General features: G+C 38.6%; 1 protein-coding gene and 1 pseudogene across 2 annotated transcripts; both read left to right on the top strand.

Annotated features, from left to right (window-relative positions):
• Window positions 1-66,372: 66,372 nt before the first annotated feature.
• Window positions 66,373-140,460, top strand: PPM1B (protein phosphatase, Mg2+/Mn2+ dependent 1B). 2 transcript variants are annotated; one of them, XM_043984453.1, is made up of 7 exons: window positions 66,373-66,504; window positions 108,813-109,672; window positions 122,323-122,440; window positions 123,829-123,940; window positions 124,934-124,991; window positions 138,695-138,720; window positions 139,255-140,460. In XM_043984453.1, the coding sequence occupies exons 2-7, from the start codon at window positions 108,827-108,829 to the stop codon at window positions 139,301-139,303; spliced, it is 1,209 nt and encodes a 402-aa protein (XP_043840388.1). In that variant the 5' UTR covers window positions 66,373-66,504; window positions 108,813-108,826; the 3' UTR covers window positions 139,304-140,460. The 2 variants fall into 2 exon arrangements, with proteins under 2 accessions (XP_043840388.1, XP_043840387.1); XM_043984452.1 differs by lacking the exons at window positions 138,695-138,720; window positions 139,255-140,460 and adding an exon at window positions 136,884-138,292.
• LOC122741219 lies at window positions 86,493-87,094 on the top strand (annotated as a pseudogene).
• Window positions 140,461-144,179: the final 3,719 nt, after the last annotated feature.

The raw sequence follows: 144,179 nt of genomic DNA, 5'->3' as shown, positions 1-144,179 counted from the left end.
CATTCTACAAATAGGTAATCAATATTCAAATCAAGCAGAACTCTGTACCGAACACTGTAATAGTTATTTTTTTAAGATTTTTTTGGGGGGGTGGGGCAATGAGGGTTAAGTGACTTGCCCAGGGTCACACAGCTAGTAAGTGTCAAGTGTCTGAGGCTGGATTTGAACTCAGGTCCTTCTGAATCCAGGGCCGGTGCTTTATCCACCGTGTCACCTAGCTGCCCCCTGTAATGGATATTTTTTAAAATGCATATAGAGGAGGGGCAGCTAGATGGCACAGTGGATAGAGCACCGGCCCTGGAGTCAGGAGGACCTGAGTTCAAATCCAGCCTCAGACACTTGACACTTACTAGCTGTGTGACCCTGGGCAAGTCACTTAACCCCAATTGCCTCCCTAAAAAAAAAAAAAATACATATAGGGGGCAGCTAGGTGGCGCAGTGGATAAAGCACCTGTCCTGGAGTCAGGAGGACCTGAGTTCAAATCCAGCCTCAGACACTTGACACTTACTAGCTGTGTGACCCTGGGCAAATCACTTAACCCCAATTGCCTCACCCCTCCCAAAAAAAATACAATAAAGCAGTGTGTATGTGTGTGTTTATGTGTGTTTAAAAGCATAGTCCTGGGGGCAGCTAGGTAGCACAGTGGATAAAGCACTGGCCCTGGATTCAAGAGGACCTGAGTTCAAATCCAGCCTCAGACACTTGATACTTACTAGCTGTGTGACCCTAGGCAAGTCACTTAAACCCTCATGGCCCCCCACCCCCAAAAGAAAAAAAAGCATAGTCCTTGTCTTTAGAAATTACAATCTAGGCCGGGAGAGAAAACACACAGTCGATCTTGAAAAGTTAGAAATATCCCACTTATGGCCTATTATAAGCAATGTCTTTGATAATTATACCTTATTGATTAAATTGGGGGATTTATTTTTTACTGCTCCTAGCAAGTAGTGACTAAGTCATATTTCTTCTGCGCTGGAGTGATTTAGGTGGTAGACAGATGGAAATCCTTACATTGAGAGTTACAGGCAAGCCAAAAGGATAAATTCAAGGTAGGTTTGACAAATTTCATGTCCAATAGATCTGTGAACAGGTTTTTCTAAGTCGGAGTTGGCCGCATATATTAGGTAAATATTCTCAGCCTTTTGATGATGATGTCACAGAGGGTAATAGCCTACTCTCTAAAACTCTTAAGATACAAAGGGATTGCAACCTGTGGCAGTGGAGGGAATGTCTACATCAAAGGAATCACTGGTCTTTGATATTTTAGCAATACAGAAAGTAACCATGGGCTCTCACAAGACTCTTTGGTGTTGGAATCAAGGATAGAATACCAACCTAGATACATTACTGATTAGATTCTCCTGCTTTTGAATGGAGTGGGTTTTGAGGGGTCTGAACCCATGTTTTATTGGTATAGGTAACTTTTGTGATGGAAGCTTCCTCCATCAATGCAGATTGGCCACTCATCAATAATTAGAAGCTTTTGAGAGTTGCCTAGTGCTCAAGGTAACTCCTACCTCCTGTTTCGAGCCCTATCTCCCAGTGCTGTGTGGAAGACCTCATATACAAAGAGGAGCAATCTTCCCTTGGACCTCAGGCCTTCCATCTCCTGCTGTGCCTCTTCCTAGAGGGAGGAGGAAAAGGAAAGTTTGTGGGGAATGGGACTTCTATCTCCTGCTGAGCCATTTCCTGTCTAATCCCCACCCTTCACAGGGAAGAGTAGTGAAACAGACCAACCACCTATGTGCCTTTTATCTCATGCTTCACTTTTCTCCAGCCTCCCTTATGAAGAGGAATCATGTCTTCAATGATGAACATTATCATACCTTGCAATACACTCAGCATCCTAGTGATGAGGTTATCATCCAAATACCGTTTTCCTGTCTGCCACCACCCAGTTTCCTATTCCCATCTCCCCCAACCCTTCCACCCCAAAGTTCCAGCTAAACACCACCTTACCTTTCTCCTGTGCCCTCTGGAAAGCCTGTACCATAGGCGACAAACTTCCCTTCATCCTAAATCCTCTTCTCTCCCACTCCTTCCATCTTCTCGCTATTATTGAAACCTGGCTCCCTCCCATTGATGTAGTATCCCTGGCCACCCTTTCCAGTACTGGCTGAACCTTCAATAATTCCCTTCTGCTCACTAGTTGAGATGTGTTAAGGGCTAAAATTCTAGCTAGTCTGTCTAAAGTATCTAATGAGTGGTCGCCAATAAATTATAAGCTTTAGCAAGAGTTAGACTTTTAAGCATTTATTAAGGAGAATAAGAATTTGGTAAAGAGAGAGAGAAAGGCCTAGATTCCTATCTATTACAGGGAGAGCGCATTTCTAGCTCAGCTCTCCACCAGAGTCCAGAGAAAAAAGCCCAGACAGAGCACTAGTCTCTTCCTTCTTCCTCCCACTACCCAACGTCACTTCCTGATGCCAAAGAAAAGACTCCTGGTCTTGCCCTCAAAGACCTTCGCTTCATGGCGGAACTTTTCTACAGTAAGTTTCCAGCAGGTGGCGTCATTCCAATCCTTACAGATGGAAGAGTTGAATTCTCTCCTTATGTCCATCACTAAGTAACCTCTCCTCCTTTGAGGTTTACACTATTCATGTATACCATCCAATCAAAATCCTGGTAGCTATTCTTTAGCATTGTTTGTCTTTCATTCTCAAAGAGGACCATGACAATGGGAGATGATGTCATCACTTGCATTGAATTGGATTTAAGTGGGGGAGGGCTGTGCAAGGTCATCAACCTCACTCTCCTCCAGAGCAGGGTCCAGTGGCAAGATACATACACACACACACACACACACACACACACACACACACATATATATATATCAGAAAAGCTGGAGATGGCCCTGAATGTTTTAAGGCAATCAAGGTTAAGTGATTTTCCCAGGGATGTACAGTAAGTATCTGAGGTGGCACAGTAGATAGAGCACTGGCCTTGAAGTTGGGAGGACCTGAGTTCAAATCTCACTTCAGACACTTACTAGCTGTGTAACCCTGGGCAAGTCACTTGACTCTGATTGCCTTAAATTATCCAGGGTCGGGGCAGCTAGGTGGCGCAGTGGATAAAGCACCGGCCCTGGAGTCAGGAGTACCTGAGTTCAGATCCGGCCTCAGACACTTAACACTTACTGGCTGTGTGACCCTGGGCAAGTCACTTGACCCCAATTGCCTCACTAAAAAAAAAAAATATCCAGGGTCATTTCCAATCATCATGACATATATCTTGCCACTGGACCCAGATGAATCTAGAGGAGAGAGTGAGGTTGTTGACCTTGCACTGCTGTTGTTTATAATGCTTCAGATCACTTCCCTTCCTACCTTAATGACTTCAGCACATAGCTTACAAATTTCTTCTCCTCAAATTAGGGAACCTCAGCATACATATTGAATTCCCCTCAAATACCCAAAGCACTCAGTTCCTCAACATACTCATTTCCCATAACCTACTGTGTTTCCATCACACACATATAGAGGGTCACCGTTGCTTTTGCCATTGACCATAGAAGTACCACCTCCATGTCTAAGAATTTCAAAATCCTCTTATCCCATGCTTCTCTGAATTCTTCATGTTCATAATTTTTCAAAAAATAAAAGTTAAGGGGCAGCTAGGTGGTGCAGTGGATAAAGCACTGGCCCTGGATTTTGGAGGAACTTAGTTAAAATCCAGCCTCAGACACTTGACACTAGCTGTGTGACCCTGGACAAGTCACTTAACCCTCATTGCCCTGCCCCCCCAAAAAAAGCAATTTTCATTGTCCATTGAGAATTTTACCGAATAACCAAAAAACAAAAAGATAAAATTAGAGATTAAAGAGTTCCCTAAATCAGCAAGCACATATAATAATAGGTAATACTTATAAAGTTCCTTAGAGTTTGCAAAGCACTTTATAAGTTTATCTCATGTTTATCCTCTGATAACCCTGAAAAGTCAGTGTTATTATTATCCCTACTTTATAGATGAGGAAACTGAGGCAAACAAAAGTGAAGTTACTTGCCCAGGGTCACAGAGCTAATAAATATCTAAGACCAATTTGGAGCTCAAGTCTTCCCAACTCCTGATCCAGCACTCTATTCACTGTACCATCTAGCTAATACAGATTATGATCTCAATTGTAGAACTCTGAGGGATGTTAGACATCATCTTGTTCAAGTCTTTCACTTTCCAAATGAGGAAACAGGACCCATGCAAAGGTGAAGTCATTTGCCGAAGGTTACTGTTAGCAGAGTAAAGAATGTTGTGCAGCAGAACTGTGGGTACAAGGAAGCCACCAGGTACAGATAATAGCCAAAGGAAGTCCAGAGGTAAAGGGAACAGAGAGAGAAGAACTCTTCAGGATTCAGAGAAGAAGCTTTAGCTGAGCTATGACCTGAGGGATAGCTAAGAAAGCAGATGGAGACTAAGGTTCTGTATGTGAGCAACTCATGGGAAGCCATGAGCCCATTAGACTCAGGAGCTACCTCCCAAGAGAGGTCCTCAGCTAGAACCAGATCAGTGCTATTGAAAATTGGGTTTTTCAGAGCCACACATTTGAAGACTGTGTGCACATGGGGAGTCAGAATAAGATGTTTAGACATTTTCATTTTTTCTCCTTTCTGTATTGTTTGTTTTTAAATTTAAATTTAATTTGGGGGGGGCTGGGCAATGAGAGTTAAGTGACTTGCCCAAGGTCACACAGCTAGTAAGTGTTAAGTGTCTTGGGCAGCTAGGTGGCACAGTGGATAAAGCATCGGCCCTGGATTCAGGAGTACCTGAGTTCAAATCCGGCCTCAGACACTTGATACTTACTAGCTGTGTGACCCTGGGCAAGTCACTTAACCCCCATTGCCTTGCAAAAAAACCCAAAAAACAAAAAACAAAAAGAAAGAAAGAAGGAAGGAAGGAAGGAAGAAAGAAATTATTAAGTGTCAAGTGTCTGAGGTTGGATTTAAACTCAGGTCCTCCTGAATCCAGAGCTGGTGCTTTATCTACTGTGCCACCTAGCTGCCCCCCTTTCTGTATTACTTGTAACAAACATTTCTGATATGTGCTTGCAAGGACAGAACTGGGGTGTCCAATAGTGAAATGTTCACATGATTCTGGGTGGAGATGTTGAGTCAGTAACTAGAGAGATTTCCTTTAAAGATGACCTAGGCCCTTTTTGACATAGGAGATTTCAGGAAAAGGCTTATGCTATAAAAACCAGAATCACATAGTGAAAATACATTCAGTAGGAAAGTATTATCAGGGTGAAAATAAAATTTCTGAAATATTTAACATATAATTATCTTGCAAAATTATTACTATAAAAATAATAGATGAAAGAAATCAATACTCTTTGTATTCCTAAGATGCTGCTGCTGCTTATTTTTTTTTGAAACTTAGCTTTCTGTCCTCCTTTATTAATGTAATACTTATGTGAGACCTAGATAAAATAAGAGATTAATGCCTAACTGAAAAAAAAGGGATGATTATTTTGTCAATGAGTGCTTAAAATGCCCATTTCCCACTTTTTCAGAGCAGTACCAGTTTTTTACAACCACAGCAGCTTTGCTATCATTCAGATAAAGGTCACACCAAATAGAACTTTTGCTCATTGGATTAAAAATAGATTAGCTCAGTGACTCAGCAGGTACCTCATTGCACTTGCCTACTGAGAACATCCTAATTCCTCCTTGTACTCTAACACTGTATAGTATTCATGTGGCTTTACAGGGATTAGCTTATTCAGCTATTAGAAATAAGATCATAGCCCATCTAGGGCATACAGTAAGATATAGCAGTGCTGGGAGTATTGTAGGTCAAGTTCAGGTTAAGCATGCCCAAGCAGATACTCTTGCAATATTAACTTAAGTTCCTTAAAAATAATTTCTAACAATCAATTCCCACAAAGCTCTGACAATTGCAGCAATATTATGGATGAGTTCTAGGACAAAGTAGAGTCAAATTCCAAAGGATTTGGGCAAAGGCTCTAATTTGTCAAATAAACTGATTGTGGCACTCTACATACAACTAATCTACCTGACCCCAACCCCCTTGAAATCTCAGGGTGTGATCCATGTTGCCTTACTTGTCTTGCTTATAATACTCAGTTGCTTGTGAGGACAGGAGCTGGTCCTGTGGTGAGTGATATAGCCTTTTGTCTTGTGGAGTGATCCAAGGAGCAAGCCCTTAATATAAGGGGAGGGACTGGACTAGAGAGAAATACTGAACTCTAGGAAAGGAGGGAAAATAACCTCAGACTAGTATATAACTGCCATTAAGGTCTAGATAGGATAAATTTGAAATGAACTGGAGATGAAGTTTGCTGAGTGATGTTAGAAAAAGAAGGGTCTAAGAAGGAGGGAGCTGCTGTGCTGATACAGGAGTGGAGACCAACCCCACAGTCACCCTGACACAGATCCAGTCCCAGGAAGGCCTCACCAGAGAAGGAGACCCCCAGAGCCTCTGAATCAGCTGCAGTGCCAGTGTCATCTGGAACTAAGCTCACAGTCTGGTGAGAGGGCTGAGCCCTGGGCAGGGGGGAGACTACAGGGGTCTATGCTGGTGCTGAGGCAGAACTTGGATTTTTCACCCCTGCTGGGAACCAGGAGGTAGGCTCGAGTAGCAGTGGCCCGGGTGGAGGAGGGGCACAGGCTCTTCAGAGCTGATGACCACAACACACAAAGCTGGTTGATTAGCAAGTTGGCCTGGGGTCATCTACAGACCAGGGAACCTGATCCTCCTTAAATCATACCACCTGGGTCTTCTTAAGCTTGGGATACTGCAGCCTGGAAACAGTGCCCCACTTTAAGGAGCTAAAAGTCAAATAAAAGAAAGGCAAGATGAGCAGACAGAGAAAGGTGAGAACCATAGAAAGTTTCTTCAGTAACAAGGAAGATCGAGGTGCACCCTCAGAGGAAGATGTCAACATCAGGGCCCCTATATCTAAAGCTTCCAAGAAAAATATGAATTGGTCTCAGGCCATAGAGGCACTCAAGAAGGACTTTGAAGATAAAGTTAGAGAGGCAGAGGAAAATCTCTAATGATTAGAGAGATGCAAATTAAAACAACTCAGGTACCACCTGACACCTATCAGACTGGCTAAAATGACAAAAAAGGAAGATAATAAATGTTGGAGAGGCTGTGGGGAAATTGGAACACTAATGCATTGTTGGTGGAGCTGTGAACTGATCCAACCATTCTGGAGAGCAATTTGGAATTAAGCCCAAAGGGCGATAAAGCTGTGCATACCCTTTGACCCAGCAATTCCACTTTTAGGTCTTTTGCCCAAAGAAATCATGGAAGGGGGAAAGGGACCCACATGTACAAAAATATTTATAGCTGCTCTTTACGTGGTAGCAAGGAATTGGAAATTGAGGGGATGCCCATCAGTTGGGGAATGGCTGGACAAGTTGTGGTATATGAATACAATGGAATACTATTGTGCTGTAAGAAATGATGAGCAGGAAGAGTTCAGAGAAACCTGGAGGGTCTTACGTGAGCTGATGATGAGTGAGATGAGCAGAACCAGAAGAACATTGTACACAGTATCATCAACATTGAGTGTTGACCTACTGTGATGGACTATATTCTTCTCACCAATGCAATGGTACAGAAGAGTTCCAGGGAACTCATGATAGAAGAGGATCTCCAAATCCAAGAAAAAAAAAGAAAGAAAGAACTGTGGAGTATAGATGCTGATTGAACCACATTATTTCTTTTGTTTTGGGTGCTGTTTGGTTTTTTTTTTCTATTTTGAGGTTTTGCATCACTGCTCTGATTTTTTCTCTTGTAACAGGATTAATGCAGAAATAGGATTAATGTTATTATGTATATATATATATGTGTGTGTATATATCTATATCTATATCTATATCTATATGTATAGAGATATATAGATATAACCTATATCAGATTACCTGCTGTCTAGGGGAGGGAGGAGGGAGGGGAGGGAGGGAGAAAAATCTGAAATTGTAAAGGTTGTATAAACAAAAGTTGAGAACTATCTTTACATGTAATGGAAAAAATAAAATACCTTATACATAAAAAAAAAGAGAGAGAGAGAGGCAGAGGAAAAAATGGAAAGAGAAATGAAGGTGATGCAGGAAAGACATGAGAAAAAAGTCAACAGCTTGAAAAGCCAAATGGAAAAGTTCTCTGATGAAAATAATTGCCTAAGAATTAGGATTGAACAAATGGAAGCCAATGACTTTATGAGAAACCAAGACACAATAAAGTAAATCCAAATGAATAAAAAAAAAAAGAGGGCAATGTAAAATATCTTCTGGGAAAAACTGCTGACCTGGAAAATAGGTCCAGGAGAAATAATTTGAAAATTATTGGCCTACCTGAAAACCATGATCAAGGAAAGAGCTTAGACATCATCTTCCAAGATATTCCCAGGGAAAATTGCCCTGAAACTCTAGAATAAGAAGCTAAAATAGAAATTGAAAGAATCTACCAATCACCTCCAGAAAGAGATTCCAAAAGGAAAACTCCTAGGAATATTATAGGGGGCAGCTAGGTGGTGCAGTGGATAGAGCACCGGCCCTGGATTCAGGAGGACCTGAGTTCAAATCCAGCCTCAGACACTTAACACTTACTAGCTGTGTGACCCTGGGCAAGTCACTTAAGCCCAATTGCCCCACAAAAAAAAAAAAAAGGAATATTATAGCCAAATTCCAGAGCTCTCAGGTTAAGGAGAAAATATTGCAAGCTGCCAAAAAGAAAGAATTAAAGTACTGTGGAGGGGCAGCTAGGTGGCACAGTGGATAGAGCACCGGCCCTGGAGTCAGGAGTACCAGAGTTCACATCCAGCCTCAGACACTTAACACTTACTAGCTGTGTGACCCTGGGCAAGTCACTTAACCCCAATTGCCTCACACAAAAAAAAGTACTATGGAGCCCCAGTCAGGATAACACAAGATTTAGTAGCTTCTACGCTAAAGGACTGGAGGGCATGGCATAGGATATTCCAGAGGGCAAAGGAATTGGGATTATAACCAAGAATTACCTACCCAGCAAAACTCATCGTAATCTTCCAGAGGAAAAAATGGAACTTTAATGAAAAAGAGGACTTTCAGATATTTGTGATGAAAAGACCTTAACTGAATGGCAAATTTGACTTTCAAATACAAGACCCTAAAGAACTATAAAAAATTGGAGTTGGGGGACATGCCTGAGGTCGTACAGTGGGTGACTGTCTCCTGTCTGAGGCTGGGTTTTGGCTGGGATCCCCCTGGGTCCAGGGGTGGTGCTTTGTCCACTGTGTCAACTAGCTGCCCCATGATGACATCTTTAGGGTTAAATTGAGGGGTGAGGGAAATGCACTGGGGGAGGGGGAAGGGCAGAGGTGAAATCCTACATGAAAGAAACAGGAAAATGCTTATGGAGGGGGGGAAGAGATAAGAGAGGAACAGGGAAGTAAATGAATTTTATACTCATCAGAAAAGGATCAAAGACCTTAAAATCAGAGTTGGCTCAAGGAGGGACTAACACACACACCCAACTGGGTAGAGCAATCTATTTAATCTGGGCAGTAAATGAGCCTAACACTCATCAGAATTGGCTCAAAGACCTCAATTTCATTAGAATTGGCTCAAGGAGGGAATAATGTACATACTCAATAGGGTGGAATAATCACTTTAACCCTGCAGGAAAATAGGAAGGGAAGGGGATAAAGAGAGAGGGGCAAAAGAAGGAAGGGCAGAGTGGGGGAGGAGACAGACAAAAGCAAATCCCTTTTGAAGAGTGATAGGATGAAAGAAGAGGGATAATAGAATAAATATCATGGGGAAGGAAATAGGATGGAAGGGAAACAGTTAACAAAAGTAATCATGAAAAAGAGAAAAGGGGGAAAATTGTACAAAAACTATTTATAGCAACTCTTGGTGGAGGCTAAGAATTGAGAATCAAGGGAACGTCCATCAATTGAGGAATGATGGAAGAAGTTGTGCTATATGATTGTGGTGGAATGGTTTTGTGTTACAGGAAATGACAAACAGGATGATCCCTGAAAAACCTGGAAAGACTAATGAACGTCAATGTATAGTGAAGTGAGCAAAGCTGAGAGGACATTGTGCATAGTGACAGCAGTATTGTTCAATGAGCAATTGTGAATGACTTAACTACTCTCAGCAATGCAAGGATCCAAGACTATGCCAAAGAACTAATGAGGAAGCTTACTATGCACCCCCATAGAAAGAACTGATAAAAAGAACACTTGCGGATTGTACATATATATATATCTTGCATCTATTTGGAATATACCTATGTAATAGATCTGGGAACAAGACATTCACATATAGCCTAATTATAAGGTGGGCTATAAGTTGAAAACACCTCTCTACTTTCTACTGATTCATTTCCTTTTTAATTTTCTAACTGGGTTCTAAGGCATTCAAGGGCTATGTTCTGATATTCCTTCCAAATTAGTAGAATTGTATAATCTCTCTCATAAATTAATCAATTAGCTCTTATCTGCCACCCCAGTTTATGAAGAGAAATGTCTTTTTCTATAAGCTTTTGCTTTTCTCTCCTCTGCCATTTCATAAGCTTAAACAATATAAAAGTTACTACTTAAATAATTTATTAGAGTAACAGATAATACAAACATATAAATAAATATTCACAATGGATTGGCAATGACAAAAGTTCATGGCCAGAATTACTTCTTTACTCTAAATAAAAGGAAAGTGTCATGGAATAGAATAGTCTCGTCAGTCCTCAAATCTGTAAATGCAGTTTTCTCAATATGATAAAACAAGCCTCTTAAGAATTTTCTTCTAAACATTGTACACAGTATCATCAACATTGAGTGTTGATCTACTGTGATGGACTATATTCTTCTCACCAATGTAATGGCACAGAAGAGTTCCAGGGAACTTGTGATGGAAGAGGATCTCCAAATCCAAGAAAAAAAAAAAAAAAGAACTGTGGAGTATAGATGCTGAATGAACCATACTATTTCTTTTGTTTTTGAGGCTGTTGTTTTTTTCTATTTTGAGGTTTTTCATCATTGCTCTGCTTTTTCTCTTATAACATGACTAATGAAGAAATAGGATTAATGTTATTATGTGTGTATATATATATACATAACCTATATCAGATTACCTGCTGTCTAGGGGAGGGGGCAGGGAGGGAGAAAAATCTGAAATTGTAAAGCTTGTATAAACAAAAGTTGAGAACTATCTTTACATGTAATGGAAAAAAATAAAATACTTTATTAATTTTTTAAAAAAAGAATTTTCTTCTAATAAAATACTTTTATGAAAAAAAAAAAGAATTTTCTTCACCATATCTCTTCACAACATAAGAGCCAAATGTAATTCTCTCACAATATTTCTTTAGGTTCTCTCACAAGATGACAGTTAATTCTTATTCCTCCTGTACAATCCTCTCAGATGGTATTTAACTTCCTCAATCCCATTATCTGGCAAGAATGAAAATTTAAAGCTTTGTTTGTTTCAGTCCTCACAAGATTATAATTAATAGTCCATCTTTTTTCTCAACAACTAGTAACAAACTTAATTCTCTCATAGTGCTTCACCACTAGACGTCCTTTCACCATTAGAGTTAACTCTCAGTTCACCAGCAGTTCTCACCTCAAAATGATCCGGTAATAGAATCTGTAGTTTCTGTAGGAGGGACTATCAGAGCTGTTTTTCACCTACCTATGTGTATATTGTCTCCCTGTGACTAGATTGTAAGTTTCTCGAAAAAGGCAGACGTTTTGCTGTTTATCGCCAGCAAGTAACACAGTTCCTGTAATATGATAGGTGCTTAATAAATCCTTGCCAATTGATTGATATCTTCAGCCTTTAAGGCTTCATAGGGATTTTGATCCCCTTGGCGTCTGGATTCAGATCCCTCCCCACCCCACCTATTCCTGGTCCATATGGGCAAAACTCCCCTTTAGGTTGAGCTAGTCTTGAAACGCCTCCTCAGTGCCTAAGAGGTTACCAAACTTTGGTTCCCTCTTCATCTGGCTTTTCCCCCAGATCTTCCACAACGGGGCCATCATCTGGCATGAATTTTCTATCTGAAACTGGTGGACCAGCCAGCCATTCTTTAACTCTCCCTCCTTTCTGTCCTCCTGTTCCCAGGTGAGTCTGACTAGCCACCCTTCATCAACCAGAGAGTTGTGAAGCATCATCTTTGCAGGGCTTCAACCTTTCTTTGGTGCTATTCTCTAGACTGGCAGATTACTTAATCATTCTATTATTTGTTAGGGGGGTGATTCTCTAACTGTCCACTATTATATGGTTTTTTGGGGAAGCTTATTTCCCTCTTTTTTTCCTTTCTTATAAATAGTTCTTTTCTCTTTCAACCGTCTTGTTAGTGTTTTCTGCCTTTGGGCTGGGTACTTAATTAAATGCTTTTTGATTGATTTTTCGGCTCACAGCATTCTGGGGAAATGTGGGGGTTTTTTCCTATCATCATCATATCCCTTATGAGTATAAGTAAGTTGAAGAATTGAAATTATTTCTTTTTCCTTGAGTTTTTCATAGCACTGCCTGTACCTCTCTCTTATACTTATTACTTGTATCTTTGTCTTTCGTGTGCTTCTGCAGAAACTCTATCAGTGTTCGAGTTGTTTGGGCAGGAAGAGCGTCCTTTCTCAGGAAATTGACACAAGGAGCAAGGACCTCAGATCACCAGGCCAAACACATACAGCTCATCATGTGCTTCCCTTACAAGTTTCTAGCTATTAACTGACCCTGAGGAAAAGGATGGAGAGATATGGAAGAGAGAAATCCCTAGCTCCCTTACTCTCTACTCCTTTTCTACATTTTGGAAGAAAGAGAAAGTCCTCAAGAGAGGGAAAGATACCAACTGTTATGGGCATGGGGTACCTCAGAAGTTTTCTGGGGGAATTCAGGGAAGCTTCTCCTCGAATAGCTAAACCAAAGGACAGACACACCTAAAGAGATAAGCAGTACCAGATCAGAACTGAGTTAACTCCAGGACCACCACCCTTCATTCCAGTCTCCCCCATCCCTCTGGGAGATAATCCCAGTAGGTGTGGCTGCTGCCTGAGTGGAGCCTAGGGGACAAATAACTCCAGAAGTCAGGACCATCTCCCCTCATTCCAGCTTCCTCCACCCCCAAAGGGAACTTTCCACAGTCAGATGATCACTCCATCATCAGTCCCTCTACCTTGAGGAGATAGTTATCTCAGAGAACCACTTCTCTGCCATGCTATCTCCCCATGAGATGTCCAAGGACTTTTTTCTTGGTTTCCTTTCTCTAGCACCTAAAAAAAATATTATTTTATTCTAATTTGATTTGTGTGGGAGAGGCTGTAATTCTTTAAAGAGGAATTCCTAAAGACCTCCACACCAACCATTTTCACCATAACACCAACCATCTCACTTTTACAGACCACAGGGAGAGGAAACTGTTTCTTAGTCAATCATTGTGAAGTATCCTAGTCTCTGGAATTCAATCAATAGGCCAGTGTACTTGCTAAAATTCTATCATAAGAGTGGAGTTATAATATCACTCCTTCAATGTTACTGATCAGTGCCTATATTTTTTTTAGATCAAAGAAGCTTTTTGCATTATGCACCAATTCATAATGGACACACATCAGCATTTTCCTTCTTAAAATATTATCTCTCAGAAAACCCAGGAGGGTGACAGAAATAACATAGCTTGAGTAAGATTTCATCCTGCACTTAGTGAATCCATTGATTATTTCTATAGCAAGGGATTAAAGATTTTACAATTAGCATTTGGCTTCCTAAATATCATCAAGGAATAATTGCATATATGTCCTCTTCCTCAATAACAACAATAAACATTTATTGAGTGCCTACTATGTGCAGGGCCATGTGCTCAGTGTAAGACTACAGAAGTACCAAATACTTTATATTTCTTGACCTCATTCATTTATTCATTCAGTTACAACAAGAAGAATGTAGCTAATTTTTAAATTCTGCAAAAAGTTTAAAGTAACTTTAAAATTTAATTCATTTTGGGGGCAGCTAGGTGGCGCAGTGGATAAAAGCACCGGCCCTGGATTCAGGAGTACCTGAGTTCAAATCCAGCCTCAGACACTTCACACTTACTAGCTGTGTGACCCTGGGCAAGTCACTTAACCCCCATTGCCCCACAAAAAAAAATTAATTCATTTTAAATGTTAAAGTAATTCTAGTGCTTTTTACATAATTTGAAAAAAGGGATTTGCCCCAAATAGTGGGAAATATATCATGCCTATGAATAATGCATATAAAAGTTTAAACAGAAAAATGTTGCAATTCCTGTTAAGTTCAGTAAATAAAATTGTCTGCTGTTCCTTCTATTTCTATAAAACATATAACACTTAAATGGGTTCAAGTCAGGTAGCTGAGCCCTCACTTTAAAATCCCCATGAATTATCAATGAATGTACAGCCTTATACATCTATGAATCCATAAATATATTTAGAAACTTTTCATGGCAACAAAATATTTGTGTCCTAATGCATTTTGTATGTTCAGTATTAATGCTCAAAATGATTTTCCTTAGATATAGGAAAATGCCCTTATTTTTATATGGGTTCTCCTTACTCATTACCCTTTTAGGCTAATGACCTTTAAATTCCTTTTAAAAAGTGTCACAGGGGCAGGTAGGTGGTACAGTGGATAGAGCACTGGCCCTGGAGTCAGGAGTACCTGAGGTCAAATCCGGCTTTAGACACTTCACACTTACTAGCTGTGTGACCCCAGGCAAGTCACTTAACCCCCATTGCCCCGCAAAAAAAATAAAAAATAAAAAAAGTGTCACAGTATGATATAAAAGTTAGTTTACACTAAAAAGTATATTAACACTAATGCTTCCAGGATTCTTGCTTTGATTGTTAACATTTACATAGCACTTTTTTTTAAATTTATTTTTTAAAAAATCTGAATAGAATTTTATTTTCCAAAATATATGTAAAAACAAAATTTTAACATCAATTTTAAAATTTTTTTATTTTTTTATTTTTTTTTAACATCAATTTTTTAAAAACTTTGTGTTCCAACTTTTCTTCCCCCCTCCATTTCCATTCCCCACCCACAAGAACTCAATTCAAAATAAGTTATACATGAGTAGTCATGGAAACATTCCCATATTAGCTAGTTGTGAGAGAAAACAGTCAAAAAACCCAGAACTTCAGATTAAGGAATTGTCAAAGAGGAAATGAAAAAAAAATTTTAACATGTGTTTCCATCTGTTTTCAGATACTATCAGTTCTTTCTCTGCAGATGGGCTGCAATCTTCATAAGTCCCTCAGGGTTACATTGGATCATTGCCTTGCTGAAAATAACCACATGCTTCCCAGCAGATCATCCCCCACTATTGCTGTTATTTTGTATACAATACATTTCAGTCTGCTTCAGCTCATGTAGGTCTCTCCAGGTTTTCCCCATAGCATCCTGTTCATCACAACCTCTATATCAACCTTAAGCTTGACAGAATCTTCTTCACAAAAGCCCAGCAAAGTAGGTACCATACATTTTGCCATTATAGTCAATCATCATAACTATTTCCCTCCATCCCATTCCCCTCCCATGACATTTACTCTATCTTCTTTTTACCTATTCCTCCTCAGAGGTGCCTTACTTCTCGCTATCCTCTCCCTCGCTCTGCACTCCCTTTTTTTCACCCTTCCTTCCTTGTCCTCTTCCTCTCCTATTTCCCTGCAGGGTTAAATAGATTGCTCCTCCCAATTGGGTATGAAAGCTATACCCTCCATGAGCCCACTCCAATGAGATCAAGGTCCCTGAGGTAATTCTGTGTTCTAAATTTTTCTTCCTCCCTCCCTCCTCAACCCTCCCTATGAGATCAAGCAATTCAATATGTCACACTGGTGCAGTAATGATTTAACATCTCTTGGTCTCAGTCTCATCAACTATAAAATGGGAATAAGAATAGAACCTACTTTACAGGGTTGTTGTGAGGATCGAAATGTGAATAATAGATTTGGAACTTAACATCTATTATTCACATTTTTAGATTTCACAATTTAAGATTTGGAACTTAACATCTATTATTCACATTTCGATCCTTACAACAACCCTGTAAAGTAGGTTCTATTCTTATTCCCACTTTATAGTTGATGAGACTGAGACCAAGAGATGTTAAATCACATAGTCACATAGCTAGTAAATGTCTAAGTCAAGATTCTTCCCTCCTCCAAGACCTATTCTCTAATCCACTGTGCCACAATTGACATTTTAGTAGATAATTCTTTAAGGTACTATCCCTATCCCTACTCCCAATTTGCTACCTGGTTGCCAACTCTTTGGCAGTAAACTTCTCTAAACTCAGCTAAGCTGGTCCTCCAACAACAGACGGTCTGTTGTTACTGGCAATAAATATCATTTGTACCCATGTGATGGAAGTGGGTGGTAGTCATCTGGATTGAGAAACCTTGAGAAATTCTCACTACATTCTGGATACATGGCCCAGGAAGACATTGATCTTTCTACTGATGATGAAGCAAATCATCCAACTCTTGACAGAAGTGATGGACTTAAGATACAAAATAAGATGTACATTTTGGGGGGGGCGGGGCAGCGGGCAATGGGGGTTAAGTGACTTGCCCAGGGTCACACAGCTAGTAAGTGTCAAGTGTCTGAGGCCGGATTTGAACTCAGGTAGGTACTCCTGAATCCAAGGCCAGTGCTTTATCCACTCTGCCACTTAGGTGCCCATAAGATGTACATTTTTAACATAGATGATAAGGCAATTTGTTTTGCTTGACTTCAGTCACTTCTGGAATATGACATCTCTCTGGCCATGTTGGCTCAGGATTACACTACCACCTTTTGTGTAGTCATGTGGTTCTGTTTCCCCAGGGTACCACTTGTTTCCTCCTCTCCTGGGGTCTCATGGTTACCTGAAAGGGCCTCAGATATTTACAGACTTCCCCTAAAGGTAATTAAGTATCTGTCATCTCCTGGGCCACAACTTGCTCTCTTCTGACTCCAAGGACCCTGGTCTGTGTACTGTACCACACTGCCTACTATACTATATATATATATATATACTAGGGATATAGAATGGAAAAAAGAGGGGAAAATGGGGAAAGAAGAGAAGAAAATGGCAAACTTCTTCAGTATCTTTGCCAAGAAAACCCCAAATGGAGTCATGACCAGTTGGACACAACTGAAAACAACTAAATGACAAAGGTAATTAGAAGTGCTATTGGAATATGGAGAAAAGAAAACTCATTATTGACTGAACTAGCCCCGGGATGGTTTCATAAAGAAGGTGAGGAGTGAAATAGATCTTGAAGGAGGTACCTAAGTGGAAATGTGTCACATGTGGGGAGATTAGGAAATTACCTTGATTAGAGCAAATGACTAATAATATTGTGGGGAAATTGTGGAATCAGAGGAAAATGTATTTTTAAATGGCCATATAGGGGGGCAGCTAGATGGCGCAGTGGTTAAAGCACCGGCCCTGGATTCAGGAGTACCTGAGTTCAAATCCGGCCTCAGACACTTGACACTTACTGGCTGTGTGACCCTGGGCAAGTCACTTAACCCCCATTGCCTGCAGAAAAAAAAAAAAAGAAAAAAAATGGCCATATAGTGGCTACATAAAGATAGGAACATGATTACATTTTGGTGGAGCTGTGAATAATAATAATTAAGAAGAAGAAGAATAGTTAGAATAATCTAATTAATCTTGAGAGGAATGTGGAATTCTATGAAAAAAGTGACTAACATGTCCATATCTTGTGACCCAGAGATCCTATTGTTAGGTACATATACAATGGAGGTCGAAGACCGAAAGAAATATCCTATATACACTAAAATATTCATAGCAGCATTGTGTGTGAATATATGTGTGTGTATGTGTGTTAACAATGAAGCGATTGAGAAATTACTAAACAAATTGTGGTACATGTATGTAGTGGAATATGATTGTGCCATAAAAATGATGAATATAAAGAATTCTGAAACATGGGCCAACTTATATGAACTGATGCAGAGTGAAGTAAGCAGAACAAAGAATATAATATGCACAAAGACTAGAACTAGGTAAACAGAAAGAACAATGACAAAAAACCCCAATGCTTTTTAATTATTATGGCCAAGCCTAGCCCTGGAGAAAAATGGAGAAAATGCATCTCCTCCCTTCTTTTAGAGGTTGGTGACTTTGTGTATGAAATATTACATGTATTGGTTATTGATTAATCATTCAACAAGCATTTATCAAGTTCCTATTATGTGCTAGGCATTTTCCTGGGTTCTGGAAACATAAATACAAATAATGAAACCATCTTTACTCTCAAGTTTACATATTACCAATGGGGACAACATAAATGTATATGAGCGTATAGAGAATAAATACATATAGAAAAATACAAAATAAGTAGAAGATAGTTGAATATATGGTAATTAGGAGTGGACGGGGACTAGAAGTTAAGGGATCACGAAAGGTTTCATGTAGAAGGTGGTACTTGAGCTGTGTACTGAAGGAACAGAGGGACACTATGAGGTAGAAGTGAGAATAGAGCACAATCTAGGAATGAGGGTTAGCCAGTGCAAAGGCATGGAGATGAAACTGAGAAGCAGAGGGAACAATTTGGCTGAATTGAATTGTAAGAGTTTGCCTATAAAACTGTTTTTTGTTGTGTTTTCTAAATTATTGTGTTAAACTGTACTTTTAAAATTGCTATTTATATATTAAGGGCTATTGCACCCATTTTGGCAGTAAGCATTTATTATTAATTAATATCTTATATACTAGTAAAGAATTAAACTGCGTGTCAGCACAAGCAGGACAAAAGCCCCAGACCCATGTTGTCTCTCAGAGACAGAACGTGGTCTTAAGGAGAGTTCAAAAGACCTACAAAACCTATACTGTTCTAAGAGGACACACCAAAAGACAGCATTCTGAGCAGAGGGATCTGGTCCAGCAAGCTAAGAGAGGGCAAAAGGAAAGTGACCCTGGTGTGGCCAAGGGTTTTATCCTTCTTAGATAGAGATGGGTCACTGCACATTGATCTATGCCAATTGGTTATAGCATCATTCCGTTCCATTGATTGACATGACTTGAGTGTGGTCTAGACAGTATGCAAAAGAGCAAATTCCAGTGTTTAGGTGTGGTTCTTCACCTAGCTAAACAAAAAAATCTATTTCCATTTCCCCTGCTCCCTTGGACTTGTCCCAGAGAAGAGCTGAACTTTCTGGAGTGGCAGAGACAAAGAACAAACAGATCTCTGGGTCCCCCTGAGAAATTCATTATTAATAATTATTTTCTCACATTGTTAAATTGCTTTACTTCTTTTTTTTTGTCCTTTCTTATAAAGGATACCTTAGAGAGGAGAGAGATACTTGGAAATGAATGTGGTAGGCTGAGGTGAGAAGGGAATGTACGCATATAACCTGTGCAAAGGTACTGAGTCAAGTGTCCAGAGTGAGGAACAAGAAGGCCAGTTTGACTGGATCAGAGAGTGTGGAGGGGTATAAGTAACAGCAAGTCTGAAAAAGTAGAGTATAATCATATTGTGAAGGGTTTTTAATACTAAAAAAAATAATTTATATTTGATCTCAGGGGCAAGAGGGAGGCACAGAAATATTTTGAGCAGGTGAGTGATATCATTATATCTGCACTTTAGAATTATCTATTATCAAGAGTTTCTTTGTGCACTCCCAAATATTTTATACATTCCGTAATTATTTAAAATTATTTAAAATGGAATGTTCCTTTCCATATCTTCCTGCTGGGTTTTGTTGTTAATATATAGAAATATTGGTGTGATTTATTTATATCGTGTAACTTTGCTAAAGTAATTGGTTGTCTCATTTAAATTTAGTTGACACTCTAAGGTTCTCTAAATAAACCATCATGTCATCTGCAAAAAGCAATAATTTTGTTTTATCTTTGCTTATGCTTATTCCCTTGATCTCTTTTTCTTGTCTTATTGCTATAGCTAGCATTTCTAGCAACTATATCAAATAGCAGTAGTGACAATAGACATCCTCATTTTACCCCTGATTTTATTGGAAAAGATTCTAATTTATCCTTATTATAAATAATGCTAGCTTTTGGTTTTAGATATAAACTACCTATCATGATAAAAGTCTATTCCTGTTTTCTAGTGTTCTTTTTTTTAAACAGAAATAGTTTTATTTTGCAAAAGGCTTTTTTCTGCATCTATTCATATAGTCACATGACTTTGTTGGTTTTATTATTAATATCACCAATCATGTTTATAGTTTTCCTAATAATATTTTACCAACCCTGAATTTCTGGTATAAATCCAACTGATGATAGTGATATCTTTGTGATATGTTGCTGTAGCTTCTGCTAATATTTTATTTTAAATGTTTACATCAATGTCCATTCGGAATATTGGTCTAGTTTTCTTTCTCTGTTTTGGCTTTTGCTGGTTTAAGTATCAAGATCATAGAAGGAGTTTGATAGGATCAATTCTTTTCCTATTTTTTGCAGTTTTTATAATATTGTCTTCCATCTTTGAGAAGGAATACACAAGAGGCCAACCCCACTTCGGGTTGCTGAAAGAAAAGACTGATAAAACACGAGAGGAGCTAACTTGTTACTCTAGAGCAGGGCTTCTTCAGCTTTTTTCACTTGCTACTCCTTTTTACCTGAGAAAGGTATACATAATAGGTATACATAACCTTTTACTGTTGCCAAATTTTTCACAGCCCCTAAATTCAGTTACGTGATCCCATATGGGGTTGCAACCCACAGATTAAGAAGCTAGGCTGGGGGCAGCTAGGTGGCACAGTAGATAAAGCACCTGCCCTGGAGGCAGGAGGACCTGAGTTTAAATCTGGCCTCAGACACTTAACACTTACTAGCTATGTGACCCTGGGCAAGTCACTTAACCCCAATTGCCTGACCAAAAAAAAAAAAAAAAAAGAAGCTAGGCTCTAGGACTTGCTATTCTAGAAACTTCAAGGAGTTTTCCCTTAAGTGAGTTCTAAAACTCTATCTTTTGGTCAAGCTGAGTTACTTCACTCCCAGTGGGAGAGCTCCTTCACTCCATGTTGTCTAGCATTAGATTCTCCTATCTATACCTTCTCTGATTTGTTTTGCTGTGATTTAGATGAATGGGTTTTCTTTGATAATTATTTGTGCTCATTGTGGGACTGGTATTTGGTAGAAAAGGAATATAAACTCTTGAATCTAAAACTTGGGGTCCTGCTTATCCCACAGTGATGACACATTGATCACAAGTTAGATTGAACCTCATCATATCCCCTAGACTAAAAATATTTAAGGGAGCAGATAGATATGATTCTATCCTGTTACCCTCTCTATGAGGAGAGTGGAGTGGTAGCATTTGGCCCCAACTTTTTGTTTCTCATTCTGGCAGCAATAAAAGTCTCCCCTGGAGAAGGAAGGTGGGGAAGAAAAGAATAGAGATATCTATTCTGCCTCTCTTGTGGAGCCATATAGTGACATCCTCATGCCACAGGCAGGAAAACTCACACTTCATGTGGAGCCCTCTCTATATGTGGGAGCTTCAAGTAACACAAAGACAACTCAACACCACATGTGGGGCTCTTCCACATCAGAAAATTAGAATTCTGTTTTATATTTTTTTCCTAGAATTGTTTTCTTTATAAATGTGTAGTAGTTTGTTGTTTGTTCATTTGATTAATTGATCGGTTGATGCCTTTGGGGGTTTTTTTTACATCAGTTTTTAGTGTTTCATTCACAGAGTAAGTATTTAATAAATGCTTGCTGATTGATTTACTGATTAATATATATGCTCCCCCCATAATAAAACCTTCTCTTGTAACATAAAGAATGCTTAAGGAAAACTAATTGGCCGTACCTGTTGACATTCAGTATGCAAACTTTCCCCCCATTTCTACCAAAAGAAAGGAGACATGTTTTACCATCTGTCCTCTTTCTCCTTGAATTTTGAAAATGGCTTTAATACTATAAATTTACTCTTGTTCTGCACATAAATTTTGAAGCCAGGAATGTCATAATCATAAGGCACTTGGAAACAATATATTGCTTTCATATAAAATAATTGATTTTCTCTACACAGTCATTAAGAATGACTAAATTTTGCCATAAATCATGCTTACAAGTACTTTCCAGAATCGTGATCACTTACCATAATAAATGAGGTATACACTCACTCATTCCTTCAATCAACAAGCATTTATTCAGCATTTATGTTAGACACTGTGCTAAGTGCTTAGATTATGAAGACAAAAATCAAACAGTCCTTGCCTTCAAAAACCCTGAATTGCATTGGAGGAAGAACAACATATACACAAATACACAAATAAGTACATGCAAAGGAATGGGGGGAGGAAAAACAGGTAGCACTAGCAAAAAGGGAATCAGGATAGATCTATAGGAGATTGCACCAGAGCTGAAGTTGGAAGGAAGCCAGTGATTCTAAGAGGCTGACATGAGAAGAGAATGTATAAATATAACCTGTGCAAAGGTACTGAGTCAAGAGATGTGGTATACAGAGTGAGGAAGAAGAAGGCCAGCTTGGCAGGATCACTGAGTGTGGAGGGGAATAAGTAAGAACAAGTCTGAAAAGGTCATATTCATATTGTGAAGGGTTTTAAATGATAAAAAGAATAGTTTATATTTGATCCCATGGGCAAGAGGGAGGCACAGAAACATCTTGAGCAGGTGAGTAATATTAAATCTGCACTTTAGAATTATCAATGTGGCAGTTGTGTAGAGGAGGAGTATGGAGAAAGGAATACTAATCAGGAGATTATTTCAATAGAGTCAGCTGATAGGAGATGGTTTTAAGTGTGAGGGAAAGAAGGGAACAGATGTATGTTGGGGAGGCAGACTATATGACTTGGCAACTGATTGGATTTATTCAGTGATGGGGAGGGAAGGGTCAAGGATGACTCTGAGGTAGTGAACCTAGGAGACTTCAAGGATAGTGGTTCTCTCAAAAGAAATAAGGGGCAGCTAGGTGGCACAGTGGATAGAGCACTGGCCTTGGATTCAGGAGGACCTGAGTTCAAATGTGGCCTCAGACACTTAACACTTACTAGCTGTGTGACCCTGGTCAAGTCACTTAACCCCAATTGCCTCACACACACAAAAAAAAGAAATAGAAAAGTCAGGAAGAGGGTAGGGTTTGGGGGAAATTCTATTTGGAGCATGTGAGTTGAAGATGCTTATAGGATGTTCAGTTCAAAATGTCCAATAGCCAATTGGAAATGTGAAACTGGATCTCAGGAAAGAAGCTAAGGCTAGATATGGTGCAATATCCTTTTATACAGTACCAATATCTAATCAAATCACCTATGTTAGATGCTGGAAAAGATAGAAATTATTGATAAGATACATCCTTGCCTCCATAAAGGTTATAGTCAATAGGGAGATATGGAACCAACCCATATACTTATCATACACAATGATTAATGCACTGGAGGATAATATGAGGGATACAAAGAAATATAGGCAGACATGAAAGTGAGATAAGCCAAACCAGAACAGTGTACACATTAATTTCAGCAATATAAAAATAAATAAATAAAACAAAGATAAAACTAACAACTTCAGATGAATTGGTGATTTGGAAGGAGATATAGAAAAACTTTTTTTTTAATTACAGTAGACTCAAATAAATTCATATATTTAAAAAATGTTTTCCTACACCCCCTTCCAAATTACATACCAATTTGTCTAAAGTCCTGTTATTTGTCTTTGTTTTCTGTTGCTTCCCTCCCACCCCACCCCCCAATGACTATAGTTAATGTGTACACTGTTCTGGTTCTGCTTATCTCAATTTGATCACATTACAAGGCATAGATTTTTGTGTGAAGGGGGAACCTCCCAAAAAGCCAGACGAGTCTCTTTCTGGAGGACACAGGAAAGTTCTATGATTGATCCCTAGTGACTGTGATTGATTTCTTGAAGATAATCAGCTTATCGAGGCTCAGGAGGATGGATTCATATAGGGGAGAAATTAGACTCTGTGGTCTATAAGAGCAAGTAGTGAAACAGTTTACCCCTTTTTCTTTTCCCACCCTTTCTTTTTCTTTGACTAGAATGCAGCAAAAGGGAAGAGGGAATTTCCACACACAAGACACCTCAGAAACAGGAAATGGTGGCTTGCCTAAGAAGGATCTGCTGAGCAGACTATAATTGCCTAGCTTAGCCCAAGAGGGAGGCTTATGGAGCTACATTTCCTAGATGACTTCTTTTGCCCTTTTTGAGCACAGGTCAGCAATTTTGAGAATAAATTTTTCCAACTTGAGGATTACCTTGTATATAATCCTGAGTTAAAAAATTAGGCACCAGACTTCTAGTGGGAAAAAATTTCCTAAAGCTAGAGGATCAAAACCAAGAGATCTGGACTTTTCCAACTTTCCATGATATTGCTGTGAGTTGTTCAGACAATGAAGGTCTGAGTTGAATGAGAAATAGGCATTTCATAGTCCCACAATGGGTCTATTTCATAATCCCACAATGGGTCTTTACCTTCCAGGGGAGTTCATTGAGTCTAATAACCTATTCAAGTCCCGGATATTTCAGTGTTTGTTCATGAGCTGATATGAGTTTCTTGTGTCTGTGATAGAGGAAGCATAGTCACCACAAACTCAATACTCAATAATATTGAGGGAATTGTGGCACTTATTACCCACATTTAAGAAGACTGAAACATGAACTATATTGAAACTCTGTTTTATGCATTATCATGAAGAAATTTCTGCATGAGCAGAAAGAAAAAATGATCTTATTGTTGGTCAAACCCCTGTAACTGAACCTGGCTATGTGAGAACAGAGTCCCTAGGTCAATAGTGAAACAACTTTTTAAAAACATGTGTATAACATGTAAAAACCCATTTTACTCTTCAAACCATATTGTCACCATCCTAACTTAGGCTATTGCTTCTTGTCTGTATCACTGTAAAAGCCAAATAACTGTGGGATTTTTTCCCCCATCAGTCTCTTTTATCTTCAATTTTTCCTTTGTTTAATTGCTAAAAAAATCTTTCTAAGGCATGGTTACTCCCCTACTTAAAAAGAAAAAAAAAAACCTTTAATTTACTTATTTGCTTTCAATTAGTTATTTTATTTATTACTTACAAAATAAAATTCAAATATCTTAGCTTCATATCTTAGTCTCTTTACAATATAGCTCCAACTTACTTATACAACCCTGTTTTGCATTATTTGCCCTAAAATCTTTGACATACTAGTCAAAGTGGGTAACTATTCTCTAAATTCCACATTCTATCTGTGATTACCATACATAGAATACATAGAATCCTAATGCCTGGAATGAACATGCTCCCTCCTTCCCTCTGCCTTGCAGAAGCTTTTCCCATGAAACCTTCCCTGATGCCTCCAAAATGCTTTCTTCCTTTTCAAATTGTCCTACATCACTCTGTCTATGTCACCTTTGTCTGTCCATCAAGCTTTACCTTTGTAGCATATTTATTTGAAGCAACTAGGTAGTACAGTGGATAGAGAGTTGTTGGTCTTAGAGTCCCTGTCTCACTGGGCAAGTCATGAAACCTCTTTTAGCCTGTTTCCTCATCTGTTAAATGGGGATAGCAATAGCACTTAACTGACAGAGTTGTGTGGATTAGATGAGATAATGTATGTAAGCAGCAGCTAGGTGACTCAGTGGATAATGCACCAGCCCTGAATTCAGGAGGACCTGAGTTCAAATCTGGCCTCAGACAATTGACACTAGCTGTGTGACCCTGAGCAAGCCACTTAACCCTCACTGCCCTGCAAAAAAAAAAAAAAAAGAGAGAGAGAAAGAGGGAGATAATGTATGTAAAAGCACTTTACAAACCTCAAGGTGCCATATAAATTCTAGATATTATCACACATCTTTTTTCCTTTCTTAACTATAGAATGTAAACTCCATGAGGATAGCGATTGTCTTTGTTTTTAATCTCCAGATCCTAAAAGAGTACTGTATAAGTTTTAAGTGCTCAATAAAGGCTTGCTGAATTTTTTAAAAAGCAAAATGTCTTTTCTGTGAGGAAAAATTGTTATTAGTTCACTTTAATTTTAAAAAATGATAATCATCTACTCTTTGTAAAGTACTGTCTTAACCAGTGGGATCAAGAAAGGCTTCTTGGAGAAGATCAGCTACTCATGGAGAGGTCCCAGTTTTGGGATGAATCCACCGTATCTCAGATCTGTTAACTTTTTCTTGCAGACATGGGGATTTTAATAGTATGCTTTTGTTTATTGCTATTTTTCAATATTAAAATTCTATAGTGTTGGGGCAACTAGGTGGCACAGTGGATAGAGCACCGGCCCTGGAGTCAGGAGTACCAGAGTTCAAATCCGGCCTCAGACACTTAACACTTACTAGCTGTGTGACCCTGGGCAATTCACTTAACCCCAATTGCCTCACCAAAAATAATAATAATAATAATAATTCTGTAGAATTATTATAAATTATTATAAAAATAATAATTATAATAAATATAATAATAATTACTCTAGGTTTTAAAAATTCTTTCTTTAAAAGGACATCATAGGGGGCAGCTAGGTGGCACAGTAGATAAAGCACCAGTCCTGGATTCAGGAGGACCTGAGTTCAAATCCAGTCTCAGACACTTGATACTTACTAGCTGTGTGATCCTGGGCAAGTCACTTAACTCTCATTGCCCTGCAAAAAAAAAAAAAAAAGGACATCATAAACAGTACATAAAATAGACATGTTAACTATGACCCATATTCCCACATTTCTAAAAATGTGTTCCTTAGAACCTGGGCATTTTGTATGATATTGAATTAGGATTTTGTGAGAAATTGCTTTATTCTAATGACTTTGAAATGTTTAATATCTATTTTGTAAAAATTCATAATATATTTAACATTTCAAAGTCATTAGAATAAAGCAATTTATCAAAAATACTTATAATGTTGCAATTTAGGGTGTATAAAATAGACATAAGTCATTAGAATAAAGCAATTTATCAAAAATACTTATAATGTTGCAATTTAGGGTGTATAAAATAGACTCGATTTTCTCTGTTTTGCTCAAAAATTTCTCCTACTTCCTTTTATTTCAAATCCTAACTCTATACCCCACCAAAACAAAACCCTCTTCCTTCATCTTTTATAACTTCTGAAAATATATTTCAAGCCTAAAAGTAAGAGTGTTCTAGTAAATGTTTAACAATAGGCTCTCTGGGAGGAAACTGCATCAGACATATTTAAAAATTTAATCTGCATCATTAATACTTTCTTAAGTCTGAACAGTCAACACAATAATAAACCAAGCTCTGATTTGTAGTTTGCCCATTTCTGAGGTACAAATGCTCAGATGAATATGACAATCTGCTCTCCCCATCTGTTTTGAACAGGCTCCAGTACACCCCTGCCTAAAAGTGTTCCGTAACTAAATTCGTTTGAGCAACACTGGCTATGTGGTGTAATGGGAAGAATCCTAGATTTGGAGCCAGAAGATCTGGGCTTGAATCCTGACACTACTACCCAAGTATGACAGAAGGTTAAATGCACTGAACACAAAGGTGCATGTCTCATCATCTCATGTCTAGAATATTTTAGTAGCCTTGGTGTCTCTCCCTCAATCTCTCCCCCCTCCAGTCCATCTTCCACTCAGTTGCAAAATGGATATTCCTAAATTACAAGTCTGATCATGTCACCCCTTATTCAACAAACTTCAGTCACTCCTTGTCACCTCCAGGATCAAAAATAAAGTCCTCTATTTAGCATTCAAAGTTCTTCATTACCTGCCATCGCCAATGTTTCCATATTGTTGTTGTTGCTGTTCTGTTTTCACATCTTACACCCATCTTCTGCAATGCTGTGACACTGGTCTTGTGCTGTTTTGTGGAACGACACACTACCTCTCTCAACTCTGGACATTTTCATGATGGGCTCCCAAGCCTAGAGCTCTCTTCCTCCTCATCTCCACCTCCTGGCTTCCCTAGCTTAATTCAAGTCTCAACTAAGATCCCCTCTTCTGCAAAAGAAACCTTGCCTGGTTCCCCTCAGTTCTAGTGCGCTCCTCTGTTGATTATCACCAACTTATTCTGTATTATTTTAAGGAAAGCTCCATTTATTCCTATGTTGTCTAATGTTTTTAATAAGAATGAGTGCTGTATTTTGTCAAAAGCTTTCTTTTCAGGAGGCAGCTAGGTGGTACAGTGAATAAAGCACCAGCCCTGGATTCAGGAGGACCTGAGTTCAAATCCGGCCTCAGACATTTGACACTTACTAGCTGTGTGACCCTGGGCAAATCACTTAACCTTCATTGCCCCACAAAAAAAAAAAAGCTTTCTCTTCAGACAAAGTTTTCAGATGTGGTAAAAATTATTTGTGGTTAAGATTAATATCGAAAGTTTTAGCTGAATCCTTTGGGAGGGGCCACACCTGGCCCACCCTGAGATTGCGCATGCTACTGAGCAGCTTTTGAAGGACCTCCCCTTTTGGGGGGAGGAAAAACTGAATGTGACTGGAAGGGAGGGGCATGTTCAAAAGTTTGTGCTCTTTGGGCCTGGCAATCAGTCTGGTGGCGTCCGGGACCTGGCAGAGGTACATGTTTTGCTCTGTTTCTAGCGACTGCTGAGTAACTGTAGGCTGACCAGGGTTTGGTGAGTTTTATGAAGGAAAATCCTAAATTCTTTTGAACTAGCTTAATTGGGAATGCTCTGGGATTGCATAGGCTAAGCTTAGAGTTAAGACTATCTATCTGTATTTCTACTTCCTTATTTCTTTAATTGGCTTCACCTTTGGGGTTTAATTATTTCCCAAGTAATAAAATCTGATCCTTTATGAACTAAAGCTCAGAGGCTTCTTTTCTTATTGGCCTGGGAGGATTATATAAATAGGAAAATTCAAAGAGGAGATTAAACCTAAAAGAGTCCCTCATATTTCCAGGACCCCAATATTAAGGCAAGTCACTCAAATAATGCTCTGTATATCAAATTTTGGCCCTCACACAAAGAAATCAAAGCTATCAATAATCATATGAAAATAATGCTCTAGATCATTATTGATCAGAATTATTGATCAGCATTATTGATGCAAATTAAAACAACTCTGAGGTATCACCTTATACCTATCAGAATGGCAAATATAACAAAAATGGAAAATATTGGTTGTTGAAGGGGATGTGGGAAAGCTGGAATGCTAATCCACTGTTGGTGGAGTTGTGAAAAGATCCAACCATGCTGGAGAGCAATTTTGAATTATGCCCAAGGGCTATAGAATTGTGCATACCCTTTGATCCAGCAATACCACCAGTTGGTTTATATCCCAAAGACATCCCACAAAAGAGAAAAAGACCTATTTGTACAAAAATATTTATAGCAGCTCTTTTTGTGGTGGCTAAGAATTGGAAATCAAAGGAATGCCCAGCAATTAGGGAATGGCTAAACAAATTGTGGTATAGGATGGTGATGGAATATTATTGTGCAATAAGAAATGACAAGCAGGATGAGTTTAGAAAAGCTTGGAAAGACATGTATGAAATGATGTATTGGGAAATGAGCAGAACTGAAAGAACACTGTACACAGAGACAGCAATATTGTTTGATGAAGAACTGTGAATGTCTTGACTATTCTCAGCAATACAATGATCCAAGGCAATCCCAAAGAATGGACTATTAATGAAACATACTATCCACCTCCAAAGAAAGAACTGATATTGATAGAACAGACTATAGGATGCTATTTTTCACATTCTTACATTTTTTTTTACATTTTTTAATGATTTAATTTGCTTGTAAAAAGTGACAAATATGGTGATGTTTTGCATGATCATACACGTATAACCCATATCAAATTGTTTGCCACCTTAGGGAGGGAAGGAGGGATAGAGATTGGAACTGAAAACTATAAATAAAATTTTAAAAGAAAAAGAAAAAAAAAGCTTTCTCTTCATCTATTGAGATAATCATATGATTTTGGTTAGTTTTGTTATTGATGTAGTTGATTATGTTGATAGTTTTCTTAATGTTGAACCAGTCCTGCATTGCTGGTATAAATCCCACCTGGTCATAGTGTATTATTCTGGTAATGAATTGCTGTAATCTCCTTGCTAATATTTTATTTTAAGATTTTAGAATTGATATTCATTAGGGAATTTTTTTTTAATAATTTTCTTTCTCTATTTTGGCTCTGCCTGGTTTAGGTATCAACACCATATTTGTGTCATAAAAGGAATTTGATAGAACTCCTTCTTCACCTATTTTCCCAAATAATTTGTAGAGCATTGGAATTAATTGTTCTTTAAATGTTTGATAGAATTCACTTGTAAACCCATCTGGCCCTGGAGATTTTTTCTTAGAGAGTTCATTGATGGCTTGTTCAATTTCTTTTTCTAAAATGGGCTTATTTAAGGATTTTATTTCTTCTTCTCTGGGCAGTTTATATTTTTGTAAATATTCATCCATTTCATTTAGATTGTCAAATTTATTGGCATATAGTTGCATAAAATAGCTCCTAATTATTGCTTTAATTTCCACTTCACTGGTGATGAATTCACCCCTTTTATTTTTATCTATTTATTTTTTAGCCCAGTAGGTAAGGAGGCTTAAGTGACCTGCCCAGGGTCACACAGATAGTAAGTATCAAGTGTCTGAGGCCGCATTTGAACTCAGGTCCTCCTGAATCCACGGCTGGTGCTCTATCTGCTGCCCCACCTAGTTGCCACACTGCTATTCCCTCTTTAAACCAAATCTGATGAGAGTAAGGTTGAAACAATGCTCACTCCTCCCTTCTTTCCTTCTATTGTAATAGGTTTTTTGTGCCTCTTCATATGATGTAATTAATCCCATTCCCCCTGTCCCTCCCTCACCTCCCCATATTCTTTTTTTTTTTCATTTTTCATTTTTTTTTTTAGTGAGGCAATTGGGGTTAAGTGACTTGCCCAAGGTCACACAGCTAGTAAGTGTTAAGTGTCTGAGGCCGGATTTGAACTCAGGTACTCCTGACTTCAGGGCAGGTGCTTTATCCACTGCGCCACCTCGCCGCCCCTCCTCCCCATATTCTTTTATTCTGCCCCTTAAGTTTCTTTATATCATCACATCAAAGTCTATTTAGTAACTATACCCTAATGGAGAGACAGATCTCAAAAGTTAAAAGTAATATCTTCCCTCATAGGGATATAAACAGTTTAACTTTATTGAATAACTTCCCACCCCACCCCACCCCACCCTTTACCATTTTAAACTTCTCTTGAGTTTTGTATCTGAAGGTCAGATCTTCTGTTCAGTTCTGGTCTGTTCTTCAGGAAACCTATTTCATTGTGTTATCAGTATTTTTAAAACTGTCACCATTACTAAGGTAGTTTGAAAGAAAGGTTGGAGATGAGTTGTGTATGGTGGGGGTGATTCTAAAAAACAAAACTGGGTAGGAAAAGGTAAAAGGGAGCAATTATAAAAATGGGGCATGAAAGGAAGAACTAACACAGAGAAAGCAGGTGGATGTGGAGGGCTGGTAATGTTGGAACCTTGCTTTCATCTGGGTTGAAGAGGAAAAAACGTGGACATCTGCAAGGGTGTAAAAGTCTTCTGAACATGTAGAGAGAGTATAACTAAATAATCTAGCAAACACATCTAGTACTATGTAAAATGTGAAGTGTTAGTATCCATTATATTCTAGTAAAACAAATATTATAGAATAGAAATATTAGGAAAATCATAAAAATTGTGATATTTCTTTAATAGCTCCATGAACTCGTACTGACAACCTATCTGTCCTATTAAAAAAAAAAGGAATAATTTCTTAAAAATAAACAAAGGAAGAGAGAGGCTGTCTAAGCAGAGATAAGGGCAAGGGCTTTCCAGACATGTTAACTCCTTTTGCTAAAATGGCCTACAAGTAAGTGTCTCATTCTTTCCAATCCTAGATCTGAATCAGCAGACCAGCTTGAATCACCCCCAGCCTACAAGAGGGTTGGGGAAACACTAGCCTCTGGGAAGAACTTGAAGAAGCCTCTTGAAGAAAGTGGCATTTGAACTGAGTGAGCTTTCAAGGAAGCTACTGATTCCAAGAGGCAGAGATGAGGAAAGAGAGTAGGGACAGATTCAGAAAAGGCTTAGACACAGCAGATGGGATGTCCTATGTGAGGAAAAACAGGTTTAGGCTGGCTACACCAGAGAGGATGTGAAGAGGACAAATGTAAAATAAAGCTGTAAAGATGGGCTGGAGCTAGAGTGTGAAGGGCTTTAAATGCCAAACAGAAGAGTTTGTATCTGGTTCTAGAAGGAAGTAGCCACTTCTACTTTTTTGAGCAAGGGAGTAACATGGTCAGACATGTGCCTTAGGAGTATCCTTTTGTGGGGGAGGATGGATTGGAGAGAGGAAAGACTGGAGGCAAGGAGTCCAATTAGGAGGCTATTATAATAAATAGTCCAGATGAGAGATGATGAAGGCCTGAATGACGTAGGTATTTCATAAATACTTCTTGACTGACTGAACTACGGTTGTGGTTGTGGGAGAGGAGAAGAGGATGGAGGTGTGAGACACTGGGAAGGTAGAATCAACAACACGATAACATGAAGCTGATAACATGAAGTGATGGTGGGCTTGGTAGTGTTGTTTTGTGGCTTCCTTTAGCAGAGATTTACACAACTCAGAAATTGAAGTAGAGAAGGTGATGCAGTGACCCAAGCTTGGGGATTAGCAGGAAGGGAACAGCAGAAAAGACAGAGGGATGAGTGATGCAAGGGCATAGGGCAGAGCATTATTGAAAATGCTTGATTACAAGGACTCTAAAGGGAGGAGAGTTAAACCAAGGCAGGAATGAAAGACTAATAGAATGGGGAATAAGGGAAGGACTAAAGACCATGAAGAGGGAAGAACATAGACCATGAGGAGTGAAGCAGCAGAAGAGAAGGTGGTGGACAGGAGGTTATGATCTGAAAAGGGAATTTCAGAGTTCAGAATCTTGGAGGTGATGCATGTACCCTTTGCGTGAGAAAAATTGGAACATTTGCTTTTGCTCAGTTGTGGCCAGTACATTCCCATTTCTCTTCCTTTTCTCGTAGTATTTTTTTTTCTTAGAACACTTACTCCCCTCCAAGTTCCACATTTCTATTTGTGGTTTTTTTTCTCCTTTTTTTGTGGGGCAATGAGGGTTAAGTGACTTGCCCAAGGTCATACAGCTAGCGTCAAGTGTCTGAGGCCGGATTTCAACTCAGGTCCTCCTGACTTCAGGGGCAGCGCTTTATCCACTGTGCCACCTAGCTGCCCCCTCACATTTCTATTTGTTGAAATCTTTGTTGTTTGAACTTTGTTCCCAAAGAGGACCATGACATCGGGAGGTGATGTCATGACTGCAGTGAATTGGGCTGTGCAAGGTCATCAACCTCACTCTCTTCTCCAGAGCCATCTGGGTCCAGTGGCAAGATATACATCAGGACAACTGGAGATGGCCCCAGATGTTTGAGGCAATTGGGGTTAAGTGGCTTGCCCAGGGTCACACAGCTAGTAGTGTCAAGTGTCTGAGGCCACATTTGAACTCAGGTCCTGACTTCAGGGCCACTGCTCTTTCCACTGTGCTATCTAGCTACCCCTACATGTTCTTCAAGGCCTATTTCAAAAACCACTTCTATGAAACCTTCCCATTTCCTTCTACTGAAAGTAATTTCTTTCTTTTGAGGATCTGAGACCACCAAAGCCTCAGGTGGCCAACTGCAGTCTCAGGCACTCCAATGTGCCTGCATTCATGTCATGATTTTAGGACAACTGTCTTCATGTCACAAAGAGTAAATGTACATATAGACTCATAACAGGCCAGTTCACCTATCTAATTTTACTCACATGGTTCCAATTGCTACTCCTTCATACATGGGTTTTCACAACAAAAGGACATTGAGGATGAGGGTGTATTGAAAGGAAGTAATGGTCCTTATGAAGGTGGGCTTGGATTGTGTGAACTAGTGGGGTGTGGTACTCAAGATCTTTCCAGAAGACTGGTATTTCATTAAAATACATTACAATCCCATGATCCAGCAGGTCTTGGAAGACAAAGTTTATGAAACACTGGAACATGGTAAGAGCATTACAGAGTTCAAAAAATATGACTCCCTATTTAAGCTGCCCAAACTGGTTCTGGAAGCTAGTATTCCACTCATTCCACCACCAGATATATATTACATTATACCCTCCCACAGAAGTCCAATTTGAGTGAAAATACTAACTTGTCCTAACTGGTATGTGAGGTTGGCAACAAGAGATAGTGAGTCCTTTATCATAGTGGTGTTGATGGCCTGATAACACAACAGTTTGTTTCTCTTCTTTCAAAACTAGTGTTTCTAGGATCCAGAAGCAGAAATGGATGACCAGAAAAACCCTATGTTTTTATATTATTGTCTACAAATTCCCATAAGCTTTGGCTGTGGGAGGGACTTAGATGGGGCAAATAGAACTGGGGAGTGGTGCTTAGATTATATTTCTTTATATTTAATCATGAATATGGTGAAGAGGAGGCAGGGTCTGATTCAATGCCACTCAACATTTCCTTGTACTCATGGTATTTGTTAGAAGTGGGAAGAGGGTTCATGGCTGCTGGATTGGCTTACCTTGTAGTTCCACTTGGAGTTGTCCAAATAAGGGACAGGGGTATGAGTGGTACAAAACCTCTTTGATTATCAAAACACTTTCCCAGGATTCTCTAGAATTTAGAGAACTGGAAGAGACCTTAAAGGTCATCAAATCCAGTCCTTCCAATTTTATAGAATAGGAAAGTGAGGTCTAGAAAAATACAGTGAATTGCTCAAGATCACCTAGCTGTGTCCAAACTGCAATTCACCTTGAAGTCACTGGATTAAACAACAGACAGCTAGGTGGTCCAGTGGATAGAGCACAGGGCCTGGAATCAGAAAAACCTGAGTTCAAATCCAACTTCAGACACTTACTAGCTATGTGACCTTGGGCAAGTCACTCAGTTTCCTCAATTGTGAAATGGAGATAATGATAGCACCTACCTCCCAGAGTTATTGTGAGAATCAAATGAGATAACTATAGTGCTTGGCACATAGCAGGAGCTATATAAACGCTAGCTATTTTTAAAAGTCCATTTTCCACTACACTGTGCCAAAGCCAGTCGAATTTTTTATCAGGAGCAAGGTAACACTCAAAGCACCATAAAATCTTCACCTCTGTGGACCAGCAAAAGGGTCAGTTTCATATAACATTAGCCCTGTCTAGAGGAACTATCTGTCAATCATTCTGCTACCGTCCAATTGGTAATGGTCTAAATAAAATCAGGTTTCCTCTGACTTAGACCTTAATGTGTAAAGTGGATGGAGCCCTTCAAGTTCATCATGGTGGCCGGCCTTAGTCATATGTCATAACTGTGGAGCTTTACGGCTAAGGGCATTAGGCCAGCCCCCTACCTTTAAAGGCTCAAGGTGGGGTAGTCCCCAAGAAGGCTGTAACTGCGGTATGTTTTCTTGGTCTTCAGACTCTTAGGTGGTTCATTCATTATGACGGGCCTAGATCAGTGGTAGTATAGACAGATCTCTTCAGACAAGTGGAATATGTGTTCCATAGTTTGGTCACAGTAACAGTCCCCTTATTTATATGAATTTTGGGATATTCTTAACCTTGAAGGTACAGGGGTAAACAGAGTATGAGAGTTGCCTTGTTCCAGGTTGGGACTGAGGAGACACCCCTGCTACTGTGTGCCCTTGGGGTTATCACTTAACTTTAAATATAAGCCTCAGGGGCAGCTAGGTGGCCAGTGGATAAATTAGCAGCCCTGGATTCAGGAGGACCTGAGTTCAAATCCAGCCTGACACTTGACACTTGCTAGTTGTGTGACCCTGGGCAAGTTACTTAACCCTCATTGCCCCCCCCCCCAAATAAATAAATAGATAGATAGATAGATAAATATAAGCCTCAGTTTTCTTGTCCGATTTAGAGACGATCTCTACTAGCTCTAAATCTATGATCCTGAGGACAGAAACCTAGGTATCTACTCTGAAATGCTATGACTAAGCCTTAAGGAACATCCAAAGGTAGAGGCAAGTATAGAAGTTGTGCTAGCTGCTTCTCGTATAGCCTGGGACTACTTAACCTCTTCCATGGAGCTCAGCTGGAGACAAGTTAGAGAGAATACAAGCATCCCTTTATCAGTAGCTTCCTGGCTCATCACTGAGCTCATTTTATTTTGTAGGCAAATTCAAAATAAACAAACATTCATTAAGCACTTGCTATATACCGAGAACTGCAAAAGATAGTGGAGAAGATACAAAATTGAAATCAGACATAGCCCTTTCCCCCATGAAGCTTTTAATTGATCAGGAAGAAAAAGATCCATACAAATATCTATAATGTAAAAACAATTCATCAGTACATAAGGGATGTTAATTCAAGGTCTGTGGGGAGGGGGGTGGGGGGGGTCATTACTGACTGCCAAGATTAGGGGAGGCTTTCCTACTAGAAATGGCTTTTGAGTTGGGATTCAAAGAATGGTTATGGATTCAACAGAGTATCTAGAATGCCATCTCCCCACATCTCTAGCCCCTTTGCTACTACAGGGCCATCTTGACTTCTTTTGGGGGAAGTCTTTACAAAGCCTATGGACCCCTCTTGAGAATGTTTTTAAATACCGAAAATAAAATGCATAGGATTACAAAGGAAACCAAAGGAAGCCAATCATAGAAATAATTAAAACAAAACAAGGTTCACAGACCCTAGGTTAAGAACCCATGGCCTAGGAGAGCACCCTGAAGAAAGGCAAAAAAGCTGGAAATCAAAGGACATAGTACAAGAAATGGTCAACAGTGTAGTTTTCCTAGATGGTAGTGAGGAAAGTCATGATATCAGTGCAGAGAGCTAGATGGATGCCAAATTAGGAAGGGCTTGGGTACCTGCTCTGCATCCCAGTGAGTTCCTGCCTTGTTCCCTTGTAACTGAGTTACTTGCCCAGAATTTCATTCGCCTCAGGCATAAGATTTCTTGTACTGATCACCTAGTGGTACCTGATACCTCTTGATACTCTTCCTTGGCCTGCCTACCTGCCTGGATCTCTGCCTGGCCTTTGCCTGGATAGATATCCTAGATTTTGGAATCAATTCAAATTACATTAAGCACTAACACATGCCAATGACTGTGCTAGGGACTGTGCAAACAGACACAAAACCAAAACTGGCTCTGTTCTCAAGGAATTTATACTCTACAGGAAGGATACAACATGGACACAGATAAGCAAGGGAAGAGGGGAAAGCACTAGTAGTTGAGGATGGGGGAACTGGTAAAGGTCTCTTCTATGAGGTCTCCTCACCTGAGCCTTTAAAGGAGATAGGTATACCATGAGGTGAGGTGCACGGGATGGGGTATGCAAATGGGAAAGAGAATGTTCTTAGCCAGGATGTAGAGCATGTGAAGGGGAACATTGTAAAGCACTCTCAAAAGATAGGTGAGAGTCAGATTTGAAAGTCTTTAAATGCTAAACAAGGGAGTTTGTAATTTATCCCAGAAGTTTCAGGTGACCAACTGAAGCTTCTTAAGTAGGAAGTGACTTGGTCAGACTCTCTTTGGTTTAGGAATATCAATCAATTTGGACATTTTTGTTCAGATCACTGCATCCCACTTGCCTTTTTCCTGGTTTGGGACTTTTGGATTCACACTGCCAGATGACTGTACCTGGAATAACCAGTGTCCCTTAATTTTGTTCCTTCTGTCTTTGCCAAAATTATTTAGCTAAATTTGTGTTATGGGAGGATTATGGGCCCCGGTTACCCCAACAGTTGTCTGGGGAGGTCAAGGAACTTTTTCCTTGAAACCTCAGGAGTTTTCCCTTGAAATCAAGTAGGCCTCTCCTTGAGCTCAATCAAAGACATATACACCCAAAAGAGATGTGGCACCAGATGGAACTGAGCATGCTCCAGGACCACCACCCCTCATTCCAGTTCTCCTGAGCACCTGGATGAGGTAATCCTGTTGGGAGACACTACACCAGGAGAAGACCACCTGGAACCGCCCACCAGCAGACTGCTAGGACCCATCAGGACTGAGTTAACGCCCATCTCCAGATTGCTCACGATCTCTCCTACCCCAGCAGAACTCCAGAGAACCCCCAGCCCCTCATGCAATAAGGGACATTCTTACCCATGCCATCTGAACCCTATAAAAGGGCACTCCCCGAGCTAGTCGGGAGGAAAGCGTTTTGTTTCTCCAAAACCTTCCTCCCGGCCAGTTTCTCTTGCACCCCAATAAACCGATTCTTTTATTCCTAATTAGTACTTGCGCTAGAGTGTAATTCTTTACAGAGGAATCCTAAGGACCCACATGTTTTCTCCCCATATCATTTGGATTCTTGGTCCCTTGTTTTACCAATCTGGCCCGTCCTACTGGAGCCCGATTTCCAGTTCTCACAGTAGAAGGAGGAAAAAGATCCAAGAAGAAAACAAGGAAAGAGTGGTAGGAAAGAAAGAAGAAAAGGCAGGTTTTCTCTCTTTGCATTAAGTTGAGCAGATGACCCAGGCTTAAGGACTGAAGAGATCTACAAAGTGACTTATCATCAAACAAATCTATTTACAAAATTAATCCAGTTCCCAATCCTATAACTGTGATCATATTTGATGATAAAGCATAATTATTACTATACTACATGGTACTTAGGCAGAAGCGGTTTCTTTTTTGCCTTCTGTCGCATCCCCTGGCTCCTATGGGACAAAGGGGCAAAGGGTGGCACATCAGTGACTGTAAAGGACACTATTGGCTCCTGTGATATTCAGAGAAAGGAAACTAGGGGAAGCCATCTAGGAGTCAGAACTAGGCAGACTCAGCATACCAACCCCATAGGGCCAGGCAGAGGTTGGGAATGAAGTTCCAAGGCAGTGAAGTCAGCAAACAATCTGCCAGAGGGAACAGCCCACAAAAGGAAGCTCCAGCTCCTGCCCGAGGCCTGGACCTGCCACACCCCCTCTTCCTTCTGCTGCTGCACGAGGGAAGGAATGAACACACCTGTGGGATAAAAGACCGACAACCTTAGCCTTGCATTTAAGGGCCTTCATGCCTTAGCCTGGCATTTAAGGGCCTTCATACCGTGGCTCTTTTCCAGGCTTATTTCACATTATTTCCCTTCACGTCTGCACATTCCTGCCAAACTAGACAGTTCCTCAATCTCGTCCTGGTGCAGACCTTCTGCTGTGCTTAGAATGACCTTCCTCCCCATCTTAGGCTGTTAAAATTCCTGGTTTTTTCCTTCAAGGTTGAGCCTTTTTCAGGAAGTGTTCCCCCATTTCCCCAGCAGAAAGTGATCTCTCCTCAAATTTTCTTAGAGTGCTTCGTCTGGATCTCTTCTTTTGCCCTCACTGTTTTCTACTCTTTATGAATGAAGGAAGGAAGAACTGAAGGAATGAATGAATGAATGAATGAATGAATGAAAAAGCATTTATTTAGCCCTTACAACAAGCTAGGCATCCTAAATACTGTGGATGCAAAGAGGAGCCAGTAAAACAATCCCTACTCTCAAAGAAGAGGTATGCTAAATGAGGGAGGAGTAGAAAGTACAAAGTGCTAGAAAAAGGAGGGAAATGGCCTAGAAGTGGGTGGTGGCCCAGGGCTTTGCAAGATAAAGATAAAAAGCTCACCTATCTGGGGGCAGCTAGGTGGTGCAGTAGATAAAGTACTGGCCTTGGATTCAGGAGGACCTGAGTTCAAATCAAGATTCAGACACCATGTGACTCTGGGCAAGTCACTTAACCCTCATTGCCCCTCAAAACAAAGAAACCAAACCTCACCTATCAGAGCCTCTGCTCCCCGAGACTGTGTCTGAGTTCAAGTGGAGGCATGAGGAGGAAGTCCAGAGTGCAGGCTGCATCCTTTGGAAATGGTCTTAAGTTGTGGTGTAAGTACATACACACGTGTATTGTATCTCTGTCTTATGTACTGTGCTTGTACTGTTACTTATGTATTCCTCAAGGAGTTTATGCTCTAAGGGAGAGATGTTATATATGTATTATTATATGTGTATTACATCTGTGAAGGCATGTGTTTACCATTGTGTGCTCTTCAGGAGCTTACCATCTCTACATATGTACGTAGACATATGTATCTGTCCGTTTGTCTATCTCCTTCCCCCTTTTAGGTTGCCAGTAACTTCCTTAAGGACAGAAGCAATGTGATTTTTTTTTCTTCCTTTTCATCTTTGTATGTGCAGCTCCTGGCATGGTACCCTGCAACTAGTAGTAGGCGTTTAGTAAAATGTCAGCTCTCAGTGCCCTTCAGGGCATACTCCTTCCAAAACAGAAACCAGGAGGGATCTTAGATACTCATGATTCAAATGTACCGTGCTAGCCAGAAGTGTATCTCACAGGATTTCATCACTGTTCACCCTTTACTGGTAGATGCTGTGTGTGTGGGAGGGGAGGAGAAGTATGGGTGGGGGGGAGGGGGAGACAGGAGAAGGAATAGTAACCAGGTCACAGCCCTACCCCCAGCAGTCTCTATTTTCATTCCACTCTTCCTCTCAGGCCACTCCCCAAAGAAGGGCCCAGCTGCTCTAGCTCTTGGTTACATTAATACTCACTGTCAGGTCCCTCCCTCTTCACTCTTGCCAAGTCCTGAGAGCATTACACATGCATACTCACTCTGTTGGCCCTCATTCTGACTGTTCTCACAAGGAGAACCCCCTCTCACCGTAACCACTACCTGTCCTTTCACATTGCCAAGATACTACCAAGGCCGGTTTTCTGACAACATACCAGTAGCCCTGAGACTTTTGGTCCATGCTCCTAAATACTTCTGAGGAATTGGAAACACATACCTCTCCTTACAGCTACCTCCACAATTTCAAGAGACAGGGAGGACCTTTACTGCAAAGGGGCGGAGAATTTTCAGTCCCATTAAAACCAAAGTTCCTGGCTCACCCCTTTTCTAAAACCTGACCTCCCTCACTTCTGATGGTCTTGGGAAAGATGCATGGAAACTTATCTGGCATACCCACAGCTCCTCCTGGGCCAGTTGTTCTACCAAAGAGAACCCTAATGGCTTATTTGAGTTTTTTAATCCAATCAAGCAAGAAGTATTTATTGAGCTCCTGCTATTCCTTCCAAATCTATTGGCTTAACCCCCATTCTGGGGTATCCTCCATGTTAGGGCCAATAATGTTAGCACTCCAGTTCCGTTTAACCAGATAACAAGAATCAGCTTTTTTAAAGAGATGTTTACTTCAAAGATATACCAAGAACAGAAATACAAACATTTCCCTTAACACCTCTAGGCATACTCTGGGAAGAGTAGATTCAAACTAAATGGCAGTTTCTACATAACAATCACCCTCCCGGGTTCGCTTCCAAATGAGAGCATAGCCATTGCAAGAGCCCTAGCTACAGCTGGACAGGGGGAGATAACCACATCATTTTGCAGGGCTCCAGTGATGGTCTGGCTGGCTTCAATACCCAGCATGGACTCTGTTCCCGGACCTCCTTGTCCTGCTCTCTTGACCTTTTAAAACTTCAAAGTTATAGCTATCACCAATTTGAAGGCCAAATGACTTGTGGATCTGATGTGGGCTGGAATTTGGGGTCAAATTGATCATGAGTCATCCCAAAAGAATTATAAGACTCAGTGACTCAGTTTCCCAAGTTTTATTGCAATACTGTGAGTGACCACAGGGAGAGAACCAGAATATTGGAAAGGTACTCCAATAGTGAAAGAAAAGACAGTTATATTTATAGTATAGATAAATTGATTATCAGTCTCATTATAATAATCTCCACCTTGGGGAGGTGCAGGGGAGGGCCTGTCCTACTCATTATAATATTCTCCACCTAAGGGGTGTTACAAGGGAGGGCTTATCCTAATTTGGAGTTCCTGGGGTTCCTAAGCCAACCCCCAGAGTGGGTACCTTTTTCAGTGGAGGTGTGTTTTGGGGGTTTACGCGTCATAAGGTGAATCTGGAGACAGATTTGGCCTTTTCTGCACATGTCTCATTTTTCATTAGAATTTCTATAGGTTGTCTTTTTCCTTTATTGTTATTTTGACCTGACCCGTTCTGGTCTGTTATGGATGTTGATCACTATGGGTATGAGAACCTAACATAAGTTATCCATTAACTGGGATTTAACTCCCTTTTGGAGCTAATATCTGAATCAGAGCTTGGGTCTTAGATTTTTCTATTAACCCTTTTTTGCCTCCTACATCAGATCCACCCCAAAAGCAAAGACCACTCTATGCCTTGTATTTCTAACTCTGTGAGACCTTCCTGTACCAGGGTACAGACCTGTTCGGGGTACTGCTGATTATTATCAATTCCTCCCTACTTCCCCCAGCACTTCTCTCATCCTTTGGGACCCATGCTTTGTCCTTTTTATGATACAGTCTATCATGTAGCTGGATAAACACTGCTATCACCTCTCTCAGGTGGAGTATTTTGAGAAAATCTTTGAGTTCCTTATGTTGGGGGGACTCGTGACCTGGATCAGGGCTAGCTCACCCAAAGAACTAGAGGCTCATCATGAATCTTGTAAATAAAAAGATTTATTAGGAGAGAGGAATATATGGCCAGGAGACAGAATCACTATGGAGACTGGAGTAAGAGAAGACCTGGTCTTTTTGTATGTTTACAAAACAACAAATGGAAAGGGATTTTTTAGTAATGGGGCATCTGTAAGATATGTAGCACCGGGGCAGCTAGGTGGCGCAGTGGATAGAGCACCAGCCCTGGAGTTAGGAGTACCTGAGTTCAAATCTGGCCTCAGACACTTAACACTTACTAGCTGTGTGACCCTGGGCAAGTCACTTAACCCCATATGCAGCATCCATCCATATCTTGCATATTGTCTTCTTCTTCTTCTTCTTCTTTTTTTGTGGGGCAATAGGGGTTAAGTGACTTGCCCAGGGTCACATAATTAGTAAGTGTTAAGTGTCTGAGGCTGGATTTGAATTCAGGTACTCCTGAATCCAGGGCCAGTGCTTTATCCACTGCACCACCTAGCTGCCCCTTGCATATTGTCTTGCAGACCTTGCAGCGTACCAGGGTGTCAAGCTCAGCAACACCCATTCCTGAGGTGGGAGGCAGAGTTGCTTTTCCCTTGGGAAAGTTTAAGGATTCCTTGGAGGTTGGGGTCCCTTATTCCACAACACTTTATTCATTCTTTTCTTAAAGATTTTCATCAAATCCAACTCTTGTCAGCTCTACATCACTCTAATTAATGAATCCCTCTGCCCCTATAATAAAGTAGGGGTATTATACCCTAATACATAGCACTGAAACTTTTGAGGATCACCTAGACTTAGGAACTCAGCCCAAAGATATAGTAGTGGGGCAGCTAGGTGGCGCAGTGGATAGAGCACCGGCCCTGGATTCAGGAGGCCCTGAGTTCAAATCCGGCCTCAGACACTTAACACTTACTAGCTGTGTGACCCTGGGCAAGTCACTTAACCCCAATTGCCTCACCAAAAACAAAACAAAACAAAAAAACCCCACAAAGATATGGTAGTTCCCCAGTATTGGGTAATTTTCCTTCATCAAGTGAAATCCCTCCCAACTTTTTTAATAGGAAGATCATCTACAAATGTTTGCTTTTTTGTGTGGTATCTCAAACATTAGCTGTTTTCAAATTATCTCTCCTGGATCTATTTTTCAGGTCAGCTGTTTTTCCAAGGAGATATTTCATATTGCCCTCTATTTTTTTTATTCATTTGGATTTGCTTTACTGTGTCTTGGTTTCTCATAAAGTCACTAACTTCCATTTGTTCAATCCTAATTCTTAGGCAATTATTTTCTTCAGAGAGCTTTTTAATCTCCTTTTCCATTTGGCTTTTCAAGCTGTTGACTTTTCTTCTCATGACTTTCCTGCATCACTCTCATTTCTTTTTCCATTCTTTCCTCCACCTCTCTAAATCTTCCCTCTATCACTCCTACTTTCTCTTCAAAGTCCCTTTTGAGTGCTTCCATGGCTTGAAACCAATTCATATTTTTTTGGGAAGCTTTGGATGCAGGAGCTTTAACTTTGTTATTATCTTCTTCTGAGGGCGTATTCTGGTCTAGCTTGCCCCCAACACAGCTTTCAATGGTCTGCTGTTTTTTCTGCTTACTCATCTTGATCTCATATTTCTTAGCTTTTAACTCCTTCCTTTTTTTTTTTTTTTTTAGTGAGGCAATTGGGGTTAAGTGACTTGCCCAGGGTTACATAGCTAGTAAGTGTTAAGTGTCTGAGGCCAGATTTGAACTCAGGTACTCCTGACTCCAGGGCTGGTGCTCTATCCACTGCGCCACCTAGCTGCCCCTTAATTCCATCTTAAAGTATAGTGTTGCTTCCAGGACACACTGTTCCAAGTTACAGCTTAGCTCGGGGGGTGATTGGGCTTTTTCTCTTTTCTTTTTTTTTTTGGGGGGGGGTGGCTTTTTCTCAGCCTGCCTCGCCTGTGAGTAACTACAGCCTGCTTTCTCTTTGACCCAGAAACAGAAGTCTAATTGAAATCTGATTCTTTATGGTCGGTAGCTTGGCATGCCTGTGCCCCTCCCTCATTGGGTGGATTTCCTTCAACTTTGCTTGCTGGTTCAGAATGTGGGCTCCCCCAACCCCAGTTCCAGCAGAGACTGCAGCTATTCCCCTGAAATGCTGGACCCTCTCACTGGTTCTCAAGCCAAGCTTCAGAAGAAGCAGCTGAAGATTCTGAGGCTTTGGTTGGAGGTGCTGTCTACTCAAGGCTTGGTCTTGCTCTGTGCACTGTGCTCCTCTCTCAGCCTGAACAGCAGGTGATCCAGTCACCTAATTAAGCCATCTTTGGCTGGAAAAGAGTCTCACTCTGTTCTTATGTGGGTTATACTATTCTAAGAGTGTCTTGTTGAATTATTTTTGGTGGTATTTGGACAGGTTTTGGGGAGCTGGTAGAGTCACAGTCTTTCTTCCACCATCTTGGCTCCACCCACCCCCAAACATTAGCTGTTAATACCCCCCTCCAAATCCCAAAACTCTCAGGTCTCTTTCCATGTCCCCTAGAAAAAATTGATTGGAATATATAGGTTAGGACTGGCTTTTGGGAAACAACTAGTATTAGAGATCAATTGATGTCATTCATTTGAGTTGATCTTGTAGAAGCAAGAGTTTATCTAAATCAGAGTTCTAAGAGTGGACAGGAAGGGACTAAGCGTGAAAGGTAGGTGATGGATTAAAAAAAATTAATGAAAATATATTTTAAAAAATCTTATAGCAAATACTTGCAAACAACCTATTGTTAAACAATTAGAGAATAAACTGGATAAAGTAAGGTATGTTAATGTAATGTAATGCTATGGCATTGTCAAAGATGAGAAAGATGAAGCCAATGGGAACCCCATCCTTACAGTATAGTATATATAGCATATAGTACTCTGCTTGCTAGCAACCCCTGTGGAAGAGGCTTGGTGGGCCTCATTCTGGAATGGTGTAATGATATAAGAGAAGGGACCTCCTCTGTGACTCAGAATATTCAGAATTATACCAGGTGAGGAAGAAAAACCATTTGGCTGCTTGTAAGGGAAGTGTGCCCCAGTTTGGGTGAATGTTTTGTACTTAAGGTCTTACTGTGTCTTTTCAGTAGATATCCCTGTATAAAAGTGAATTGATGCTCATTGGGACATTAACCACTGGGTCAATCTTTGATATGAGAGTTGTTTGGGGAATACACAAAGGAATGAAGGCTCAAGCTGATAGTATTGTTGCTCCTCTGGGATACCCACTAGAATCCTGCAAGGGAGATAGAATTAGCCAGTCCACTGATAGCATCCTTGGTCCTCAGGAATACCCCAAGAGCCCTGAGGAGGATATATAGGTAGCCAACTTTGTGGGGGCCTGATGCATCAATGCAAGTGGAAGTTGAGATAAAGACCCTCAAAGACCTATGAAGGTGGGGGCAGCTAGGTGGTGCAGTGGATAGAGCACTGGCCCTGGATTCAGGAGTACCTGAGTTCCAATCTGGCCTCAAACACTTAACATTTACTAGCTGTGTGACCCTGGGCAAGTCACTTAACCCCAATTGCCTCACTAAAAAACCAAAACCAAAACAAAAAACCTATGAAGGCTACACAAGAAAATATGGGGAAATTTTTACAAAGTGAGATTGGCAGAACCAGAACTGTGAGAAAATAATGACTGATAATGGATTTCTTGGGGGGGACCCAGAGATCAGTCTCTCAGTCCTTTCTCTCCCTCCCCTCCCCACACCAGAAAGTCCAGTTCTTGAGGAATTTAGGCAAACCTTATTTGGGACAAACCCAAGGGAACAAAAGAAATGGAGATAGATTCTTTTGTCTAGCTCAATAAAGGATTGATGGGATCAAACCACACCTAAGTAATGGACTTTTCCTTTGCCCTTCAGCAATAGTCTTACATTCTTCTCCTAGAAGATCTGTAGAGTTTCATTTTAATGTAGACCACTTTCAAGTAATGTCAACCCATGGAACTGAATGATGCTAACCAATTAGCTTTGATCAATGTATAATGACCTGACTCTATCAAAATAGGATTAAAAACTCTTGGAAAAGGCCCCAAGCTCTCTTTTGGTGTGAGATCTTGGCTCTCTGGCTTGTCATTCTTCTGAACTCTCTTGTGTCTCCTTGAGACCACATGCTGTCTTTCTGAGAGACAGCATGGCTCTTCTGGGACTTTTCTCCTGCTTATGTAACTGCCATGGTGAAGCTCTCCCTGTTTTCTCTACCACATGGCCTGAGACCATGAGAAGTTAGGGAGACATGTGGTTAATCCTTTACTTAGTATATTATATTAATAAATTAAAATATGCTTACCCCAAACTGATATAGCAATAGCAATTCATTGAAAAAACACAGAACTATATGAGCACTGATTACAACTATTATAGAAAGAAGAAGAAAAGAAAGGCAGAGGTAGCAAAATATCAGCCCTAGAAAGGGACACAGAACAAAACTCATCTGTTTTTTTGCTTATTGCTTGGATTCTTTTTGGCATGGTGCCAGGGGCAAAATAAGAATGTAATAAATGCCTATTGATTGATTAGGGGAAAAGAGTGCTGGGAAGCTATTAAAGTTGTTCCCCAAATTCCTGAACCATTCCCACCAACGAACCCAAGGTGATGGAGAAGAATCCTATGCGTGGTATTGTTGGAGAAACCCAGTGATCAGTGCCTGAGGTGATCCTATGACCTGCTGGGCACTTTCTGGAAAAGGAACTGGAAGTGGGGTGTCAGATGCCCAGGAATCAAATATACTGCACTGGACAGAACAATCTTACAGATTTTCATCATTGTTCATTCCATCCTGGCAAGACACTGCATGGTGGTTAAGAGGAAAAGGAATCTGGTGTTAGCAAGCAGGCCACACCCATCCCTCCACAGTCTCTATTATTATTTTTTTTTTTTTGGTGAGGCAATTGGGGTTAAGTGACTTGCCCAGGGTCACACAGCTAGTAAGTGTTAAGTGTCTGAGGCCAGATTTGAACTCAGGTCCTCCTGACTTCAGGACTGGTGCTCTATTCACCATGCCACCTAGCTGCCCCCTACAGTCTCTGTTCTTACTCTACTGTCCCTTTCTGTACTTCCATAATGTTCCATAGTTGCTAAGACTCATTCTCAGACCACTTCTTTAGCTTTAACACAAACTCTCCAAAACATTCACATTGACTTCTCTGCCTTCCTCACTCTCTAATTTCACATGGAAAATACTCCAGGAACATTTTCACTAGAGCTATTGCTGCTTCTTCTATATTGCCATGACCACAGTTGTTATAGTCTAGGAATGCTGGAATAAAGAGGACCAACTGTGCACCTGAAATTATGGGTACTTGCAATTGCTCACAGTTGCCAGTTATGCCTCAGGTCTCCTTAGGAGGCATTGAGATATACCCTCAAGGTTGCTGTTAAAGTTGGGGTGGGGAAAATTATCCCCAGGATGTGGTAAAGTAAAGAGCTATGGACCGAGCTCTAGGTTTTGTGGTCAGAATGATCGAGTTGGTAAATAAAACAGTAGTGGGAATGAGAGGGAGAGAGAAAGAGAACAGTAGATGCATAGAAGTTTGCTTGACTGCCAGAGAATGTTGGGACTTTAGCATACCTGGTAATTTGTTAGTGGGTGTGGAGTGAAAGGAGTGAATATGTGTATAGGAGAAAGAGAGTAAGTTGAGGTGGTGATTTGGGCAAGATGGAGTTGGAGATACCATGTGAGGATATCCCATTTCAATCTGAAAATTAGTAAAACAATCAATATAACAAAATTAAAGTCTTTAATAGGGGCAAAGGAGTTATAACTCATGATACCTGTGAGAAACCCCATTTAAAAATTTCTGGGACTCAGTGTTAGAGATGTATCAAAGGTCTTTATTTACATTCTCTTGAGAATGGGCCATTCCCTAATGGAATGGTAAGGAAACGGGGCCCCTGAGCCCTTTATCCTTTAACACGGCTGGCTTCTCCCTTCTTCCCCAGTTACAATTTGTGAGCCAAGACAATCAGAATGCAGTGTAGCCAATGGAGGGAGGGGACATAGAGACAGCCCTCTAAACTCTTCCCCCATGTGACCAGCCTTGGGTCTCTCTCATCATGTGATTTGGTTCACTGGAGAGGGGGAGGGGAGGCAGCCCCTTTTTAGACTTGGAGGAGCTTGACCCCCATTTGTGGATATTAGCATTTTCAACTTTTGAGGGGGGGGGCACATTTTCCCCACAATAGCACCATAGCAAGTGCTAGGAGTACCGAAAGAGTGGGTGGGGCTAGGAACAGAGTTTATATAGAGTACAAATTGGAGAGAATAAAAGGACTTCCTTTGGGAGGATTAATTACCTCATAGGTTTTACTAGTTAATTGTAAGTTTTAGCTTTTGGGGGGTTAAATATCAATGGTTGTGTAGGGGCCAAATTTAATATGGGAAGAGTTAATTGGGTGGCTCACCATAATATTGGGGTTCAGAAAATAATGAGGGACCTCTAGGTCCAAAGTTTCCTCCCCTCTGAATTATCCTTTTTAGTTATTTCTCCCAGGCCAATAAGAAAGGAGCTTAACAACCTCTTTTCCACAAACAAATCAGGTTTTATTTAATGGGAATAAAATACACAGCAAAGGTGAAATTAATAAAGTCAAGGACAAGGGAATAGAGAAAAGGACAATGGATAATCCCCCTAACTCTAACAAAAGCCTATACAATCCCCAAACTCGCTTCCAGCTCAGCTAATTCAAAGAGCCAGATTCATTTTATTAACTCACCACCTGGGGTCTGTAGCTTCAATAGGAAATAGCTGTGTAGCCAGTGCTGACAGGAAAGCCGACCGGAAAAGGAGCCCACAGGACAAATTGACAGGAAAAGAGGGCTCCCCTCAGTGAGCATTCCTTTTTCTACTTTTTACTCTCCCTCACCCAAAAGGGAGGTCCTTCAAGCTGACATCAGCAGCATACATCACTCAGGACAGGACAGGTGTGGCCTGTATCCAATCATCCCTAATCGGTTTCCCAAACAGTACTAGGTCATTCAGGTGGAACCCCTAGGCATCTGCCAAATTCCATTATTTTACCACAGTTGCATAAGGTAAGCTGTTTTATAGAACAAGCAAATGTACATAAAGAAAACTTGGGAATCTCTGGAGGGGAGAGTTTGGGAGATCTACAAAATAATCAGAGTCTGGAATTGACAAAGTCTTCTCAATCCCAAACCTGGGAATGGAACTAGATGGAGTTCAGTCACTTCTCAGTAAACTGAGTTTTTCTCCCATGACTCACACAACAGCTTTGGGATCATGCCAACCTGAGTTCAGTTTTAGGGGCTTCTTTTCTTAATCTCTTTGGCTCATGTCCCTACCCAGGGCCTTCCTTGGGCGAATCAGAATTTGGCTCACATCTTTGCAGCTCCCTTGTAAACTCTCAGAGCTGACAAAATGTTGAATGCACAGTAGAAGAGGTTTTCTTTAACCAGACAAAAACAAAGAATCGCCACCCCCCCCCCATCCCATACAACCCCATTTCTTCTTAGATGCACCTCCATTTTCCCCAGGAACTTGTCTAGCATTCAAGATGGGTAAAACTACTTTAGATGCCCGCCTGCCAACAAAGGGGAAGAATAAGCAACTAGAGATCCAACTGACCTCTACCACTTCTTTCACCATAATGAATCCTGCTTCCCAAAGGATTTGTTCTGAAATTATTTGTGGTACGGAATTGGGCTGTTTTCTGGCTTCTCGTGCTTTCCCCAAGCCCAGTATTGTGGAGGTGTGATGGGGAATCCCAGGTTTTTGTTTTGTTTTGGTTTGGGGTTTTTTTGGCATACGTCTGAAAAGCAGTTTTCTGAGCTTCTGCTAATCTTCACAAGGGAAGAAAGTATGCCAGGGTAGCTGATACTCAAGAAGACTCAAAGCATGGTATGACAAGTATGCAACTATGTGTGAGTGGCCCCTAACACCTATACTCTCTAACTACAATGATATACCTCAACATTGGGACTCCTTCCTGACCCTCCTGTTCTATAAGTAGGGTGGGGCATCAACACTTTGCCTTAGGGTGCCTAATTTAGAACTGTGCTAAATGCATTTGTAGTCCAACCTTTGGGTAGAAATAATAGTTTAAAAAGCATCGCTTATTTAAAAAAAAATAACAAAAATAAGAAGCTACCAGATGGATTAATTCCTCTCTTTACATTTCCCTACTATCTCTAACTACCACTTCAACTGAGGGATCTAATTTATGCCACTCTACTCCAAACACAGCTTGTGATACCTGAACAAAGCAGAACTTCTAGCTCTTCTCCTAAATATTTTCCAAGTACTTGTACATGCTTGCTTTCTCTTTTACCTCCAACCTTACAACAATGATAGGCAGAGAGAAAATCTGTAATGGGACAGCCTGTGTCTTCACTTCTCAGTCACACTGTTGTGGGAATGCAGTGGGACCCCAAGAAACCTAAAGATTCCAACCCCCAAGGAATCCTTAAAACTTTCCCAAGGGAAAAACACCTCAGTAATAAGGTATGACTCTGGTAATGCTGATAAGCAATAACAAGGTCTGCAGGATATGGATGGATGCTGTATATCCTACTGATATGCCATTATTCAAAGATCACTCACAGTTACCTTGCCCTTCCTGCCCCTTTGTTTTGTAAAGATACTAAAGACCAGGTGTTCTCTTACTTCACTGAGACAGATTTTCCATAGTGAGACTATCTCCCAGGCCATATATCCTCTCCTAATAAATTTTTATTTTACAAGATTCTCGGTGAGCCTCCAATTCTTTGGGTGAGTTAGGCCCCCCCCCCCCCGCCCCGATCCAGGTCACAAGTGCCCCCAACAACACCAGGTTCTAAACTCCTAACAATCAATCTTGTGAAATTGAGTCTAAATGTTAAATGGTCCACGGATATGACTAATTAATTTTATATAGTCAAACCAAATTCCTTAGTTTTTATCATTTTGTCAGTGTTCTAGTATCAGTTTTTCCCATCCATCCTGCCAGTTCTGTTCTCTGGCTCCTTCTGCTTCTTGTCCAAGGCACCCTACTCTAACCCTCCCTTAGGTCTTGAAGTAACTAACTCTTTAGGCTATGGGTTAAGGGGGCTGTGAGAGGAGTTACATCATGATTCAGGAGGAGGTTAAGTATGGTTATATAATGTAATGGAATTGCCTCTAGATCCTCTGTACTTGGAAATCTTGGGGACTAAGAACAATTTTAGAGTAAGGAAGAGAGGAGGAAAATAAAAGGGATGGGGCCGGTCCAAGTACTTTACTGTCTCCTGACTCACTTCTTCCCTTTTCTTCCTTCCTCTCCCTTCCCCCAGCCCAGAACTAAAGAAGTGGGTTTATCTTCAGGACAAACATTTGAGAGATTTCAGGGACAAGTAGAAAGCCTTCTCCGCTCCCTCACCCCATGAAATTCCTGCTTATTTGTTATTATATGAAATTCTATTATCAAGAGACCACCTTTCATTCTCCTTGTCTTAATAGTAATAATAGCTGACTCTAATATTGTGCCCTCAGGTTTACAAAACAATTCATGTAGGGGCAGCTAGGTGGCGCAGTGGATAGAGCACCAGCCCTGGAGTCAGGAGTACCTGAGTTCAAATCTGGCCTCAGACATTTAACACTTACTAGCTGTGTGACCCTGCATGGAACCCTCACTTAACCCCAATTGCCTCACCCCCCCCCCCAAAAAAAAATTAAATAAAACAATCCATGTACATTATCTCATTTGATCCTCAATACAACTTTATGAAGAAGGTATGGTAGGTATTGTCATCTTTCCTTTCTTTTTTTTGGGGGGGGGTGAGGCAGTTGGGGTTAAGTGACTTGCCCAGGGTCACACAGCTAGTAAGTGTTAAGTGTCTGAGGCCAGATTTGAACTCAGGTCCTCCTGACTCCAGGGCTGGTGCTCTATCCACTGCGCCACCTAGCTGTCCCCCATCAATTAGTTTTTACAAAGGGATATTGACTGAGAATATATACCAAGAGTAGAAGTATGAACCATTTCTCTAAACTAGGAGGACACTTTACCCTATGCCACCTGAGGAGAATGGGCTCAAACTTAAAGTGTTTGCTACAAAACATTCATTCTTCCAAGTTCACTTAAAAATATGTCATATAAGATGAATGAAGTTACTCCAGAAATTTGTCTTAGCTGTTAGATCCAATTCACTGCTGATATGGGTCCCATAGATTCCCCAGGACAATGCTGGTGGTCAACTCTGGCAAGGACTCCTGTCCCTGGTCCTCTGACCTTTTGAAGCCCACAACGCCAAAGGCTAGTCTTTTCTGTCTCCAGCATTCCTTCACCTATGACAGGAAAGAACAGATACAACAGGAGAAGAAGCAATAGTAAGGCCATGAGTTTATGATTTCATGTCGAACAATGTAGGGAAAGTAAATCACTGGTATTAGCTTTCTTCCTCAGCCAGAAGCTTAAAATAGACCTCACCTGCTCGCTCAAACATAGCCAGGCAAGAAAGAGCTCACTTTGGACTATTTTGCATGCTCACCCTGTTCCAGTTCTGAAGTCAAAGGTCTGTTTCTTCATCATGTGGTTAGTGACCAGAATGAGTAATAGAATGAACTGTACCTGCTTAGGTTGCTCCATTACATATCATACACTTCCAGAAGCAGTCTTACCAAGTTTCCCTACATGGTTTGGAATCAAACAGAGTGTACTGCTCAAAGGGGTGGAGCTCTTTGGTAGATTCCATTAAAAATGTATGATGCTTTTTTAAAAAGTGTTATTTCCCAACCTTCCTTCCTTCCTTCCCCAACTCCCATTGCATGGAACCCTCAGTTAGGCAATGGTCATATGTGACAATATAAGCCTCATTCTGCTCCTGTAATCTCTATCACCTCTCAGTTAAGAGGAGGGAGGAATATTTCAGGGCCACACAATTGCCAAAGTGTTTTTTCTTTTTCTTTTTCTTTTAACTATGAAAATGTTTAATAGGTAGTTTATATCCAATGAAAGTAAAGAGATATTAAAAGATTATCTCATTTCCTTTGATGAGTTCATGTCTATCTTGGTTATACACACACACACACATATATACATGTATATATATATATATTTAAAATCTCATTAATGATCAAGTTACTAAGTATCAGAAGCAAGATTATGAATCCAGAAGTCCAGCTCTATATCTGACATGATAAGAAGACCTTTGTGAGATTAAAAAGATGAAATCCCTTTTCCCAGAAGAGGCTTTTTTTTTCAACATTTGCTTTTATAAGATTTCCAGTTTCAAAATTTTCTCCCTCCCTCTGCCCTCCCCAAGATAGCAAGTAATCTGATATATATATACACAAACCAAAGTTTTTTTTCTTAAGGGCATAATCATGTCACTTCCTTACTCAAAATACTTCAATGACTCCTATTGCCTCCAGGATCAGATATAAACTCCTCTTTTTGGCTTTAAAAACCATTCACAATCTTGCACCAACAAATCTTTTTATTCTCATTATAATTACTATCCTTTCTGCTCTTTATAGTCTAGCCCAAATGGCCTTTTTGCTGTTCCTCATAAGCAACACACAATCTTCCATCTCTATGTCTTTGTACTGGTCACTCCCATGCCTAGAATGTTCTTCCTCACATGTGCTTCATAGAATCCCTTACTTCCTCAGCTCATGTACTAACTTCTACAAGAATCCTTTCCTAATCCCAGTCTTCCTTCCTTAAACAATCTTTTATTTGTGTATAGTTGGATGAACAGTTCTGAAATACTTTGGTGTCCACCTGCCACCCAACTCTCACCTGTGACTCCAAGAAACTATAACATGTGTAGTGGCCAGACCCCTATAAAACCATCTCAGAAGACAGGTGAAGGGTAACCAAAAAGCCTCACATCCATTTGTGAGTTAGGAGACTTCCTCTGGCAGAATGGGCAGATGAGAACAGTTTGTTCCAAAAGGCTATGAAGGCAGCTGAAGCAGATGCTGTGGAGTGCTTAAAGCTTGGTCAGATGACAATGATGCCAAGGACATCCATTGAATCCTGGGCCATCACCAGTCATCTTGACTTTTGTCTTGCCAATGGACTTCAATGACTCTGGAAGAGAGAGTGAGGCTGACAACTTTGCACAACTCTGCCTCACATAAATCCAATTCATGCACAAGTTAAGGTATCACTCATCCACTATTTTATCCTAATGTTGAGATGTCACTGGTCCTTTTCAAAAACAAAAGATGAACAACATTTGTGTATAAGGTAGTAGAATACCCTTTTCCCAGAGAACTGGGAGAGTTGTACAGTTGCTGAACAGGCATATGCAAGAGTCTATTCTTCAGCCATTTACAGGTTCCCTTGGCTTGGGGAAGGGGATGGGTTCCCCAGCATATGGAAGAAGGAGCACTGCAGGAGGAGGGGATGTTCAAGAGACTATGGCAGCAGGGAATCTTTTATATGGAGAGAATGGGCAAGTTCCAATCTTGTAATCTTGTGGTGGTGGGTAGTGGGGAACAGAAATCAGTGGTGTTTAGGACACAGATCAGTAGGATTGTGATAGGATGTGAAGGTGGTCAGTAATCTGGGGCAGAGATGATGGGTATAAGGGGAGTCTACAGCTCAAATTTGCCCCACTTCCACCCCCACCCCCCTTCTTCTGCTCCCAAGAAGAGAGAGAGCCAAAGTTGGTCTTAATCTTTATGTTATTAAAGACTGTGGTTAAGTGTTAAGCTTTGTGGACTTGGACTTAAGATAAAGTGTTGGGGCAGCTAGGTGGCGCAGTGGATAGAGCACCGGCCCTGGAGTCAGGAGTACCTGAGTTCAAATGCAGCCTCAGACACTTAACACTTACTAGCTGTGTGACCCTGGGCAAGTCACTTAACCCCAATTGCCTCACTAAAAAAAAAAAAAAAGATAAAGTGTTGAGGGGGCTGATTGGGAAAGACTCACAAAGAAGAGATTTAAAATTGCTGCATCTGCCAGAGCAAGATCTGTGGCTGGGGAGATTTGTAATCAAAGGGCAGAAAAAAGTTATATATTTTAACATATTCCCTGGGCAGAAAGAATTTTCTAGGCTTTGCAATGAGTCAATAACACTGCTGGAGGAATAGTAGAGTGAGTTAGGTGTGCCTATGCTTCTTTGCTGTGGCTGATTTGAAAGGAAACCAGCTCAAAAAGGGAGGTGGGAGAAGGGGTTGCAAGGAGAAAGTCATGCCCCAAGGGAGAAGTGACTCCAAAGCAGGGTGGGTGCAGGTAGTAAAGTGACTCACAGTTCTGCTAGCTGACTATCAGCCTAACAAGTACAGGTTGGTTGGTTTGTTTTTTTAATGAATTTTTGTTGGTATTTTTGCTTTTATATCTAAATTTCTACTTGTGACCCTCCCCTCACTCATATCTGAGGGCCATTCCTTATAAAAGTATTTTTTAAGGCGGCTAGGTGGCGCAGTGGATAAAGCACCAGCTCTGGAGTCAGGAGTACCTGAGTTCAAATCCGGCCTCAGACATTTGACACTTACTAGCTGTGTGACCCTGGGCAAGTCACTTAACCCCCATTGCCCCACAAAAAAAACCCCAACAAATAAATAAAAGTATTTTTTAAATTATAAAAGTATTTTATTATTTTCCAGTTACATGTAGAGATAGTTTTCAACATTTGTTTATATAAGATTTCTAGTTTCAAATTTTTCTCCCTCCCTCCCCCCTTCCCCAAGATAGCAAGTAATCTGATATAGGTTATATATGTATAATAACATTAAACATATTTCTGCATTAGTCATGTTATAAGAGAAGAATCAGAGCAAAAAGGAAAAACCTCAAAAAAGAAAAACAACAGCATAAAAAACAAAAGAAACAGTATGGTCTAAACAGCATCCATATTCCACAGTTCCTTTTTTCCCCCCTGGATTTGGAGAGCCTTTTCCATCATGAGTCCCTTGGAACTATCTTGGACCACTGTATTGCTGAGAAGAATCAAGTCTATCACAGTTGATCAACACATAATGTTGATGATACTGTGTACAATGTTATCCTGGTTCTGTTCATCTCACTTATCATCAGTCCATGCAAGTCCTTCCAGGTTTCTCTGAAATCTGCCTGCTCATTGTTTCTTGCAGCACAATAGAATTCCATTACATTCATATATCATAACTTGTTCAGCCATTCCCCCATTGATGGGCAGCCCCTCAATTTCCAATTCCTTACCACCACAAAAAGAGCAGCTATAAATATTTTTGTACATGTGGGTCCTTTCCCCTTTTTTATGATTTCTTAGGGAAAAAGACCCAATAGTGGTATTGCTGGGTCAAAGGGTAGTAAAAGTATTTTTTAAAAGAAAGAGGAAGAAAAGAAAAATTAACAAAATAAATTCACATTAAAAAAAGCCCAAAACAACCCAAGAACCTGAAAATAGTTTCACACCTATGGACCCTCCCAACTCTGCTGAGGACATCTACACTTTTTTCTTTTTTGTTTGTTTGTTTTGTTTTGTTTTTTGTGAGGCAATCAGGGTTAAGTGACTTGCCCAGGGTCACACAGCTAATAAGTGTTAAGTGTCTGAGGCCAGATTTGAACTCAGGTACTCCTGACTCCAGGGCCGGTGCTCTATCCACTGTGCCACCTAGCTGCCCCTACACTTTTTTCAATTCTTTGTTACCAGACTAACTGCTACTATAAATACTGTATTATATCTGGAGCCTTTAAAAAAAAGTCAAAGACCTCATTGAGAAATATATCTAACAGTGGAATCTCTGAGTTAAAAGATATGGATATTTTAGCTACTATATTTGCATAATTACAAATTGCTTTCTAGAATTGTACTAATTCACAACCCCACTAGCAATGCACGTGTGTGCCTGTCTTTCCACAACTCCTCCAACATCTACTTCCCATCTTTTGTCATTTTTGCTAATTTCAGCAAGTATTATTACATACACATGTACATGTTGTCCATCACAATAGAATGTGAACTTTTTGAAAGGAACTTTTTTTTCATTTTTGTGTTTTAGTGCTTAGCACAATGCTTGGCATGTAGTATGCACATAATTAATGTTTATCAATTGATTAAGTGATTGATCTAGAGTCAAGATTGGTTATGGAAGATGGATTGGAGTAGGAAAATGGGGAGACAAGACAAGGAAACCAATTAGAATGGTTTTTGCAATAGTCCAGGTAAAAGGCCATTAAAGGCCTAAACCTGGGTGGTGGTTGTGTCAATGGAGGAAAAGAAAAGACGTATAGGAGAGGTGTTATAAAGGAAGAACTGACAACATTTGACCAATTTTATTGCTCCATCAACAGTTCATTAGTGTGCCTGTCTTCCAATAAGCTCTCTGACATGACCATTTTCATCTTTACCAATCTCATATGTATGAAATGAAACCTCAGAGTTATCATTTGTATTTCTTCTATTACCAGTAATTTGAAGTATCTTTCACAGGGATGTTGATAGTTTACATTTCTTCTCTTGAAAACTGCCTTTGACCACTTGACTATTGGGGAATGCTTCTTTTTCATAAATATTTGTATCAATTCCCTATACATCTTGGATATAAAATCTCTATCAGACATATACAGTGCTATTTCCCATTACTTTATGCTGTGTCCTTTCATAGTATCCCCATCTGGAAGTGATTCTTCCTTCTCCCAACTAATAGCATTTTATATTTGTCATTAAATTTCTACATTACACTTTGTAACGTGGCAGAGGATTCATTTTACTCTTTATATCTTTTATTTATGTTTTTGTTCATTCATTTATTCATTCATTTATTGATTGATTGATTGATTGTTTTTTGCAGAGCAATGAGGGTTAAGGGACTTGCCCAAAGTCATATAGCTAGTAAGTGTCAAGTGTCTGAGGCTGGATTTGAACTCAGGTCCTCCTAGATCAGGGCTAGTGCTTTATCCACTCCACCACCTAGCTGCCCCCTCTTTACATCTTTTAAAACCCCTTCTCTGCCAAAAGTAGTTCTCTAAACAAGTTTACTAACTCATGGAGGGGTTGCAATCTGTCAGTGGAGGGAGTAATTAGATCAACAAAATTCTAATAGTAAAGTAAGACAGCAGGTACACTCTTGAACATATGGGAGTAGTAGAGTGGGTTTGGGGGTTTGAAAACATAAGACAGATCTTCTGCTATAAAAGCAGCCCCCTTAAAAAACTACTTTGTGCCAATGTCCTCCCTAATTTCTTAAAATTACTAGTGGGAAACCTTGCTAAACATAAGCAAATAGAATTAAGGGTTGTAATCAAACAAAACTTTCAAGAAACTTGAATGTTAGAATACATTCAAAGATATAATCATTGTCAGTTGAATGATAATTAGGCATAACAGTGAGTTTATCTAAAGGCTAAAATAGTCTTTTTACAATCAATTTACTAAGAGTCTACTATGTGGCAGGACTGTGCTAGGTGCCAGGGATACAAATACAATAGATGAAACAATCTCTACTAGAGGAGAGCTTGCATTCTGACTGGGGGATAGGACATGTAGCAGAGGTTTCCTGAATGCCTTGACCACAGATAAATATGTAAGCGTATACAGTGTATAGAATAAATACAAATGAACACAAAGTATTCAAATAGAAGGTAGTTTGAGAGGGAAAACAACTTGTAGTGAGGAAGGGATCAGGAAGGTTTCATGTAGAAGGTGGTGCTTAGAGTCTAACGGGCAGAAGTGAGGAGGAGTACATTCCAGGTTGGGGCCCATTTGGTAAAAAGACTCCAAGACAGGAAATAAGAGTTTTGTGCGAATAACAGAGAAAAGGCCAGTTGGGTTGGATTGCAGAATGGATCACAGGTAATGCCCAATGACACTGGATCGATAGACTGGGGTCAGGTTGTGAGGACCTTTAAAAACTAAACAGAGTTTATGCATGATTCTAGAAGAAATCAGAACCCACTGGAATTGGTTGAGCAAGAGAGTGTTGTGATCAGACTTGTGTTTATAGAAAATAATCTTTGCAGCAGCATGGAAGATGAACTGAAGTGGGGATTCTTTTTTTTTTAATTAATAAAGTATTTTATTTTTTTCCCATTACATGTAAAGATAGTTCTCAACTTTTGTTTATACAGGCTTTCCAATTTCAGATTTTTCTCCCTCCCCCCTCCCCTAGACAGCAGGTAATCTGATATAGGTTATATATATATATACATATACACATAATAACATTAATCCACTTCTGCATTAGTCATGTTATAAGAGAAAAATCAGAGCACCAAAAACAAAAGAAATAGTATGGTTCATTCAGCATCTATACTCCACAGTTCTTTTCTTTTTTTTCCTTGGATTTGGAGATCCTCTTCTATCATGAGTTCCCACGGAACTCTTCTGTACCATTGCATTGGTGAGAAGAATATAGTCCATCATAGTAGATCAACACTCAATGTTGATGATACTGTGTACAATGTTCTTCTGGTTCTGCTCATCTCACTCATCATCAGCCCACGCAAGACCCTCCAGGTTTTTCTGAACTCCTGCTCATCGTTTCTTACAGCACAATAGTATTCCATTGCATTCATATACCACAACTTGTCCAGCCATTCCCCAATTGATGGGCATCCCCTCAACTTCCAATTCCTTGCCACCACATAAAGAGCAGCTATAAATATTTTTCTACATGTGGGTTCCTTTCCCCTTTCCATGATTTCTTTGGGAAAAAAGACCCAAAAGTGGTATTGCTGGGTCAAAGGGTATGGACAGCTTTATCGCCCTTTTGGGGCATAATTCCAAATTGCTGTGGGGAGAGATTCTAGGTAGGGAGCAGGCTTAGAAGACCCTGCAATGATCTAGGGAGAAGCCATAGGGGCCTGGACTAAGTTGGTAGCTATGTAGGTTGAGAGAAGGGATTGGATTTGAGAGATATTGTGGAGGTAGAAACGTTAAGATCTGGTAATGGATTGGATAGGATGAGGAAGAGTCAAATGGGCATTTCTGAGGTGAAAAAAGGAAAGGTTATTGGGTGAACCATGAAGGTGTCCTGGTACCCTTTTGAGGACCCCTGGATTAACATCCCAAGATAACCCAGCCCTTTCCACTGTTCTTCAAGGGGTTACCCAAAAGTTGGCTGTCCTAGGAGCTGGGGATCACAACTTTCATTAAGCTTCCTTCATCTGAAGGTTTGGTTTACATATAGGTCAGATAGGCTAAGTAGTATAATTTAAAAGAAAGCTTCTACTGCCCAGTCAAAACTTCTATTCCCTTAGTTTAATCAGACTTCTCTCTAGTAATACTTACCATACTGTGTGAATGGCTGATAACCACCTTCTCACCCATCCTATATGTTTAACATAAATCAAACCCTTCATGCAAAGTTTCATGGAAAATAAGGTATAGGTTTTCATACACTTATAGAATGTTAGAGCTGGAAGGGACCATAGAGATGATCTTGCTTGTTATTTTTTTTTTTGTGGGTCAATGAGGGTTAAGTGACTTGCCCAGGGTCACACAGCTAGTGTCAAGTGTCTGAGGCCGAATTTGAACTCAGTTCCTCCTGAATCCAGAACCAGTGCTTTATCCACTGCACTACCTAACTGCCCGAGTAAGTTATTTAATCATCTTGTACCTCAGTTTCCTCATCTGTAAAATGAAGGGATTGGACTAGATGACCTCTGGGGTCCTTTCCAGCTCTAGCTCTATGATCCCTAATGATCTACTCTAATCCTTTCATATAATACATTTCTTAACAATGTCCTTTGAAAAAAATTATCAAGACATTTCCAGATATTACCATCTCAGCACACCCAATAAATCTGTCCCTATAACAAAGACAAATTATTAAGCAAAATCAGTTGGATCCAGGGCTGGAGTCCAACAGTGGATTTTATATCTACAGACTCCCATATAGACTTTCCAGCCCCTTCATTTGAAGAAATAGAAAAGTGACTTACCCAAGGTCACAATCTCATAAGAGAGCTAGGAAGTAAAATCATAACATTTCAGAATTGGAAATGACCATAGAAGCCATATAGTCCAATATCTCTTGTCTGTTGCATCATCTGGTTTCCTTTAGAAGATCTGCAGTGACAAAGAGCTTGCTCCCTCTGGGGAAACCCATTCCATTTTTGGATAGCTCTGTTAGGAAATGTTCTTATTATAGTGAGCCAAAACCTAACTCTGTAACTTCCAGGGTGTTCCAACTGAACCCAAGATAACTGATTACTACACATCTAGTGCTCTTTCCTTTATAGACTCTCAGAAAACCCAGGGAAATGATTGGAAGGGCAAGGCTGAAGCACAATCAGGAGTTAGGGTATGGTTAGCAGACTGAGGGAAAGAAAGGGTATGGTTAGGGCCCTAGAGCTAAGCCACAGTTATAGGAAAGAAGCTCTAAGTAGAATACAAAAATGCTAGACTTGGAATCAGGAAGACCTGAGTACCACCAGTCCTGCCACAGACACTTACTAGCTGTGTGAATCTAAGCAGTCACTTCACCTTTCCAAGCCTTAGTTTCTTTCTCTGTAAAATGGAGATAATGACATCTACCTCATAGGATTGTTGTGAGGATCAAATGAGGTCATGTATGTAAGGTATTTTATAAGCCTTAAAGAACTCTATAAATATGAACTTATTATTAGGCTGGTTTGGGGCGGGGGGCAGGTTTGCAGGTCACTTCTGACTCTCACTTAGTTTTGCTACCAGAGGATGAGTAGCTTGGAGTCAACACTTGGAGTGTCTTTTCAGGGTGTTAGTCCAAGAGCAGTGGGTGTTAGACAAAAGAGGTGTGTTCAGAGGTTGTTTTCTGAAAAGAGTGGGTGCTTTACAGGGGAGCTATGTTCAAAGCTGATCCCTGAAGATTGTGCATGGGATGTTCAATGGGAGTAGTTTTATAGGCAGCTGCTCCTTGAAAAGAGTGTTAGCAATGGAAGGTATAGGCACTTGATCAATTTTATTGACGGTCAAATAAAAGCATTTACTATATGCTAGGCATTGTGCTAAGAGTTGGGGGATACAAAGGAAGGTTAAAAAACCAGTCCCAGCTTTCAAGGAACTTGTAGTCAAATGGAGGAGTCAACATGCAAACAACTACCTGCAAACTAGATCTATACAGGATGGATTAGTGATGATCTCTGGAAAAGCACTAGTATTAAGGAGGACTGGGAAAGGATTCCTGTAGAAGATAGGATTTTAGCTGCGACTTGAAGCAAGTCAGGGAAAGCTGGAGGCAGAGATGAGAGAGGGTCTGTTTCATGCCTTTGAAGCAGCCAGTAAAAAAAAACAAAATACACAGAATGCAGAGATAGAGCAAGGGAACCGAATCGAGGAGGCTGATGTCACTGTATTATTTGCTTTCTGAGAGGAGTGGGGCATTGGAGAGGAAGAGATGAGCTCTGTCATTAACAGGAGTAAGATGATAGGGGAAGAGGGTGCTCCCAGAGAAGGGTCAGGTATGGGACTAGGAAAGTGTCTGCAGGGATGTTTCCTGAGAGGACTGGTCTGTTAGGCAGTTGAGCCATCTCTCTGAGCCTCATACTAAAGCAAACACAATTATTGCTGTAATGCTTCCTCACAAGTTTTGCTGAGAGAAAAGCACTCTGTAAACTGTAAAATCCTGCACAAATGGGAACTCATTATGAATCTATTTTAATCTCAAACAATGAGGACATTGTCTCTGTAGGCAAAAGTCAGCAAAATAGGCAACATTCATCTTTTTCAGCATATAGAAGTACTCAAAGCTAGGCTGTGGGAGATTGGCAGAATAAATAATAATACTGATAGAGCATTTATATAGTGTTTTAAAGTTAGCAATGGACTACACAAATGTCTCATTTGATCCCTGACAACAGCCTTGGAGGTTTCTGTTGTTCAGTAGTTTTCATGTCTGTGATGTGCCACTCTTTGTGTCCCCACTTGGGTTTTTCTTGGCAGAGATACTGGAGTGGTTTGCCATTTCCTTCTCTGACTCATTTTACAGATGAAGAAACTGAGGCAAACAGGCTTAAGTGACTTGCCCACCATCACACTTGTGTCTGAGTCCAGATTTGAACTCAGATCTTCCTGACCTTGACCTGAGCTCTATCCACTGTGCTCTCTAGCTGATTATCTCTATTTTAGAGATGAAGAAACTGAAGCTAAGGAAGGTTAAGTAACTTGCCTAGGGTCACTGAGCTAGTAAGTGCCTGAAGTGAAATTTGAAATTAGGTCTTCCAGATGCTAGATTCCAAGCTCCAAGATCTGCTATACCACCTGCCAGTGAGGGTTAAGTGACTTGCCCAGGGTCACACAGCTAGTGTCAAGTGTCAGAAGCCAGATTTGAACTCAGGTACTCTTGAATTCAGGGCCAGTGCTTTATCCACTGTACCACCTAGGAATTCACATTGAGGCATGGATGGCCTGCTGAGTATTTGCATCCTAAAAAGGGGGTAGTGTTTGTCAAAACAAATCATGGTTCTTCCACATTCCTATTCCTCAGTGCCTCAAGCTTCCAAATGACCTCTTTCACGGTCCTGCCATCCTGCCCCTTCCCCAACCAAAGTTTCTATTCCCTTAGTATAGATTACACCATCCCATGGGCATAGTTTTTAGGTCATTGTATAATTAAATAGCAGAAGATATAGGAGATATATTCTTTTAACCCCAGCACCAGTAGCCAAACAGGAAGCATTTTCTTTCTAGAGGCCCTGAAGAATATGGAGCCATTTGCATTCAAATTGAATCACATTCATTTCTAGAGCTGATTCTGGTCTGACCCACTCCTCCATTTCCCCATGCAGCTATTTCCCCATGCCAACTTCTGGCTCTCCCTTATGTGGCCCTGACTTTGGTCCCTGCCTCTTATTTGGCCCGATCTTTAGGTATGATGAAAGAAAAGTAAGTCAAGTCCTGGCTCCATTGGCTGATACACTCCAAGCATGAAATCAATCTGTTCAAAGTGTGAGTCACACATCTTTGGCCTTGCGATCTTCTGATTCTCCCCTCCCCCCATTTCTTAGTCTCTCAGGTAATAAAATATATAGACTCAACTTTACGGGATGCAGTATTTTGCATCCATGCATTCACCTACCTCAAAATCTGTTTCTTACTTTTTCAACTAGAATTCACTAAACCTCAGAAAGTCTCTTAGTTTTAGTCCTATTATCTTGGGGTGGGGGATAGTTTAGTACCTCTAACTTCTGCAAATTTTTAGAGGAATAATAGGATTAGTCCTAGGAGGGTCCTCAGATCACCTCAGTTTGCAGATGAAAAAGACCTGACCTATGATTTATTTGAACACCTTAAGCCTGCAATGGAAAGAGCAGGGGCCTGGGGAGTCTGAAGACTTGGGCGGTGGGGTGGACCCGGATCCTTGCCTCCCTTCCGGGTTACAATGCTTGGACATAGCTAGGTGCAGCCATGATGAGTCAGGAAGACCAGAGTGGTGTCCCCCATTGAGACCAGGAACTTCTTGAGGGCAGGGTCTTTCTAGCTTTCTTCGTATCCCCAGCGCTTGGCACAGAGCCTGGCATACAGGAGGCGCTTAATAAATGCTTGTTGATTGATTGGCTGCTCCTATACCCTTGTTTGCTAGTTGGCTCCCCCATTAGACTGAGTTCCCTGAGAGAAGTCTGTCTTTTGCCTTCTTTTGTATCCCCTGGGCTTGGCACACTGTCGGTGCTTAATAAATGCTTGTTGACCAACAAAAGGCTAGCTCGGAAAAGCAATCTACTAAAGGCCCCGGAGAAGTCGTAAGTTGCCGAGCCGAGGACGCCAGTTGGTCATACGTTGGCACTCAAGCTCCCCACACTTTCCTAATTTCCCTCCCTCCTGGGCTCGCCTCCGAGAGGGTTGTTCCGCTCAGTGATTCTGATTGGCCGGCGATGATTTCATTGTCAAGGAACATCCGGGTCTCCTTTCCCCTCCCCCCCATAGGTTATCCTGTCCTCCGCGCTTCCGACCCGTCCCGAGACCGCCCCACCCCGTAGGACGAAGCAAAACAACCGCCTCTCCCTTGATCTCTTCTCGGTCCTGTCCGCCGCCTCCCGACTCGCCTCCCCCGCCCCAGAGAGGCGTCTTTGTCCTCCAATGAGGAACGAGGACGACTTTTTCCACCAATCAGAATTCAACGCTTGCAATCCGGGGCGGTGTAGGGCCTCTAAGTCCAAACCTGGGTGGTCTCTTGGTTCCTTCTTGGATCTTGCTTGTACGCAGTGTTTAGAGGTCGAGAACAGCAGGGAAAACTCTTCATAGGGACGCGCCGGAGGTGGATGGAGACTCCGTGTTTGATTGATAGGGGAGTCCTGCCAATCGCGTTTCCGAGATCTCCCCGCCTTTTGCGCTCCCATTTAAAAAAAGCCGGTGTGACGGACTTGGAAATTGGCTCAGTGATGGACAACTAGAGAAAGCCAATGACGTGAAGGTTCGAGCCACCATATGGACCAATAGAAAAAGGGAATAGTTAGGGTCAGGCTCAGCTAGAAGGCCAAGCGTATGGGCGGTGTTTGATTGACAGTACCCTTGACTTATGATCAAGTAGGCCACCGACGCCAATGAAGGGAAGGTATTGCTGAGTCTGGTTAAGCATGAAGCAAATCGCTTTAAGAGGTTGGGTCTTACTTAGTGGGCGGTGTTTGATGGACACAGATACTGTCCAATTGAGAAAGGCCGTTGGTAGCCAATGGGAGATTTGGAACTGAGGCGAGGCCTTGGAGGCGGGGGAAATGAAATGCGGAGTTGCAAGAGGGACCCCAACTGGACAAGAGATCAATGACCGACAGACCACTTAGCGAACGGGCTTCCATGACAAGGCGCGTGGCTTCCTAATGGGCGGGGGTTAGGGGCGGGGCACACGGAGGGGCGGAGAGGAACGCGGATTTGGGAAGGAGGGGGGGGGGCCCATCGCAGAAGGAGTCGAGTTGCTGCTGCTACTGCTGCTGCTCAATGGCGGAGAAGCCGCCTGGGTTCTGACCGACTCGTCCCCCGTTGGCAGTTGCGGGGGAGTTTCCTGCCGGCGCGGCTGGAGTCTCTGTTTCCCAGGGGTCGGTGGTTGGAAGATGCCCCAGAGAGACGAGGCCGCGACGGAGGAGGCGGCGGCGGCGGCGGCGGCGGCGGCAGCAGCAGCGACGGCGCTGAGGTGGAGGGAAGGAGGCAGCGGCGGCGGCGGTGTGAAGGGCCCGACGGTGTAAACAGCCCTTGAGGCGGCGGCGGCCGAGCCCGAGGCCGGGGCAGAGGAGGAAGCGGCGGCGGCGAGGGGCCGCGCCTCCGTTGGGATCCCGGGGTTAAGTGCGGCGGGGGTGGGGGGGAACTCTGCGCGGGGCCGGAGCGAGACCCGAGGGACCTCTCCGTCCTCCCGCCCCAGGTAAGCGCTGCCCGTTGCCTCGGGCGAAGGGGTAAGAGGCTCCAGGGATGACTGTCGAGGTGCCCCTCGTGGGAGGCCCCTTTTCGGCTGCTTAATCCTTTTCCCTTCCCCCACCCCTCCGGGAGCCCGGGACGCCAGGCCCGACTCCCCGGTAGGCCTCTGCCCTGGCCCTTTCCGCGGCCTTGGCCCGTGGTTGGAAGCGATGGATGCGTTTCAGAGGTCAGCTCCTAGCGGCGGAGCAACAAATGTGGTTAAATAATCCTCTTCTTGCTTCTTCTGGCTCTTCAGCCAGGAAGCGGCTTTCTCTTTCTTTCCTGGGGGGAGTGGGGTGGTGGTGAAGGGGGTCCGCACCCCTGCCCTTACCCTGGGCCTCCAGTCATTCCTTCCTCTTATGCCTGGCTTGCAGTCACCTCTCCCCCGACCCCTTCACCCCTTCCCGTTCGTGGTTTCCTTCCCACTTTTCGGCGGACCTTTCTTTTTCTTGTCATTGCACCCGACCATTACTTTAAGTCATATCCTTTATTTTCTTTAAATGGCTGCTTTTATGTTTTCTCCTTCGCCCTTCCCTCCTCCCTCTGTTTTATCGTCTAGTTTTAACCGTAAATGTCTCTTGTGTCGCCATTCGTTTAAAAAAAAAAAGAAAGAAAAAGAAAAGAAAGCTTTAAATGGAATTTCGTGGCTCCAGGACTAATTTTAGACCCAAGTGTGTCTGTGGCTTCACCGCCCCACAAATTCTGTAAAAGGCCCACTGAATGTAGGTTGACCCGTCTTATTTCTAGTTTTTTATTACTTTGTTTCTCATTCTTCCAGTACTTACTAAGAGTTAAAGAAGCAGCTATGGACACTTGCTATGTAAATGAAGGGTTGGATGAGGATTAAACAGAGTTGATTCTTAAGTCGTGAAGTCACTCCTGTACGTGTAGTTTAAAAGTAGTCCGATTTGTTCTTGTGTGTCAGTACCTACTCTAGTAGTATCAACGACTTCTCATATTGATTTAGAGCTTAGTGCCCTAAAATCAACACCCTCAGGAAAACTTTTTAAAGAGAAAAATGCAGTTTAGAAATTGTTACAGAATAGCAGGTATAGACATCTTTAAAATAGGCACCACGTGCTTAATATTTTAAAATAAAGTTGGCAGACCATCTTCCTGAAAAGGAATTGAGTCTTGGATATTTATCAAATTCGAATTTTGTTGTAGAAATGTTAACATCTTCTGTTGTATGGGAATTATTGAGGTTTATTTTGGGGGTTAACACACAAGACTCCTTTGAATTTGCTACATGGCATGAGTGTAGATTTGTACTAGGATGAACAAATAAATCCCCATATGTCCTAGAGGATAAAGAAACATCACCAAAACCGAATTTTAATAGACATTGGTATTTCATTTATTGTTTTATGTTATGCAATAGCCAAGTTCCTATAGTTGGCCCACTTTTAAATAGAACATTCCTAAATAAACAATGAGGCAAGTTATTCTAGTTTTTTACATTTGCCTCTTCCAATGGCGCAGACTTCCTTTTTTATTGAACCAGGGATAGTCAAGTATTCAAATACAGTTCTTCTAAGAAGTGTTTCATATACCTAGTGAATCCACTTTAGGACTTCCTCTTTTAAAATGTGTGTATTTTTATTGACTAAACGTAGGAAACTTCTACCAATTCTGATTGGCATCTAGAGTGCAATTTATATTTTTGGAAAGTTGCCTTGTTCACTGAGAGGTTGTAACTTGCCCAGGGTGGCAGCCATTGTCACAGGATAAACTTGAATCCTTATCTTCTTGACTCAAGTTGATCTTTTGTCCCTATACCATGCTGCCTAAGTGTGGACGTTTGTGTGTGTGTGTCTTTAGAGAGCTCTATCTATATATCTATCTGTCTATATTTATTTAGCATACAGAATAGGGTTTCAGGTATTTATGACTTTTCTTATAGGAATTTTTCAGGGTTTTTTTTTTTTTACCCCTTGATCTTGGGACCCATGTAGTTCTGTCCTCTCATTTTACCAGTGAGGAAATGGGACCCAGAGATGTTAAGTGATTTGCTTGAGGTCACACCTCAAGGAGGTATAATATACATGGAAATTTGAATCCAGGTCCTCTAACTCCAAATTCATTGATCTTTCTCCTGCTTCTTTCCCTCTCTCAACGTCTCTGTTGTCTTTTCCCCTTTTTTGTGTGGGCTTATTTTGTTATATCTTTATCCCTATCACTGTTTGTGCAACAGCCATTGCTATTGCATTATCAGTATGGTGTAATTTCAGGTTTTTTCTTGCATGTTAAGATTTCCTCAATTCTTTGTGTGTCCTCTTAATTGTTTCTGTGGTAAATACACTTAGCGTTAGGTTAAAAATGACCAAGTCGTTCAACTTTTTTCCTGTTAGGTAATTAGTTTTCATAGCAATGAATATTATACCATTTCAGATCATAGTAGAATAAAATAGGTATACTCAGTAATTGACATATACTTTTCAATCCTTTGAGACTGATTTGAAGGGATGGTGCAGTAGTCTATTTGAAATGATAGAACATTTATAACATGACCAGGTCAGAAACTGTTCTTTTTGAAAAATTCAAATGTTTGCTTATAAAGGAAAATTCTAAGTTGTGTGACATCTTATAGCTAGAAGCTTGAGATTTGCCATATTCCTCAGTGCTAGGGGTTTAGTTAGAACGTGGCTGGTTAATTGTACGAGCATAGTTTATGTAAGATGGTAGCATATCTAAAGTGTTTTACGTTAACATCATTTTTTAATGACATTCTTAAATAGAAACATGTCTTTGGTAAATTACTTTTGTGAATGGTAACTATTTTTAGCCTTTTCTCATATGAAGGTATTTATACTGACTGTACTTAATATATAGTTATAGATAAGGGATTACCACAATTTTACTTGTCAATAAGATAGAAACCATGGGGTTTTTTTTTGTTGTTGTTTTGTTAAGTGAGGCAATTGGGGTTAAGTGACTTGCCCAGGGTCACACAGCTAGTAAGTGTTAAGTGTCTGAAGTCAGATTTGAACTCAGGTCCTTCTGACTTCAGGGCCGGTGCTCTATGAAACCATGTTTTATTATCCTTTGTGATGCTCAGTACTCAAAGCTAATTTTGTTAGTCACCCATCATAATGTTGACCAAAGAATGAAGTTACTGACATACATTATTAAATGTATAGTGGTAAAAAATAAAGAATTGAAGGCTTGTGTTTTGCCCATGAAAATATCTTGAATAATTGGCAATAGTAAATAAAACACGGGCGCGCATGCACGCGCCCGGCTAGGTGGCGTAGTGGATAGAGCACCAGCCCTGGATTCAGAAGGACCCAAATTCAAACCTGGCCTCAGACACTTTACATTTACTAGCTGTGTGAACCTAGGCAAGTCACTTAACCCCAATTGTCTCACCAAAAAAAAAAAAAAACTTGAAACTGTTGAACTCTGAATTTTAGTATCATAATAATGTTAAAAGAAATTCGAGAGGCTGATTATAACTTTATAGTTCGCTTTTTTTTTCAATATTTAAAAAGAATAGAATCACAAATTTGTTGACTAAGGATCCCTGGTAGTGTGGTACTATTGTTTTTTTTTTCATTTATTTGCATACTTCATGTATTTTCTGTATTGGAAAAGAATCTGAAGTTATATTGGCCAATGCTGTCATTATTACTACTTATAGTTTTATAGCAAAATGTACTTTTTAAATATCAAGTGAGTTGGCATTTGAAAGAACTGGTCAAATTTTATGTAGCGGTTAAGGGCTGTATTGACTAGATTGAACAAGCCAACATATAAATAGAATTAAAGGTCCCTTAGAGCCAGGTAGATAGGCCCTGAAGCTGTCATTCCATTATTATCACCCTTGTTCAAAATGTGAAGGCAGGGTAGGATTTAGGGAAGTTTAGCAGCAAAATTTAATATTTTATTTCACACGAGCCTCCTGAAAGTTTATGAAATGCCAGTCAGTGTTTCTCACTGTCAGCTGCTTCCTGTTCTCTATCCCTACTTGGGAGTGACTTCATTTCTTCACTTTCTCCATCTTGGTATCATGGCTATTTTGGATAATCTGGAAGGTCACTTAAGTTATAAGGTTTGTTGGGGGGGGGGGAGGGCAATGTGTGTTAAGTGACTTGCCCATAGTCACACAGGTAGTAAGTCTTAAGTGTGTGAGGCCGGATTTGAACTCAGGTCCTCCTGAATCCAGGGCTGGCACTTTATCCATTGAGCCATCTAGCTGCCCCCCCCCCCTTTTTTTTTTTTTTTGACCAAAGTAATCCAAAAAAGTTTTGGAAGTGGAGATGTGACTGGAGGAAGAGAAAAGGTACAATAATTTACTGACTTTTTATAATGAAGAGTTTCTTTCCTCAAGATGCTTATATCGGGCAGCTAGGTGGCGGAGTGGATAAAGCACTGGCCTTGGATTCACGAGTACCTACCTGAGTTCAAATCCAGCCTCAGACACTTGACACTAGCTGTGTGACCCTGGGGAAGTCACTTAACCACCGCATTGCTCTGCAAAAAAAAAAAAAAAAGAAGATGATGCTTATATCATTACATTCATTGATAAAAAGACATTTTAGACTTTTGGTTAAGGTTAATTACTCTTCTAAAGGGAATGTTAGGTTATCTGTGGCATCTGATCTATGATATGAGGCCTTTTTACTAAGTTTTCTACTAACCTCATTTTAAACTATAAATATTGCATTCAGTGCAGTAGGAAAAGCATTTCAATATGTTAACTATCCTTTCCCCTCAAAACTTTTTTTGTAAGCATGTGAGAATTATTTTGATTTGATCTTGTCTCAGCGCTGTGATTAAAAAAGCTTTTTAATATTTTAAAAACTTTTCTTAACCACTGAACCTAATTATGTCAATAATTCTGTTTAGCACATTGATACGTTCAGACTGTTGAAAATGACAGGTTTTAGTATTAGTATTAATTAGATAACACTTTGGAGAAGTTTTTGGCACTTAAAAAATCGTTTATTCATTTTCAGTCCTCTATTTTCAAGCTTTTTAGAAATGTCTATTAAAATGTGTGCTTTCGTGCATTTTAGTTTTTGTGTTCCATCTTGGTTTGTGTTTTTCACAAGTCCTCCACAGAACAACCTTCATAAATACTGAAAGCTTCTCCTGTGGACATCAGTGCAGCATTTGGGTTGTTCATTTGTGATCCTTCCCTTTTTTATATGGCATATTTGACCTTGCTACTTTTCTATTCATTGACCTTGGTAATAGCCTTTATGCGGTTTCTTGTGTAGAAGTTATCTTTAGTCATATCCTATAGACTACTTAAACTCACCATGTAAGCAGTGGAAAGAGCACTGATTCTGGAGTCAGAGGACTTGGTTTCAAATTTTACCTCCGATAATTATACCTGTGTGATCGCAGACAAGTTATTTTCACCTCTGGGCCTCAGTTTCTTCATCTATAAAAAAAGAAGCCTTAGAATGGATGACCTCTTCATCTCTAAATCTATGGTCCTATCTATGACTTTATCATCTGAGTGCTCATTTGTGTCACCTGCAGTTTTGATCTTTTGAGATCAAGGTGCTTGTTGACTCACAGCCATATAGCATCCCAAGGAGAATATTAGTGTAGTAGTTTGAGATTAATGAAAGCAGTGTTTGGGCTGTTTTAATTACATTTCTGAAACCATTTCCCTTCAAGTCAGCAGGCATTTATTAAGTCCCTTTTATGCCAGGCGCAGTAAAATAAGTGGTAAGAATACAAAGAAAGGCAGAAACAAAACAATGCAATTCCCCTCCGGCTCTTAGGGAGCTCCGGTTAATGGAGAAGGGGGAGAGGAACAACATGCAAGCAACTTTGTACAGTCAATATGTACAGAATTTTAAATTGGAAATAATCAACGAAGAGAAGGCACTAGCTACCATTATGTATTCCTTCTGGGCTTATCGATATTGATGGATAGATCATGCTTAAGAGAAAGCACAGAAATATTCTCAAAACTTTTCTTTGGCTTTTTAATGTATCCACTACTAACTTGTAGTAGCCATATCTAAAGTGTTGTAACACTGTCAATGAATACTTTATAGCTTCTGTAACAGAAGTATTAATCAGTTTTTGAAATAATCAATAACCTCATAAACTGAAGAATGTAAATGAGAGCACTTTTGTTAGATTTTATAAGTCATGTTGAACTAATGTCTAAAGTACAAATTATTAACTTAAAGCTTAAATACCTAATGGTTTTTATTATCAGATATTAAAAACTGGTTCAATTTTTTTTAGGGAAAGTTAAATGTTACCTAAAGATTAAGTAGCTTCGGGACAGCTAGGTGGCGCAGTGGATAGAGCACCCACCGGCCCTGGATTCAGGAAGAGCTGAGTTCAAATCCAGCCTCAGACACTTGACACTAGCTGTGTGACCCTGGGCAAGTCACTTAACCCCAATTGATATACATACATACAAATCTTTCCAGGCCTTTCTGAAATCATCCTTGTCATTTCTTATAACACAATAATATTCCATCACAATCATATACCACAGCTTATTTAGCCTTTCCCCAATTGATGGGTATTTCTTTGATTTTCAATTCTTAGCCACCAGAAAAAGAGTTGGTATAAATACTTTTGTACAAATAGCTCTTTTCCTCCTTTTTGGGGATGTCTTTGGGATATAAACCTAGTGGTGATATTGCTGCATCAATAGCTCTTTGATCAGTTCCAAATTGCTCTCCAGAATGGTTGGATCTGTTTACAACTCTACAAACAGTGAATTAGCTTCTCAGTTTACCCACATTTCCAACATCCAACGTTATCCTTTTTTTGTTATATTTGTTATATTTGCCACTGATAGGTGTGAGGTGGTACCTTAGAGTTGTTTTAATTTGCATCTCTCTGATCAGTAGTGATTTACAGCATTTTTTCATACAACTATAGATAGCTTTGATTTCTTTTCTGAAAACTGCTTGTTCATATCCTTTGACCATTTATCAATTGGGGAATGACTTGAATTTTTATAAATTTGACTCAGTTCTCTATATAGTTGAGAAATGAGGCCTTTATCAGTGATACTTGTTGCAAAAATTATTTCCCAGTTTTCTGCTTTCCTTGTAATTTTTATTGCATTGGTTTTGTTTGTGCAAAAGCTTTTTAATTTTATGTAATCAAAATTATCTATTATATTTTGTAATGCTCTCTCTTCTTTGGTCCTAAATTCTAACATATAAACTGTTCCATGCTCGCTCGCTCGCTCTCTCTCTCTCTCTCTCTCTCTCTCTCTCTCTCTCTTTCTCTCTCTTTTTAAAAATTTTTAATTTTTTTTGCAAGGCAATGAGGATTAAGTGATTTGCCCAGGGTCACACAGCTAGTGTCAAGTGTCTGAGGTCAGATTTGAACTCAGGTCCTCCTGAATCCAGGGCCAGTGCTTTATCCACTGCGCCACCTAGCCGCCCCTCCATGCTCTCTTAATTTGCTTATGGTATCACCCTTTATGTCTAAATCATCTTACAGCTCATTTTGGTGAATGTGTTATTTCTTTCATTTACGAATTAGGCCAGAGTCAGTTGAAGTTACCTGTCCCGATCTTCAGCCTGCTGCTGCTGCACTTCCTTGTTTGTGTCTCCATGTCTATTGAGCCATTTGTAGTTCAGCTAAGCAGGACTGTGTAGGTGGGTGGCAGCTTTGTCTTCCTTTTGATTGTTGCTTTTATTTTCAAGGCTCTGTTAAAGAGAAAGGAGTGAAAAACGTAGAGATCAGCAACTACTAATGGAGAAGAATGGAAATAATAGGTAGTTTGGGGTCTTGAAAGAAAGGAAAAGAATATAAATTGCAATGTGAAATGTATTTTGTAAAACAAAGCTATTTGGGAGGCATGGGAGAGAATCTTGGTTTTAAAAAGTTTAGGGTTGTTCAGTGGTTTCCTAATTGTGAACTTTTTTCAACTCGGTAGACTATAGAAACATTTTTGCTACCCAGAAGGGGAAAAGTGTAATAATGTTGTAAGAGAGAATTTGTTACTAGGCCTTGACATGAGAATTAAGCCTTTCAAGGGTGTGAAATGTGAAATGCTGCTTGGTTATTACATATACCTTTATACTTGTGTTATAGCAGTTACAAAATCTTGGAGTTGGATGCAAATATTTTATTTAATACCTGTTGCACTCAGTTCAATGTGGTTTTTTTAATTAAACTTTATGAGAAAAATAAGCATGCATAATCAACATTTAGTTGCATTCATCAAGGAATGTATACCCTCTTTAGAATATATATTCAAATACATAAAGTTTTTTGTTTGTTTTTTTTTGTGGGGCAATGAGGGTTAAGTGACTTGCCCAGGGTTTTTAATGAGCCAGAGGAAAATGTTGATCTAGCCAGGGAGACTAAGAAAAAATGGCCCGACAGATATGATGGGAAATAGGAGAGGATACTGTTATGGAAGCCAGGTGAGGAGAGAAGGTCCATATGGAGGGAATGGTTTACAGTATCAAAAGTTACTTAGAGAGGTCAAGTAGAATGAAATTGAGAAAAGTCCATTGGATTTAGCATTTGAGCAATTGTTGGTAACCTTGGAGAGAGCAGTTTTCAGTGGAGTGATGGGTGGGTGCTAAAAGCCAGATTGCAGGAGATAAAAATGATTGAGAGGTGAGAAAATGTAGGCAACAAGCATAGACAACCCTTTCTAGAAGCAGACTGTCAGAGAGAGAAGAAAGTTCAGGAAGTTGTACATGATAATAACAAGTTAAGAATTTTTCAGTTTGGATGTTTTTGCAGGCAGTGGGGAAAGAGCCAGTGGATAAGGAGACAAAGATGATGAGAGAGGGGATGCTTGAGCCAATAAGTTCCTCCAGGTTGAAGGGGATTGGAGCAAAGAATACAAAAGGAGAGGTTAGCTTTGGCAAGATTGTTTACCTTTTCATTATAGCATGGGATATGATGAGAGTTTTAAGGTGTAGAAAGGAGAAGAGAAGAGGCGAAAGGATAGCCTAGGCATCGAGGTGATGCAGTAGTAGATAAGAGTTCTAGGCCCAGAGTCAGGAAGACAGTTCAGATGTGGCCTCAGACACTTATTAGCTGTGTGACCTTGGGCAGGTCCTCTGTTTGCCTCAGTTTCCTCATCTCTAAAGTTGGGATAAAAATAATATTTCTACCTCTCAGGGTTTTATTTTGAGGAACAAATTAAAAAACATAGTGCTTCGCACAGTGCCTAGTATATTGTAGGCACCACATAAGTGCTATCTATTGTTATGAACATTTATCTTTTTAGTAAAATAGATGGAATTCTTTGAAAGGAAAGAGGTGGCTGCATATAAAGTCTGAGAAGTATTACTAAGGTTTGGAAATACTAATTTGAAGTTCACTGGAAAGGGAATAGGATTATTCAGGAAAGAATAAAATGATTACTCAACCTTAGTGAAGTCCTAGTTGAGATTAGGTACATTTTTAGAGCAGGGTTTCTTAAACTTTTCCCACTCACAACCCCTTTTTGCCTGAGAAATTTTTATGAGACCCTAGGTATATAGTTATATAAAATGGATATGCATAACCTTTTACTGTTGCCAAATTTTTCATGACCTCCCACATTCAGTTATTGACTCAATGTGGGCTCTCAACCCACAGTTTAAGAAACTTTGTTTTAGAGAAATTGGTCAGCATGGTTTTGACATACATATGTAAATATACACAGAGAGATAAAAGTTCTTTTACTCTTATAAGTGTAATAAGGGACAAATTAACTTTCTCATAGTCATGCATTTGAGAACTTTTCTGTAGATGTGTGTGTGTGTGTGTGTGTGTGTGTGTGTGTGTGTGTGTGTGTGTGTGTGTGGCAATTGGGGTTAAGTGACTTGCCCAGGTCATACAGCTAGTAAGTGTGTAAAGTGTCTGAGGCCAGATTTGAACTCAGGTACTCCTGAATCCAGGGCTAGTGCTCTATCCACTGTGCCACCTAGCTGCCCCTTTTCTGTAGATTTTTGACCAGGAACTTTGAGGAGACTTTGGGAAATTTAATGACTTGAGGTCATTGTGAAATTTTTCTAGGTAGGTCTGTGATACTGCCTCTTTTTAACTAAATTTCATCGTAGAAAGCTAAAGAAATCAAATTGTTGGTCTTGTATGTTAACTTTCTTGAGCTGCTGTTTCATGAGCAGTAGCAGCATCTCTCTAGCATGAATCTTTGCTTACAAAATATGACCCCAAGCAGAGTATTGAACCAGATTACTTGTGCTGAATTTTTTGTCCTCTGCTGTCTTAACCATTTGGTTCCCTTACTGGGTTTAGAAAGCAAATAAAACCAAACAAACCCCCTTAACTGCTTTGAATGCTGGCCAAACTCAGAATTAAATATTATAGTCTCAACCTCAAGTCTTCGATATTTCCTCATGAACATGTTGCAACTCTCACCAGTACACTCACTTTTTTGCTTTTATCAGCCATTTAAAATAATTTAGATATACTTTGTATCCATTTAATGATTTTTCTTATATGTATATCAGTTTTACACACCACCACCACCAAGCAAGTGTTGCCATTCAAAATAATTGCCTTGTTCAGAACATTTTTGGACCCCTTTGTTTTTGTTTTATAAATCAGGCACAGAAGAAAAACTTCGGTATTTATTCAAATAGCATTCTCCTTTGGTTGGTTCCTTTTTTCTTCTAGTCCCCCTTTTTCCTGTACCTTCCCTCTGGAAGGAATTTCCAGTGGGGGATTTTGTTGGTATTAGTTTGGGGCAGAGGGTACCTTGTGACCAGGCCGAGAGTCCAGGAAAGCTTAAATAGAGAGCATATCAAGAAGCAGAGGCCTATAAATTCATTTGCCTGCTACTGTCTTTTATAAATGCCACAAGTAGGTGTGATTGGTTAGGTACCACAAGTACCAGGGTTGAGTTGATATAAATAGAGATCTACTCATTTGATTGTCTTTCAGTATTCTCTTATTTATTATCTGTAGTATAACGCACCATTAGATTAGTATTGAGAATGTTAGACTGGCATGCTAGGATATTTCCCCTTAGAGAAATCATTTCAGAAAATATTTTTAAGCCAAGCTCATTGGCTTATAGTTTTCAGACCTTGTTCTTTTTGAAATTGAGACTAACTTTTGGCCTCTTGTCTTATTAGATCCCCCTACCCCCTCTCTTTTCCATGATTTTTCAAAGGTCTTTGACATAGTTCAGCAATAATTATGTCATTTCAGCAATGATTATCTGTCATTTATTTTAGTAGCTGAGAATATGGTTCATCTGCACTTAGTGATCTGAATACAGTGATTTTTGTGTACCCTCTTGCCTATCTCTGTTCTCATCTTCTGTTTGTTTCTTAAAAATCTGAGTTGGTTGATGAGTTGTCTGTATACTCACATTGGTAAGTCTTTAGGATTTATTTATTTATTTATTTTTGAGTGCTTCCTATCCTTCTTGGGCTGACTTACTCTATAGAATTTGTCCATGGAATCCTGTTTAACCTTCCTCTGAAACATTTGAAATCTGTATTTTCCAGTGTATGGGCAGACTACTTGCATGTCCAGTTCTCTTTAGTCATAGATTCTAAGATAAAATGGGCAGTACCCTCCCAAATCCATCCTCAAAGTGCCATTCATTTACCCTTTAGCAACTAACTCTTCCTTGTAGATGGGAATCAGATGTAGAATAGAATTTCCTTTTATTTTCTCCACTTTTGAGGGAGATTAAAGTAATAAAAATTTTTATTTATAGTTCGGGGTTCCAATTTTTATCCCTCCTTCCTCTGTCCCTTGCCCCCCTCCCTGAGGCAGTAAGCAATCAGATATAGGTTATGTAAACATTGCCTTATTAGTAATTTTGTATAAAAACTTGAATAAAAGAAAAAAATGACAGAAAGTGAAAAACAGCATGCTTCAGTCTGTGTTCCATCAATATCAGTTCTTTCTTTGGAGGTGGATAGTATGTTTCATCAGTAGTCCTTTGGGATTGTCTTAGATCACTGTATTATTAAGAATAGTTAAGTCTTTCACAGTTCTTCATCAAACAATATTGCTGTCTCTGTGCACAATGTTCTCTTGGTTCTGCTTTCTTCACTATACATCAGTTCATACAAGTCTTTCCAGGCCTTTCTGAAATCATCCTGCTTGTCATTCTTATAGCACAATAACATTCCATCACCATCATATACCATAGCTTGTTTAGCCATTCCCTTATTAATGGGTCTTCCTTTTATTTCTAATTCTTAACCACCCAAAAAAGAGCTGCTATAAATATTTTTTGCAAAAATAGGTCTTTTTCTCTTTTTGGAGGTGTCTTTGGGATATAAATCTAGAAGTGGTATTGCTGGATCAAAGGGGAGGGAGATTATTGAGGCAAGTCAAGAAATTTGGCTCCTTTAGGCACAGAGAGCGCGAGCAGATTTTTGGATAATTGAAATTTCTCCCCAGTAATAATCAGGCTTCTGTGCTTGATCATGATCTGTTTCTAGTACTCATCAGCTGTTCTTTTTGCCCAAGTAGTCTCTATTAAATTCATCATTACCATTCTTTGTGTTCTAAACTACCTTTCATTTAATTATTTTGTGTCTGTGTATTTGTTAATTTGATAGTTATACTGTATACATTTTTATATGTGCTTGTCTCCAATGGTACAATGTAAGCTAGTTGCAAGTAGAAATTGTTTTCTTCTTTGCACCTGTTACCTCCAGCACCTATCATGGGTACTTGGCAGATTTTTGGCACTCATTAAGCTCTTGATTTATTTATTTTCACCTGAGGCAATGGATTTTATATTTATTGTATTATATTTAATTTTTAAAAATTTTGTCATGTAAATTTCTGTGCATCTCTACTGCTATTCTTCCTACTTGTACTGTCTCTAGTGTCTAGCTTAGCAGTTATATCTTCATAGCTTTCTCCCTCTACCTTCCTTTTCTTTTTTTTTTTTTTTAGTGAGGCAGTTGGGGTTAAGTGACTTGCCCAGGGTCACACAGCTAGTAAGTGTTAAGTGTCTGAGGCCAGATTTGAACTCAGGTACTCCTGACTCCAGGGCTGGTGCTCTATCCACTGCGCCATCTAGCTGCCCCTACCTTCCTTTTCAATTGAAAGCCTTTTAAATTTGGTTTGCAAAGATCATAGGCTAGTACATTATTATAACCTTTATTAAATACACTCCTTCACTGGCCAGAAGTCTACCATTCTCATATTTTTTTTAAGCTGTAAACTTATAATCCAAATCCTTTTCTCAGGCATCTTTTGGGGGGGGGGGGCGGGACAATGAGGGTTAGGTGACTTGCCCAGGGTCACACAGCTAGTAAGTGTCAAGTGTCTGAGGCTGGATTTGAACTTGGGTTGTCCTGAATCCAGAGCTGGTGCTTTATCCACTGTGCCACCTAGCTGCCCCCTCTCAGGCATCATTTTAACCAGCTGTGTTCAAGTTTTCCTTTCCTGAACTCCTGGCCTCTGACAGGGAGCAAATACTACCATTTCTTTCTCAAGTCTTCATAGTCTAGCATTTGTGCTCGAATGACCAGATCTGACATGTCTTGATAGGAATTATTATGTTTTGGATTCATACCCTGGAAGATGGTGGGCCTCTATTATCATTTAAACATTTCTTCCCCCAGAGAGTCACCAGCCACCATCATTAGCCTCTTCTTCTGAACCTTATTAAATGCCTTCTTTTATGACATTTTCCATGGTTTCACATCACCGCTGCTACCACCACCACCACCACCACCACCACCACCATCATAATGCCTTGGAGGATAAACATCTGCTTCCTTTTCAAAGAATTAAGGCCCCTTTAATTTTTGGAAGTCTTTTTTTCAAGCTTTCAGTGTTTTGTGATCTCCATTTGTAAGTACACATAAATATGAAGTGAATAAATAAAATAAATACAAGGCAGTTTGGAGAGGGAGAGCACTAGCAGTTAAAGGGAATCTTGCAGAAGATGATGCTGGAGTTGTTTCTGGAAGGAAGAGAAGGACTCTAAGGCAGAGGTAGGGATCATGTGTGTTCTAGTCCTGAGGAGCAACTAGTGCAAAGGTATGGAGATGAGAGTTGGAGTGTTTTGTGTGGAATAGGAAGCCATTTTGGCTGGATCACAAAGTGTGGAGGGAACTAATATCCAATTAAACTTGAAAGATAGGTTGGAGGCAAGTTGTCTAGACCTTTTTTTTTTTTTTGTGGGGCAATGAGGGTTAAGTGACTTGCCTAGGGTCACACACAGCTAGTAAGTGTCAAGTGTCTGAGGCTGGATTTGAACTCAGTTCCTTCTGAATTCAGGGCCAGCGCTTTATCCACTGAGCCACTTAGCTGCCCCTGTCTAGACTTTTTTTTTTTTTAAGTGAGGCAATTGGGGTTAAGTGACTTGCCCAGGGTCACACAGCTAGTAAGTGTTAAGTGTCTGAGGCCGGATTTGAATTCAGGTACTCCTGACTCCAGGGCCGGTGCTCTATCCACTGCGCCACCTAGCTGCCCCCCTGTCTAGACTTTTTAAAAGCTAAACAGAGAAACAGTTTGTATTTGATTTCTAGAGACAATAAGGAGCCAAAATTGATTGAGTAGGGGAGTGAACTGGTCATATCTGTGTTTAAGGAAGGTTACTTTAGCAGCAATATGTATGTAGGATGGACTAAAATAGGCAGAAACTTGGAGGGAAACCAGTTAGGAGGCTGTTGAACAAGTTAAGGCCCTTATCACCACTAGGAAGGACTGGGAGGTGATGTCAGATGATTTTGAGATGGGGAAAATGGATGTGGTCAGTGGGTTTTTAGATGATGAGAATGGAAGAAGAGGTCAAATGACCTCATTTTCTAATTAAAGAGTTAAGGTCCTCCATTGAAAGAAAGGGGTTAGAAGAAGGTGTGGGAAGCTTGAAAATAAGGAAGAAAAGGTTTGGAATAGCTTCTGTAGGGAGTGAGATAGGGAATCAATAAGGAAGAAAAGACTGCCTTACTTGCAGTGAAGTTCCAGTCAAAAGGCTCACTTGATCTTGGATAATATGAATTTGTAACATACCCAGCACAGTTATGAGATTTCTTCCAGCTGTGTTTCATAACTCCAGTGGAGGAAGCTGATGTTGAGAATGATGCAGGATTGAAGTTTGGCAAGAAATGAGCAATGATAAGATAAGGGGGCAAGGGATTGGAACACAAAGGACAATGTAGAGTTTAAATGGCTGGTAACTTGGGTTGATGTTCAAGTGAGAGAAAGTACTAGCAGAGGTAATGGATTGGGAAAAAACTGAAGGCTGGATGGATTGAAGATATAGATGATGGGGAAGAACAGGTTTATAAGTGGTGAGGGAGAAAAGAAAGGGAATAAAAGGAGGTTATGGTCAGATAAGAGAATATCAGTTTCTAAATAGGGAAGTGGAATACTTAGGCATAATAATGGAGACTTTGTGTGACTGTCCTTATGTGTGAATTGAGAGACTGAAGGATAAATAAGTAACGTGTTTAATAAGGTTCTAGAATTGGAACTTTAGATAGTTTGAAGGAGAAGCTCTGTGGATATTAAGGTCCCTTCACTGTAAGGGCAGGAGTTTGGAAGGAAAGGAATATGATGAGCCAGCCATGTGCTGACCTACTTAAGAAAGGAGAATTAATGATTGGGGGTGTAAGTCGCTAAAATTCTAGCTAGTCTGTCTAAAATATCTAATGAGTGGTCGCCAATAAATTATAAGCTTTACTTTAGCAAGAGTTAGACTTTTAAGCATTTATTAAGGAGAATAAGAATTTGGTGAAGAGAGAAAGAGACGTAGATTCAGCTATCTATCTTGGAGCTACAGTTCTGCCCCGCTCACCTGGTGAAAGAGAGAGAGAGAGAGCCAGCCTCACCCCTTCTTCTTTCCACAAGCAAATGTCACCAAAGAAAAGCCGCATGGCTTGCCCTCAGGTGCCTTCTTCTCATGGTGGAGCTTTCCTACAGTAAGTCTCCAGCAGGTGGCATCATTCCAATCGTTACAGGAGGCAAGGCATTGTATACTCTTGTGACTATAATTTAGATTGGGTGGGAAATTATGATTGAATGTATTTCAAAAGAGGAAAGATTTCTGAACAATAAAGGTAAAGATCTGGAAATGACACTGGTGTTCAAGGAGTATTACTGCTCCCTCCAACTCTCCCTTCTCTTGTTCTCCACTTTGTCCTTTGTATCATACTTACACTCTCATACTCACCTCTTAGGTTTAGAGTTCCTTTTTGCCTTCATATTCTTTTCCCTCCCTCTCTCCCTCCTTCCCTTTTCCCCTTCCTCTCTACCTCCCAAATGGAACACCGTGTGTGTGTGTGTGTGTGTGTGTGAGAGAGAGAGAGAGAGAGAGAGAGAGAGAGAGAGTGAGAGAAGGAATACTTGGATCTCCTCTAGAGTCTTGGCTAGAGGCCTATTACATTCTTCCAGGAGTCGTCCAGCCTACATAGTAGTCACTTGGCCATAACAGAAATAATAGCCTTGCATATTAGGCAGGCAAATATAATGTAAATGTGTTGCTTCTTCATGGTATTATTCTTTGATAGAAATAGGAAAGTTGATAATGTAGAACTGATTTGAGTGGGCATTTAGAATGCGTAGGTGACAAGGTCCAAGCCAAATATAAATGTCCAATGGGCATATAAGGGAGATTTGGGACTCATCATCCAGAAAGTAGTAAAAGCCATGGGATTAGAGGTGTTTCCAAAGGAGAAAATCTGCAGATACAAACTGACTTTGTGGAGGCCATTCGAAGAGGAGAAAGAACCACAGTGAAAGAGACTTAGGGTTTGATAGAAGGTAGGGCAAGAGTCCTGGAAACCAACATAGATTAAAAATAGGAAAGGAGTATAGTCAGTGGTGGCAAAATGGTACTCTCTTGAGTAATCTTTCTACTGTGACCGTTATGTTATCTGATGTTGGTGTTATCTTTGAAATCTTTGAGCTCACTCATAATCAGGAAGATCTAAGCTTTTTAGTTTTCTGAGTAGTGATGATATATTTGTACTTCCTTGGTAACCAATTTTGTGCATTTCAGACTGGTTAGCATTAGAGATTCTATCTGAACCAGGAACTTTTTGGCTTCTGTGGAAATTGAAACTAAAACCATATTGTATGGTGTTATGATTTTGTTCTCAACAATTAAATAAACCCATCGTAGATGAAGATTACCATTGTCTAGTCAGGAAGACCCACAAAATTTTCCCATGCAAAGACGCAAAACAAAACTTAAGAGATGAAGGGGAGGGATGTGATTATTTAATGAAACCTTTGCTGTCTAGTTTTTTTTGTTTTTTGTGGCAATGAGGGTTATGTGACTTGCCCAGGGTCACATAGCTAGTAAGTATCAAGTATCTGAGGCCATATTTGAACTCACATCCTCCTGAATCCAGGGCCGGTACTTTATGTCTAGTTATTTTCTAAGTTTGTTTCTTGGTGGTACCTGGCAGGAGCCTTGGTGTTCAGGCTATAAAAACAATAGAAAGCTGCTGAAGTCAACTCTTTAATCCTGGCTCTTATACTTAGTAGTAAAATAGTAGGTTTTAGAATGACTGGAGTAGTTATTGTTTTTTTTTACCCATGTCATGCTTAAATGGTAATTCCTCTCAATAGTTCTGAAAATAAGCTTTAAAATGTTCAAGGTGGGGCAGCTAGGTGGTCCAGTGGATAGAGCACGGGCCCTGGATTCAGGAGGATCTGAGTTCAAATTCAGCCTCAGACACTTAACACCTTACTAGCTATGTGGCTCTGGGCAAGTCACTTAACCCCAATTGCCTCACAAAAACAAAAAAAAACCCAAACATATAACTGGAAAATAATAAAATACCAAAAAAAAAATGTTCAAGTTGTGCGTATGGTTAAAAACGAATGTACTATATATATAAACATTTCTTAAATAATATGCAAAGCAGTAGGACAGTGGCTCATTGCATAGAATGCAGGGCCTAGAGTAAGGAAGACATGAGTTCAAATGCCACTTCAGACACATACTAGCTTTGTGACCCTGGGCAGGTCACATAACTGCTTGCTCAGTTTGCTCATCTGTAAAATGACCTGGATGGAGAAAGAAATATCAAGCCACTCCATTATCTTTACCAAGAAAACCCTAGATGAGGCCATGAAGAGTTGGACATGACTAATTGACTAAACAACAACAAAGATCATTAAGCACATCTGTAGCTCTTGGTTTCTTGGTAGATGTCTGGGGCTGACTAGATACAGTGATGTAGGTGAGTTTTTACTCATTGATATTTGCTTGGTTCCAGGGCAAAATGCCAGATAATACTCCCTCAGCATGGCAGAGGTCTCTGTCAGGTAACTGTTTCTAGAGGGAGAAATGGAGGTGGGGAGTGGTAAAGGAATGGCAGAGTTGCTGGGTAGGGCTTGGTTTCCTGAGACATGCCTGATTGTGAAGCATGATTTGTACCCAGTTGATAAGATGACTGGATGAGTTAATGAATAGGAAAAGCTTTCAAATAATAATAATAATAATAAGACCTTATAAGAAGGCATTTCAGCAAGGAGAGGAAGGGGGTGAGGAACATATCCATTCCTATCTTAATAACCTGGAGAGGCTAACTTGAGTTTGGAGTATTCCGTTTATCCAGAACTCTTGAGTTAGATGAAAAGGTAAGAGTGGGATAGATTGGGAAAGGTTTGGAAATATAAGTTGGAGCCATGTTGTTAGAACATCTTGAATGGCAAGATTTTGTTTTTCTCAGTGGGTAAAGAATAGAGGTTTAACTGTTTTAAAACTCGTATAGATAGCTATAAGCATTCATACAGTATATTTGTAGTTAACTAGATTTTTAAGATAATGGGGTAGTTTTCTTGCTTTTTCTTTTTTTCCCTTTCCTTTCCTTTTTTTTTTTCTTTTTTTTTTCCAGGGCAATGAGGGTTAAGTGACTTGCTCAGGGTCACACAGCTAGTGAGTATCAAGTGTCTGAGATCGGATGTGAACTCAGGTCCTCCTGAATCCGGGGCCAGTGCTTTATCCACTGCACCACCTACCTGCCCGCTCCCTCCCCCGTTTTCTAATTCTGTAAGGTTTACATATGTTTCCATTTTTGTTGAAAATCTAATTGTTATTGTTTTTTCTAACCATATTAAGTGATAATGTTGACCATGAAAGTTTTGCTTTTTTTTTTTTCCTCCTAAGGTCATCAGTTCTGTATATTCGGATATAGAGGGAAGGGAGCAAGCTTGTTTGCCTACTATATGCCAGCAGTTATACTCATTTAATCCTTGCAACAGCCTTATAAGGTAGTTGCTATTATGAACCCCCAGTTAACACTCAGGCAGACAGTGGTTAAGTGAGTAGCCCAAGGTCATGCAGCTAGTAAGTAGTGTCTAAGGCTAGATTTGAACTCTTGTCTTTCTGATTCCCTGCCCAGTGAGTGCTCTATCTGCTGTGCCATTTAGCTCCCAAGATATAGTTTAAGTTTAAGATTTTGTTAAATACATATTTTATCCTAGGCCATCCCCAGATTGCCATTTTCATTTAGGTTTTGGTAGATTAATTCAGTTAAAAGTTCTTAAAATTAGAGTATAAGGAAAAAAGAACTTCACCTTTGACATAATTGGGCTCTAGATAAATCAAGGTTAGATTTAATGTTCTGACTGATTGATTAGCATTTAATATCTAATAGTCTCAAGGACTCCTTCAGTGAATTATAGCCTTAAAATAACTACTTGAAGTATCAGTGTACCTTTGATTTCCTGTATGTATCTTTCATTATCCCAATATGGGTTTTTTGTTTTGGGGGGCAATGAGGGTTAAGTGACTTGCCCAGGGTCACACAGCTAGTGTCAAGTGTCTGAGGCAGGATTTGAACTCAGGTCCTCCTGAATACAGGGCTATCACTTTATCCACCGCACCACCTAGCTGCCCCTGTATGAATCTTTAATGATGGGCTTTTAAATTAAAATATTTTTTTCTTGAAAAAGAGGTGAGTAGGAATTGTTTTGTGTCTTGGTTTATATTTAATATTATATTAAGGCGACGTCAGGCACGTCGGCCTCGCTGGTAGCCTTCCCAACCTGCCCCGCGGCCCGTCGGTCTTTCCTGATTGGGCCGGTCTTCGGTAGGGCGCCAGCATGGGAGTTGACATTCACCATAACAAGGACCGGAAAGTCCGGCGCAAGGAGCCCAAGAGCCAGGACATCTACCTGCGGCTGTTGGTGAAGCTCTACCGGTTCCTGGCCCGAAGAACCAACTCAACTTTCAACAAGGTTGTGCTGAAAAGGCTGTTCATGAGCCGGACCAACCGGCCCCCCCCTGTCCCTATCCCGAATGATCAGGAAGATGAAACTGCCGGGCAGGGAAAACAAGACAGCTGTGGTTGTTGGGACCGTGACCGATGATGTGAGGATCCAGGATGTCCCCAAGCTGAAGGTGTGTGCTCTTCGTGTTACTAGCAATGCCCGGAATCGCATCCTCAAGGCTGGTGGGAAGATCCTCACCTTTGACCAGCTGGCCATGAGCTCACCCAAGGGCAAGGGCACTGTCCTGCTGTCTGGTCCCCGCAAGGGCCGCGAGGTATACAGGCATTTTGGGAAGGCACCTGGCACTCCCCACAGCCACACTAAACCATATGTCTGATCCAAGGGCCGAAAGTTCGAACGTGCCAGGGGCCGCCGCGCCAGCCGAGGCTACAAAAACTAATTCCCCTCCTCCTTGTTACATTAAAGATTTTTGACAACAACAACAACAACAAAAAAATTATATTAACTACTTAGTTGAATGTTTAGTCCTTTACTTTTGTTTGTGTTAACTATACATACACACATGCATGCATACATATAATACGCACATACATATACTGTGGGCCCCCCACCCCCACCCTCAAACATGGTAGAATCTTACTTGCTGTTCTCTAGCCTATGGGCGTCTAATTTGTTTCCAATTCTTCACTATCACAAAAAAAGTGGCTATAAATATTTTTGATATATATGAGGTTTTTCTTATCCTCGGGATAACAAAATAATGTTATACATATTTTTGATGTATATAAGGTTATTTTAATTAATGGCCTCCTTGGAGCAAAAGAGGGAGGAAAGAGAATAGACATTTATATAACACTTACTGTGTGCCAGGTGTTCTGCTAAGTGCTTTATAAATATAATCTGAGTAAAAGAGCATTTGATAATTTAATATTTTTATTTGTATATTTCATGTTGCTTTCCAGAAAGGTTGCACTGATTTATAGTTACACTAGAAACTTAACTGTTTTCCTACAACTTATGTGGGAACATGTGCCTGTCTTCCCACAACCCCTCCAGCACTGACTGTTCCCATCTTTTGCCATCTTTACTAATTTACAGAATTTGAGGTGAAACTTAAGAGTTTTGATTTCTCTTATTAGTGATTTGGAGAATTCTTTCATGTGGTTGTTAATAATGTGCAGTTCTTTTGAGAACTGTTTGTTCATGCCTTTTGGCCACTTATCTATTGGGGAATGGCTTTTGGCTAGACAGCATTTCATTATATCTGGGTCTATGTATAGATATTGATAACTGATTATATCTATATTATTTGTTAATTGTTTATATAGGTTCCCTTATCAGAGAAATTTAATAACAAATATTTTTTCTCATACAAAGTACATTAATTTTGTCTGTCCAGAAGCTTTTCAGATTAATGTAGTTAAAATGATTTATCTTTTATAATTGCCTCTAACCCCTCTTTAGTTAAGAATACATTTTCTACCCATAGCTAGCTGTGAGAGGTATTTGATCTACTTTTTAATTTTTCTAACCTACTTGAAAAGTGTATTCCTCATAGCACATCTCAGTTCTCAAAGTACTTTTTTTTTTTTTTGGCAGGGCAATGAGGGTTAAGTGACTTGCCCAGGGTCACACAGCTAGTTAAGTGTCAAGTGTCTGAGGCTGGATTTGAACTCAGGTCCTCCTGAATCCAAGGCCAGTGCTTTATCTGCTGCGCCATCTAGCTGCCCTCAAAGTACTTTTGAAGGGAAAATCAGAAACAATGGAACTTAATTACCCAGTGTTTGATAAACTGGAAAGCATATGTTACTTAGGAAAGGACTTCCTATTTGTTAAAAACTGCTGGGGAAACTGGAAAGCAGTTTGGTAGAAATTAGGATTAAATCAACACCTTTCACAATATTCCATAGTACATTCTAGTTTGTTTTGTTTGGGGTTTTTTTGGTGGGGCAATGAGAGTTAAGTGACTTGCCCAGGGTCATACAGCTAGTAAGTGTCATGTCTCTGAGGCCAGATTTGAACTCAGGTCCTCCTGAATCCAGGGCTGGTGCTTTATCCACTGTGCCACCTAGCTTCACCCCCAGTACGTTGTATTTTTTTTTTAATTTTCAATTTTGAATTCTATCTCCCCCAGCCCCTTCCCCACCCATTGAAAAGGCAAGCAGTGATATCCTTTATACATATGAAGTTATGGAAAACTCTTTAGCTATGTTGCAGGGGGAAAGAATAAAAAAAAAATGCTTCAATGTGCACTCAAAGCTCATCAGTTCTGGAGGTGTATCCTTCGGTATCCTTGTGGCTCTTTGTATTGACTAGAGTAGGTAAGTCTTTGACAGTTGTTTGTTAACAATGTTGCCATTCCTGTGTTCTGCTCACTTGATTTTGTATCAACTCATAACTTGTACTAGTTTTTCTGAAATCATGCCCTCCATTCTTTCTTTTTTTCCTTTAGTGAAGCAATTGGGGTTAAATGATTTGCCCAGGGTCCCACAGCTAGTAAGTGTCAAGTGTCTGAGGCTGGATTTGAACTTAGGTCCTCCGGAATCCACCCAGTGCTCTATCTACTGCACCACCTAGCTGCCCCATCCCCCCCTCCATCATTTCTTACAGCACAGTAGTATTCCATCACAATTGCATACCATAGTTTGTTTGGCCTTTCTCTCTTCTTTTCTTTTCTTTTCTTTTTTTTTTTTTTGATGAGGCAGTTGGGGTTAAGTGACTTGCCCAGGGTTACACAGCTAGTAAGTGATAAGTGTCTGAGGGCAGATTTGAACTCAGGTCCTCCTGACTCCAGGGCCTGTGCTCTATCCACTGCACCACCTAGCTGCCCCTGTTTGGCCATTCTCCATTCATGGGCATTCCCAAAGTTTGCAATAGTCTTCTACTACAAAAAAGTTGCTATAAATGTTTTTGTACACATGGGTCTTTTTCCTTTGATGTCTTTGAGAGAGAGACCTCATAGTGGTATTTCTGGGTCAAAGAGATATGAGCAGTTTTATTGCCCTTTAGGCATAGTTGTTCTCCAGAATATTTGGACCAGTTGCATTACATCAACAATGTATTAGTGGTCCTATTTTTCAACATCCCCTTTCTTTTTCTCTAATGTTAACGTCAGTTGTAATGAATAGTTCTCTAAATTAATGATTGAGAGCCTTTTTATATATAGCTATTGATAGTTTTGATTTCTTCTTCTCAAAACTTCCTTTTCATATTCTTTGACCATTTAGGAAATGGGGGATGGTTCTTATTCTTTATAAATTTGGGTTAGTTCCTAATGTATTTGGGAAAGGAAACCCTTATCAGAATTTCTGTAAAAATTTCCCCCCAGTTTCCTGCTTTGCTTCTAATTTTGGCTACACAATAAATACGCTCTAAATGGATATGCTTAAGTTTCCCTATCCATAAAATGGGACTAATATTTGTATTATCTACCTGATAGAATCATTGTAAGGAATATACTTATTTAAGTAGATAGAGAGCTGGACTTGGGTTCAAGTTCTGCCTGAGATATTTATTGGGTATGTGACCATGACTGAACACCTGACTTCTTTAACCTAGTTGCCATATTTATAAAAAGGGGATAATACCTCATTGGTCTGTTATGAAGCTTAAATGTACAGGGTGGGCCAAAAGTGACAAAAGAGTCTCAGTATTTAATAACTCCTTTTTTTAAAAAAAATTACAATACCATAGCATAATATACAATATATGTAGGACATGAATTTAGATTATGTGTGGAAAATCAAATCTTATAAATGGCAAAAACGAGAATAATTTTCAAAAAGTTAATTAAAACATCGTGACTTTTGGCCCACCCTGTATATAAAGCACATCGTAAAATCATTACCTGAAAGTGATAATTTTATATTTTTATAAAAAGATTTTCAGAGAATATAGTCTATCATATGTGGAAACTTATTCTTGTATTTAAAATTCAATTGCTGATAAAGTTAATTTAAAATCAAATCAGTTAGAACATTTATTCTTCATAGTTCCCACATGACTGTCACTTTAATTTTTAGATCTATCCGTTATACATTTTAAAGTAGTTTGAATTGGGTTTTGAGGGGGGGCAATGAGAGTTAAGTGACTTGCCCAGGGTCACACAGCTAGTAAGTGTCAAGTGCCTGAGGCTGGATTTGAACTCAGGACCTTCTGAATCCAGGGCCAGTGCTCTATCCACTGCGCCACCTAGCTGCCCCTGAATTGGGGTTGTTTTTTTTTTTTGCCCACATTCTACATAGCCATTGATTTGACTTAGCTAATAGATACATGTCATCTTTTGAATGTTAATCATCTACATAAGACAATTAGGTTTGTCTTTTTCAGAGTGTGAGGAGGGACACTTTATAAGTAAAGGAATCTTATCTATAATCCCAAATTATAAATATTCACGCTTGTCCAGTAAGCATCTAGGTTATATATTCTAGATATTTTTCTTTTTCTTTCTTTCTTTTTTTTTTTTGTGAGGCAATTGGGGTTAAATGACTTGCCTAGGGTCACACAGCTAGTAAGTGTTAAGTGTCTGAGGCCGGATTTGAACTCAGGTCCTCCTGCCTCCAGGGCCGGTGCTCTATCCACTGCACCACCTAGCTGCCCCTATTTTTCATTTTAATATATAACTGGGGGGTGGCTAGGTGGCGCAGTGGATAAAGCACCGGCCCTGGATTCAGGAGTTCCTGAGTTCAAATCCAGCCTCAGACACTTGACACTTACTAGCTGTGTGACCCTGGGCAAGTCACTTAACCCCCATTGCCCTGCAAAAACAACAACAACAACAAAAATATATATATATAACTGTATGTGGTTTTTGGTTTTTTGTTTTTTTTTTTGGTGGGGCAATGGGGGTTAAGTGACTTGCCCAGGGTCACACAGCTAGTAAGTGTGTCAAGTGTCTGAGGCCGGATTTGAACTCAGATACTCCTGAATGCAGGGCCGGTGCTTTATCCACTACACCACCTAGCTGCCTCGTGTGTTTAGTTGTAAATGTTTAATATAACGATTAAAATTGTTTCAGACAAGTCAGTATAGTGAAAGAAAGTATGGTTATGCTAACTTAAGGGTTTTTCTTGGTTTCTTTTTACACTAGAAAAGAGAAAAGTGTTTTGCCCCTGCTCCTGCTTTTCTCTGACTCTGCGGGTTGTACTGGCAACAGTTTTAGTGAGGTTAGAAAGTCATTTGTGATTATTATGGGATTTGAGCTATTCCTTTCCTGATCCTACTGTTGTATCTTCAATTATTTGTCCTAGAACTTAAGATACCATAAGCACAGGAAATAAAAAACACCTTCATATCTGATATGTATTTATCTACCATTACTTTTCCTAGGTAGAGACCTATGTAGGCAGCAGAGGAATAAGTTAAAGTGAGAGTGGTCATATATGATTAAAAAAATCTTTAATCATCATTTGCATTGGGTAAATTTATGACTCTACATTCCTTAAGTTACAGATTTTATTGAGAAAACTTGCTCATATTTGAAAGGCTTATTGTCATATACCAGTAGAATATTAAATTCCCTTGTGCTTTAGTCGAATTTCTTTGACATTCTCTTGCTAGTTGTAATATTCATTCTCAACTGCTTCTGCCTCTCCCTTTTTACTCTATGCACTAGAAACTAATTTGTGTAAGAGAATGTTAAAATGTTAAGTAACTTTAACATTAGACACAAGGTAAAACATATTTAGGAAGATAAATCTGCTACAAAAAGGCATGCAGTATATCCTGAAATCAATTAGGTTGTATATATAACTGATATTATAGTATATTTCTAAGGCTAGGGAGTTCATTGTTTTTCTGTTAATGAGGAAAAGAAAATATACAAGTACAGACTGATTCCTTTATTTTGGCTAAAAGAATTGCACCTGGGGTTACTAAATTCCTGGCAGCTGATATCTGGTGTGGTCTGGTCTAGTCTACACTTTACGACACTAGGGCCCAGAAGGACGAAGTGAGATGGCCAAGATTCTGAAGAATTAATTCATAAGCTCACTGCTTTGCAGCTAGAATGTATGCTGGAAGCCATCCTGGCCAGCCCCACCATTCATCCCAGTCATCCTGATCTATATCTTGCCACTGGACTCAGATGGCTCCAGAGGAGAGAGTGAGGCTGGTGACTTTGCAAGTCATGACATCACCTTCCTGATGTCACCGATCCTTTTCCAGAACAAAGGACAAACCACAACAGACAATAACTTAAATGTTTGTTGAAATTTTCATTAAATTGATGTAAATTTAGTGAGGAGCTTGGACTAGAGTGATATTGTATGGTACATGATCTTCATTACAGGAGGAATTGAAAGTTCAGTTCAATCATAAGGACTTTATACTCCTTATATTTCATAAACCTCTGAATAATAAGCCTACTCTAACACCCCCAAAAGGGAAAAAACACCTTTTGGTTTTTAGAAGAGTGCAGATAAATTCTGATTTTCCATTGTATTGTACTTCTGATGTTAATTAGGAAAAGAAAAGTTTTATTGATGCTTTTTACACCATAGGAATTTTCCAAACCCTCATAGAACCCCTTCACCTCAAAAAGGAAATACTTGAGCAAACCCAACAGATATAGCACCATCTTTATTGCTTTTACTTTTTTTTGTTTCATTTCTTTTCTAAATTCTTCAAATAATTTTTGCTGAAATAAAATTGGTTTTTCTGTTTGCAGATAAGTTTAAATGAAATGATCTGTCATTTATGTGCAAGTGTTAGACCTGGCGTCTGTTAAAACAGAAGTGACATTGTTTTTGGCAAAACAGTTTCTTTTCTGCATATGTGTTTACACAGTATTTTCACACTCCATAAATTGAGCAGAATCGGTTACATACTACAAATTTGACTAGATCCTACTAGAATATATAACCTACTAGATACAATACAATTATTATTAGAATAAAATTATAATTACATATTATGTAGTGCTATATAAACATAAATGTTGCATATAGCATGTACATAGTATATAATAGCGCGCTGGCCCTGGAGTCAGGAGGATGCCAGTTCAAATCTGGCCTCAGATACTTGATAGTTACTAGCTTTGTGACCCTGGGCAAGTCATTTAACTTTGATTGCCTCAGACATCTGGATCCATCTCCACTCAAGATGTAAATCTTGCCACTGGACCCAGATGGCTGTGGAGGAGAGTGAGGCTGGTGACTTTGCACAGCCCTTGCCTCACTTAAATCCAATTCACTGCAAGACATTACATCGCCTCCTGATGGTCAATGGTCCTCTTCGTGAATGAAGCACAAACAAGTATATAATATTATACAATATACTGGACAAAGAATACATTCATGCTATATGCAATATAGCATATGACCTATATACAACTAATTACTTGAATATTTTACATATTCTAATACTAAAGAGTAGAGAAGTTGATTTGAATCAAGTGTGAGGTCATCATAACCCTGTAAAGGAAATAGTTGTTCAAAGTAAGAATGTTTCAATGTGGTGTTTAATTATTAGAATTAAATATTATGTAAAATATTTACATAGGCATGGGAAGGATATCTGCAATTTTTCAGTTTGTTAGTATGACTATAGGTTTGAGGTTTTATTTTGTTTTGTTTCTACAGTAAAAGTTTAATTTTTAGCTTATAGGGGCGTCATAAAATTGTACATTTTTATAAACTTTGTAGGTAGAATAGAAAATTTTTTATTAATAGTGTGGCATAGCTAGTGTTGGCTGTCAATTTTATTAAAATATTTTAAATCATTTGATGGATGAAAAATCATATGGTGAATTAATAAATAGCAACACAGGAACCAGTAAAAAAAGCCCTCTGATCACCCAAAATGTCCTTCACAAAAGTTCATGGATTTGGTCATTTTTTCTCCTTGATTTGTTAGACCAAATGGTAAAGAAATTTGTTTCTTCAGTTTTGTTAAACACAATTGCTGTCTAATTATAGTGTGAAGTGCTTTTTATTTGGCTTTTATATTTCCAGAGAGACATGTATAAAAAAGACATTTTCACTTGGCTCCTTTTTCCATGATAATCAGGTCAACTTTTTAATGTTTATCTAGTTTTGCTATTTTTTTTATTGCTGTCTTTAAAAAAAATCATTACTATGATTTCTGCAACATTCTTCTCCCTCATTATCCTGAAGAGCCACCCCAGTTTTTCTTAAAGATTTAATAAAAAAGAGAAAAAACCACCATAACTCATTAATATGAAAATAATATAGGCAGTGTAGAGCACTTGTAAACATCCCGTCTCTGCAAGGATTGGGGGAAGGATGTCATCTTACATTGTTTCCTCTCTGTTCATTCTTTTTTTTTTTTCTATTCATTCTTTATAATTTTATTACATTCACTGTAGTGTGGGGGGTGTAGTAGGGGAAGACAATGGACACTTCTTTCTTTTTACTTTGTTGTAGTTATTTTTTGTGTATATTGTTTTTTTGGCTCTGCTTTACTTTTCACCACTTCGTGTCACTTCTCTCTCTGCTTCTCTGTATCCTTACATTAACCATTTCATATTTTGCAGAAATACTGAATTACATTTGTGTTCCACAATTTGTTTAGGTATTCCTCTATGGATGGACATCTACTTTGTTTCCAATTCTTTGCTCTCACAAAAAAGTGCTACTGTAAATATTTTTATGTATATGGGGATTTCCTTAGTCGCCTCTTTGATGTATAAGCTGGTAATGAAATCTCTGGATCAGAGGACAAGAACATTTTAGTCATTTTATTTGTCTATTTTCACATTGCTGTCCAAAATAGTTTTACTGATTTGCTAATTCACAGCTCCACCAATAATGTATCTTCCCCATAACCCCTCTTAATACTTGTCATCTTTGCCAGTTTTTAGGGCATGAGGTAAAACCTCAAAGTTGTTTTGATTTCCATTTCTCTTATTTGTGATTTGGAATATTCTTTCATATGGTTGTTAACAATTTACAATTCTTTTGAAATGCCGCTAGGTTTTTCCGTTCATAGTTTAAAGAGGCAAAAAGCTAATAAACACTTTGAGGAGATTACTATTAGGTAGCTGAACATTTTAAATTTAATTTTTCTACTTATTGGCACTGGAACATTTTTAATATTACAGTGAATTTGGATTTCATCATTTAGACTCAACTATGTCACCTGGTTGCCCACAGGCCCATATTACCAGTTACTTATTAGGCATTTTGCATTCAATGTCCTGGAGATGGGCAACTAGGTGGTGCAGTGGATAAAGCATCAGCTCTGGATTAAGGAGGACCTGAGTTCAAATCTGGCCTCAGACACTTGATACTTACTAGCTTTGTGACCCTGGGCAAGTCACTTAACTCTCACTGCTCCACAAATACAAAAAACAATGTCCTGGAGATATATCTTAGTATTTATTACTGGAGATATTTTAGTATTTCTTTAAGAAAACTCATTATGTTCCCCCTCATACCTCCACCCTTCTTCCTAATTTAGCTGTTAGTTTCAAAAATACCACTATTATTCCATGATACCAGGTTCATAATCTTAGTTGTAACCTCAGCTCCTCATACATACATTTTTTTTTCTTTTTCTGAACTTACATAAACAAAATGGATAGTTCCATATAAAGTAGAATAGAAACAAGCTTGAACATAAAACTGCAAATCACAAAGCTTGCTTTTCTTTTCTTTTCTTTTTTTTTTTAGTGAGGCAATTGGGGTTAAGTGACTTGCCCAGGGTCACACAGCTAGTGTTAAGTGTCTGAGGCCGGATTTGAACTCAGGTATTCCTGACTCCAGGGCCGGTGCTCTATCCACTGTGCCACCTAGCTGCCCCTGCTTGCTTTTCTTTTTAAGTGTATAAAAAAACAGTCTAAGTTGCTAAGTGGCAGAGAGTCAGGATGGGAATTGTAGGCCTCAGAGTCCAAATCCTGCAGGCTTTATTGTATAGCTTTTTGGACCCTCATCACTAGTTATCTAGATTATTACAGCCCTCACCTACTTGTTCTTTTTCCTTATCCTTCATTTTTTTGTCAAAGTGATTATCTTCTAACAGATTTGATCAGAGATTGGAGTGAGGAAGACCTGAGTTGAAATACAGCTTCATACATTCAGTCGGTATGTGACCTTGGGCAAGTTACTTGACTATCATTTACTGCCTCATTTTCCTCTCCTGTAAAATGGGGTTCATAATAGCACCTGTCTCCCAGGGTTGTTAAGAGATTCAGATGAGATAATATTTGTAAAATACTTAACACCGTGCCCTGTACTTAGTAGGCACTTAATAAGTGCTTATTCCCTCACCACTCTCCTTGTCAATCAACTCCACACGATCCCTTTTGCCTGTAGGGGTAGCAGATTTAAATTTTTGGCTTCAGGGGTGGGAAGCATGAACTCCTCTGTTTGGCTTATAGAACTTGGCTCCAACCTATCTTTCCAACTTTATTAACTGCTATCACTTCCACCTTACCCCCACATATACACTGTATGGTCCAGTCAAACTGGGCTTCCTCTCTGTTCATGACACATTACATTCCATCACTCATCTGTCTTTGCATTCACTGTCCTCCAAGCCTGGAATGCAGTTACTACTTCCCTATCTCATAGAATTCTTTTTTCCTTTAAGTCCATGTTCAAGTATCACTTCTAGTTGAAGCCTTTTATCATGCTTCATTATTAGTCTGGAACACTTGATTTCAAGTACAGCCTATGATATGTGTATACTAGCTATGTGACCTTAAAAATGTCACTTAATCTTTTAATTCCTCTAGGCAGCTCTCTTAAGACTAAATTGCTGATGTGTTTACCTAAGTTGGTAAAGGAAGTTTCCTCATCAGGGATCTTCCTGAGGGCAAGAACTGTCTTTGCATTTGTACTTTTATCACTTGCTTATTATTAGCACATTGGGCAAGGTAGGTGGTGTAGTGGATAAAACAGTGGTCCCAAAGTTGGGAGGACCTGAGTTCAAATGTATGCAGTAGATAGAGCCTTTATCTGGTCAGGAGGACCCAAGTTCAAACCTGGCCTCAGACACTTACTAGCTATGTGACCCTGGGCAAGTCACTTAACCCAAACTGCCTTAAAAATCCTGGGCCATTTTCAGTTATCCTGATGTATATCTTGCCACTTGACCCAGATGGCTCTGGAGGAGAGAGTTAGGCTGGTGACTTTGCATAGCCCTGCCTCTTTTAAATCCAATTCACTGCAAGCCTTGACATCATCCCCATATCATGTCCTCTTTGAAAATGAAGGACAAACAACAACAGTTTGGGACATGGTGAAGGGTTAATGCTTTTTTATTCATTTTATTCTTTCTTTATATTTATTCTCTATGTGTGTATAAATAGATATCTATCCATCTATCTTTCTACCTCTCTGTATATGCTTGTATCCCCAGTGCCTGATACCTAGTTGATAATAAATTCTTGCTAATTGATGGATTAATAAGGCCATTGTTATAGAATATACACATAGGAAGTAAAGGTGAGTCTTCTGTGTGCTTACTTTAAATTGCCTCCCCCTTCAGATTTAGCTCTGGAAGGGACTTTAGCCCATCTAAAAATTTAGGCCATCCAACTCCATTTTATAAATGAGGAAATTGAGACATTAAAGAGGTAATTGACTTGCCCCAATGAAGTATTTGAACATGGGTCCTCTGACTTTACTCTTTCCAATAGTAACTAGTAAATTTATTTTGAAAATAGAATCAACATGTTGAAGTGTATTCATAATGTTTAGTCCAAGGTTGCAGTTCTTAGGGGAGTAATTGTTTTTCTGAATTTATTTTTCTTGAGGCTAATGTTTTTTGGAGTTTTAACGATTAGTTTCAAATCTTTAAAATAATTGTGCACATTTAGGCTTAGCAAATTGAATTTCCATAAATAACTTTGGCTTGTATAGTGTCTTTTGCCTATGTACCGCTAATACTATGCCAGCATCCTTTTTTTCCTTCTATATTTAGCAAATTATTTCAGAACTAGCTATGTTAAATGGCTTTTATACCAGTGACTACAGAGCAATTTAAAAATAAAATTTAAAAACCCTTGAGGTTGATTTATTGGTTCTTACCAAATTTTGAATAGGATTTTTTTTTTTGTCTTAAAGCTGGTCCACATGTCATGAATTTTTAAAGTAGCTGTGTTGCTTGAAATGTGTCGATGAATTTAAGATTTACCTTAAGACTCATAATTGAAGATGGTTTACATACCATTACTTAGAAAACAGCCCTGCTCTGTCAGTAATTAATTCTTTGACCTTGGGGAATTCACTTAATTTTCCTGAGCCAACATTTCCTTCTGTCTTGACTAAATTGTGAGGATTAAAAGGAGGATATAGTTTATGTATGTGTATAATGCTATGTAAGTGCCAGGATGTACTAGTGTTTAGGGAAGACTAGTAGTACTCTCTGCTGTGAGGGCTACAGAGCCATTTTTAGGGATGCTTTCCACCTTTGGTCACCCACTCTAACCTGTGGCTCCAAGAAGCCATAGCATGGGCAGTACCTACACCCACATAAACCCTTTTAGCAGATGGGCTAAACTAGGAAGTATGAGTTGGAGGGGAAGGAGACCAGTTTCTAAACCAAGCACGTGAAGACTTCCTGGATAGAATGGGCAGATGAGAACAGTTTGTTCCAGTGACCATCAAGGCAGCTGAAAAACAGGCTCTGAGGAGCACTTAGCACTTGTTCAGAGCCAAAGTCAAAGGCAGTCCTCTGCATCTTCAGCCATTGTTAGTCATCCTGACTTTTTTCTTGCCACTGGATTTATCCCATGACTCTGGAAAAGAGATTAAGGCCAATGACTTGCAACTTTCTCACTTAAATCCAATGTGTGAGTCAAAAGATATCACCCATACCATTTTACCATTTTTACCTACTTCAAAGTCCTGTGATGACAGGCAAGGGACAGAGTAGCAGGTGCAGATACACTGAGAGCTGTAGTCAAATACTGGTGACCTAGACCACATGGTCACCCTTTCACTGGACTGAAGCAGCAGTGGAATTGCATAGCCCCCTGGGTGTCTGAGCAGGCTTGTTTTGTTTTGTTTTGTTTTGCTTTTAAAGAACTTTTCTCTTTATGGGCATTCTCAATAGATTATCAGCCCATGCTGAAGCCATTGACCATATATCTCAGGCTGAAGTTAATCTCTCTCTAGCTAAACTTCTAATTGAAGAAGTTTCAAATGTGAGTAGGCTTCTCTTGTGTGGCAAAATGCCTAAGGTGGATTCTATTCCAGCTGTATTTACAAGGCAAGGGGGTCCACTGCTCATATAAAAGCTGACTGAAATCTTCCACGTTATATAGCAAGGGGAGGTTTTGTTAAGGATGCCTCCATTGTACATCTCCAAAAGGAAAGGGAAGTAGATTTTCCTGTGACAGTCATGGTGGTGGGGGTTTCTCTTTTAGTCATTGCTGGCAAGACTCTTGCCAGAGTTCTCCTTAATAGGTGGTGCTTCACCTGGAAGATGGTCATCTATCTTGAGAGCCAATGTGTCTTCAAAAAGGGCCAAGGAATTGTTCACATGTTGTCTGCTGTCTGACAACTCTGGGAGAAATGCCAGGAGCAGAACAGAGGTCTGTAGACAAGATTTGTCATTTTGTCCAAGGCCTCTGATGCTATCAGTCATGAGATCATGGCAAAATTTGGTTACCTGGAGAAATTCATCAGTATTATACAGCGGTTCCATGATGGCATGCTTGCTTGGGTTCTGCTCTTGCACTTTCCCAGTCATTAATGGAGTGAAGTAGGGCAATGTGTTTGCTCCCATGCTTTTTGCATTATGTTATTAGATAACTTCAATGAGGTTGAAAATGGCATCAAGGTCAGAAACTACACTGATAGCAAATTATTTAACTTGAAAAGGCCACAAGTCTTTGGTATTCGATTTTTTTGTTTGTTTGCAGATGAAATGCAGCTTCTGAGGCTAAGATGCAACAGTATGAACTGATTTCCTGCCACTTGTGCTAATCTTGGCTTGGCAATTAACACCAAGAAAATAGAGGTTCTCCACCAACCAGCAGCATACCATTCATACATGGAACCATCAGTTACAGCAAATGGAGATATTCTGAATGCTGTGGAATACCTTGGCAGTATACTTTCCAGGGATGGGCACAAAGATGATAAGGTTGATGCTCATTGCCAGAGCTAGCTCAGTGTTTGGGAGTCTCCAAAGTAAAATGGGAGAGAAGAAATAATAGGTTGCCTCCTGAACTGAAGGTCTACAGAGTCTTTGTGCTGAACTCATTGTTGTATGCCTGTGAAACCTGGGCACCATGCCAATGTCATGCCAGGAAACTGAATCACTTACATTTCAGATGTCTTAGGAAAATTTTGAAGGTCACCTGGCAAGATGAGGTATTGGACACTGAGGTCCTTTCTCTAGCTGAATCACCAGGCATTCAAACTTTATTGCAGAGAGTGCAATTCCAATGGATTGGTGTAGTTCTTCAAATGCCAAATGTACATTTCAGTAAAATGCAATTTTATGGAGAATTCACACAAGGCAAGTGCTCACATGGAGGTCAGAAAAAGTGAGACAAGGATAGTCTGAAGAACTTTGGAATCAATTATGAGACTTGGTTCATCAAGGAGGCAAAAACTGGAGAAGTGGGGTTGGGTTAGGGACTTTCAAAGAAGGGGGAAATAATCTTCCCAAGATATTAATTTCGAAATTAATTTCTCACACACCCTAGTACTAGCTTTATTCTCCTTTCCCCATCTTGGCCAGCTGGTGAAGAAATTCATCTCTACACTGTCGTCTTCTCTTGAGTTCCTTCGCCCCTTATCTTAAACTGATCTTGCCCAGCCAAGCCTCAGCCTTGGATTACTCCTACCATCCGATCTCTTTACTTTTACAAATGTGCTACTGAAAAAAGCTGGAGAAAATCATGAAACATGGTTAAGATTCCCATGGGATGAATATACGTATGGATGGAATTGCAGTCAACATCATTTGAGGAAATGTCTATATCGTTGAAATCATAATTCCATTTGGTTATTGAGTGTGGTCATTTTATATAGGAATTTTGAGTATTTGGTGCAAAAAGACAGTTTAAATTTTGTAGCTCTCTTGGTTTTATAACTTATGAACAGTTTGGTAAATATTTAAAGACTATATGATAAATTCATTGATTTCAGTTAAATTGAATTGAACCAATATTTGAGTGTCTACAATCTGCAGAATACTGTGATAACAACTTAGGAGGCTGTAAAGATGAGTATGATATGTTCCTTTCATTCGAGAAGCTTATAATCTATTAGGGAGACTAAAACATGTATATGAATGACATTACCAAACAGGATATAATCAGGAATATCAGGGATGGTAAAAGGCACCTAGGTGTCACAGTGGGTGGAGCTTCTGGTCTGGGAGTAAGAAAGACTCCTTCCTGAGTTCAAAACTGGCCTTACACACTGGCTAGCTTTGTGACCATAGGCAAGTCACTTAACCTTCTTTGCTTCAGTAATATCTGTAAAATGAGTGGAGAAGGAAACCAATCTAATATCTTTGCCAAGAAAAACTTGTTGGATTTAGCATTTAAAGAAATTGGGGATAACCTTTGGAGAGAGCTGTTTTAGTTGAGTGATGGGGTGAGGAGCCATATTTTTTTTTTTTTTTTGGTGATGCAATTGGGATTAAGTGACTTGCCCAGGGTCACAGAGTTAGTAATTGTCAAGTGTCTGAGGTTGGATTTGAACTTGGGTCCTCCCGACTCCAGGGCTGTTGCTCTATCCACTGCGCTACCTAGCTGCCCCAAGAAGCCATATTAAAGGGTTGAATTATGTGTGGAAAAATTGATAGAATAAATGTAGATGGCTCTTTCTAATAAGTTGGCTATGAAAAGGAACAGAAACAATAATTGGAGGGTCAGGCTGGCAGGGTCTGGTTGAGGGAGTCCTTAGCATCTTTATAGGTAAAAGACAGAAATCTAATGAATAGAGATTTAAGGGTGAGAAAAAGACTAGAGGGGGTAAACGTGGGGAGATGGGAGAGGTATGTCATAAAGAGCACAAATGGAATGGGTTGTCTTTGATGAAAAGGCCTGTTAATTTCTTTTTTTTTTTCTTTTTTTTCCAGTGAGGCAATTGGGGTTAAGTGACTTGCCCAGGGTCACACAGCTAGTAAGTGTTAAGTATCTGAGGTCGGATTTGAACTCAGGTACTCCTGACTCCAGGGCCAGTGCTTTACCCACTGCACCACCTAGCTGCCCCAGGCTTGTTAATTTCAATAAAGATTTGAACAAAGGTGGAAAGAATGGGGGATGATGAAAGGTGGAGGTTTTGAGTAGTGTAGTAGGATATGGTAACATTTATTCATTTATTTATTTTTTGGCGAGGCAATGAGGGTTAAGTGACTTGCCTAACGTCACACAGCTAGGTAAGTGTCAAGTGTCTGAGGCCGGATTTGATCTCCCTTCCTCTTGAATCCAGGGCCAGTGCTTTATCCACTGTGCAGGGTATGGTGACATTTTTTAAGTTGTGTAAGGGATCTTAGTGGGTATCTAGTCCAACTAATAGGTATGAGTCATAGCAGATTATAGAAGATTTCAAATGCAAGACTGGGAATTTTATTTTGTCCTAGAGATATTAGGGAGCCACTGAAGATTTTTGAGTGAGGGAGAGGTGATATGATCAAAGCAGGTTCTAGGAATATGAGTTTGGTAGCTGTGTGAAGGATGGATCAATGAGAAAGGAAACTGGAAGCAAGGAAGTCAATTAGGAGCTTATATTAGTCTAGAGCAAAGCTTCTTAAACTGGGTTGACCCCATATGGGTTGTACAGTCGAATGTGGGTGTCATAAAAAATTTGGCAGCAGTAAAAGGTTATGTATACCTGTTTTATATACGTGGGGTCATGTAAAAATTTCTTGGACGAAAAGGGGTCATGAGTGGAAAAAGTTTAAGAGGCCTTGGTCTAGAGTGGAGGTGATAAGGGAACTAAGGTGGTAACCATATGAGAGTGAAGAGCAGGGAGGAATGTCAATTGAAGGAAGAATTTTCCCTACAAAAACATAACCTAACAAGCTTTGCTTGAAATTTCTATATAGTATGGTTCTAAACCATTGCTTTCTGAAGTAGTCCATTTAACTGGTAGGAAGTGACCATCCTGCCAGTTATGGAGGTTATCACCAAAAAATTGGCCTGAATGGGATAGAATTTTAATTTTTTTGGTGGGGGCCGGGAACAACCATGGAGAGAAAAGTTTCAAAATCAAGGAAATGTTCAGGGGTGACATGCTGAAGAGAGGCTAAAGGGAACGAGATTTGAAAAACACTAGATTTAGCATTTTAGGGATCACTGACAATTAAATCAGTGGTGAAACAGGGATGTCCATTATCATCTCTATTAATATTGTACTAGTAATGTTAGCTATAGCAATAAGAGAAGAAACAGGAATTAAAGGAATTAGAATACGCAAGGAGGAAACAAAATTATTACTCTTTGCAGATGATATGATGGTATACTTAGAGAATCCTAGAGTCAACTAAAAAACTGCTTGAAACAACAACTTTAGCATACAAATCATCAGCATTTCTATATATGACCAACAAAGCTCAGCAGCAAGAGATAGAAAGAGAAATTCCATTTAAAGCAATGGTAGACAACATAAAATACTTGGGAGTCCACCTGCCAAGATAAACCCAGGAACTCTATGAACACAATTACAAAATACTTTTCACACAAAATCAGATCTATGTAATTGGGAAAATATCAATTGTTCATGGATAGGTTAAGCTAATATAACAAAAATGACAATTCTACCTAAATTAATTTACTTATTCAGTGCCAAACCTATCAGACTACCTAAAAATTATTTTATAGAACAAAAAGTCAAGAATATCAAGGGAACTACTGGAGTTGTTTGAGTTAGGGGAGTAATATGGTCAGTGTGCACTTAAGGGAAATCATTTGTTAGCATTGTGCAGAATGAACTATAGATTTGAGGTAGGGAGACCAAGTAGGAGGCTGTGGGAACAATTTAGGTGAAAGGTGATGAAAGCCTGAACTTAAGTAGAGAGAAGAAGAAGATGTGAGAGATGTTATGAAGCAAGATAAAATAGAAAGATTTTGCAAGTGATTGACTTTTATGGGATGAGGGAGAGAGGAATAGAAATAATGGCAAACTTATGAATCCAAAACACTGGAAGGGTGGTGGTACTTTGCATAGAAGTAAGGAAGTTGGAAAGCAGAAAGTTTAAGAGGAAAGATTTTGAGTTCTGTTTTGGACATAATGAATTTGAGATGTCCTTAGTACATCCATCCAGTTTGAAATGAAGTAAGAGAAGGCTTTGAATAGCTTTTTGGAGAGTGAGCCAAGTCAGGGAAGATGAAAAAGGTCCCCACTGCTTTGGGACAACATGAATGTACCCAGTCAGCTCAGTTGTGAGACTTAATCAGCAGCTAGTGTGAAGGAGTGGAAGTAGATTGTGGAAGTAATCCACCTTGATGTTAATCTAAAGAACAATGTTGATAGAATAAAAAGGCAAGGAAGGCAGCTAGGTGGCTAAGTGGATAGAGCACTGGCCCTGGATTCAGGAGGTCCTGAGTTCAAATTCAGCCTCAGACAGACCCTTCACACTACTAGCTTGTGTGACCCCAATCGCCTCACTAAAAAAAAAAAAAAGCCAAGGGAATGGGGAATGGCATATTTGGGGATGAAAACTTCTCTTATTCTATTCATTTCTTCTATTAATACAACTTAAGATTCCATTATCTTTTTTGACTGCTATATTTTAATAAATCCTCCAGAACTTTTTTATGTGAACTCTTCTTTAGCTACTTTCTAAACTTTTGCTGTTGATTCCCCACCCCCATTCAACTACAGTTCTTGAATTATAATAATAACAACAATAATATTATTATTATAATTCAAGTACTATAGGACTTGGTGAAATATAAGCATTATGATGATAACTATGATCATGATGATCATGATGATGATGTCTAATGCATCCCCATGGTCTGCTGTTACTGTCATGGAATCTGATGTTAAGCTGAAATCGAAATGGGGGCCATTAACCAGACATAATGGCCTTGTGGGCCATTTATTGACTGATTTTTTTTTTAACTTATTTTGTTAAATAGTTCCCATTTTCATTTTAATCTGGTTTGGTCTGCACTTGGGAATGTTGTAGACCACATGTCTGATACAGTGCGCATTTGAATCTTGTCTGTACAATGTACCTATTTAATAGCCTCATCTGAGAAGGAAATTAGGTTCTTTTGGCATAATTATTTTTTTAATGAACCTTTGCTGATTCAGTGACCATCACTTCTTCCTCCAAATGCCCACAATCTGTCTTGTACAATACTATAATTTCTGAGTTTTCTATTAAAGGGTGATAACATGTTCTCCGAATGTAGTAGTCAGTAGGTTTTTTTTCCATTTGCAAAGAACGGAACCAATAGAAGAGAAAAAATTAGAAAAAGTAGAACTTTTTACTCTTCCTGTATATTCTGCTTTGAAATCATTTAATTATTTTCAATGGTTAGGATTAATGTTTCCATTATACACTTAATGTTACATGTGTTTGGTTCTTATTTCTGACTTAAAATTTCATAAGCGTAAAGTTTATTTTTCTTTTCTTTCCTTTTAATCTTTACATGAAAAGATAGTTTTCAACATTTGTTTTTATGATATTTTGAGTTTCAAATTTTTCTCACTCCCTTCCCTTCCCCCTCCCCAAGACAGAAAGAAAGCAGTCTGATGGGTTATATATGTACAGTCACATTAAAAATATTTCTGCAATAGTCATGTTGTTAAAGAAGATTCAGGACAAAAGGGAAAAACCTCAAAAAAGAAAAAAAAAATTAGAAACAATATGGTTCGATCTGCATTCAGATTCCACAGTTCTTTTTTCTGCATGTGGAGAGCATTTTCTGTAAAGTTCATTTTTTAAAAGTATATCTCAACTATGACAATGGATATGTTGCTTAAAACTATAGGTTTTAGAGCAGTTGCTAATCTGCAATGGAAGAGCATTTCTTTACTAGGAGCTCATTATACAGGTAAAATAATAGATCTGGACCAAAAATCACTCCTAAAATTTACCCATTTTTTTCAGAAACCAGATTATTTGATTAAAGGCCACAATGCATTGGTACCTTTTAGAATATATTCATCATTATTTTTGTGATTTATAAGTATATATTCCAAGATTGCTCTCCTAAAGATCCTAACAGTGAAACTGTTCAACCTATTTCTCTGTAACCTGACTATATCGAGTTAGTGTTTTTACTTTTTTTTTTTTTACCAATTTTAATGATTATGTAGTAGCACCTTAAAATTGTTCTCATTTTCATTTCTCTAGTTATCAGTAGGTTTGAATATTTTAAAAAGGATTGCTTAAAATAAGTGAAAGCAGCATGCTGTTCATTGGTTTCAGAGCCAAGAAGATAATAAACTTCACCTCTCATACTGTCTGTCTTATTGTGAGCAAGTCATTTTACTTCTCAGTACTCTAGGCAACATTCTAAGATGATAAATTTCAGAGATGGTACCAACTTTTCATCTAGGAAATCATTGCTTCCAAAACTTATCCTTATAATTTATGCATCCATTAAAAATTATCTGTGCCTTTTAATTCCATTAAATAATTATATAAGCTTATAAGTGTATATTCAGTGTAGCAACTCTAACATCTATTCTAAGATTTTTTTTATGCTTTTTAAATGTTATTTCCATACTAATGAAAGAGCCATAGATATCCTAAGCCTGTTAAAACCATTGCTAGGTAGATGTGACAAAGCTCTAATTGAAAGTGGCTGAGCCAAGTTGATTATGTCAAAGCTTCTTAAACTGTGGGTCATGACCCCGTGTGGGGTTGTATAACTGGTATTTTTAGAATTTTATTTTCCCAAATTACATGTAAAAAACAAATCTTGACATCAATTTTTTTTAAAAAAACTTTGTGTTCCAAATTCTTCTCCCCCAACCATTCCCCCAAGAGCTCAAACAATTCAATATAAGCTATACATGAACAGTCATGCAAAACAAGGGGTCGTATAACTGAATGTGAGGGTTGCAAAAAACTTGGCAACAATAAAAGGTTATGTGTACCTATTTTATATACCTATATACTCAGGGTCTTGTAAAATTTCTTAGTCAAAAAAAGGGATCACAAGTTGAAAAAGAACCATTCTTGGGAAAATGTATCCATGAGAGAAATTGTAGATAATTCAATCTTTCACAACAAAGTTCAGTATGTAGATAAAAGGTTTATTAGGATTTTGATTGAATTTTTTTCCCCTATCAATTAATTTTAGTGATTTTGAATGGATACTAATTGGTATATTAGCTAGGATATATAAAACACAGGACAGATTCTACATATTCTCACCTTTCTTCCTGAAGGCTGTCCCTTATACCTGCCTTCATCTCTGAAATTTATCCTGTCGAAAACAAAATCTCAAAGCCATACTTCTTGGTTTATAGTATTAGACAAGCACATGTCCTTAGTTATTTTATAAGAGAATAATTTGGTTTTTAAAAAGTTTTTAGTCAGTTTTGGAAAGCTGATTATATCAATGACTTTGAATAAATTTGGTGTAAGGGGCTAAAATTCTAGCTATACTATCCAAAATATCTAATGAGTAGTCGCCAATAAATTAGAAGCTTTAGCAAGAGTATTTAGGTGTTTAAATATTTCTTAAAGAGAGGTCAGGAACCAAAAAGGACCCAACGCTTCCTCCTTCCAGAAACCTGTGAAACTGGGAACATCCCATCCACATGCACACATAGCTCCAAGCTAATTGGCTGGTAGCTATAACTCTGTGTGTGTGTGTGTGTGTGTTTGATAGACAGTACCCACGAGCAAACATCACTTCCTGACACAAAGGGAAAGCCCCATGGCTTGCCCTCAGATGCCTTCTCCTCATGGTGGAGCTTTCCTACAGTAACTCTCCAGCATGTGGCTTCACTCCAATCATTACAGTGGTCTTTAGCTAAGTTTTTATTTGATACCCTTTCTCTCCCCAACCCTATGTTAGTGCTTGTAAAATATTACTGCAAGAACTGTGATTTCAAGGATTTCTTACACACTGACACACACATACAGATAGATAGGTAAGCTATTACAATTTGGTAAATGTGTTTATTTCATTAAAAAATTTATGTAATAAACCTGATTAGTATTAGTGTCTTTTAATGAGGCAGAATGTTACGGCCAGGCTTTTAACAATTTGAATCATTTTATGTGCATGTGTGTAATATGTATTTTCTTTTTAAATTGAAACACCTATCCTTTTTTTTTTCCTTCCAGATTCAGTACTAAACATGGGTGCATTTTTGGACAAACCCAAAACTGAGAAACACAATGCTCACGGTGCTGGGAATGGTTTGCGTTATGGCCTAAGCAGCATGCAAGGATGGAGAGTGGAAATGGAAGATGCTCACACAGCGGTTGTAGGTATTCCTCATGGCTTGGACAACTGGTCATTTTTTGCTGTTTATGATGGTCATGCTGGATCTCGAGTGGCAAATTATTGCTCAACACATTTATTAGAACATATTACTAATAATGAAGATTTTAGGGCAGCAGAAAAACCTGGATCTGCTCTTGAACCTTCAGTGGAAAATGTTAAGAGTGGAATCAGAACTGGCTTCTTGAAAATTGATGAATACATGCGTAACTTTTCAGATCTCAGAAATGGGATGGACAGGAGTGGCTCAACTGCAGTAGGAGTTATGATTTCACCTGAACATGTCTACTTTATCAACTGTGGAGATTCACGTGCTGTTCTTTATAGGAATGGACAAGTCTGCTTTTCAACCCAGGATCACAAGCCTTGCAATCCCAGGGAGAAGGAGCGCATCCAGAATGCAGGAGGCAGCGTGATGATACAGCGTGTTAATGGTTCATTAGCAGTTTCTCGAGCTCTGGGGGACTATGATTACAAGTGTGTGGATGGCAAGGGCCCTACGGAACAACTTGTTTCTCCAGAGCCTGAGGTTTATGAAATTTTAAGAGCAGAAGAGGACGAATTTATCATCTTGGCTTGTGATGGGATCTGGGATGTTATGAGCAATGAGGAGCTCTGTGAATTTGTTAAATCTAGGCTTGAGGTATCTGATGACCTGGAAAAAGTATGCAATTGGGTTGTGGACACTTGTTTACATAAGGTATGTAAAAATTGCTACTAATGAATTGTCGTATTAGGTTTGAAATAATATATTAAATAGGAACTAGGGTTGTCTAAGCAGTAACATTTAGAGTAGATTAAAGATTGCATTAGGAGAGACTTTTGTCCCAAAGTCTTTTGTTAAGCACAGTTGATATTGTACTGTTTTCCTATAATTATCTTCATGGCAGTGGGTGGTGGTGAGTTCAGAAAGCTCCCTAAACTTAATGTAATTGTTGATGGGAATAATTCTAACCTGAACTTGAAGTTTATACTAGTTGGATTGTTTTAGGATGTCTTTCTGTGGCATAGCCACACCTTTCTTCTAGGTAATGTTTTGAAGTCAGAGAGAGTCACAGACTATCAGCTAGCATTTATTAAGCAGCCACTGTATGTGCCAGGCAAGTGTTGGGAATCTAAAGTCCAAAAATAAATAAATAAATAAAATTTCACAGGGTATGTACAAATTAATTTGGAGATAACCTCAGGGGAGAGGCACTTAAATGAAGGAGATTTGGGAAAGTCTTCTTGCAGAAGATAGGTCTTTAGCTGAAACTTGAAGGAAGCCAGCATTGGGAGACACAAAGGGGAGGTCTCCAGCCAAGGAGAACAATACCTCCCAATACCTTGGGCGATGGAATGTCTTGTGGAAGGAATAGCAAGAAGGCCAACATCCCTAAATTTCTGAGTATGTGGAGAAGAGTAAAGTATAAGAAGATTGAAAAGGTAGCAAGGGGCCAAATTGGGAAGGGCTTGAAAAACCAAATAAAGGATTTTATGTTTGACCCAGGAGGGTGGTAGGAGGTGATAGGAGGGTGTCACTGGAGCTTATTGAAAGGTGAATGGGCAGTGATATGGTCAGACCTTCAATATATGTCCCAAGAATGACAGTTATCAACTAATATTAGGTGATTTCCAATTACTTTGTTTTGACTTGATGCCAGTGCTCTTAACTTTTTTCTTTTAACTATTGTTCATTATAAAAGGAATGGCTTTTTGAATTTTTAAGTTTATGTATTTGTCAACCGAATTATCTTGATGTGTTTTCTATTTGGTTGTAAGTCACAACCTACCCAAGCCTTTTTGAATAACCTGACTTCACCGAAGGATGCATTATTTCTGTCAGTCTAATGAACTTGCTTTTTGTTTATAATATTCTATTTAGTTTCCTAATACAAGTGTCTTTAAAATATTGTTGTTTCCTTAACAATTAGGCCTTTTTCTTTGGTATCTTTTTTGTTTGTTTATTTGGCTTTTTGATTAACCCAGCTATATGTGATTCTCAGTTATTTTTTCCATGTATGCATTTTTTCCTAACTAGTCAAATACCAGCTGTGTGACCCTGGGGAAGTCACTTAACCCTGATTGCCTTAAACTTCTGGGGCCATCTCCAGTTATCCTGATATATATCTTGCTACAGGACCCAAATGGCTCTGGAGGAGAAAGTGAGGTTGGTGACCTTGCACAGCCCTCACTCACTTAAATCCAGTTCAGTGCAAGCCATGACATCACTTTATCATGTTCCTCTTTGAGAACTAAATACCAGCAACAACTAGTTGCTTCTAGTAGAGTGAGAGTTATTTGATGAAAACTTTTTTCCTTTTATACTTTTTGTAGTATATACTTTTTATAGTTTTTGTAGTAACATGAATAAGAATAGTTGAAACTTGCCAATTTGTGTTTTTTGCCCATTGTAAGGTTTTTATTTTTTGTTTTGTAGTTCTGCAACCTTTTATTGAATAAAGGATCCACATGAAACTCCATTCTCATTTTTATGACACAGATTTTGTAAACCCTGTGACAGGACAAAATGTACTTGAAAGTAACTGCTCAGGAGCCCAGAACTTCTGAGAGAATATCCCATGGTTTGAAATTGTATAGGATCTTTGAATCAGCCAGAGAGCTTCCTTTAGCTCTCCTATATTCTTATTGATACCTGAGTATTATGTTACAGTCTTGCCTTACACGTGTCAAGGATTGACATGTGCTTTGTCTCCTTGAGACCTTGTTCCTTTTTACAGAACTCTTGGTCTGGAGACTTGGCTATACTTTTTTTGCCCACTTTGTTTCTTTGCTTTAAAATGTTTAAATCTTGATTTGTTGTATTTTCAATTGTTCCATTATTAACCTCTGCAATATTTTTGTATTTCAACATTTGTGATACTTTAGTAACTCTAATTTTGTCCCCTAAATTCCTAGTAACTATTTCATTTTCTAATTTATTCTATGGTGGTTTAGTCTCTCATTTGGTTCTATTCAAGACTTTGCCTTATGATTGGTCTGAGTAGGACATCTGTAGAGCATTTATTATTGGTTGATGTTAGAAGTTAAAATTTAGGCTGTAATCTGAAATAATCATAGAAAACATCAAGTTAAAATCATAACTTGAAGTCCAATATAATATTTTGTTGTAAAAATTCAGAGTTTGTTGTAAGCTACCTTTAGAGAAGGAAATTGTGGGTTCTGTGATTCTCTAAATTATTTAAAAGCCTGGATCCAAAAAAGGCTTTCCTAAGGTGGAATGATATACTCGTTTTACCTAGAGCTAAATTACTCATGCAGTGGACTATCTGTTTTGTGTCAGGAGCCTGTATTTTTATGCCTTACAGTATTTGTACATAAATTATGTGACTCTTTGTTAATCACTCCACTTGCCCCCACTCACTATATGAGAAATCAAGCATTAGGGCCAAAGAAAATTTCAATGAATGTGTCTTTCATTGACTCTTTGTTAGGTTGTATTTGTATATTAAGCTTCTTGCTTATGGGTAATAAATGAAGAAATAAAAGTATTTGTTTTAGACACAGGTTCATTTAAGAGATATCACTGCATTGAACATTAGAGAAGGAATTTTTTTTTTAATGTCCTTATTTGCAGCTTAGGGTAAGGGTTAAATTAAGCTTCTAAGAATTGCTGAGCTAATGTCAGGTAAGAGGGGAAGATAAAAAGAAATGTCAGATATGTCCTGAGCCCAAGAGTTAAATGGAAGATTAAGTGCCTCAAGTAATAATCATTGTAAGTCAACAGACATTTATTAAGTGCTCAATGTGTGCCTGGCACTGGCACTTTGAATTATAAAAGTTATTAGGAGTGAATGATCCTTTTATTTATTAAATATTGTTATGACTTAGCAAATAAACCCAAGAAACTGACAACCCAGAAGAGACATTCTAGCAAAACAGTTAAATGAAACAGTAGAAGAAAGTAAGTTTGACAGTATGTGAATCCTTACTCTTTTGTAGCTCATTAAAAGAAAGGTAGGGCATGTACTTTAATTAAATTAGTCCCAAACTTTATTTGTTGTATTAGCCCTGGATTTTGTTGCCTTCAAATGTTGTCCTCATTCATATTGCAGTGTTTTACTCTGCCTTTGGTTCTGCTGAGAAATGTGTTGCCTGGAGTGTTTGGAGGAGGTTTCACAAGGATATGGGATTTGAAATGGATTGAAATTGCAGTTTTTAGGGAGTTGAAAAGTAAGCCCTTTTTAGTGAGCTGATAGGAATAGTATGAGAAAAAGTATGGAGCCAGGAGAAGAATTTCATCCTAGGACAGTAACCAACTGTTTAGCAGTATTGGTACATAAAGGCTGGAAATAGAAAGCTTCTTGAGGCCTGAAATAATGGCCTGGAATATAAAAATAAAGTGTTAATTTTGCTGTATAGATAGTTGGAATCCATTGAATGTTGTTGGGAGGATTAGGCATACATTAGTGTAATTTTTTTGGAAGATAGAGTATTGGGGCTCAAAATGGATTTGGAAAAGATTGAGAAGCTAGGAGATAGGAAGTGATTCATTTAGTTGTGGCCTAAACCTTAGTGGTGCTAGAAGGAGTAGAAATGAATAGATATGAGTGATTTTTTTTCCCCCCCAAATGAAGAGTCTGTCAGCTATGGAAGATGACTGAGAGGGGGGGGAAATGATGAAATTTTTGAGCCTAAGTGATTGGAATAAATGGAACACCATTAGAGGGTGAATCCATTCACCCATTCCTGCCCTGGCAAGAAGAAAACATTTTGGGAATCTTTCTCCCCCCCCCCCCCCCCCCCCCAATGTTCCTCTTCTCCCCCATAACTAAATATTAGTTGGGGAAGTGGGACTTAGGAGTGGAGTTGGCAAGATAGGTATTTCGTTCCTAGAGAAGTTGGTAAAGAAATGATTACTGTGAGAAGTAGTGGATCTTTTCAGCTTGTTTGATATAGACACTCACTGGTGGGGATCTTGAGTTATAGTTTGGTTTTGGAATGAAAGTAAGCTACTTTATAGTATTCTGAGATTTATTATAGAGAAATATAGATGGTTATTATAATTTGGAATTCTCATAATTCAAAGGTGAAGCTACATGAAAACAACAAACATTTAATGGGATAGGGACTGGACCTTTGATTTCATTGAAGGGAAAACCAGAATGAGAGATCTATCTTATAATTCAGTCACCTTCCTTTGAAGGTTTGGGAGTTGCCTAGGGCAGTAAGAGGTTTTGTGACTTGGTTAAGTGACTTGCCTCTGGTCACTTAGCCAGTATATGTCTGGTATTTAACAGAGTTCTATGGTGCATCATCTCTAAACTAACTGCTTTGTAAAGCCAGATTTTCACATACTATAGTCCTACTTATTCACAAAACTAGTTCAGATCCTTTATGACTCTTGCCTGGACTATTGTGAATAGCCTACTGCCTGAAGTCTCTTGCTTAATAAATACTTGTTGACTGACCTCTATTTTGAACTGTGGAAGAGTCTGTATGCATACATACTGGGATCAGGAAATGGTTTATTTAGAATGTGGTACTTGAGCTGAGTTTTGAAGGAAGCACCTCTGTGAGTAAAGAGTCCATTCAAGGTGATAGCCAGAGCATAAGCACAGAGGTAAGACGATGGATGTACAAGCATGTTCCCCAGTCACCTCTTTGAGTATAAATTACAGAATTGTAGTCTATGTGCATCAAGGAAGGCAATTCTTCTATGGAACTTCCCACAAGAGTGAAATCACATGTTCCAAATGCAATTAAAAATTGCCAGTACTTAGCCTGACAAATAATGTTCCCTAAAATAAGATATTGCTATAATAACCTAGACTTTAAAATTTGAAGATATTTGCCTTATGGAATTATGCCTTAATTAAGCCAACCACTTGGTTATTCATGGTAACTGAGGAGTAGAGGTAATTGAAGCCCAATAGTTCTAAAATATTATACTACTCCATAGTTTCAATCTATTCTTCCACTAATATCTTACAAAATCTCAACTAATGCATAAAACTGGTTTGTTTCATTTAATTTTTCTTTTTTTTTTTCCCCACCCACCATCTGCTGTAGATACTAATGAACACTGAAATTGCCAAAAGGCAGATGGCCAAAAAGAGAAGGACCAGAACCAAGACATCAAGAATTGGTACACTGGAGCTTCAATCCCTAATCATTTCAGAAAATTCACTATTTTTTGAAGTAGTACCCTCTGTAGTTTTATTTTTCTTTGTTTCAGTTTTTCTAGAGGCAAAGACCAAAAAATGCATGGCAATCCTATGTGGTGGAAGAGAGGAATTGTTAGTTATTCTAGTCAATTAGATAGTCAACAAGCATTTATGTTCTTATAGTGTGTCAGACATTGTGCTAGATGCTTGGAATGCATTTATTAACAAAAAAAGAAAGACTGTCTCTGCCCTTGATCTAATATAGGAAGACAACACATGAATGGAAAATGAAAATGAGTGAGGGGAAGGAAGGTATCTTGTGGGGACATCATGGAGAAGTTTGGATTGCAGCCTAGTGAGAAATGAAGACAAAACTGGCCTGTGCACCCTCCTTAAAATGGAAGTTCTGTGCAGAGCTAGTCAGTCAGGGCTGCGAGGGCTTCTGAGGTGGGAAGAAATTGAAATGATTCTTCAGGATTTCTGAGAGATCAAAGAATAGTTAATGATGTGAATAGAATGAATTCATGGCATTTGCCAAAGTCAAGTCATTGGTGTTGCACTTTTAGGGTTGAGAAAGTATTTTCCTCACTTGCAGTCTTGTGTTAGGTAGTCAAAGCATTGCTGTCTCCATTTTACAGATGATGAAACTGAGGCACAAAGCTGTGAAGTGAATTGCCAAGATTCACACAGTCGCAGACACAGCATTTGTACTTGACTGTTATATAAAAGTTCATAGGATGAGTATTGTTCTCACTGCACAATTCTATCCCTCAAATTGTAATAATTACATAAAGGTATAATGGGAGATGATTTACCACCTATATGTTTATTATTAAACATTGGGTGAAAAATGCATTTATCTAATCCTCCATCTTGCAAAATATTTAGATATTCCTTCATAAATTCTTATGATTTCAGCATATTTTTGTTCATTAACCAACTTAAGCTATTCCTGATTTAAAATTTATGATCAGAAGTGAAGGCAATATGATTAACTCCTTTGAATTAAGTGAAGAGTACTTGGGTTATTATCAACATGCTTTAATTTTGCTAATTCAAATAACTGATAATTTGATAGAAATTTATAGAAAGCAAATAGGATATTCAGATGTTTATTATTGATATAGTACTGTAACTTAAACATTTTTCCAAGTACCAAATATAAAGTTTTAATTCATAGAGAATTAGAAGTCCACATAAGGGGGCAGCTAGCTAGCGCAGTGGATAGAGCACCGGCCCTGGAGTCAGGAGTACCTGAGTTCAAGTCCAGCCTCAGACACTTAACACTTACTAGCTGTGTGACCCTGGGCAAGTCACTTAACCCCAATTGCCTCACTAAAAAAACAAAAACAGAAGTCCACATAAATATAAAAGTAGAGCAGATGGATGAATGATTATTTCTGGTAGGTAATTGTCTTTTCCATCTACTGATTCTTTGTATTTGAAAGACATGCCTTGCAATTACTTCCTATTATTGCCTAAGAGAAAAGGGGGTACCTTATCATGTAGCACTTCTGGCTCATGGTTAAATTTTCTGCTTGGCTTTAGAACAACAGGGTAGCTTTAACAGTATGGTTTTAGCAGCATGCTAACTTTTGGACTTTTGTGTATATAACCTATGTAGGATAGATGAATGGGACATAATAACTCAAGTGAGAATTGGAATGGCACCCCCTGCTGGAGAGAGATTTCAGGGAAGCTCCACCATGAGGAGAAACCATGTGATAAAGAAACCGTGTGACTTGAGCATCTGGAAGTTACTGCCTGTTAGTTGTGTCAATCAGTGCTACCAACCAATTATTTTGGAGGGGTGTGTGTGTGTGTGTGTGTGTGTGTGTGTGTGTGCGCGCGCGCGCACGCGCGGCCCTGTTTCCTGTTTCACAAGAGGCTTCTGGAGGAAGACCTGGGAAGGTTGGCCTCTTGGGTTCCTGACCTTGGTATGGCGGGTCAGATGCTGAGGTCTCTTAGAGATAGTTAGCTTTTTACCTGTCTCTCTCCTCACCAACTTCTAATTGCACTTTAATAAATTCTTAAAAGTCTAAACTCATGCTAAAGCTTCTAATTTAAGGTGACAACTCATTAGATTTTAATAGATTTTAGACATCATAGCTAGAATTTTAGCCCCTTAAAAGAGGTAGAGGGGGGACAGCTAGGTGGTGCAGTGGATAGAGCACTGGCCCTGGATTCAGGAGGACCTGAGTTCAAATCCAGCTTCAGACACTTGATACTTACTAGCTGTGTGACCCTGGGCAAGTCACTTAACCCCTCATTGCCCTGCAAAAAAAAAAAAGGCAAAAAAAACAACAAACAAAAGAGGTAGAGGCTCTAGCTCTGTATAGAATATTTGTCTCCTTTGTTATGGTCAGCCTTACCTCTCTAGATTGTGTTATCCTAATTATTGTTTTTGGTAAGGGAATAAATAGCCAGAAAGATAGGTGTTTGAGTCAGTCATTTTTTATACTTTTATACATTTTATACTTATATAAGTAATCACTAGTTGCCCTAAAGCTTGTCAATCTTGTTCTTAGAGTGGATTTGGAGGATAATTTCATAAATTTTCACCTTGAAAATTTTTATTTGAAAACCATGTAGACTTTATAATTCTTCATCACAAAAAAGAACTTGATAACCAAGTTTAAAAGATTGTACTTGATTGGTTATTATTTTTTTTCAATCACAGGGACCTGTATTTGCTGCTAGTAATCTTTGTGACCTAGGACATGTCTCTTTTCTTTTTTTGGACCTTAGCTTCACCTGCAAAGTGTTGTTCTCTAAGCTTCCTTCTGGATAGAAATCTGAACCTGAAATGGCAGGGATTGCGTAGATCACAGTATGCTAAAGCTAGAAGAGACCTCAGAGATCATCTAATCCATATCTTCTCTCTCCCCCCCCCCCCTCCATTAGAACATTCAGGCCCAGAGTGCTGAAAGTAACTTCCCAAGCCAAGACATTAAACTAGCTTCTCCAATTTAAAAAAACTCTTTTCTCTGTACTTCCCTTCTAACCCCTCCCCTGTGCCCCAATCCCAGACAAGAAGCCATTGGGTTTCTGCTTGAGTTTTGTTGATGGAGAACCTCCCAAGACAGTCAATTGCACTTAGAGACAGCTCTTAACTGTTAAGAAGTTGGCTTGTCTGGTCAGTTAAATTGCCTAGAAATTTGCTCCCCCATAAATAACTTCAACTTTATGTTCTTCATTCTGATGTCTGTGTGGGGTCAAGCAAAATTTATTATTTTCTATAAAACAGTCCCTATCACCCTTTTAAATCTTTTGGATTAAATAATCACAAATCCAGTACCCATAACAGTTATTTATCCTTTCTTAATCTAACGAAGGGGAATGAAGAACAAAACAGCATTGGATTTAGTGGTAAAGAGGTCATTAGAGTTTTTGAATAGAAGATGGTTAGTGAAATGATATAGTAAAAAAACCCAACAGATTACAAAAGGTTGAGGAGTGGGTATGTGGTGAAGCAGTGGATATTCTGCAATGTCTTCTGCCTTCTGGAAATGTGGTGATGATGGGGAGAGGAAATTAGTGACCGGCTTAAAGGGCAGACCAAATTTGGACAAAAGTAAAAGATTCTTTATTAAACAGGGATCCCCGAAGTTAGCTCTCATTCTAAAGTAAGCTTTGGGGGGGGGATTAAAACATTTCAGACAATAAAAGCCTATTTCATTGGAATCAAATATGGGGAACCTTGTCAGATTAGTTTAGCTTTCCTCCTAAGGAAATGCTTGAAGAAACTAAATCAGGAAATCCCTTACATACCATCTCCCATCTACATAGAAGGATTTGAATTTGTTTGGCTGAGAGGTCTGATCTGATTTTCCATTCAGCGATTTTTTTTTTTTTTTTTTGGTGAGGCAGTTGGGGTTAAGTGACTTGCCTAGGGTCATAGAGCTAGTGTTAAGTGTCTGATGTCAAATTTGAACTGGGGTCCTCCTGACTCCAGGGCCAGTGCTCTATCCATTGTGCCAACTAGCTGCCCCACCATTCAGCAAATATTGAGTGGACTAAAACTACCTTGGATTTGATAGAATCCTACAATTTGCCATCACTCTTCTTCCTTAAACAAAGATTCTGACCACCACAAACTCCACCCTCGCTTCCACTATAGCAAAACTTCTGAAATTGTGAATGGCATAACTGAATGTGGGAGTTGTGAAACAATTTGGCAGTAAACATTTGATTTGTATACCTATTTCATATACCTATATACATGGAATTGAGTAAAAATTTCTTAGGGTGAAAAGGGGTCACAAGTGGAAAAGGTTTAAAATGCCCTGTACTTTACCACCTGGACGATTAAAATTATGCACTTTTTTCTGCATACCTTGCAATATTCTGTTTTCATTTACAGAAACTTTTGTATATGTGTTAAACACCGGAGGCATATGAATTCATATAGTATGTGTCCTGTAAATCTTACTTAAGTGCAGCTGGTAGATAAAAGTGAAGTCCATGGCTGAAATATCTAATTTGCATGTTACTACTTAGCTGTTAGATCATAAGAAAGCTGATTGATGAGTACTTCAGGAACCCATCACTGTTAGGACATCACAATCTTCTGAGACCCAAACAGTTGTGTACTTAAAGTAAACATAGATTGCAAATAGTTTGTAAATTTTAACTGCTCCATAATTTTTTTTTAAGTGAGGCAATTGGGGTTAAGTGATTTGCCCAAGGTCACACAGCTAGTAAGTGTTAAGTGTCTGAGGCCAGATTTGAACTCGGGTACTCCTGATTCCAGGGCCGGTGCTCTATCCACTGCGCCACCTAGCTGCGCCTGTTCCATAATTTTTAACCAAAAACTTTGCTATAATGTTAGAATAGAAATAAGGTTCTATAAATATTTGGCTTTTAAATTCCTAGTATTGTGTATAAGAGACAACATTTTTAGTATGGAAGCTGAGCAGTTAAGAGTTTGGGTAAATCTTTGATACCATGAATTATAAAATAATCATTTAAGAATAAAATACTTTTTAGTTAAGATTCCAGAAAGGCTCTAAAATTATCAAACGGAATGTACTTCAGACACAGTTCTTTAAAGATGTTATTGATTCTGTGGTATGATTGAAAAATTATTCATTTTGTAAAAGTGCTTATTTATATTATGAATACTGTGATTGGGAAAGTGTTTCAAGAATTATGGGTTCCATGTTGGAATGGTATGGGTCATTTGGAAGCACTAACTAGTGAGGCATTAGGGATGTGACTCTGGACCTGCCCCTCACATCTACCCCATACCTCCCCTGCTCCCCAAAGTGACAGCAATAATGGTTAGACAGACCATAGATATTTCTTCTGGAACTTTTCAAGACTATCACCATAGCTTTCAAAGCTCCTGGCCCTTTGATTTTTATGACATTGGGGCTTCCTTGTTACTTCGGATTCTTTGTTAGATAAGCATTGGAGCTGTACGGATCTGGAGAAGTAATGGGTGCCCTCATACCACCCTTTCCTTTGCACAACTTAAGCTATTGTAGTAGAATGGCTTTTGAGTATTGTACTGATTTTTAGTTGGAATGGACTCCCTGGATGACCCATACCTACCTCCTTTTTGGTGCCCCTTGTGACATTCTTCAGTATGTGAAATAGCTGGCAACCTTCTCAGGCAAAAAATATATTGGAAAGTACAGTTGGAAAAACAAGAATTAAAGGATTAAAAAAGATTGACTTTTAAGTATTTTTCCTTAGAATTAGCAGACAGAAAATGTTTTAAATATATGTATTGTATAATATATGTAAAATATGTAGCTTTCAGTCTTGTGGGTGAATGCTCTCTCCATGAATACATCAATGAATACACTGGGTATTCATTAATTAGTATTTTAGCCATCTAAAAAACCTCTTTGAGATAAAATACTCTAACAGTGAGCTTAAAGTCTATTTTCAAAAAACCTTAACTCCATTTATCTGAATGCTAGTCATTTGACTATAGCTTCTCCACAGTTAAATCACCTTGTTAGTGTGCTTTAGTGAATCTTTAAATTGTTCTGCTCTTTTTGCATCCATACTTTGGTTCACCTTCTTGATTGTCCTGGTATTTATTTATTACTTCTTCAACACAGTATAATTGTTACAAATACTGTTTGGTTGTGATGTACCAGGTAGCAAAAACCAAAACAAAACAACTCTTGATCAAACCCCCACCTTCCCTTTGCATATATGGGGCCTAGTCTTAGAGTTGAAGGAATAAAGCATCTAGAAAAGGGGAAAGGGCCTAGATAACTAGAACAGGTGTAGCTAATTGGGGTTTAATCAACAAGAACCACCACTATAAAGATTTAGATAAGGGAAGGATAGATAGTCCATATTAAGCTCCTATATACCTGGCACTGAACTAAGCACAGGGAATACAAAGAAAGGCACAGGACAGCCCTTGCTGGTAAGTATCTCATCGTCTGATAAGGGATACAACATGCAAACAACTATGTACAAACGTGCTATTCAGAGGACAGATTGCGAATAGCAGAAAAGGGGCAATGGAAAAGGATTTCTTTTGAATGTGGGATTTTAGCTGGGATTTCACGGAAGCCAGGAGGCAAAGATGGGAAGGGAGAGCATTCCAGAATTGGGAAATGGTGGGAGATGGTGGGTTTTATTTAAGGAACAGCAAGGAGGTTAATCGCAAAGTGTGCATGGAGATATGGGAGGTGTGAGAAGATTGGAAAAGGAGCTGGTGAGCACAGTATAAAGGACTTGGAATGCCAGAGCTATGATATTTTGATCCTAGAGCTGATAGGGAGCCATTGGAATTGATTGAGTCAGGGAGGACTGAGGAGTCGGTGGTGTGTGACATCCTTACTGTCATGGTTGAAGCCTTGTGACAGGTATACCAACTAAGCTGGCTGTTGGAATAGCCCAGGAGTTTAGGTGATGTAGGCTGTGTAAGGGGAAAAGAGGGTGGGGAAGATAAAATCCATAGGCCTTAGCAAGAAAGTAGATGTGCAGGATGAGACAGAGTAAGGAGTCAAGGAATGCCACCTAGGTTTTGAGCTAATTATGCATAAAAATCAAATGACAAAATGACTAGCTACATAAGGGGACAGATGTATGCCCAGAAACCATAGCTCTTTCAGATCATTATTTAGATTGTCACTAATCCACTGTAAAGCAATATTTTCTTCCTGGATACTTAAGTAAATTATATTTGTATAGTTCCATTTATGATGTTTTAAAGCAAATTATTAGAAGTTCATAAAAATATTATCTAATTTTCCCCTTCTTTAACATACAGGGAAGTCGAGATAACATGAGTATTGTGCTAGTTTGTTTTTCAAATGCTCCTAAGGTCTCAGATGAGGCAGTGAAAAAAGATTCAGACTTGGATAAGCACTTGGAATCACGTGTTGAAGGTAAGAAAGCTACTCTGGCTTATTTAAGAAGAAAAGGGGGGAAATGCCTCTTCTTTTTAAACAAAATGATTAGGGTTGGGGATTGGGATGAAATTTATCCAAGTAAAGATTTTTTAAAATTCAACCTTTTTTGGCTTGTTGGTATTTGGGCCAAAGTATGTGAGGGTATATACTTCTTTTAAAATTATGTTGTTTTCTAAAAGGCAGTTAAGAAATATACATGGTTGGTGTAAGAATAATATGGGTAGGGGGCAACTAGGTGGCACAGTGGATAAAGCACCAGCCCTGTATTCAGGAGGACCTGAGTTCAAATCCAGCCTCAGGCACTTGACACTTACTAGCTGTGTCGCCCCTGGGCAAGTCACTTAACCTTCATTGCCCCACCAAAAAAAAAAAAAGAATAATATATGGATAATAAGATACTATCTTTGAAAGCACTTTAGGGCAAAGTTAAAAATATTACATAGATATGTAAAAAGTACCACTATAGCCAAGTTAAACTATTTTAAAAGATTTAGTTATGAAAATAGTCTACATTTCTAGTGACATAGTTTTTCAAAATATGCTTTTCTTCACTTGTGAAAATGCCTAGTTGTTACTTTTAAGATAAACAGGTATTGGGGGCAGCTGGGTGACACAGTGGATAAAGCACTGGCCCTGGATTCCTGAGTACCTGAGTTCAAATCCAGTCTCAGACACTTGACACTTACTAGCTGTGTGACCCTGGGCAAGTCACTTAACCCCCATTGCCCCGCCAAAAAAAAAAAGATAAACAGGTATTTAAAGATTTACACAATGTTTATTGTAACTCCAAAGAAACATTTATTAGTTTTATATTTATATAGTTTCTTTTTTGTAGTTCATACCCATTGTACATGCATGTACATACATACATGCATACATACATAATGTACCTGTGTTTTTTAGGAATGTTTTTTCCATAACGGAATTTTAAAAGAAATATTTTAAAGGGACTCAGCAGCAGAGTTTGAAGTTAAGCCCTCTAGTTCTTCCAGGTGATATGTTTTGTTAGAAGATACAGGCAATATCTAAATATCTTATCCAGCTGGACTACCTTTGTCTAATACAGTTCTTGGGGATCAGGATACCAACTAGCTTTGTAATTTTATAAATGATTATGAACATTTTAAATTTGAGCAATTTGTGTCTTTAACTAGAAACATTGCAATGAAAAATCATTTCTTATATACAAGCAGAAGTGGAATTTCGAAGTGTTAAACATTTACACAAAGCCTTTATTTTTTACTCCTTTTTTAAAAAAATGATTGTGCTTTGACATAACAAGGAATCAGTGTATGGTTTTGTTTCTGTCTTGTTTTTGTTCCTTATCATTTTATTAATTCATGTGTGTGTTTGTTTTCGTGCAGAAATTATGGAGAAGTCTGGTGAGGAAGGAATGCCTGATCTTGCCCATGTCATGCGCATATTGTCTGCAGAAAATATCCCTAATTTACCTCCAGGGGGAGGTCTTGCTGGCAAGTAAGTAGAAGAAAGATAGCCAATTTTGAGTTCTATGCATAGTAAGTATTATTATGGTACTGATAGCTGTGATTCATCTGATGCTTTAAAGTTTGCAAAGCACTTTACATTTAGCTCATTTAATTTTCAGAATAACCCATTTAGATAGATGCTACAGGTATTAATCTTCATTTGACAAATGAGTAAAATGAGCCTCAATGGGATGAAGTGACTCCATCATGGTTGGAAAGTGAGTGTTAGTGAGACTTTGTGTCTTTACTCTTTCTGGTGTCCAGCAGTCCCACCCCTGTGTCACATAGTTTAAATATATTTTCCAAACCTGGTAGGGGCATATCTAGAGGCTTCATTGAATGAGATCAATTTAAAGAGATTTGTGGGCCTTAAAACACTATATTGTGGGGCAGCTAGGTGGTGCAGTGGATAGAGCACCGATCCTGGAGTCAGGAGGACCTGACCTCAAAGCTGGCCTCAGACACTTAACACTTACTAGCTGTGTGACCTTGGGCAAGTCACTTAACCCCAATTGCCTCACTTAAAAAAAAAAACCACTATATTGTAGGAGGCTAAAATTAGCCCCTTACAATATAAAAGTTCCAGTTTTTTTTTTCAACTATTTTTACCCGTTTTCCTTAAAGAACTACTAGGTAAAACTTGGAAAAGGACTGTCTTGCCAGAAACTACTTGATAACTGTATTAAATAGTCTTCTAGCTATTCCTAATGGAATTCCTAATTCTTTTTGTTCTAAGAATAGACCTTTTCAAGAACAGGGATGGACCCCCTTCTTTCTTTGGTAAAGTAATGAAAATGTATTTGTAGGACAGATTAAGATTCAGCAGATTCTAGGGACTAGAATTCTTCTGTGGGAAAAAAAGATCTGTCTTGATAGCATTAATTTTAAAGCTGGATATAGCATGAAATTAAGGCTGTATTAGTAATTTGCTGACTAATTTATTTTAAAATATTTTCACAAAGTTATTTCTTCATATTTTTAGGCGCAATATTATTGAGGCTGTTTATAATAGACTAAATCCACATAGAGAGAATGATGGGGTAAGTTTTTGTTTTATAAGCTTTAAAAGTAATTTTATAATACAGTAAATATAGCTAGAGTATACACAGTAAGCTTTAGATGTGGTAAATGTTTCGTTTCATTCATAACAATAGGAATCATTTGTCATCACAAGTAGTTTTTATGTTTATTGTAAACTTATTCAGATATTTTACCTGGGCTCATTTCCCTTTCCCACCTCCACCCCTTTATTTTACAATGGGAATATACTGTCTCCTTCATTGTTCCCTGTCAGTGCTCTATTGTTAGCAATAGGCAATAGATTTAAAGTTAAGAATTTTCTCTATTTTTTTCCGAGGCCAGATAAAGCAGAACATTTGCCCATCCAGATGAATACCTGAAAATAATTGGATTTTTCCTTTATTGTAGAATCAAAAGAATCTTAGAGAAATCTTAAAGTAAGCTCTTAAATGAATGTGTAAATCTGAATTGAATTATATTATGGGGTGATCAGCTCATGTCCTTTCCCTGTAATCTTTTATTAGTGCTCTTTTGAAATTCTGATGAACTTTTCAGCTAGTCATCGAAATAAACAGTCATATCATAACACTTATAGTGCTCCAAATTTTAAGTTAGTTTTTTCTCCCCAAAGGTTTATTTTACCCATTCCATGTGTAAGGCTCTACATATCTCAAAACAAGTAACTTGGATTTAAAAATTTTATTGGAAAGCTTAGGACACAACCATAAAGCTCAATGGAAGAACTCTTTAGAAATAAGTAGCTCCACCACCATTCATATATATTTATTCTTATCAGGCCATAACAGAATTGCTTGTATTGTTGCTAGAAGTTTTGATTTTCAGCATAGGCTCATCTCTTATTTTAGCATCAAAAAATATTTTTAGGAATACATATGGTACTTAATGAGTTATAAAAAAGTTGATCCCGAATAATACTATCAATACATAGTCAGAAGAACTTTGAATAAATGAAAATAGGACATTGAAGACATGAAATCAAAGTGTGTGTGTGTGTGTGTGTGTGTGTGTGTGTTCAGCCACATTGTAAGCCCCTTGAAGTTAGGAGCTTTCATAAAAATGTATATACTGGAATATTTAAGCTGACAAATGTATAGGAGAAGACTCTACTGTTTGAGGAAAGGATTATTAAGCTGAAAGGGACTTTAGAGATGATCTCATCATAGGCTCTATTGATGTAAAGTTTGAAGAGACCTTAGAGGTAAGCAAGTCTAACCCCTTCATTTTACGGATGAAACTAAGACCCTGGCAGGGGAGCTTGCTGTAACACAGACAGGTAGTAAGTGGTAGAGCTGAAACTGAGGTTTCTCACAAGCATTTATGGTTGAGTAAGACTTATAATGGTACTTCAACTGTGAAAAATTGTTTTATTTTAGTCAGCCAACATTGTGACATCTTCCAGAAGGCAAAAATTAGTTGTTTGGTGAGGAAGGTTATAGTCAAAATTACTATTACATTTATACCTATAAACATTAAAAAAAAAAAAGCACCTGGGGTGTTTTTCTTAAACCATTGTTGAAGTATTATTACTTGGTAGATCCATTTAAAGATTTAACTGTTAAAAAAATAAGCCCTTTTGATTATTGTGTTTTTTAATTTTTTGATTATGATTTAAACCTTAAAAGAAAATCTGGGGGGCACCAGTCCTGGATTCAGGAAGACCTGAGTTCAAATCCGAACTCAGACACTTGACACTTACTAGCTATATGACCTTGGGCAAGTCACTTAACCCTCATTGCCCCTCACCAAAAAAAAAACAAAAACAAAACTGATTCTGCTGAATTGAATAAGCACATGTTCAATTCAACTTATGCTTTTTAAGTACCAAATATATACAAGACACAGTGAGGCACAATTTATTTATCAAATCTTCAGCTAGTCAAAGATTTGATTTTTAAAAATCAGTGTGAACACAACTTTTGGCAAGCCTTTATTAAGATGTTTTCATGTTGTAGCTATGACTGAAAGTACTTAGTAGTCTTTTTGATGATAAAAGCCAGCATTTGCTGGAAGTCTTTTCAATTTGGTACAGGCCCTGTCAGAGTTTGCTTTTAGGAATTCCCAGTCACATCCATGCCATAATACAGCATTAGAATAGGATTTGAGTAGAGGTATTATAAAATATATGAACAAAAGAAAAATGTAAAAGGGAAATGGCCAGGAAGTATATAGTGTAAAGAATTGATTTTTAGTGAAGTGAAGGTTATCAGTTATGTAACGAGTGCAAATATTGCACTGATCAATGCAAAATGTTGAAAGTCATTGAGAGACTTCCTCTGTATTGACTAGCCCCTTCGTATAGGAATAATGAGTAGACATGGATAAGAATTGCAGAAAATGTTGTCTATATTGTAATAGAAAGTTCTCACTTTAAGAAGTTCTTCTAATCCTGGGTAAGTCACTTAACCCTCATTGTCCTGCCCAAGAAAAAAAAAAAGGGAGACCACTGGGTCTGCCAAGGTATTAGGGGCCGTTCATTAGGTGGTGCAGTGGATAGAGCACTGGCCCTGGCGTCAGGATAACCTGAGTTCAAATGCGACCTCAGACACTTGACACTAGCTGTGTTACCCTGAGCAAGTCACTTAATCCCAAATTGCCTCACCAATGCTGCCCCCCCCCCCAAAAAAAAAAGGTCTTTTGTAGGCAGCTAGGTAGCACAGTGGATAGAGCATGAGCTCTGGATTCAGACACTCAACACTTAGTAGCTATGTGACCCTGGGCAAGTCACTTAACCCTCACTGCCCTGCCCCCCCAAGTTCTTCTAATGAAATAGGTGAAATTTTAAGCACATATAACAATTCACTGATTAACTAATTCATTAAACCTGATTCACTCATTTATATAAAATTATAATACCAAATATTGCAGAAGATAAAAAGAAAAGAAGACATGGCTCTTACTTCTCTTACAATTAATGATTTTGAAGTTGTCTCCATAGCTGTCTCATTGCTTCTTTTGTTGTTGTTGTTCTTTTTCTTTCTTTTTTTTTTTTTTTTTTGAGGGGCAGTGGGGGTTAAGTGACTTGCCCAGGGTCACGCAGCTAAAAAGTGTTAAGTGTCTGAGTTCGGATTTGAACTCAGGTCCTTCTGGATCCAGGACTGGTGCTTTATCCACTGCGCCACCTAGCTGTCCTCATGGCTCTTGTTCTTAGGGAGCCATAGTCTAATATACTTGAGTGGTTTATTTTTAAATGGCTATATGTATCAATTAAAAGATATATTGATATTTATATAGATCTCTCCCAAGAAATCCTTGAAAATAATAGCCCTAATTTTTATTTTCAGTGCAAGTTGATTATTAATTAAGATTTGTAATGTTATTCTCAGAGAACAGGTTATACATAGGATTGACAGAAGTTGTGAAGACAAGAAAGTTAGGATCTCTGAAGGCTGCGTAGTATTTAATGTACTTCAGAAACTACCATTATTATTAAAGAATAATTCATATTACTTTTATTTCATTACCTTCTTATTGCCTTTAGGTAAGTACCTGGAGAGAGAGAGTTCCCTTTTAAGTGTAAAGTATTTTAGTGGATTTTGTGATGGTCAACTTTGTAGAGCCTGTTCATTCTTCAGTTTTCTTAAGTAAAGTAACAGTCTTACTTTGAACCCTATTTACATGACCTCCTGTGTAACTGTATAAAGTTATATTGTTTCCTGGTATTATAGTATAGCACTGGATATAATATTGTCCTAAATATCCTTAGTGGATACATTACTTTATTAATTTATAATTTATAATTGAAAAGAATCTCTGAGGTTTTAAGAAAGAGCTTTTACATAATTACTTTAGTGTAGAAACTTTATATGCCTATGTTTATGAGAAGTACACAGTAGGTGTTGTGTGAAGTAATAAAGAGATAGCCTTCAAAGAGTTTTCTTTAATTAATTTAGTTTTATTTAGTTAAATGAGGTTCAGTTGTTAATTCGTTTTGGCTCTTTGTGACCCCATTTGGTGTTTTCTTGACAAAAATACTGGAATGATTTGCTATTTCCTTCTCCAGCTCATTTTATATATGAGGAAACTGAGGCAAGCAGGGTTAAGTGACTTGTCTAGGTTACACAGCTACTAAGTGTCAGATTTGAACACAGGAAGATGTCTTCAGACTTCAGGCCCAGTATTTTATCCATTGCACCACCTAGTTGCCCCAGTTAGATGAGGTACTAAGATATAAAAGGCTAAATAACAGTTGAATACACTAGAAGAAATGTCAGAAGGCAGAATGTGATTAATTGTTGGGTGAATTGTGGGAACATTAATTGCTGTAGGAATTTAAGAGACGTGGTAGAGGTTATTTTCTTCACGGGCAAAGTGATAGGTTTTTAACTGTCTTAAAAGAGAGATAATGTTTAGATCAGTAGAGAGAAGAGTTGATAATTCCAAAGAGTGGAGTGAACAGTTACAAAAGAGCAAAGGCAGGAAAACTTAAGCCATGTTCTGGATTGAATTAGTAAGATCATTTTTCTGAAATGTTTAGAAGACTAGTGGGACACTATGTTGGGACATGACATTAAGGAAATTTTGAATACTGGAGTAGGCAGTTTTGGACTTTGTCCTAATGGTAGTGGGGAGCCATTGAAGTTTGGTTTTTGGATACTAAGATTTAGGAAGACACTAAGGGACAAGAAAGAGATCACCAAAAAGAGACCCATCTTGAGGTTATTAAAATAATTTGGTCTAGTGGAAATAATAAAAGTGAGAAAAATTACAAAGGAAGATTGAACATTATTTGTTGGGGAGATGGGAATGGGGGAGGAAAGTGGCAGTGTTGAGGCTATGCAGTTTATAGAAAAAGTTTGAAGCTAACACGGGTGTGTTTTAATCTTTAACATCAACTCTTAGATTTATTTCTGCCATATTCTAACATTCTGTGCTTTAAAAATTAATTACAGAGAAGAAGCCAAATTCAAAAAAATTTACCTGGTTTTTCTCTTTGGGTTTTACCATTATTTAGAAATGTAGGCATACTTACCTAATCTTTTAAATTTACATTCATTTTGGTATAAAGGCCCCAGGTTTAGTTTACAGGAGGGTTTTCTTATCTTGCTGTAATTAACTCGGTATACTTTCTATTTTCTGTACTCTTTAGTAGGTTATTTTATAAGAGTGTGATGATGGGAAGTTTCATGTCATAAATAGAATCATAGAATGTTAGAGCTTCCATGTAGTTCAGTTCCCTCAGAATTGAAGAGACTAAGATTCTCAAAGTGAAGCACTTGCTCTAAGGTTATAGCTAATAAGTAGCAGTATGAGGACTTTACCCTGAGTCTCCCAAGTTAAGTCCAGTACCTTTACCAGTACACACAAGTATGTAAAATAATCTTTAAAATTTTGTATACTTATTGTCATTTTACTTTTTCCCTAAATGTAAGATTCTTTCATTAGAACATGAATAGCATGGATAAAGCACCGGCCCTGGATTCAGGAGGACCTGAGTTCAAATCCGGCCTCAGACACTTAGCACTTACTAGTTGTGTAACCCTGGGCAAGTTACTTAACCCCAATTGCCTCACCCCCCCCCCCAAAAAAAAAAAAAAAAGAAAGAAAGAAAGAACATGAATAGCCACTAGTGACCAGTATTAAATGGTGGTCTCACAACTACAGAGATGTTCATTGAGTGCCTTAAAAGTTTACAGTGCACCATATATTATGGCTGATATCATAGTGAGAAGAGCACTGAATTTGGAATCAGAGCAGGGGTCTGGGCTCATGGGCTCTGCTGCTTTCTGCCTCTGACTTTGGTCAAGTCACTTCACTTTAGGGTCTCTGCTTCCTCTTCCCTAAAATAAGACAGTGGATGTAGTTGATGCCTTCTTGCCATCCTCACAACATCCCTGTAGTTTGTATATTGCCATATCTTACTGCCAGTAGCCTTGAATGACTTCTGTTTACTACTGTCACTTCTATACAAGTGCTACTTCTATAAAAATGCTACTGTTCTGACTGGGTCCAGTAGCTTACTTGTTATACCAGCTAGAGTGTGTCTTTATTGCATCTAGTTAGTGCTTCTATACTTCCCCTATCAACTTACCATCCCATACTTGATGGTGGCTCTTCGTCCCTTCTCAAACCTCATGGCTCCCTTTTCACTCTACCTTCATCATTTCACTAAAACTGCTGCCCACAGTGATCAATGATCTCTTAATTGTCAGATCCAAGGAGGACCTTTTCTTAATCCTCATTCTGCTTGACCAGTGCATCCTTTGACATAATTGATCACCTCTTCTCCTGATGCTCTCTTTTCTCTAGATTTTTGGGGCAGTACTCTCTCCTGGTTCTATATGAACACTCCTTAGTCTCCTTATTCCTTCCTTCTATCTGTAGGTATCCCTCAGCATTCTGTCCTGGGGCCTCTTCCCTTCCTCTATACTGCTTCACTTGGTGATCATCAGCTCCCATGAATTGAATTGCCATTTCTGTGCTGCTGATTTTCAGTTTTTTCTGTCCTGCTCTGACCTTTCTGTAGGTCTCCAGTCTTAAATTTCCAGTTGCCTTTGTTTCATCTCAAACTGGATATCCATTAACTTTAAACTCAACATGTCCAAACTGAACAAACTCATTATCTTTCTTTAAACTCTCTTCCTTCCCTCCTTCCCCTCCCCCTTTAGCCACTTAACTTCCCTATCACTGTTGAGGGCTCTACCATCATTCCAGTCCCTCAGGCTCACAATCTTGGAGTCATCCTGGACTCCTCACTATCTGCTGCTCTTGCTTTCCATCCCCTCTGCCCCCATGGGTTCTGAAGGCCTGTCAGTTTCACCTTTGCAGTACTTGAATATGCCTCCTTCTCTCCTTGGCACTCTTCCCCTCCTTGATACTGCTCCCTCTCAAGTGCAATCCCTCATCACCTCACGCCTGTATAATTGCAGTAGCCTGTTGGTGAGGTTTCCTGTGTCAAGTATTTCCCCCTCCAATTTGTCCTAACTTACCCCTCTTTGTGCTAAATTTTAGCGGTTCCCTGTCTCTTCAGGATCAAATCCAAAATCTTTTGTATGGTGTTCAAAGCCCTTTATAAGCTAGCCCTTTCCTACCTTTTCAGTCTTCTTACACCTTACTCCTTGCCTCATACTCTTCAATTAAGTGACAATGGTTTCCTTGCACTTTTTTTTTTTTCCAGAGAAAACATTCTACTCAGCTCTGAGCATTTTGTCCAGATGTGCCCCATTGCTGGAATGTTCTCTCTCATGCTGAGATGGCTTGTTTTAAATCTCACTGAAAATAACATTTTCTGTAGGAAGTCTTTTCTTACTCTACTCTTAATTCTAGCACTTTTTCTCTTTTAGTTATTTCCTATTTTTCCCTCTATATGGCTTGTTTACACACACATACACACACACACACACACACACACAATAATGTTTTCTCCATTAGATTTTGAACTTTTTTATTTTGAGATTTTGACCTTCTTGAAGCTGCTGGTCAATTGTTTCAGTTGTGTCAAGCTCTTCATGACCACATTTGGCATTGTCTTGGCAAAGATACTGGACTGCCATTCCCATCTCCAACTCATTTTATAGATGAGGAGACCGAGGCGTATAGGGTTAAATGACTTTCTCAGGATCACACAGCTAGGAAGTCTCTGAGGCCAGTTTTGAATTCAGGAAAATGAGTCTTCCTGACTTCAGACCTAGCACTGTGCCACCTAGCTGCCCTTCCTTGAGGGCAGTGACTCTTTTGCTTCTTTTTTTATTTTGTATTCTTAGCACTTAGCACTGTGCCTGCTGAAATGCAGTATTAATAAATGGTTATTTATAAAACTGGGTTAAGTGATTAGGATATTGTTTCTTCTTTCATAGTATAGGAAAACAAGTGATTTGCTTAGGGTCATATAGTGATTCTAACTCAGATTTCTCCAGTGTTCTTTTCACTGTACTATCACTATTGAAAAGAATCTTAGTAGTACCCATTAGTATTTTTTTTATCTCAATAAAATTTAATATCCTTTTGAGACATTGAAAACCTAAACATTTCTGCAATTTTAATCATATACATCTGCTATTAAAAAATTTCTGTCAGCTTAATTTTCATTTAGGTGATTTCATTTCCAAGAAGGCAAGGCCTATAAAAATCATTGAATTTCTGCCAGTATTTTCTCATGCTCTCTTTTCTAACCTCGGTGTCTATTAATAATATTTTGTTCCTGGGACTAACTTTAACTAAATTTGAGAAATATTAAAGCCTATAAAATAACTAATTTTGGAAAAGAAGACAGGTTAGCCACTTTAGTCTTTCTCTTTAATGATAGCTATAAGCATAGATAATGGGATGGAAATATTCTAGTACACTTAAGTATTGCTTTGAATTTATAAAACCTGTTTCCTTGACTCAGAAGACAATGTAGTATTGTGAAAAGAGCACTAGCACGGGTATCTCAAGACCTGCCTTCAATTTGCTGTTCCAGTAATTCTGCTAGCCATGGTTGTAATAGGATCTGAGGGAAAGAACTCTAATTTCTTTCATGTATGGAAACCACAGTGAGGAAGCCCCCCCCTCCTCACTCCCCCGGACCCCAGTGCAATTCAGGGGCTGTATATCTTGATACAGTCTATGTCAGAGGTGGTCTTCCTGATTCCATGGTCACTGTCATTCTATATATCAGGAAGGAACCTTTGGGATGACCTGTGAGCTGCAGTATTTGTGATGTCCAAGGCACCTTATCTCAGTTTGAGAGAGCCTGTCATGTACTAGAAAGAGTGCTGGATTTGGAACCAGAACCTGGGCTTGATTCCTGGTTCTCCTGCTACAGTCATGAGCTCATTTACCTTCTCTACACCTCCTTATCCGTAAGATGAGGGGATTGGACTAAAATTACTTCTTTTCCTTTCCAGATTTAATTTGATTCTGTGATATAATTTCTAGATTAAAAAAAGTAAGGTCCAGGATGCAACCTCAGTGCCTCGAACTCCAAATAGAATCTCGGGCAAGTGACTTTGTCATTTTCGTCATCCCTTTCTCATTTATCAAATAAGGGAATTGCATCTGATCATTTCTAATCCTTTCTGTGGATGCTTGGTATAATTAGAATAATTATTTTTAAAACCATAGGCTACATTCTAAATTTGAGAGCAAATAGCAAGGGGATAGGGTGAAATGATACAAATTTGTAGAGAAACATAAACTACTTACAAGGCTGTTAGTGATAAGACAGCTTTTAGAGATGTGATCCCCCAAATAGTCTCAGACCTCAACAAGTTTGCATTCTTCACTGGAACTGTGCACACTAGCTACAGAGGGATTTTTAGCAAGAAGAGAGCTTGCCCAGCTGCTTTCAGGTTAGAATGTGGCAGAGAGTCATCTAGTAGCTCTATTCATTTATTCACATCTCTATCTATCTTGGCGAGAGGGGCGAAGGGGGAGTGGCAAGGCTGCAAGGATTGGGGAAATCATAAACTTAGAGGATATACTCCTAGGCATTGCAGGTACTCTATCCCAAAGGAAATTGACAGTTTCAGAGCATGGGTGACATTCACTGTGGTCAGGTCCAGAAAGTTTTCCAAATAAAGACTTCCAGAATTGGAGAGGATCTTTTTTCTTTTGGTAGTGCATTTTCATGTTCTAGCGACATGCCCATTAGACCTTATGAGAGATTTTAGATGATATTTAGATGATATTTTAATGTAGACAGTACCACCACCCCACCCCCTAATTTAAGATAAATTGTTTGAAGTTGTCAGCAGAGAGATTGACAGTTCATTTCTGTAGGGTAACATTTTTTTTCCTCCAAAATATCTTTAGATTATTTGAACAAAGTTAGCTTTAAGAAGACAATAAATAGGCAGTTTTCCCAGCCCACTGTTTATAGCTGTTACTCACTTGCACTCTCACTTGCACTCTCGCTACTTCTGGCCTAAGGTATTAGTTAGTGTCTTTCTTTGGTTTGTGGAAGTCTTGATGTGGATGGTATGGTTCAGTAGTAATAGACATTCAATGGCTTTCCCTTTCTATACCTTCTCTTTAAGGATAATTACTACTAGAAGTTACTAAGTTTGAAATCCTCAGGATTACAAGTTATTGTTGGAGATGAAAATAACAATAACAATTGTAATAATTATGAGTTTGAAGATCTAATATTTGGAAATAGTTTTTCATTGAAGAAGTGAACTTGAAGCTCTGAAGTGTGAATGCTTTAATTTATACTAGTTTTCTAATTTTTATAATAATGAACTCTAATCAATTCCATAACCTCAATCAAATAAATATAAATTGGGGATGAGAATTTTGTTACACTGACAAAACATTTGGAGTAGGGAATATTGAGCTTCCAAAGTCCTGCCTTCTATCAGCCATACCTTTAGAAGATCTAGATAGAGCAAGCTGTTTAGGTGGTCAGAAGTAGTGTCCTAAATACAAAACTTGGCACTAGGTTAAATTTAATCAGATTCCTAATATTTATATTTCATTTGGCACTAATCGAGACTGATCCTCCCATAAATAGCACAAGTTTTGTCATAAATAAGAATTCATTAGGTCATTTTTTTGCCTAATATTTTTTGTTACTTTGAGTATTCTTTCTACCATTGTAAAGTAAGGATCCTTAAAAACCCATGGCCAAAAATTCATCATACATTGTCCAGTCTTTTCATAATTAGCTAGCTTTATTACTGCGAGACAAAACGTGCGCGCACGCGCACACACACACACACACACACACATATATATCACTAGTCTTTTTACTCAATTTTAGGGGAAAAGAGTAGATTTTAGTTTATATTAAAAAACCCTAACATTTTATATGCTAACATTACTGAAAAACTGCTATTTCCAATAACAGTTTTATGATAAGTAAATATTTAAATATACAGAAAGCCATGTAGGGAGATTAAAAGTTACCTTATTTTAAAATAAGTTTAAATAAGCATTAATACATATGGTATGCAAATGATGGTTCACTATTCATTGACTCTTCTTGCAAGCCAAATTTGAAGTTTAGTTATAGTGTGTTTGGTAAAATGTACTACTCTTACTATAGAAATGCAGATCATATTTCTGTAAAGGTAATAAAAGATTACCTTCAGGTTATTTTATATCAAAGAACACCTCATTGATAATCTTGAGAGAACTTCAAGTAGATTTTGAGTAGAAGGTAATTAGAGGCTACATAACAATAACTAGAATTTAATAGGATGTAAAATTCAATTTGTCTATTAAGCTTTGGCTTAACAGCATTTAAAAATCATATTAATACCCCAAGCTTGGTTTAAGAAGAAAAGTAAACTTATTTTTTTTTCTTCTAAACTATGTTACCCAAATTCAGTCCAGTTTTGAGTAATTACTATTTATATACAACCTTTTAAAACTTAACTATTTTTAATCAGATTCATATGTTTAACTAATGATTTTATGTTGTTACATATTAAATTTTTTTTGGTAAAAATTATTTTGCTACTTTTTCGGATGGGAGCTACTTCAAATTCTCAACACAAAAGGCATTTTTTTGGGTTATCATTAGGAATACTTATTTTTCACATGATTTGTAGTTATATAATTATTACTAAACACCATTAAATTAGACTATACAGCAGGGTATGGTGGAAATTAGAACTAAGTTATATAAAATGAAATAATTGAATTATTACTGAAATTTGAGTGCTTGCAATTTCAGAAATTTTAAATAATTTCTAATAAAGCATAGCTTGAAAGAATGTGAAGATGATATCTATTCTCTAAAAATAGCATTTTTGAAAACTGCATATTTAATACATGGTAAAGCATGGCATTTTTTCATATGTACATGGTCAGATTTTTTAGATTCTGCTTGCTTAATAAAATGGTCTTGTGCTTAGACAATACACCTCATAATAGACAAATGAGTGTTTTTGCTATAGTGTGTTATGTTAAATGTTAAATTATCCTAGTTTGTCTACTGACACTGGGGTCTTGAATCTTAAAAAAAGGCCTCCGATGATGCTGAGGAAAGTGGATCACAGGGAAAATTGGTGGAAGCTCTCAGGCAAATGAGAATTAATCATAGGGGAAACTACCGACAACTTCTGGAAGAGATGCTGACTAGTTACAGGCTAGCTAAAGTACAGGGAGAAGAAAGCCCTGCTGAATCAGCTGCTGGAGCTACTTCTTCGAACAATGATGCTGGAGACCCAGTGACAGTGCTGGAACCCCATACTGAAACAAAAAGTGATCTTGCTGAATTAGAACATTCTAATGAAGATGCAGGGACAAAGATGAGCGATTCACGCATATGAATTCTCTCTTTTGTTAATGTTTATGGTCTTTGACTTGATGGTTTTGCCTAGCTAGTATAATGTATGCATTTTGTGTATGTTTGTTATGTGAATCTTGGAAAACTAGTTTATTTGTACAGTCTTATTTTTTAAGAAGGCCTTTTTTGCATATACTTTTTATCAGATAATTCTAAGTTGACTATAGTACTTTATAAATAAAATTATATATTCTATTTCATCTTATAGGGTGTGCCTGAAATCAGGCCACCAACTGAAGTCAGTAGTGGGTTTTTTTCCTGTTTCTTAAAATTGGACTATACCAGATGACTTTTCCTGTTACATTAAATTGAGATTAATTTCTATTGTGGACAGGTTCTTTGTTAATTTAGAACTTTATTGTTTTACATTGTTTTACATATTAGTGAACTCAAAGTTTCATAATTTTCCCATTTGTTTAGTATTAGTTACTACAGAAAGGCTAATGATGGCCTTCAATTCTTTCTTGAAATGCTCTCTGACATGTTGTTTGAAATTGTATTTATTTTAAAACACTGTAGTTTTATTTTTAGAACTTGTGAAAGATTGAATGTTTCTTTTGACTTTGTGTATTCTCTATAAAACAAATATAGTTTTAGAAAAAGTGTACTATTCCTGAAACTGTGGTTTGTAGTTTCTGTATAGATGTTATCTGTACAACAAAATGTATATGAAACTGTTTAGTATGGAAAAAAAATTTTTGTTTGACTTCCCCCAATAAAGCATGAAATGTGGAATAATTTATGCATGCTGTAATTTTTTAAAATGGATTTTAAAGATTACAGTTGTTATGTCCAGCTATATACTTAGAAACCTAATCCAAACCAGAAATTTGTTCTTCTCATGCAAGCAAATATTTTATACAAGGCTTTGGTCATTTTTAACTGGCAGGGAAAAAAGTACATGTATGAAAATATTTTATTTCATCTATAAAAATTTTAAAATAGCTACTTTGATTAAAACGTGTTCATTGCTTAGAAATAAAATGATTGCTTTTGATTTCTTATGCTAGGAATACTTTAAAAGCCATATTTGTTTTGCTTTTGGTTTGATTTATTTTCAAATAAAATAGCTGTTGATCACTCAGCAGAAATGATTTTCATTTTCCCCCTGATGAATGTAAAGTTTTGTAAAAAAAAAAAATCTATTTTCTAACTCAGTTTAAGAAGAACTTTTGTTTTTCTGAAAGTAATTTCTGGGTGAACTATCTTAAGTTCCTTTAAATGGAATGGAAGTGGAAATGCTACTCATCAGTATATCTTTCTGCCATTTCCTAATGAATTTTTGAAGTTCAATACAATTGTGATTTGGAATTTTAAAAAAGGCTTAAGATAGTGAGAATGGAAATGACCTCTGTATAAAAGCAGCTTTTCAAATAGAAGGTACTTTTGTGTGATTTTTGTTTTCCTTTTTAAACTTTTGAAATTCAGTCCATCGTGGGAGTAGTATAGGTGAATAATATTAATATTCTTCCTTTTCTCTTCCTGTAGGGTGCTGGAGATCTAGAAGACCCATGGTAGCCTTACAAATCTACTAAAATGCTTTTGATTCTGAAAATTGGGGGAAAAACTTTTAATCACAGTTTTCTTCAATACCAGGGAATAATTCTGGTGGATTTCCAACATTTTGTGAAATGAGCAGAAAATTATCAGAATTTTCCATCAAATGTTCATTTTTGTGTTTTCTGATATTGCCACTCTTAGCATTGCCTATACTACAGTATTTTTGCCAACCTCAGGCATACTGATTACATCTGTATTGAACTTGATTACTAGAAACCAATGGAGTGATTCTACCATAAATCAATAAATGTGCCTGAGGTGCATGGGATTATAGTTGTACTCTGAAGATACATTCTGATTTTTATTTTAACAAAACTCACAACATATAAGCATGTAAGAGTACAAATAATTGTCTGAGACGCTACTTATTTCACTTTACCAAGTTGGAAAGCTTTTGAGGCTCTGTGGCTTGGAATGTCAGTTGGGCAATATGCTATAGGATGTGTATTTATTAGTGTTATTTTTATTTTTTTATTTTTATTTTTCAGTTTTACCTGTAATACCAGACTGGGTTCTCCAACAGTGTCCAAATTGTGATGTTGCCTTGCTTCAAGATAAGTGTATTTGGCAATAAGATGATTTTAGGCATCAAAATTCCTTCAGAATTTTACCCATTGTGCACAATACATCCTTAACTTCTAACTTTAGAAGTCTCTTTAAACCAAACTGATTTAACTTATAATTAGTTGCAATTTGCTTTGACATCTCACTGCTTCAGTTTTTTATTATGAAAATTTGCCTTTATAATGTAAATTGTGATTTTTTTTTTGTTCTAAATGTGGTTTTTCTATAGTTTGATTTTTTTTCAGCTTAAGATAAAAACAGAAGTTTTATGTAAAATTGGTATTTTTATTTTGCATTATTTTCAGAACTCAGAATATCACTTTGAGATTACTATAAATACAGTTAAAATTATCTATTTTAGATCTAAGAAAATATTACAGAGATATTTTCATGGGTTCCGTGACCTTTCATTTTATAAACAGTGGGCATGGTACAGAGTGGCTGTCATGTAAGGTACTTGAAGATTCTTAGTTTAATTCTATTTTTGCAATAACATTAATTTTTCTGAATTCTTTTGAGTTGTGCATGTATTAAGCCCAGTTAATCCTGAACATGAAGAGTATTTATCTAAAAGAAGCTATTGGGTAGGGGAAGCAATGAATGTATCCATCTGTATATGATTTACATGATGTGGATGCCTTGTAAACATTTTCCTCTTTGTTTAAACTGTGTTTCAGCGAGAATGTTATTGCCCTTGTGTGTAGTTTAAGCTAATGAGTCATCAACTGGTTTTGTGTGAAATGGAATTCATGGTATTTTCTGTAACTTTTTCTCTAAGCTCTGTCTGTAAAGTGACACATTTGCCTACAGACAGCTTTTCTAATCATCTGATTTCATCGTGCATCTGATTTTTTTTTTTTTGGTCTATAGACAATTATTGCCACAGTATATTTTATTTATTCATTAGATTTTAGCCTTGTAAGTTAAAGTGTTTTAAATAATGTTAACCGGGTTTGGGGGTTGTTAAAAGATAGGGAATGAAGAATGCAAAATGGTTTATTGTTCAGACTGTCCGCTCTGGTCCAACCCTGTACTGATGATAGTACCTCCCAGTATGATATTGTGATGTTTCATACAATGCAGTGAACATAACCAACTTGTTATCTTCAATAAAGGATTGATAAAAACAGCGTGATATGTTGCTATTTTGTGTAAGGCATTTTTTATAATCGATATAGAGTATTATTTTATATTTTAAAAATTGCAATTTGCAACTTTTAAAACTCGGTAGAAAATCATATAGGTTAAAAATTATTTCAAGAAATATTTTCCAAAAATGCATAGAAGAGTACTAATTAAAATCCATATTACTCTTAAAATAGAATTGTGCCAAAATATCTAACTTTAATTTTTATCCACCTTTTTAGGGGGAATGGTCAGAGTGAAATCAATTCTTATAACTTCAGAGGTTTTTTTTTTAAAAAAAGAAACGAGCAGGTCTCCGTATTCAAAAGTAAGTTAACAGAAATACCTAGTTCCTTTTTTTCAACAACTTAATGTTATTCTAATTTGTTGGCCATATTTAAAATTAATAAGATAATAACATCACATTTTAACATAGATTTGATGTCTCTTGGGCCATTGTTATATTGAAGGTTTTTAAAGTAGAATGCACAAGGTAGATCTATTTAGTAAAGCAGTTTCTATACCTAGGTATGTATTTTTATGATGCGATCTTATACAGAGTTCCATCAGTTTCTTCATTTCTAATGATCAAGTTTGACCAGGAAGGAGAAGTAGAACCTTGACTTTTTTCCTGTACAACTTGGTACTAGAAATTGTCTGAGTTCATTCACCTTGAATTCAAGTATTTGTAGAATGTTGTAGCTTTTGATCAGAATTGCAAGGAAGAGGTGCCATTGGGGAAGGAGCAAAGCAATAAGTGGTATTGTTTGAATTTTGAATCTATTATTTATCAGCAAAAATAAAGAAGCTTTTTTAAAAAATTCAAAATACATGGAAATTATTAGTCTTAATAGTACAGTTTGATCTCTAAGTCGTAAGTGTCTGGTACATGTTTATAGCCACAAATTATTCATAGCCATTTCTTTTACGTTTCCAAACATTTCTAGTTGCTTTTCCACCTGGATGGTAAGTTTAGATTTTATGTCCTCATAGTGAAATAAGTTTATCTTACGTAGACTCTCGAAATTTTTTATTAAGAATCTCTCGCAAAACCTAAAAGCAGGAGAAAGATTTATTACTGAAATGAAACAATAGGAGACCTGCCTAAAATATATTCATTTCCTCAGTCAGATTTATGATTTTGAAGTAATAGCAAAGATATTATCTAACCAGGAGTTTCAGATACTTCAAACCATTATTATGCTAGCTTTAAAAATTTTATATGTAATAATTTTGATTTATTAATATATAGAATTTTTCACCTTAGGAGCCAAGTTGCCAAGAATAATATTAATAAGAAAAACAATTTTACTCTGTTCTCCTGGAGATATTCAAAGTTGGTGCTTTGACCCTTTCTGGATTTTGTTTGTTTTTAGGATATGTGCCTTGATTTTTCTGCCTATAAATGCATCAATTTGGATATCTTGTACCTTATTTTGTCCCTGTAGTCCACTCTTCTAGACAGAGTTCAGTTGTCTTGTTTCTTGTTTTATATTGCGTTTTGTGGTCATATATTGGTCATTGTATAGATTTGAAGTAGGGGTTTCCTGAATTTCCCCTTTTTAGGTGCCAAAAATCTTTGAAGCTGAGAGAAAAGCAATTGATAACATTTTTATTGATGGTAAGAAATTAAGTGCCTACTCTGTGCACTAGGAAGGCAAAAGACAATTCTTGCTCTCAAGGAGCTTGTAGTCTGGTACAAAAAAGCTTTCTCTTGGGTAAATTGAACATAATTAACAGAGAGGAAGCACTATAATTAAAAGAGATTAGGTAAGGCTTCTTGTAGAAAGTAGGATTTAAGTTAGATCCTCAAAGAAAGGCAGGACAATCATGAGGCAAATATGTAGCTTGAGTAAAGGTCTCAACCAGCACTTTAGAAAGAAATGGACTAACGGGGAGAGAGATCCAGTAGTTCAGGCAGGAGTGATGAGAGTGCGCATGAGAGTTGGTGGCATTATCAGAAGAGAGAAGAGGGTGTAAGTGAGAGGTGTTATGAAGGTAGCTCTCAATAGGCATAGGGTACAGATTGGATAAGAATGAAGAGTCAAGGACGACACCTAGGTTATGAGCTTGGGTTTATATTTGAAATAGTTGTCTCCTGAGTTTTTATTCCTATGCTGAAAGAATAAAATGAGGGAATTACACATAATGCTTTTTGTTAGCTATCTGCTGTTCATCGAAAAGGAATGTTTATTGAATGCAGAAGGAATATTCAGATGTTTTTATTGTAGGTTATTACAGATTTACATTAATAATATTTTAATAGCTTTCAAAACAATTTGATATTATGAATGCTACATTCATTCAGTCAGAAAATTGATAATCTTTGCAATTTTTAGATAAGTTTCTACCTATATTTGCAATTTGAGTCTGAATTAAAACACAGTGCCTTGAACATAAACACTGAATATGTTTGTCAATAATTGTAGGGGTGCACAGTTCACATTGTTTTAAATTCACCCTATCTTTCTAATACTATTCTCTGCCTCGTGCCCCCCCCCCCCTCAAAAAAATAAATAAATAAAATCTTGAGGTCATTTGAAAGAAACATGACAACCCTGACCAGACTGCTCTTTTGGCATAGCTGTTTCTCCTGGATGTGACTTCCTCTCTGCATCTATTGTATGCAGGTCACCTGCCCTCATGAACTTACTTGCTGTTCCTTTCTTCGGTTTGCCTGTAGTGTTTCTCTGCTTATTGTATTAATGGTATCTACTTCATTATTAGCTAGAGTGCTGTGATGTATTTTCTCTTGAACTTTTATTGACTGTGGACACTTGTTCCATAATCTAGGTAAACCAGGATCATAAATTATGAGCTGGGACCTCTCTTAAAAATAATCCAGTCCAGCGTTCTTATCTTACAGATGAGCAAACAAGTTTAATGAGGTCATGTGACCTGCCTATGGTCATACAAGTAGTAAGTATCAGTGTTAGGATTTGGGCTCAGCTCCTATTGACTGTAAATCAGTCAGTAATTTTTTTTTTTTTAACTAAGCAGTCAGTACAAGCTGAGCATTGAGGATACCAAAAAGACTAAAACATGGTCCCTGTTTTCAAGGACCACATTCTAATGGGAAAGCAGATGCAAATAATCATGAGCACATAGGAAAATACAGTGTAGTTGGAAGATAATCTTAGTAGGGAGGTTAGATGGGAAGGTGAGATTTGAGCTGAAGTGCTTCCTATTGCATTAGGCTAGCTCTCATAGATTTTATTTTCTGATTCTTTCCCAGCTATATCAATGTTTCTTAAAAGAATTTTGGTAATATTGACATAAATTCATTTTTGTTAATCCTGCCACCTAGTGGCAGTATCAACACAGACACCCCATGGAAATGCATTCCAAGAGGATTATACCCCCAAACTCCCAAACATTCAGATACAGACACCATTTCACAAAGATAAACTTAGAGAAAACATCAAAAACACAAATGGCCCCATAGATTTTCCCTGGAGATACACTTGTAAACAGTGACCATAGAGACATAGGCATCCCCACAAAGAAAGATACACACAAAGAGAAAAAAGGTAACACTGTCCATTCTATGTCATGTGATATCTTATTAGATATATTCTGAGTGCTGTTTGTGTTATTTGCAGTATGGAGAGGAAAAGAACCCGAACTATGAATCATTTTTTAAAATCCTTTTATCTGATTATCAAATAGCAACTACTTTTCAGTTCTCTTCATGCCCCCCTTAAATAATTCCTAATCTTTCAGA

Source organism: Dromiciops gliroides, chromosome 2 (genome assembly GCF_019393635.1).
Source record: "Dromiciops gliroides isolate mDroGli1 chromosome 2, mDroGli1.pri, whole genome shotgun sequence".
Classification (NCBI taxonomy): Eukaryota; Metazoa; Chordata; class Mammalia; order Microbiotheria; family Microbiotheriidae; genus Dromiciops; species Dromiciops gliroides.
The sequence above is the reverse complement of the archived record's forward strand: the minus strand, read 5'-3'. Positions and strand labels throughout refer to the sequence as shown.

Bases quoted from the DNA above. Each gene is read 5' to 3' on its own strand.
- PPM1B (XM_043984452.1), top strand. From the start codon at position 108,827: ATGGGTGCATTTTTGGACAAACCCAAAACTGAGAAACACAATGCTCAC. The intron at 109,673-122,322 runs GTATGTAAAAAT...TTTAACATACAG, and splicing joins TGGACACTTGTTTACATAAG to GGAAGTCGAGATAACATGAG. The intron at 122,441-123,828 runs GTAAGAAAGCTA...GTTTTCGTGCAG, and splicing joins CTTGGAATCACGTGTTGAAG to AAATTATGGAGAAGTCTGGT.